Raw genomic sequence first — 144,179 nt, 5'->3', positions numbered from 1 at the left:
TGGACCGTTGTGGGGATACAGAGCCCCCAGCCTGCTGACAGCAGCATGCTCACACTAACACAAAGCCCTACTCTGGCCTGGAGCTGTCTGCATTGCACACACACACAGACACGCGCATGCACACACACGCATGCACACACACGCACGCACACACACGCACGCACACACACACACACACACACACACACACACACACACACACACACACACACACACACACACACACACACACACACACACACACACACACACACCAGTGTCCCTCAATTATTAAATTACTTGCATAACATATATATTCCATTAATTAAGAAAAGAAAAAAAAGCTTAACATTTTCCTTTTTTTGGTACAGATTAGTACAGATAATGTTATTGTTGGTTAGGTAAAAAAAAAAAGAACAGAGGTATTTTCATTTTACTCCATAATCTGGATTAAGGACATGCATATTCTGCATTCAACAATGGAAATAAACAATTCATCGACTGCTGTGCAGTGATGCTCTAAGTGCAGCGTGATGGTATGCAAATTATATAATCAATGCTCGCTACAGGATGTGTGCATTTCCCTAACACCTACAGCTCAAGCTAACACACCATATATGAACATGACTAATAACCGTAAACATTAATAGTCAGACAGCAGAAAATGGGACAACATTTCATAAACCGTCCCATTCGACCCCCCCCCCCCTCTCTGTCATCTTTCCAAAAGTGGCCCCCCTGCACTAAGATGTGACTGCATGCGATATGAGAATGTTGAGATGAGGCTTAGCCGAGGCTGATCATCCCTGTGTGTAAAACGGTGCCAGTGCAGGTAAGGAGATTACCGCGTGGAGACCAGGGGGCTAATGTAGTGATCAGTATCGCTCAGACAGATGCCCTGACCTTGATCTCCATCTGAGTTTGTGTCATGAATTACATCGATTTGATTGATGTCGACATCCTCGACAGATGGGGGGGGGGGGGGGGGGGGGGGGCAGACAGTAGAACAACGTTACTTTCCCAAGCATTTTCCTTGACGTGCTTCTTGAGGGGTCGGCCCATTGCATCTATAGATCAAACTCTTCAAAAGAATGTATGTGAATATAATATATATATATATATATATATATATATATATATATATATATATATATATAAATTGTGGCTTTATTAAAAAGTTAACGTTTACTTTAACCTCGCTTGATTGACAAAATGCCCCCTGTTCTCTTGGCTACAAGAGCGAGAACACAGGCGTAATTAATTAATAGGCACATCCTCTTCTTTGCAGGGTACAACAGATGCTGTCTGGTTGGCCATGACTGGGGGGGGACCGTCGCGTGGCTGTTTGCCATTCACTATCCAGAGATGGTGACGAAGCTCATTGTCCTAAACTGTCCGCATCCCTCTGTGTTCACAGGTATGTTATCAAGGGCGGTTCTTGACTTTTAAAGGGGAACTCCGCTCAAATTAAGAATTATATTAATAGTTCTGTGGCCTGAGACAGTTCAGTCAATAGTTGTGAACATGAGCTACTCCCTCCCAAGGCCAGAAACCAGAGGAGTAAGAATCAAACGTGTGCTGTTCCACTGATATTGAATGGGAGACTGATTTTGTGGACCCACAGAACGTTTTTTTTATTTTTTTTATACAGTAGTGGTCTCTGTTCTGAAACAGAAAATGTACCTATGAACATTCCCCTGGGTGCTCTGTGTCATCTATATAATATTTCTCAATTAATTGTCTATGGAGCAGCTTGCATCCAGTTTTTGGATTTGGGAGAGTTACTAATTTTCACTATTATATCTGTACTGTCTTAGACCAGAGGAATAACATGTACGGATTCTGAAATTGGGCGTTACTATATTCTGAAATGTACTGATACTATGACGTGCTGTTGCTACGGCAACTGTTGGGTCAGAATATTTTGAAAGAGAACCTATTTTCCACATACCCATAGAAGCCTTGCACGGAATGTTTGTGTAGTTCTTTTTCAGTATGACTGCCTGTAACCATTGGTAACCACTTTCGAAAGAAAATGCTTGAATTCTGTGCAGTGTTAGAGTAGGTACACTGGAAAAGCATGATATTACTGTTCTATTGTGACTTGTTTACAAGATCCATTAATACGACACCAAATTATTATGTTTTTGTTGATATTTATATATCAACACATAGCAACCGTTGTTTTGCACATAGCAACCTCTTCCATTGCCATGTACAAACCAATGGTTGCTATGTTAGAGGCAGCCATGCTGGAAGAAAAATAACTACACAAATGTTCCGTGCAAGACCTCCATCAGAGAGCGGCTCTGTTTTAGCTCTTGGGTTATTACCATAATTACCACCATTAATTAGGAAGTATTATTGATTCTATTCCATATTTCCATCCATCTGGTAAACCCTCTCCTTCCTTAAGGGTGGGAAGATAAGGAGGTAATTACAGCGGGCTAATGCTTTAACGTGAAGCTGGAACAGCTGATGGGAAAGGCAGACACAGGGGGGTGAAGTGGGCCAGACTTATGATGTCCACGACGCCCTCTGCCTTTACCCCTCACCCTTCTCTCCTCTCTTCCCCTCTCTCCCCTCTCTTCTCTCCTCTCTTCTCTTCGCATCTCTTCCCCTCTCCTCTTCTCTCCTCTCTTCCCCTCTCCTCTTCTCTCCTCTCTTCCCCTCTCTTCTCTTTTCTCATTTCTTCTTTCCTCTCCTCTCTTCCCCTCTCTCCTTTTCTCTTGTCTCCTCTCCTGGTCTTTCCTCTTCTCTCCTTTCCTCTCATCCCCTCTTATCTCCTCTCTTCTCTTCCCCTCTCTTCTCCTCTCCTCTCTCCCCCTCTCTCCTGTTCTCCCCTCTCTTCCCATCTCTCCTGTTCTCTCCTCTCTTCCCACATCTCCTGTTCTCTCCTTTCTTCTCCTCTTCTCTCCTCTCTTCCCCTCTCTTCTCCTCTCTCCTGTTCTCTCCTCTTCCCATCTCTCCTGTTCTCTCCTCTCTTCCCATCTCATGTTCTCTCCTCTCTTCCCCTCTCTCCTCTTCTCTCCTCTCTTCTCCTCTCTTCCCCTCTCACCTCCTCTCTTCTCATCTCTCCCCCTCTCTCCTGTTCTCTCCTCTCTTCCCATCTCTCCTCTCTTCCCCTCATCTCTTCCATTGCCCTCTCTCCTCTCATCTCTTCCCTCCCACTCTGCTCTCTCCCCTCCTCTCATATCTTCCCTTTCTCCTCTCCTCTCTCCCCTCCTCCCTCCTCTTCTCTCCTCCTCTCCAGATTATGCCCTGCGTCATCCCAGCCAGCTGCTGAAGTCCAGTAATTTCTTCTTTTTCCAGCTCCCCCGTTTCCCGGAGCTCATGCTCTCCATCAATGATTTCAAGGTGATCTGCTGTGTGCGAGCCTGAGCGATTTCAAGGTCAAAGTGTGTGTGTGTATGTGTGTGTGTGTGTGTGTGTGTGTGTGTGTGTGTGTGTGTGTGTGTGTGTGTGTGTGTGTGTGTGTGTGTGTGTGTGTGTGTGTGTGTGTGTGTGTGTGTGTGTGTGTGTGTGTGTGTGTGTGTGTGTGTGTGTGTGTGTGTACGTCACTGTGTTAATTTGTAAATGTGTGAGTGCATGCATGCATGGTCTAATGCGTGTGCATTGGTGTATGTAGGCTGTTGTATAGCGACATGCAATAATAGAATCATTCTATTTTTAGTGTTTGAATCATTGTGTGATAGTAAAATGAAATAGGTTAGCCATGATGGGTGATCATGTGTTCATCAAATACAGAAGGAAATGTAGTAAATATACAATGCTCCTTGTTATTGCCATTATAGTTTTAACATTTGAATATTTCGATCAATGTGAAAAGAAACTGAAATAGAATCAATATAATTTAAACCCAAACAAATTGGGAAAGTGACCCAAGGTCAGATGCGCGCGGTGTTGTTGTATGTACCAATGCAGTTTGCTGGTGAAAATAAAGAATGTATTTATTTTTCCTCTAAAGCTCTGATTTTTTGTTTACCAGAATTTGCAAGAAATGAAACGGTCTTGTATCAAACACAGTGGACACCATGTTGATCTCAGGGTTCTAGAAGAATTAAGATCCATACGAATAGGCCTTATACACACTGCTATGCAGAGCTGTCTCTACGCCTGTACGTCACAGCCTGCTAAACACCTCTGCCCAAGAGAGACAGAATCTGTACCAAATCCAAATACCCGCAACCAAATTAGTTTGAAATAAAAACGTGTAATTTTGAATTAGAGTATCACAAATAACCGAAAGTGGCGCTTGTTTGAACATGTATGAGTTATGCAGTGATGTAGTTATCAGAAAAGTGAAACCATACCTTGGCAAGGTTCATCGTCATTTCCACGGAGACAGTAAATAAACAAGGCTGCACAGACACTGTGAGATTAAATTAACTCATTTTCGGTTCTTATTTATAAAAGAGACTAGAAATATATAGGGGGAACAATAATATAATATTATTTATTCAATATATTAAGGGGAAATAATAGGAGTAAAGGTAGCACAGGTTAGTTTACTTCTCTTTGGGCAAAGATGTTTGACAATGGAATGCAAGTGGAACGCCGTCCAACTCTCTGCGTAGGAGAATGGGCATTATAATGACATGGAATCTGGGATTCCCGACCTCTTGGCACCATCGACCTACATATAAGGCTTGGCACAGGTCATGTACCCGGAGACTGGCCTGGTGAAATCGCCCGTGCAAAATGTAGTCATATTTCATAACCAGTGGGAAACGAGTCTACTAGAGCGACAGAGTGAAAAGTCATTTCAAGCCTCTGGGAAAGTGACAGGTGCTTTGAGCAGCAACATCAGACAGTTAGCTCAGGGGATGAGGGGAATTTCATAGGCTATAATTGTGAATCACTAATCATCAAATGACATAAAATAATCTTAATGAACATAAATCATAGGCTTTGATCATTAACGGGTAACAATAGTGGATGGATGACCTTGGATGGCCTTGGGTTAACTTAAAAATAATAATAATATTATTTTGACCCGAGCTAAAGTCACAGTAAAAAAGACGCAAGCACAATAAATGAAACATTTAGAAAGGAATAAGTGAGAACAGTGAAATTCCCTAGTTTTCAGTGATAAAGAAAACTGATTTATCCTAATTGTCTCATCACACTATCAGGCTGTTGTAGCCATTTGTTTGCTTTTGCAATGAGTGCTTTAATTGAAGTGTAACGATGAACCTGTGCAACATTCACGTATCATCCGACTTCGCCCAGAGCCTCACAATAATGCAGCTTGTATCGATGCAAAAATTTGGTGGAATGTGCAGCTTCCACTGCAGGCTCCATTGCGTGAGATAACACATTTCTCCACACCACATTTGCGTGACCCTGGCGCCCTTGATCTGAGCTATGCTGACTGCATGATACCTAATGTTTTGTTATCGCTGCGTTGCAGCAGTTGAGTATAGTATAGTGAGTCATATCATATTATGATATGGCGGAGGCGACAGTGAGCGGAGGCGCCTCAGGACTCATTTTAGTCGAGGTCAGCTCACTAGTAAGTTAGTAACCCATCATGCGACTTTTAAGTACCTTAATTGACCTCACTGTGACAGTGATGTGAACAACCTTGTCTGTGAGTGGCCATTGGATCAAATCACTTCGGTCTCACACTCACTCACTCACTCACTCACTCACTGATTCACTCACTCACTCACTCACTCACTCACTCACTCACTCACTCACTCACTCACTCACTCACTCACTCACTGATTCACTCACTCACTCACTCACTCACTCACTGATTCACTCACTGATTCACTCACTCACTCACTCACTCACTCACTCACTCACTCACTCACTCACTCACTCACTCACTCACTCACTCACTCACTCACTCACTCACTCACTCACTCACTCACTCACTCACTCACTCACTCACTCACTCACTCACTCACTCACTCACTCACTCACTCACTCACTCACTCACTCACTCACTCACTCACTCACTCACTCACTCACTCACTCACTCACTCACTCACTCACTCACTCACTCACTCACTCACTCACTCACTCACTCACTCACTCACTCACTCACTCACTCACTCACTCACTCACTCACTCACTCACTCACTCACTCACTCACTCACTCACTCACTCACTCACTCACTCACTCACTCACTCACTCACTCACTCACTCACTCACTCACTCACTCACTCACTCACTCACTCACTCACTCACTCACTCACTCACTCACTCACTCACTCACTCACTCACTCACTCACTCACTCACTCACTCACTCACTCACTCACTCACTCACTCACTCACTCACTCACTCACTCAGTGTGCCTTCCTATCCCTGCTATAGGCTCTGAAGGCCTTGTTCACCAGCCGAAACACAGGGATTGGGAGGAAGGGCCGGTGGCTCACGGCTGAGGAACTGGAAGCCTATCTCTATGCCCTATCCCAGCCAGGGGCCCTGACCGGAGCCCTGAACTATCACAGGAATGTCTTCAGGTAAGAGATGATGATTAGTTCATTGATTTATCAGATAGATGTGATCCATTGTTTTCAATGGCTCGTTTACACAAATAAGTGATGTTTTTCATTAAAAAAAATGTATACTTGTAGTTTATCAAAACAGTTTAGGGGGCTTTAACAACCTGTATGTCTGTTGATTAATTCAGAATATAAATATAGTTGATAACTCTTAACATTGGCCTTATTCTGGCATCTATAAACCTGTGGAACTTTTGAAGACAATTTGCTCAGAAACTGTCTGTCAGGAGTGAAGAATCAATAAATCTGTTGTTAGAGAGCTGATGTTTCCCTATTTCCCAACCGTGTAAACAACCCAAATTGTTTTCCGAAGGTCAAAGGAACTGAAATTGATATAAGATGTGTAATCTTTATTTTAGTCATCTTATTTTATTCTATGCTAAATGTATTGTATTTTTATTATTGGAAGCCGCTATGGTCGAGGGACCACAATAAATAGAATTTCACTTTTCTTGCTGTAAAGTACTGAAATAAGTGACAATAAAGGAATCTGAATCTGAAAAAAATAATATTAGATAGGGTTGTATGTCAAGCCAGCCACTACTGCAGTATACTGTGGATATCGGAGCGAATAGGGACCATTGGCCTTTCGGACTTTGGAATACTTTCCCCACTCAGTCGCAATGATTGAGCTGGACTTACTGCTGTGTAGATTAGATTAGATTCAAATGTATTGTCATTATACAGCACAAGTACAGTACAACGAAAAGAGGTTATGTGGTAATGTAATGTGGTAGTTAAACAATTAATGGTGTAATTATGCACTTGAGTGTGCATACCTTTCTATATGTATCTACTAATGTCAAAAATCAGAGACCTTTTTCAGCCCAGAAACCTCAAAGTAATATAACAACATGGACAATAGATTGAACTGTCTGTCCAATGCTGAATGTAAACCAGTAGCGCCCTCTGGTGTTGCAAGAGGTCTGATTCATCAAAGCGGAAGGCACATTTTTACTGTGAAGCGGTGGCTCTCAAGGCCGGGGTCCGAAGACCCCCACAGGTTCTTGATGGGGTTCCAGGGGATCTGGCTGGAAAATGGAGATTAGTTTGATTTCATTATTTCACTCACTAGAAGTTGATGGAACGTATACGAGTGAATATTCTCTGTTAACTCCTCGACTACAGTATAGAGACAATGGACTTACTCATATCTGACAACAAAATCTTCCCAGACTGGTGTCCCTGAGACAAAATCTCATCAGATGGGGGGGTCCGCAGCCTAACAAGGCTCAATTTAGGGGTCCGTGACACACAAAAAGGTTAGAACCCTTGCTGTAAAAAGATACAGCAACGTGAAACGTGTGAATTTACTTTAACCCCCATTGTTACATGCAAGCCTTCCCAACTGACTGCCGAGAGATCAACACAGTCAAATGTAAATCCATAGTGTTTCTCACACGTGAACTTAACATGCATGGGTGAGCGCCATCTGTTCCCCCCTGAAACAATATGTTGTCTCAGAATAGCTCTTTCTGCTTATGTAAGAAAATAAGTGGTTGCTCCATAAGCCTACGGCGTAAAAACATACTGTTATTAAAGATGCACAAGCTATGATACTGTTATTAAAGGTGCACAAGCTATGATACTGTTATTAAAGGTGCACAAGCTATGATACTGTTATTAAAAGTGCACAAGCTATGATACTGTTATTAATCCTTTCTGCGCCAAACCCGAGATTTCTCGGGTTTAAAATTCAACCGCTGAGCGCCAAACCCGAGATTTCTCGGGTTTAGATAATCTTTTATTTTTTTCGATTTTCCCATTCTAAACACTCGAACAGACCTTTGTGACTCATCTGAGACCTTGAAATTGCAATGACAATTGAATCCCGCCAGGTGGCAGTATCACCTACCTTATGAACATGCATATGGGCCAGCTTAGTGTGGGTGGCCCCAGCCCCCAAACAACTAGGGACTCACTCTACTAGTAGGTTGCGAGCAGCTGTGAGCAGGACAACAATGGCGATCGCCTAGAGCGAACTATTGGATATTGTGAAAAAGACTAAATGGATTATATGGATGATGATTATGGACGATAAGGTGCGTTTCCTAACGTTATATGTATTGATCCTGTTCTGATTCAAGACACTTGGACTTGAAGTGAGAAATGGAGTACCTCTAAAACAAAGGTAACGTCTATTTTACGTCTACTTTACCGAAACTCCATCATAAAACATGCGTTTGTATGATCGCAGCGTCGGAAAACGACCACCCCCTGAGGGTCCTACTAATCACCACAAAGTACCAGAAAATACCCTAAAGTACCCCAAAGTACCCCAAAGTATACCCCAAAATACCCCAAAGTACCCTAAAATACCCCAAAGTACCCTAAAATACCCCAAGTACCCCAAAATACCCCAAAGTACCCTAAAATACCCCAAAATACCCCAAAGTATACCAAAAAATACCCCAAAGTACCCCAAAATACCCCAAAGTACCCCAGAATACCCCCAAAGTACCCCAAAATACCCCAAAGTACCCCCATGGGTGTGATGGTAGAGAGAGAGCAGCTGGAGGAGTGGGTGTGATGGTAGAGTTATAGCAGCTGGAGGAGTGGGTGTGATGGTAGAGAGAGAGCAGCTGGAGGATTGATTGATTGATTGAAAAGTTTATTAACAGATTGCAGAATGGGTACAGTACAGTACAGCTCAATACATACAATTGTTAAGGGGATGCAGACCAGAGAAAGACTTTCGTCTTGTTTACATCAGGGTCCCCCATTTTCAATTAATCATAACATATATGACATACATGACATACAGATAGACAGTACTGCTACATCTATACATTTATGACATACCAGATTTGCAAATACAGTACTGTTTGTGATACGAAAAGAGTCCAGAAAAGAGAGTATATACATTTGATGTAGAAACTGTACATTGGAGGAGGTTGGGTAGGTGGGGTGGGGGGAGGTTGGGTAGGAGGGGTGGGTGGATGGGGGACACTGTACAACTGTACAAGCAAAACTGTACATTGGAATATTGACAAAACCATACTTGGTCATTTACTGTACATTGGAGGGGGTTGTGTTAGGACATTTACAGGGGCCAGTTTCTAATTGCAGTCTCCCGTAGGTGTTCTTTGAGAGTGTTTTTGAAAGTGGGTAGTGATTCACATTCCTTTACAGCTTTGGGTAGGGCGTTCCACATTGATGTGGCATAATTGCGAAACGTGGTTTAGTCCCTTGTTTGAGCCGAATCTGGGTTTAACATGATTTGTGGAGCTCCCTCTGGTGTTGTGATTGTGGTATTCACTGACCTTTGGGAAGTATTTTGACATGTACATGGGTACCTTGGTCGTGTAGTGTATCTTGTAGACCAGGCCCATTGCAAGTTGCTGTACTCTGTCGTCTACTCTAAGCCATCCTAGGTTGTCAAAGTGGGCAGGGGTGAGGTGGGTTCTAGGAGTAAGGTCAAGCAGTAGTCTGACCAGTTTGTTTTGCGATGTTTGTAATTTTGTTTTTAGCGCCTTTGAGGTGCTTTGGTACCATGAGGTGCAAGCATAGTCGTAGTACCCTTGAATGAGTGCTCCTGCCAGAGTCTTCAATGGTATTCTGCCATTTTGTCACAGGAAAGATTTGCCTCTAGTGTGGGTGTGATGGTAGAGTGGTACATTGAGGTATACTTTGGGGAACTTTGAGGTTCTTTGGGGTATTTCGTGATACTCTGTGGTATTTTAGGGTATACTTTGGGGTATTTTGGGGTGTTTTGGGGTGTTTGGGGGTATTTTAGGGTACTTTGGGGTATTGTGGGGTATTTTGGGGTACTTTGGGGTATACTTTGGGGTACTTTAGGGTATTTTGGGGTATACTTTGGGGTACTTTGCGGTATTTTGGGGTATACTTTGGGGTATTTTGGGGTACTTTGGGGGTATTTTAGGGTACTTTGGGGTATTTTGGGGTATTTGAGGGTATTTTGGGATATTTTGAGGTACTTTGGGGGTATTTTGGGGTATTTTAGGGTACTTTGGGGTATTTTGGAGTATACTTTGGGGTACTTTGGGGTACTTTAGGGTATTTTCTGGTACTTTGTGGTGATTAGTAGGACCCCCCAGATGATTTTGTGAAGAAACATAATGGTAGTGTACCTTTTGACAAAGGTAATGTCTATTTTATTTCTATTTTACCGAACCCCCATCCTAAAACATGCGTTTGTATGATCGCAGCATCGGAAAACGACCCCCCCCCCCCCCCCCCCCCGGCTTTGTGAAGAAACAAGGTCATGTGTTTACCTTTTGACCTGGCAATAATATAGGTTTCAGGCGAGCAGCCACGAGATTTGCGCATACGCTGCACAAAACACACTTTATCTCACAATCTAGAAAACCAGCGATGTTTATCGTGGTATAGCGCGCAAACGAAGGTATGTAGAAATTAACTGTTTCGTCCCTATTGTACTATAAATATAAATGCCTGTCAAATGAGCCATACTATTGTCTACATAGCTATAATATAGAATATACGATGGGTCCGCAAACATCGTGAAAATTGTCAATAACGCTGACACCAGGGAGTAAAGATGGGAAAACAGCATGGCAGTCAATGAGTTAAAGGTGCACAAGCTGTTTTGAGGGAAGGGAGATTTGTTTGCATTTAGCAAGAGCCTTCAGTTAGTTTGCTATGCATGAAGTTCTTATATCTTATGATATTCTAAGTCTAAATAATTTTGAGGCACAAAACACAAGCATAGAAGATAACTTCTTGGAATATTAAATATGTTTGTAAACAAAGTTGCAGGCCCTATACATTATAAACAACAGCAAAACCTTTCAGGTAACTTTCCAGCTTCGAACTGTGTTCCAGGGACCCAGTTTTGTTTATTAAATTATGAAATTTCAAAAAGAAATAGCAATTATTTTTTTATATATATACTTCTCTGAGTTAGAAATGTCTCTCCCAAAACTGCATAGTGCACGTTTAAATGTGCATTAAATACTATAAATATAACTCAATCATGACAAGATAGATACCAATTTCCTCTCTGTACGTTCAGTAGGAAGCTATCCGGCTGCCTGCTAGCCTAGCTTATCACAATTTAATGGAAACGGATACGGACCAGCTAGCCTAACTGTTGGCCAAAAACACCTTTCCCTGAGTTTTAAGCTAGGCTAGTGGTTCGTATGCGCTTCCATTGATTTGTGCTAAGCTAGGCTAGATTGCAGCCGGATACATTTCTACTGAACGCACAGAGAGGAAATTGGTATCTATCTAGACTCTAAGCGCATTTCCCATAATGTTGGCATATTATTCCAACAGATCAGGGTTTTTACTGCAGTAAAGTGATGTATCCCCCCTCCCTTTCTCCACAGCTCCCTCCCTCTCGGTCAAAACTACGTCCGCTCTCCCGTGCTACTTCTGTGGGGTGAGAGGGATGCTTTTCTGGAACAGGAAATGGCAGAGGCCTGCCGCCTGTACATCAGGAACCACTTCCGTCTGAACATCATCTCCGGGGCAAGCCACTGGCTGCAGCAGGACCAGCCGGATATTGTGAACACGCTCATATGGACCTTCCTCAAGGAGGGAGAGGGACGCAAAAGCTACAGGAACTGAATATACAGCATAATGACACCTCCTCCAGCATCCCCCCACCCCCTCAACCCCCATTTAACCACACCTGGAAGCCTGGAATATGCCTGTGAAACCAACCAACATAACGATAATGCAATCATTCTTTAAAACCTTAAAACACATTTCAGATATTTTTTTAAAGACGTTAGCAGCAAACGAAAGAACAAAAGCACACTTCATCGGAGAGAGAGAGAGGGAGAGAGGGAGAGAGAGGACACTGTCTGTTCAACACATTCCAGACCCCCTTTTTGCACATGACATCCGCCTTAAAAAGAGTTTGTCGGTTACAACGTTACAAATGTGTGTTGGCAAAAATCTCCTTGTGAGTTCGTATTGTGTGGTGCCTTTTTAATGTGTTCGTGGTGTAACGGTGTGTTTGCGGTGTAATGGTGTGTTCGCGGTGTAACGGTGTGTGCGCCATAATAACCCCCCGAGAGATCGGGGCCCACGGCATCGTCTGCTGTACTTGTTTGTGTCACTGGTTGCTCTGGTTGCTCTGCTTTTTGGGCACGGTCCTTTGGGGAGTCCTATTGTCCTACTCCCTCTTATCAGGTAGTGTTGTCTTTAAAAGATCTTTTCCTTTTTTGTATTTTGATTTCATTCTTTTTTTCGATATTTTGCTCCAACATAAAGAGAATGTTGTTGTCTTGATCTTCCTGTATAGAGAAAACAGTGATGGTTGAATATTGTAATCTTTTTGTATCTCTTCCCACTGCATTTTGAAAGTCACTGAGCCGGGGTCTACACCTTTTGATTTTATAAATAAAATTAATACGTGTCAAAGCTTTAGTGGTAGCCTACATTATTCTTTTAAAATTATCTTTTTTTTTGCCAATAATAATGCCGGTATTTGCGAGTGATTCGAATCAGGCGATGCATATTGCCTATAATATTATTACCTACTATGCTAATATGCACTCAATTCTGTAGCACTCAAGTTCAACACTGTTTGACGAACAATCTTACTTACCCTTAGCTGCCAGAGTTAGTGGCCTCAGTACCAACAAGCAGTCTCTTTTAAGTCAAATGAAAAAACACTAAAGATTGAGTGACAGAGGGCTGGGGTGCAGGATGTTTTAGGCCCCCCCCCCCCCCCCCCCCCTGCTTGTAACCGAAAGATGATAATGTTAACACTAGTCATTTAGTGTACGTGGGAGGGGCCTCTCATTAGGCCCTCCCCCCAACACCAAGGGTCCAGTCTTGGCTAGAAGGTATCCACATTTCTACTTAACGTTGTCTATGCTATATATAGGGTCAGGGTGGGCCGTGATGTCTTTCCATTGTGATTAATGTAAGATTTCGGTTTATAAACAACCTTTTAGGTGAAAATGATGACTGGTTCAATGTAGAGCTGAGAGGTATACTGATAGATCCATGCAGAGGTATGGATTTAACTATACCATCATCCACGATATACATATTGTAAAATAATATATATACCGTATATTCTTAACACTTTGAGTGCCAACGACAAGATTAGTCATCCTAACTCACCATGCGTTGAGTGCCAATGACGAGTTTTCTCGTAATTTAATCGTTATTAGTGTGGGTGACCTGGCGAAGCCAAGTTGCCACCCACACTAAAGTAATTAGTGTGCCACCCACACTATAGTAATCTATACTATTCTTTATTCCGCCGATTTTGCAAACACAACTCCTGCCAGAGCGCTCGCGCCCCATACACGACCGGCTTGCTCCAAGTCACAGCGCTATTGCTTTTCGCAAAGTTTCACCGCACCGTTTGGCTACGAATCGACTTTAAACGGGAACATTTCTGTCCCATTGGAAATGCATTGCAAGTTAGAGTGCAGGAATTGAAATAATTTTTTTCCCACCACCTTGGGTAAATTGTGACAGTGATCTCAATTTTGGACATATAAAAAAAAAAAAACACATCAAAACGATGACACGGCTGTCGGCTCGCTCACAAAAAAAATTTATGGAATTGGACATTTCTATCTCAACTGATGACCATTTCTTTGAAGGTTCTCCACCCCATAGACACCAATGACTAGCCACTCTAAGAAAAGGCTGGTTTTACCGTGGCCACAATTGTCGACGGAATGCCACAATATCGCATACAACCCTTCACATACTCCTTGAAGTGCTCATCTGCGCTTCACAACGCTTCATCTCTTATCGTTTGCTTTTAATCATCGTGACAATGCAGTCATGCGTCTGCCCTCATTGAAATGCATTGTATCGAAAGTGCAAGTCATTCGTGCCTAATTAGGTAACAGGTGTGTGGCTCATGGCTCATGGCCCATGGCTACAGCTGACCTGCCAATGACCTCTCATGGAGTTAACCCTTAATCGCCCCTCTGTGTAGCAGTACTGAATTGCTTGACAGCACCCTCTGTCTTGCGGGTTGTGTCATTGTACTCAGTAGGGATGTGCTCTTTCATTGGTCTATGTTGACCCATTGGACTCGGTAGGGATATCCTCTTTCATTGGTCGATGTTGACCAGTCCCCCGATCCTTAGACCACGCCCCCTTAGGCCACACCCCCTTAGTCAAGACAATTTTAAAAAACTCTGAAAAGTCCCAAACATTTTAAAAACTCGGAAAAGTCCGAAAATTTTAAAAAACTCGGAAAAGTCCGAAAAATCTAAAAAATACGTTTTAAATATTTGTTTTTCCCGAAATTTTTTAAAAACTCAGAGGGCGGCTATGTGGCGTAGTGGGCAAGGCGCTCGCCACGAATGCAGAGGTGCTGGGCTCGCCTGTTCGAGCCCAGCGCTCCACATTGCTTTCAGTTTAGCTGGTCATTCATACTAATACACATTGGCCGTATTAGGGGGTGGGAAACTGATGGGTGGGGATCGGGCGTTGTGGACAGCGACTCCTACAGGTCGGTTGGTGCGCCTGCGCAGTAGAATCAGGAAGTGTCGGGGGCAGCGTGAGCCTCCCACGCGTTACTCCTCGCCACTGAGAGATCGAGCTGCACAGGTGAAAAGATGCGACTGCTGTTACCTCAAGTACCGGAGGGGACTTGTGCTATGTATGACTTAGTCCACATTGCAGCCGGCTTGTGGGAGGCAAGAAACAGCGTTCGTGACAGGGGAGGGTTGAATTGGATGATACGAAATTGGTATGGGAGAAAATATAGAAAATGGGAGAAAAAGTGGATAAAAAAAATAAATCGGAAAAGTCCCAAAAATGTTAAAAACTCTGAAAAGTTTAAACTCTGAAAAGTTTTTTTAATACGTTTTTTTTGTTTGTCATAAAGACTCGCAAGAGACCCTCTCCCGTTGGCCGGCGGTGCACAGGCGTCACCCACACTTTCACAATTTCCCCCACGCGGAATTGTCTAGTTTCTTTTATTAGCGATATCCATTCATTTTTCATCCATCCAGCCTGACGTTATCATTGTGAATGGGTCTGAGCTCAAAAAGGGCAAATACCGCCGCCTATCGTCTCCCGGATGGTAATGCACATCATTGGATTGGGTGGCCATGTGCATCAGAAAAAAAGGCCGGTCCAGGGTTTTCCCATCTCTGGCAAGCAGTATCGTGTTACCAGATTGACTGAGGACCCTCAGAGCAGCGTCGATTATGTGTTTCGGACTATAACGTTAGATCAATAAACGCGATCAATATTTGGAATGGCGATCAGGAATTGGATTCATCTTTTTGCAGAACATCTGATGTGAGGTAAGGACTCTATTTTACCAGTATTGGGTTAATCAGATGTTTTTTTCATAGCGATCACAACGTGTCTGTGTGTGTGTGTGCGTGTATGACGTTAGCGCTGACCAGGTCATGGATAATAGATTTTTCAGCCCACTTCTCTAGCGTGCATAAGTACACATACTATCGATAATCTAGCGTTTATTTGAAAACGATTCATAAATCAGCCGAAAAATTACAACGTGTTTTGTGTATTCCACTAAAGGGCTATTATCGCAGAATTTCTCTGAAATTACTAGAACTCTACGAAACTATACTCGTATTCAAAACGGTATAAAACGGAAATGTACGAATGAAAAAACAATCCGTTTCGTACATGTTGACTGCAAGCAAGTCATTGATAAGCGAGGGGTGTTTTAGACCCGAGACAGAACTGGTCACTCATGTTTGACTCGGAGAAAGCTGAAGTGGACTTCTGCAAGGAGGTGAGTAGGGCTGGCTATTCGTCTCATTCACCTCACGGCCATATTCTTCAAGTATGATGCAATGTTAGGTATGGATGCGGAAGTGCCCATCCACTTCAGTGTTAAAACCTAGCTATACCACCAAAACCTGCACAGACTATAATATGCCAGTTAGGGTACACCTGAACCTAGTGTATAATGTTTACTTTTACTCATAGTATATTCAGATTCAAATGCATTTATTGCCTATATTATGTGTATATATATATATACTGTATAATAGTAAATAATATATATACTTTATAATAGTATATAGTATATAATATATATACTGTATAATGTATATATATATATATACTGTATAATATATTATAACCCTCATCTGTACCTTTGTTTACACTGTTTATTTTTTTCCACCATATTTTTATATTCAGATACATTTTGTATTGCCTATATTTATGTCTTTCTTCTATTACCCTGCCTATACCTGTACCCCCCCCCCCCCCCTATGCTGCTATGACACCTGGATTTCCCCAAGGGGATCAATAAAGGAATATCTTATCTATGAAAGTAGATAAGCTATACCACCAAAACCTGCACGGACTATAATATGCCAGTTAGGGTACACCTGAACCTAGTGTATAATGTTTACTTTTACTCATAGTATATTCAGATTCAAATGCATTTATTGCCTATATTATTATGTGTATATATATATATATACTGTATAATAGTAAATAATATATATACTTTATAATAGTATATAGTATATAATATATATACTGTATAATGTATATATATATGTTGAATGCCGACGGGTTGTCTCTTATCTATCTCAGATCACCTACTCGAGATAGAACCCTGTGGCCGCCCGATATCCCCCAGCGAGGTGCTAAACTCGCTAAGTTCTCGGGTCAATTACTATTCCTAATCACGCTTACTTCATAGTCGCTAGTTAGTTATATCCAGTTGATGTGAAATATAAGCGTAGAAGAGTTGTTAATCTCTTCTTTGTTTGTAATAAACCGAATGTATGTCTGGGAGAACTCTTTGCCTATAATAATAGTAATTATATTATCACCATCACCGTCACCACCATTATCATCCTTTTTTAGGAAAGGCCTGTAATGCTAATCATTTGAAAGCCTGATGATATTACTTTGCCTACAACAATAGTAATTATATTATCACCATCACCGTCACCACCATTATCATAATTTTTTAGGAAAGGCCTGTAATGCTAAACATTTGAAAGCCTGATGATATTACTTTGCCTACAACAATAGTAATTATATTATCACCATCACCGTCACCACCATTATCATCCTTTTTTAGGAAAGGCCTGTAATGCTAATCATTTGAAAGTCTGATGATATTACTTTGCCTACAACAATAGTAATTATATTATCACCATCACCGTCACCACCATTATCATCCTTTTTTAGGAAAGGCCTGTAATGCTAATCATTTGAAAGCCTGATGATATTACTACTCTTTTAATAAGTATTACTACTGCCAATAGTGTAATATTAGCGCAATAACACTTAATAATCATTTGCAAACCCCAGTACCCCTTATCAATTCGACAGGTCCATCAATTCCGTGGCCCGATCGTCATGCCCTGCAGTGGCTAGACTCTCAGTTTCCCACAAATCCAATGGAGCCCGTCGAACACAGATACCGGCGCCCGCAAACAACAAACAGTGCCATATATACATATATATATTATATCCTTTATATAACTTTAGCTAAAAAGCAGTAACCAGCAATTGATTCAATCTGCATGGCTTCCAGAATATAGCTATACCATTTTACCTCAGATGAGAGCAGGGCGAGGCCAGCGTCGTGGCACATTGTGATAGAAAGCAGTCCACGAATTCAAAAAGTATTATAACAAAGTTGTTTTAATTAGAAAAAGTAAGTTACAAAGAGACTGCATTGGAAATGTCCAATTCAGGAATAATAAGTATAAAACAAAACATCTCTTCTCTAGCATAGCAAAAACTCTCTTTGTCGCTATCATTTAAAAGATTTAGAGCATCTAAAAAAACAGAGCTTTGTCATAGGGACTCCACTCTGAAAAATAGACAGATTCTGTTCCATACATCGCTCAACAGTATCTGGCGCTATAAAAGCTCTCAAAGTGGAAAAGTCTAAAAATCTCTGAAAATCTGACTGGGATCAAGCGAGCTGGCCTTTATATACAGGTTCTGCATCATATCAAAACCTCTTTACTATTGGTCTAAATACAGTGATGTCATAGTGATGTCAGTACCATGTAGTACCATGTAGTACCCTGTAGTGCCATGGTACTACATGGCACTACAGGGTACTACATTGTACTACATGGCACTACATGGCACTACAGGGTACTACATGGTACTACATGGTACTACAGGGCACTACAGGGCACTACATGGCACTACAGGGTACTACAGGGTACTACAGGGTACTACATGGCACTACAGGGTACTACATGGTACTACATGGCACTACAGGGTACTACATGTCTGCTCTTTTGCAGCACCACAAACATGGGAACTCTCTAACTCTTCCCCCCCCCCTTCCCCCCCTCCCCCCCCTCCCCCCCTTCCCAGCCCCCATCTCTCTGAGTGCCCATCTCCTAGCGCTGACTAAGGTGATGGATGCCTCGGGGTCTTGGCCAAGATTGCAGTGACTGCTCTACATGCACCTCCGAGGCCTTGGATCAGTTATTTACCGTCGTCTGTCCGTGGTCCTGTCAACTGATTAACAGTATTAACAGACTGTTAACAGATTAACAGTCAATGCGGTTTCATTGCTGGGTTAAGTACTTCTATTCTATTCACATAATATGCTTACTTTATATATCTACTCCATTCACATATATGCTTACCACTTGTATCTATTGCTATGTCCGCCCACTACAGTCACATGAGCTGTCTAACGCCTGTCCCGTCTCCCTGTCTCCCTGTGAGTTGCTGTCCTGGAGTGCTGACCGGAGTGTCGGACGTCCCGTGATGAAGGCCGGGAGGTTGCGACCCCCTCTGCGTGCCCCCCTGTCTCCGGAGGTCTCGTAGTGGTGACCGGAGTGCCGGACGTCCCGCGATGATGTCGGGGAGTTCGCGACCCTCTCTGCGCCGCCCCCTATCTCCCTGTCTCCGGCTGTCCCTGAGCAATGACCGGAGTGTTGAATGTCCCGTGACTAAGACGGGGAGGACGTGACCCTCTTTGCGCCGCCCCTGTGCCTCAAATAGATCTGCTATCAGCTCTATCTTTAATCTTTCAAAATGTTCATTTGCTATCGCTATTAGCTCTATCTTTAATCTTTCAAAATGTTCAGTTGCTATTGCATGCACTCATCTGTGTTTCACTACACACATGAGTGCATGCTTACCAACTGTCCGTCTGCAACACTACTATCACCAACATCTAAGAAGGGAGATCCCCCCTTGAATGGCCCTTCTAAGGTTTCTCTCCTCCACACTGCCTGTGGAGCTTTTTTCCCTATTGTTAGGTTTTAGTGAGTTTTTCCTTACCTTCGCGTGGGGTATGTCTGGGAGTGCTTGCATTCTTTCATTTATTTGCATTTATCTTAAATTTTTTGGACCTTATGGTGTTCTTGTTCTGTTCTTGACTTATTGTTATGTTTTCTTCTTGACTTGTTTAAAGAAGACCTGTACGGCCCATGGGGACATTAACGTGTGTTGTCGGGCCTTATAAATAAATTTGATTTGATTTGATTCTACCAGCCAATCAACACATAACACATAAAATGACCACTCCTCCCTTTTCCAGCCGTTACTGTAACTTGAGAAAGTAATAGATTTCTTTGTGTAGGGAAAAACCCTATGTCTTCATCTGTATCTAGCAGGGGCCCACAAGGTCATAGACACATTCCTAAAGGCGTCCAGCATTATTGAATGAAACAATTGCCCTGCTGTAATATACAGTACATGGTCCTTCTAGCATGAATAGCCTAATACGCTTATATATATATATATATACAGATATATACAGATATATATATATATATATACATGTACAATACAGTACTCATATACTTAAACACTGATTGATATGCCCACACATCATAGTAGTTTAAAGTATAGCTCTCTGCCTCATAACTGCAAGGGTTAACTCTGCAGGCAGCGATTCTCTCCTCTGCTCCTCTGCTCGGAGCCGTTGTCAAGGCCACATTCCTGGCTTTACTAACAGTAAGATAAGAGGCCTCTTCTCTTTTCCATTCTCCAGAACTACACAATATATTGTAGTCTTACACAAGTTACTGTTTTTAGAGTCTATAGTTATAGTTCTTACAGTTTTACACAAGTAGGAGGAAGAATACAAAGACATTCTTCATAATTACAGATATATATAATAAACATATGCTTAATCCTTTATATCTTACAAGTGACAGGGAGAACAGGATGTCATAATAAAAAGTGTCACTAGTTGTTTGTGGCACTTCAACACCGCCTCTGTCATCCTGGTCGGTCACTTTCCACTGTCTTAATAGCGTCTGTACGGGGGGACGAGATGGCAATTGCGGGGTCACGATGGCTGTGACTCTCAACACCCCCTCTGTCATCTTGGTTCCCTGGTACCCTGGTAGCCGGCGGGAAGACTTGCATCTGTTGTTCCCTGGCTGGACGGCCCGACAGGATAGGGGCCACGTCGTTGCTTGGTAGCCGGCGGGAAGACTTGCATCTGTTGTTCCCGGCCAATGCACCCAGTTGTTGTCGTCTGAAGAACACAATGTCATAGTTCTTATGGTCACCCCCTCTGACCTCTTGGATCTCTCCCGTAGTTTGAGGTAGGTCGAATTGTCATTTCTCGGGTGACCCCACGGTCCCCGAGAATCGTAGCAGCAGTCCTCTATTGAAGCATGGTTGGCCTGGTCGTGTGACCCTGTCCGTAGGCCACGCAGGACATCACAGATACAGTCCACAGAGGACACATTTCTTTTCTATCTTTCAGGCCCATTCTGGGCTCTCGTCACCCTGTAACTTGGGTCTAGCTCCTGTTAGCAATGGCTAGTTAGCCTGCTATTAGCTCCTGTTAGCAATGGCTAGTTAGCCTGCTATTCACTTAGACCCTTTGAACCTCCCTTACCAGGGCGCAGTTCCAGGCTAGGTCCCTTTCCACCCCTAGGCTTTACCATCCAGACTCCTCTGGATCGACAAGCCTTAGCTTTCTGCTTCCCGGCATTTTCTTTTCAAAAACACCGATCACAGAAACACTACTCGCTTACTAACTCATTCGGTTTCAGCTTATAATGGCCTGACTGTACATTGAGCCGAACGCGGCGCCCAGTACCATGGTCTTACTGCCATATGCGATCCGACCGGCAGGTGACCCAGTCGATAGCGATCCTAGACCCCGTAGTGGTTGTTGGCCACCCAGGTAAGAACCGACGGTCTGATCCCCACCCCACTTTGCTTTGGGTATGGAAACTTTGACCGTTTTCACCCGCCTTGCCTGTTCACAGAGGTGCCCGTGCACTTCTGCTAGGTGTGGACTGTCATCCACGTACCACGTGTTGCCCCCACACTTACGTGTGACACACACGCCGACTAGACTGTACCACGGTGGTATGTTGATTCATACCTCATCAGACACGAGGGCCATTCAGTATCTCCCCAGCACTATATAACATATTTTAACGTGCCCTCGGAACTTCGTAGTCCCACCGCCGCCTGTTAGAGCCTAAGGTTGGGGGCGCCTACCCCCTCCCTAAGCTCCTGTTAGCAATGGCTCGTTAGCCTGCTGTCATCATCTGTTAGCACTGGCTCGTTAGCCTGCTGTCATCATCTGTTAGCACTGGCTCATTAGCCTGCTGTCATCATCTGTTAGCACTGGCTCATTAGCCTGCTGTCATCATCTGTTAGCACTGGCTCATTAGCCTGCTGTTATCATCTGTTAGCACTGGCTCATTAGCCTGCTGTCATCATCTGTTAGTACTGGCTCATTAGCCTGCTGTTAGCATCCATTAGCATTGGCTCATTAGCCTGCTGTCATCATCTGTTAGCACTGGCTCGTTAGCCTGGTGTTATCATCTGTTAGCGCTGGCTCATTAGCCTGCTATTAGCTCCTGTTAGCACTGGCTAGTTAGCCTGCTATTAGCTCCTGTTAGCAATGGCTAGTTAGCCTGCTATTAGCTCCTGTTAGCAATGGCTAGTTAGCCTGCTATTAGCTCCTGTTAGCAATGGCTAGTTAGCCTGCTATTAGCTCCTGTTAGCAATGGCTAGTTAGCCTGCTATTAGCTCCTGTTTAGCAATGGCTAGTTAGTAGGGCATGTCCTCAGTACCATTGCCAGAAAGGATGTCCTTCCTTTGCAGTAGTTCTTTCATACAAACTAGCAATCTGTCCTGATTCTCTCGTGAGAACAGTGTCTCCTTGTGTACTGGTCTCTCCTTGTTGAGAAGGTCTCTCCTTGTGTTCTGACGTGAGCACTACAACAGTGAGGTCTCTTCTTTTGTACCGACATGCTACAACACGGAGGTCTCCTCTTGTGTTCTGACATAAGCACTACAACAGTGAGGTCTCTTCCCATTACGGTAGTGTGGTGGCCATGCTCCCATTTGAGCTCTGCGCACCGTGTTCTGCTGGTCACGAGTAGAGCTTTCTACTCGAGTGTGATATTCCCGAGTAGAGCTTTCTACTTGAGTATGACTTTAAGCTTTTTATTTTAGGTTTCTAGTCGCGAGTAGAGCTTTCTACTTAGGTTTTTGACTTTAAGTAAACATTACGTTACCTTTTAGTCGCGAGTAAACGTTACTTCAATCACAAAATAGAGCTTTCTACTGAAGTGTGATATTCCCGAGTAAAGCTTTATTTAATTTTTTTAAACTTTGGCCATTCCCCTGGCTCTTTTATACGTTTATCGCATTTATTCTGGTCAAGGATGACCGACAGAAACAGGCTGAAAGGGTTCAGATGGGGGGGAAGACACTCTGGGAAAGGCACGGCTGCAGTCCGGGATTCGAACTCGCTAAACCCCAGATCCGTGACGAGCACGGTTGTCCCCGGCGCCGAAATGGCGCTCGCGGTACGTGGTGAGCTACTGGAGCTCCCCCCCGAGTAAAGCTTTCTACTTGAGTATGACTTTAAGCCTTTTATTTTAGGTTTCTAGTCGCGAGTAGAGATTTCTACTTTACGTTACCTTTTAGTCGCGAGTAAACGTTACTTCAATCACAAAATAGAGCTTTCTACTGAAGTGTGATATTCCCGAGTAGAGCTTTCTACTCGAGTATGACTTTATTTTAGGTTTCTAGTCGCGAGTAGAGCTTTCTACTTAGGTTTTGACTTTAAGTAAACATTATGTTACTTCAGAGGCACCTGACAGCAGTCATTTCAGTTCATATTCTTTCGGCTGTTAATACCTATTCAATTAGTATAAAGCCCAACTCTCGGATGTTCTAAGCCCCAGAACCTCCGATCCGTTTTGACAGACCTATAAACCAGTGACTTGGCCGCCTAAGCACCACAGCGTCCTGTATGCTGAAGCTTCCAAGTCCCCACAAATCTGATAGGCCTGTCGGATATAGAGACCCTGATGCTCGCTCTGTCCCCCCGCGTCAAGGTGCTAAGCTTGATGAGAGTTTGCAGAGTCTCAATTTTTATCCATAGGCGCTGGTGAGTGTACATCTCATGCAGCTGATATGGTTGGTACAGGTGTAACCTACCAAATGGTTACTGTCAGGAAATCCCCATTGTCTTGAATGAAATAGATTACAAATTTTTTCGTCCTCTTTACTCTGGTTTTAGAGAAAAGACAGACATCTGTACATAGTATACTTAAAATGTATACAAAATGAATGTAGTATTCTATGTCATGTTTCTTCCTAAATGACAATAACACTATATATTATTCCTCTCGACAGATGAGCTGAATGTCAAGTGCAGTGTGCACTTGCTTGAGTGTCATGTGTCAGGGCCCCAGGAGGTAAGGATACTATTGATGTTTTTTCCTTCCGGGCTTTGAACTCCTCCCTTTTTGCCCTCATCTATGCTTGCTGCTCTGGGGTTAGTTTCTCCCACATGTTTTCCCCTGGATCTGGACCGGGGGTCCTTAGTTCTATTTCCACAATTTGGGCCATTGAGGCCCTTTCGGGGATCTCCAGTCTTTTGAGATGTCTCAACATGCGAGCTAGCGTCTCCTGTGCTAGCTTCTCCTGAGCTAGCATCTCTTGTGCTAGCTTCTCTTGAGCTATTACTCAAGATGTTGAGTAATAAGAACTGTGTTCAGTTTCAGAGGTACTTAGCTCCCCATCATGTTCAGGCTCAGACTCAGTTTCACCTGAAGGTGTCATCTGTGGCCTCGGGTTCTGATCCCCAGTCTGAATGTCGCCATCCTCCTCCTCTTGGCCAAAGAGAATGGGACATTGCTCATAATTGATGTTCTTGGCTTTTAGGAACCCGTCGTCCCAGGTAGTGTGTCGAAGTGTCCTTGAGCAAGATACATAACCCCCGACTGCTCCCGTCAAGCAGGTTGGCACCTTGCATGGCTGTTTCCGCCATCTGTGTTTTTTAAGCTCTTCCTTTCTCTTGAAGCTCATGTAACACTGGTCACAGTAGTAAGGTTTCTCTCCTGTGTGTATCATGTGGTGTCGTTTAAATTCTGACAGTCTCTTGAAGCTCTTCCCACATGGGTCACAGCAGTACAGTCTCTCTTCTGTGTGTACCATGTGGTGTTGTTTAAGGTATGCCTTTCTCCTGAAGCTATTCCCACACTGGTCACAGCGGTAAGGTTTTTCTCCTGTGTGTACCACGTGGTGTCTTTTAAGCTCTGTCCTCGTCTTGAAGCTCTTCCCACACTGGTCACAGCAGTAAGGTTTCTCTCCTGTGTGTACCATGTGGTGACTTTCAAGAGATTCCTTTACCTTGAAGGTCTTCCCACACTGGGCACAGCAGTACGGTTTCTCTTCTGTGTGCACCCTGTGGTGTCGTCCAAGTTTTGCTTTATTCTTGAAGCTCATGCCACACTGGTCACAGCAGTAAGTTCTCTCTCCTATGTGTACCATGTGGTGTTGTTTAAGATCTGACTTCGCCGTGAAGGTCTTTCCACACTGGTCACAGCAGTAAGGTCTCTCTCCTGTGTGTATCATGTGGTGTCGTTTAAGATCTGACTTTCTCTTGTAGCTCTTTTCACACTGGCCACAGCAGTAAGGTTTCTCTCCTGTGTGTACCATGTGGTGACTTTTAAGTTCTCTCCTTTTCTTGAAGCTCTTCTCACACTGGCCACAGCAGTAAGGTTTCTCTCCTGTGTGTACCATGTGGTGTCGTTTAAGCTTCTCTTGTGCTAGCTTCTCCTGAGCTAGCGTCTGTTGCACTAGCATCTGCTGTGCTAGCATCCTCTGTGCTAGCATCTCTTGTGCTAGCTTCTGCTGCGCCAGCTCCTCCTGAGCTAGCATCTCCTGTGCTAGCTTCTCTCGAGCTAGCATCTGCTGCGCCAGCTCCTCCTGAGCTAGCGTCGGTTGCACTAGCATCTGCCGTGCTAGAGTCTTCCGTGCTAGCATCTCTTGTGCTAGCTTTTCTTGTGCTAGCTCCTCCTGAGCTAGCATCCGCTGCGCCAGCTCCTCCTGAGCTAGCGTCTGTTGTGCTAGCTTCTCTTGAGCTAGCGTCTCATGTGCCAGCTCCTCTTGAGCTAGCATCTTCTGTGCTAGCTTCTCTTGAGCTAGCATTTGTTGAGCTAGCGTCTCATGGGCTAGCTTCTCATGAGCTAGCATCTGCTGTTAGCTCCGGCTATTTAGCCTGCTGTTAGCTCGGGCTAGTTAGCCTTCAATTAGCTCTGGCTTGGTAGCCGGCTGTTAGCTTCTGTTTGCTCTGGCTTGGTAGCCGGCTGTTAGCTTCTGTTAGCTCTGGCTTGGTAGCCGGTTGTTAGCTCCTGTCTGGCTAGGGCCAGTTCACTTCCAGTTAGCTCTGGCTTGGTAGCCGGCTGTTAGCTTCTGTTAGCTCTGGCTTGGTAGCCGGCTGTTAGCTTCTGTTAGCTCTGGCTTGGTAGCCGGCTGTTAGCTCCTGTCTGGCTAGGGCCAGTTGACTTCCAGTTAGCTCTGGCTTGGTAGCCGGCTGTTAGCTTCTGTTAGCTCTGGCTCGGTAGCCGGCCGTTAGCTTCTGTTAGCTCTGGCTTGGTAGCCGGCTGTTAGCTCCTGTCTGGCTAGGGCCAGTTCACTTCCAGTTAGCTCTGGCTTGGTAGCCGGCTGTTAGCTTCTGTTAGCTCTGGCTTGGTAGCCGGCTGTTAGCTTCTGTTAGCTCTGGCTTGGTAGCCGGCTGTTAGCTCCTGTCTGGCTAGGGCCAGTTCACTTCCAGTTAGCTCTGGCTTGGTAGCCGGCTGTTAGCTTCTGTTAGCTCTGGCTTGGTAGCCGGCTGTTAGCTTCTGTTAGCTCTGGCTTGGTAGCCGGCTGTTAACTCCTGTCTGGCTAGGGCCAGTTCACTTCCAGTTAGCTCTGGCTTGGTAGCCGGCTGTTAGCTGCTGTCTGGCTAGGGCCAGTTCACTTCCAGTTAGCTCTGGCTTGGTAGCCGGCTGTTAGCTCCTGTTAGCTCTGGCTGGGTAGCTGGCTGTTAGCTTCTGTTAGCTCTGGCTTGGTAGCCGGCTGTTAGCTCCTGTCTGGCTAGGGCCAGTTCACTTCCAGTTAGCTCTGGCTTGGTAGCCGGCTGTTAGCTTCTGTTAGCTCTGGCTTGGTAGCCGGCTGTTAGCTTCTGTTAGCTCTGGCTTGGTAGCCGGCTGTTAGCTCCTGTCTGGCTAGGGCCAGTTCACTTCCAGTTAGCTCTGGCTTGGTAGCCGGCTGTTAGCTTCTGTTAGCTCTGGCTTGGTAGCCGGCTGTTAGATTCTGTTAGCTCTGGCTTGGTAGCCGGCTGTCAGCTCCTGTCTGGCTAGGGCCAGTTCACTTCCAGTTAGCTCTGGCTTGGTAGCCGGCTGTTAGCTTCTGTTAGCTCTGGGTTGGTAGCCGGCTGTTAGCTTCTCTTAGCTCTGGCTTGGTAGCCGGCTGTTAGCTCCTGTCTGGCTAGGGCCAGTTCACTTCCAGTTAGCTCTGGCTTGGTAGCCGGCTGTTAGCTTCTGTTAGCTCTGGCTTGGTAGCCGGCTGTTAGCTCCTGTCTGGCTAGGGCCAGTTCACTTCCAGTTAGCTCTGGCTTGGTAGCCGGCTGTTAGCTTCTGTTAGCTCTGGCTTGGTAGCCGGCTGTTAGCTCCTGTCTGGCTAGGGCCAGTTCACTTCCAGTTAGCTCTGGTTTGGTAGCCGGCTGTTAGCTTCTGTTAGCTCTGGCTTGGTAGCCGGCTGTTAGCTTCTGTTAGCTCTGGCTTGGTAGCCGGCTGTTAGCTTCTGTTAGCTCTGGCTTGGTAGCCGGCTGTTAGCTTCTGTTAGCTCTGGCTTGGTAGCCGGCTGTTAGCTTCTGTTAGCTCTGGCTCGTTAGCCGACAATGCCAGCCTGTATGGCTGCGCTGATGTCTCTCTAAACTGCCAGACATTTAGAGAGGGCGTTTTCTTTAATCCAATTTTGCGGCCCCAACCGCTCCACCAGCAATGCCCACAAAAACGCAGATGCCTTTTAATTTGCCACTGCTTTCCACTGAGGGCCATACAGATCAATATCCTTTGTCTGGCGCATTCTAAAGCGGAAGGTTATGGCTTCCTAGTGCTGATAAGAGCACATTCAAGTAAGGTTTAAACTCACTTTTGTAATCTGTTCATTTCAGGGTTCTCCGTTATCAATATTCTAGTTTATTTTATTTGGCTGTATCTCATACCGATCTCAGCCCGAACTCAGGGACGCCATGTTGAATGCCGACGGGTTGTCTCTTATCTATCTCAGATCACCTACTCGAGATAGAACCCTGTGGCCGCCCGATATCCCCCAGCGAGGTGCTAAACTCGCTAAATTCTCGGGTCAATTACTATTCCTAATCACGCTTACTTCATAGTCGCTAGTTAGTTATATCCAGTTGATATGAAATATAAGCGTAGAAGAGTTGTTAATCTCTTCTTTGTTTGTAATAAACCGAATGTATGTCTGGGAGAACTCTTTGCCTATAATAATAGTAATTATATTATCACCATCACCGTCACCACCATTATCATCCTTTTTTAGGAAAGGCCTGTAATGCTAATCATTTGAAAGCCTGATGATATTACTTTGCCTACAACAATAGTAATTATATTATCACCATCACCGTCACCACCATTATCATCATTTTTTAGGAAAGGCCTGTAATGCTAATCATTTGAAAGCCTGATGATATTACTTTGCCTACAACAATAGTAATTATATTATCACCATCACCGTCACCACCATTATCATCCTTTTTTAGGAAAGGCCTGTAATGCTAATCATTTGAAAGCCTGATGATATTACTTTGCCTACAACAATAGTAATTATATTATCACCATCACCGTCACCACCATTATCATCCTTTTTTAGGAAAGGCCTGTAATGCTAATCATTTGAAAGCCTGATGATATTACTTTGCCTACAACAATAGTAATTATATTATCACCATCACCGTCACCACCATTATCATCCTTTTTTAGGAAAGGCCTGTAATGCTAATCATTTGAAAGCCTGGTGATATTACTACTCTTTTAATAAGTATTACTACTGCCAATAGTGTAATATTAGCGCAATAACACTTAATAATCATTTGCAAGCCCCAGTACCCCTTATCAATTCGACAGGTCCATCAATTCTGTGGCCCGATCGTCATGCCCTGCAGTGGCTAGACTCTCAGTTTCCCACAAATCCAATGGAGCCCATCGAACACAGAGATACCGGCGCCCGCAAACAACAAACAGTGCCATATATACATATATATATTATATCCTTTATATAACTTTAGCTAAAAAGCAGTAACCAGCAATTGATTCAATCTGCATGGCTTCCAGAATATAGCTATACCGTTTTACCTCAGATGAGAGCAGGGCGAGGCCAGCGTCGTGGCACATTGTGATAGTTATTCACCGCCGTCTGTCCGTGGTCCTGTCAACTGATTAACAGTATTAACAGACTGTTAACAGATTAACAGTCAACGCGGTTTCATTGCTGGGTTAAGTACTTCTATTCTATTCACATAATACGCTTACTTCATATATCTACTCCATTCACATATATGCCTACCACTTGTATCTATTGCTATGTCCGCCTACTACAATCTCATGAGCTGTCTAACGTCCCGTCTCCCTGTCTCCCTATGACTTGCTGTCCTGGAGTGTTGACCGGAGTGTTGGACGTCCCGTGACGAAGGCCGGGAGATTGCGACCCCCTCTGCGTGCCCCCCTATCTCCGGAGGTCTCGTAGTGGTGACCGGAGTGCCGGATGTCCCGCGATGATGTCGGGGAGTTCGCGACCCTCTCTGCGCCACCCCCTATCTCCCTGTCTCCGGCTGTCCCTGAGCAACGACCGGAGTGTTGAATGTCCCGTGACTAAGACGGGGAGGACGTGACCCTCTTTGCGCCGCCCCTGTACCTCAAATAGATCCGCTATCAACTCTATCTTTAATCCTTTAAAATGTTCAGTTGCTATCGCTATTAGCTCTATCTTTAATTTTTCAAAATGTACAGTTGCTATTGCATGCACTCATCTGTGTTTCACCACACACATGAGTGCATGCTTACCAACTGTCCGTCTGCAACACTACTATCACCAACATCTAAGAAGGGAGATCCCCCCTTGAATGGCCCTTCTAAGGTTTCTCTCCTCCACACTGCCTGTGGAGCTTTTTTCCCTATTGTTAGGTTTTAGTGAGTTTTTCCTTACCTTCGCGTGGGGTATGTCTGGGAGTGCTTGCATTCTTTCATTTATTTGCATTCATCTAAAAATGTTTGGACCTTATGGTGTTCTTGTTCTGTTCTTGACTTATTGTTATGTTGTCTTCTTGACTTGTTTAAAGAAGACCTGTACGGCACATGGGGACATTAACGTGTGTTGTCGGGCCCTATAAATAAATTTGATTTGATTTGATTTGATAGAAAGCAGTCCACGAATTCAAAAAGTATTATAACAAAGTTGTTTTAATTCGAAAAAGTAAGTTACAAAGAGACTGCATTGGAAATGTCCAATTCAGGAATAATAAGTATAAAACAAAACATCTCTTCTCTAGCATAGCAAAAACTCTCTTTGTCGCTATCATTTAAACGATTTAGAGCATCTAAAAAAACAGAGCTTTGTCATAGGGACTCCACTCTGAAAAATAGACAGATTCTGTTCCATACATCGCTCAACAGTATCTGGCGCTATAAAAGCTCTCAAAGTGGAAAAGTCTAAAAATCTCTGAAAATCTGACTGGGATCAAGCGAGCTGGCTTTTATATATAGGTTCTGCATCATATCAAAACCTCTTTACTATTGGTCTAAATACAGTGATGTCATAGTGATGTCATTCTACCAGCCAATCAACACATAACACATAAAAATGACCACTCCTCCCTTTTCCAGCCGTTACTGTAACTTGAGAAAGTAATAGATTTCTTTGTGTTGGGAAAAACCCTATGTCTTCATCTGTATCTAGCAGGGGCCCACAAGGTCATAGACACATTCCTAAAGGCGTCCAGCATTATTGAATGAAACAATTGCCCTGCTGTAATATACAGTACATGGTCCTTCTAGCATGAATAGCCTAATACGCTTATATATATATATACAGATATATACAGATATATATATATACATGTACAATACAGTACTCATACTTAAACACTGATTGATATGCCCACACATCATAGTAGTTTAAAGTATAGCTCTCTGCCTCATAACTGCAAGGGTTAACTCTGCAGGCAGCGATTCTCTCCTCTGCTCCTCTGCTCGGAGCCGTTGTCAAGGCCACATTCCTGGCTTTACTAACAGTAATATAAGAGGCCTCTTCTCTTTTCCATTCTCCAGGACTACACAATATATTGTAGTCTTACACAAGTTACTGTTTTTAGAGTCTATAGTTATAGTTCTTACAGTTTTACACAAGTAGGAGGAAGAATACAAAGACATTCTTCATAATTACAGATATATATAATAAACATATGCTTAATCCTTTATATCTTACAAGTGACAGGGAGAACAGGATGTCATAATAAAAGGTGTCACTAGTTGTTTGTGGCACTTCAACAATATATATATATTATATTGTGTGTATATATATATATACTGTATAATAGTAAATAATATATATACTTTATAATAGTATATAGTATATAATATATATACTGTATAATGTATATATATATATATATATACTGTATAATATATTATAACCCTCATCTGTACCTTTGTTTACACTGTTTATTTTTTTCCACCATATTTTTATATTCAGATATATTTGTATTGCCTATATTTATGTCTTTCTTCTATTACCCTGCCTATACCTGTACCCCCCCCCCCCCCACTATGCTGCTATGACACCTGGATTTCCCCAAGGGGATCAATAAAGGAATATCTTATCTATGAAAGTGCCACTTCAAGAACCGAAATAGTCAAAACAACAGAATTACAAACTCATGATCACCTGACTGAGATTGTTTTTAACCGCCGCAGGTTCGTGTTTTTAACCGCCGCAGGTTCGTGTTTTTAAATACATGGAAGTGAATTAGTCAGCTCACTGAAATGCGTTCATAGCAGATCTAAGATAGATAGTTTGTGGAGGCGTTTGGCGTAAAAAGCCAGATGGCTCTAGGAACAAAAGTAAGTACGTAAGTAAGTAAGTAAGTAAGGCTTTATTTTTATAGCACCCTTCCCAGCACAAATGCACAGAGTGCTTCACACGTTTAAAACAAAAAAATAAAAGAATAAGGCAATTCATAAAAAATTTAAACACATCCAAGGTAAAAAAAAAAAAGTGTAAAGACAGTGCTTCACCAGTTTAAAAAACAACGAACAGGTAAATTCATAAAAAACATACAATATAAAAACAGGCATGGACAAAACAGAAGAAACGAAATCAAATCAGTGGCCAAACGCCAACCTGAACAACAGGTGGGTTTTTAGTTGACCATTGAATGAGTCCACAGAGGGGGAGGCTCTCAAGATCTGGGGGAGCTCATTCCAGAGCTTTGGGGCCAGTACTTCAAAAGCTCGGTTAAAGAGTTCTTAAGGCCTTCAGGGAGATGAGTATTACTAAAACTAAAACCAGCTCTGATACCCCCTTTTCCACCTAGGCATTTTGAGGACTGGTTCTGGACTGGTTCTGGGCCAGTGCCTGAATGGGCTCCCAGCCAGGAAGCCTGGTTCCAGAGTGGCACAGACTGGTCTAGAACCAGGAAGCGCTGGGGTCAGGGGCTGGGGCGAGACAAGACCAACTAGACGGCAAGCTAAAGACACAGAGCTTCAGTATGGTTATGTTTGTAGGTTAAGTTTATATGTTTATTTTTATAACCTTACTGTACATTGAACCGGCATTAGGAATATTGATTGGATTTAGATAAAGTCATTGAACCGTCTTAGGCCCAGTCCACACGATCACGGGTATTTTTGACACCGTTTTTTTTTAAATTATTCAAAAAAATTAAACTCTGTCCACACGACTGGTTTAAACCTCGCACCGAGTGACGTCATATACATGTAGTACAATGCCAAAGCAGTAGGTGGCGATGTAGTTCAAACATGAAGGCCATTTCAACCAACCAGAAGGGTTTAGGGTTAATACCGGAAACTGACCTGAAGCCTGGAACACAAACATCCCTCCTTGCTTATGTAGTACTTTTCTAGCTTATTGTTTCTGATTTTATCAGAAACTAAACCTCTATCTGCTCTGCGTTGTGTTAAACCTTAAAAAGCCCTGAAGTACTATATTTACAAACAAGCAATACCAGGTAATGGTTTGCTGCTGCGGCACGGCCACCGGTGGTTACGACGGCTTGAGAAAGTGAGGTCCGAGCAGTTTGATACTTTGAAGAATCCGTGTTTAATGAAAAAGGATTTCAATCAATACAAATCAACGATTTGAAAGAACAATTGCAATAAAACCTGATGGATGCCCTCACTATGCCGAGGTTCATCAGACTTTAGGCTAAATATTCAATATCTATGGGCTCAACGTCTTATTCTCGTTCTTCCGTTGTTAGCTCTCGTCTGCTCCGGGGTCGTCTCGCCGCTGTCTCCTTTGTCCAGTGGAGGAAGAGTGTAGATTCGCTGTTGTTTCCTGTCTGTCGTTCGTGGGGGTTCTGACGCTCTCTCTCAGAGTACGTCATCTTAAAGTCTAGGTCTCCGCCCCCAACATTACGTCATGAGGGCGGGTCGTTCTGAGCGTTACCGAGCTCCCTTATTGGAAGACCAGTAGCCCTGTCTGTTGATAGGCTACCCACCCTTGAATAGCGACAGAACGGAATTCCTTATTAGGAGTTTTCAAGCAGTTTCTAAAAGAAGGGGTGTGCAGAATTGGTTTCTAAAGGGGTACTTTCTAATCTGAGCTAGTTCCGACTTGCTTTTGTTCTCAGGGGTCGGGTGCAAAACACCTACGTGTTTCCCCCCTTCCCTCAACAAAAGGCTTCCTCTGATCTTATTATACTTTGAGACCAACTGTCTGGCCCTTCTTTACAATCACCATTATCTCTAAATCTTGCTTCCAAGAAGTGTATTTGATCCTGAGACTTGTAAACAGCCGCCTATGGTAGGAATGTCAGTAGGTGCTAATTTACTCAGCTGCTTATTCGCCTCCTCTCCAGGAGATCAAATCCTCTCCAGGAGATCAAATCAGTTTAGAGCAGTTTATCAAAAAGACAGTTTAGAGCAATGGAGGGGGGGGGTAGCTTTGAGTTAGTTATGTATATAATGTTGCAATTTACCTCCGTCCAATTCGCCATTCTGAGTCCGTGGTGTCCAGTACAATTTTACACAGTTTTGTTGAGAAAACTACCACACTTACAGCCAAACAATTCTACAGTTTGCAGCTAGAACGTGCAATAAACAAAAAAGGATACATTCACTGTGTGTTCTGCCTCATTTGTTGATGAAACAACCAACATCGACACAATTTACCACCAAGAGCAGAGTTTAGTCTCACAAAAAGATCTGCGATTTTGTTAGCTTACATGCTAACGTAATATTGTGGTAACGTTAACGCTAGTAGAATGAATGGATGCAAACGTTATTTAACACATTGCAGAATGGGTACAATACAATACGGCTCAATACAAACAATTGTTAAGGGGATGCAGTCTGGACTGGGTTCCTTATAACAATAACTTGACAACACGTGAGCTTTCAGTTTAGCCGCAGCTACAGGTTTACTCTGGTCAGGTCAGGAATTCGACAAGACATCATCAGTCGATCACAACACTCTTCAACACAGACGATACGTTTCGAACAAAAGTTTGTTACAATCATTTTCATATAATGCTACTTGGGACAGCTCTGCTGTAAACACTGGACATAACCTCGGTTTCTATGCCCACACGCAACCACTGCAACCGGGGATGCGCGCAAAACTTCACCCTGGACTCCGGTTTTCAAAGACCGCAGTTGCAGTGTAGCAAAACCCCAGTTGTGTGTGGGCGAACAGTGCAACTGCGCACATACAATCACGGTTACATTAAACCCAGCTTTCGTGTAGACAGCCCCTTATTTGTCATAATAGAACATTCTAGAACATTTGTGATGTCACAGTATGATGTCATGACCGTTTTACACTGGAGTGGCTGTGGACAGTATTTTTCTTTATCAACGAACGTACTACTCATGAGTAAGCAACTTTAACTTGTAGAGTGGAACGTCGGCCCTCATAACTGTCGCCCCATTTTGGTGGGAGATGGCTCTTTGGGACCATGGTTCAGAAGAAAGAACGATTATTTTGAGGGCCAGTTATAGGAATCCCAGCCAAATCTGGGTGGGTTGGTGACCCTGACCTTCACGAGTCACTGGTGAATTATTAGGTATGAATACAAATATTTATTTCTATGCTATCCTTTTCCCAGCCCCGCGCCTCGCGTTTATGAGCTCTCTGCGGCAGCGTTTTTGGGCGGAGCGCTCTCAGCGCATAAAGTTGAAACTAGTTCAACTTTTGGAAAGGAGCACGCTCATCAAGGTAATCAACATCGAGGAAGGGGCGGAGCCGCGGCAGTCGCGAGCTCTGGCGAGACCCAGGAAAATACTTGGAGCTTTTTTTTTTTTTTTTCAAAGCGGTCCGCCTTGAAAAAAACGTCCGCTATGGACACAAGCCCTTATAAAACAAACGTGTTTTTAACCGACCGTGAATGAAAGTGTCAATGCTGTTTGTCATTTTAACAGCAGATACTTTCTTAAATGCCATCCTCCCGACAGAGCGGTGTTGATGGGGAGCTCTGATGCGTTCGCTTGGTGGTGTTATTAGCATTGAACAGCTAACCGAAAGCTAGCATTAACTAACGTTAAAGGTTTAGCTTTAACGTTATCTTGGCTAAAGTTGGGGCTATTCATAATCCAGCAATAATGGCTGCAGACCTGCAAGCAAAGTACAGCAAGTTGGCAAAGGAGTATTCCAACGTAAATCACATTTTCACCAGTAAAGTTACAGTCTTTCCATCTACCGGTAGCTCATGCTAGCTAACCTAGCTCACGTTAACACTTTCTCCGCCAATAACGTCATACAACGGGTTTCAAGTTCATGCGAATTCTGCCAGATCGCGGCGTACGACGTTATTCTGATCATATTTCATATTTTTCGACATGATATTCATATTTCACTCACGGAGCCTTGTGGGATGCTGTGGGACTCGGCACAACTCTGCAACGCTTCAATACTGCCACCTGCTGGGTGATCGGCGAGTTGCCAAACCGGAAGTGGACGGTTGGGTCTCGGTGTGTCTCCGAAATCCGTCCGGCCACTCGCTTATCGTTGCGGGACTCAAGACACACGTCCATGTGTAGCGATCGCTGCCATAACTCAATAATCGACATGATTTGGGCGTGTATTAGTATTATACAAACCGGAAATGGATCGCCTCGATCCCCACCACATAACTGGGATCTGTTTGCTCCAGTATCATCGCCCAACGGTAAGAGGAGGCTGCCGTGAGTTTCAGCGTTTTTGTTTATTATTATCGATGCAAACTGCTCTGATCTATATATCACCCATACTACATAAATCATTTAACGACGATCACGGAATTATAAACGACCCCCCCCCCCCCCCTCCGTTCACCCGCGCATGATCAGTCATAACGTTTAGGACCATGTACAGTTGACATTTTTTATATAGCGTGTATCGGCAACAAATGGCATTTGATCATGTATATATGCATTTATGCCTATATCTCACGTTCTAGGATTTACTGCAGAAAACGATAAAAACATATTTATATTCTAGACGGTATTTTTGTATGAATGTGTGAATGAAAAAGTAAAACGTTCCTACATCCTGAACGATAGATAATCGATGTTGAATGGGCCATAGTAATGTAAATTTAGCAATACAATTTAAAAAGTGATAGCCCTGCAAAGAAGGTAAACATCTCCATAGGCTTAGACTGGTGGCAGTGATCAAACATTGATGGATATAAGTGTGGCAGAGAAAGTGTTAACGTCATCAGTGATCGACCACCTCGCGTACACAATTAATGACATGTTGCGGACAGCCATATCGGTGACAATGTTTAGCATTTAGTGCCAAATGATAAGAGTCTGAGGCGGAGTCTCAAAAGAGAATGTTGAATATTTATTGTGCAAAAATCACAACAGATCCTCTGCTACTTAAAGGCCAACTTGCAGGTTAAACCCTACTCTGCAATTATGGGTAGTTTACATCATTGGTATCTAATTTAATAATTTATTTTTTCCATTTGACGCCAGAAATGCCACTCAGAAAGGGTTAAAAAGGTCCACGCACGAATAACATGCACAGAGCTAATCAAAAAGCTTATCAGCAAGCACGGCCGTGACGTCACTTCAGGCAACTTATGCCCGTCCGGGTCATAGTACTACTGCATAGGTGTCAAACTCATGGCCCGCGGGCCAAATGTGGCCCGCCACGTCATTTGATGTGGCCCCCAAGAGCTCTGGGAAAAAAAACATTAATCTTGGGTTAAAAAATAGCGGCGTTAAAAGAATTGTGGGTTAATGCGTTAATAAAGCTTTAACTTTGACAGCCTTAGTTATTACACATTCTTACACATACATGTATGTTGAACATCTGAGGTATTGATGAAGTAACAAAGGAAAAAAGCCAAAAGCACTTACTCCTCAGACATTCTTTGACAATTTTACAGCTCAAAATACAAAAAAGATCCAGGCGGAATAGGTAACAAAGGGTTGAAGAAATATTGTCTGAACTGTCAGATGCAAACTGGCTGTGTGACATAACCGAGCATCTCGCTCAATTGAATAAGAAGCTGTAGGGACGCAAACAATTCCCACCCAAAACTTGACCAATATAGTTGTGAACTGAGACAACCCTTATTTTGTTATTTTCGAGTACAGTTACAGTTGTGTGTTCATGCAGACACATAATAGCAATTTCATTACAAATTGAAAATGGGGGACCCTGATGTAAACAAGTCGAAAGTCTTTCTCTGGTCTGCATCCCCTTAACAATTGTGTGTATTGAGCTGTACTGTACTGTACCCATTCTGCAATCTGTTAATTAAAGTTAATTAAACTATCTTCCATTAGTGGCCTCTGCAAGGTTGTGTGCAGCCATTTGTTTTTGTAACATCTGCTACATCTGTCCCACGTGTTCTTTGCAGCTCACAGTTGTTAGTTCTGCCCCTCTTGACTGTGACAAAAAGGTTTTGAACAAACTTAATGTCATAGCTTGTATTTGATGATATTCTTCTTTGTTATTTACTTGAATGGTTTGATCATTGATTGATGGAGTAATATGGGGTTCTGATAAACTAAAATGATTTGTTAAAATAACATAAGCTAACATATATTTTTACATCTATGCAAATGCATATGCAATATGTATAACTTGAATAAGTAATAAATACAGAAACAACATGTTTAACAATATGTAAATGAGTAGCTACATTTATTTTACACACATTAACATTAATACGGTCTTTGGCCCTTTGAGGGCAACCATAATGCTGATGTGGCCCTCTGTGAAAATGAGTTTGACACCCCTGTACTGGTACTGGCTATATGGCTATATGGCTATATGGCTATATGGCTCCTGCTAACATTAGCATTATGTCTACTGTCGTGAACCATTTTAAATCGGGCCATGCAAAAGAGTTTGGGGAACGAGTAAAATGTGCAGGTCCTCTTCTCAGACCTGTGCACTGCACAGACATCATACCGGCTAGCAAGCTACACATCCCGGCATGTTGATAAGATAGTAGCCCCTTTAGCCCCACTCGGTGCATCAGTCACGATAGCTATGAGCTAACTAACGTTACAAGCTCAAACAACGTATAACGACTACTATTGTCGTGTCCATAAGTTCCTTGGCAGAATACTTTTGAGGACAAATGTATACAAAGAGGAGAGAACCATTTTAAATCGGGCATTGTTATGAGTTTCGAGAATTCTGGCTACCAAGCTAAGCTAAGCTATGTTAGCTAACTTAGCTAGCTACTAACGTTATATACACAATATGTACAACGACACAATGATTTACATTATTACAAATATGGTAACGTGGTTGTGGCTTTTACAAATAGTGGTTCGCTTTAGAGATGAATGGCTATGATCACGGAGCAATAGTGTTAGTGAAACAGATACATTTTCATTCATCACTCCTCGGCTAGTAGTAGCAAGGCTCTCTGCTTCTGCCACTAGCTATGTGTGAGTCTCAGAGCCCCTCGCTGCCCTGCACCTGACGTGACGTCAGCATTAAGATGACACACGCACGTTATTGATCCAAGCATTAAAATATGCATGTGTGTGGAGCTTGTGGTTTGGTCGACAAAATGTTTGATAAAAACGCTAAAACTGGGTCAATTTCGATAATTTTTTCCCCCTCTTCATGAAAGTCAGCGTTGGCTTAGTCACATTGTTTATTGAACAAAAATACAACCTGCAAGTTGGCCTTTACACAGAGCCTTGTGGAAGCAAGTGCAGCAACGAATAATGTCCGTGTGGAACTAATGTGCCAACAACCTTTCCGTGGGTGAACTCATTGAGATAGTTTTCAATTACTGATACTAATACTAATCTATACAATCACCTGTTGTTGAATAAATACCATTACTTTATAGTTATTACTAAAAAACAGTATATATAAAACAGTAGCTGTATAAAAAAAATTAAAAATAACGTTTTATAATTTATATAATATTTTTTTAATTAAATTTTTTTTTTATGTATGCACTGGTATCGGATCAGTATCGGTATCGGCCGATACCCAAAGCTTAGGTATCGGAATCAGATCGGGAAGGAAAAAATGGTATCGGAACATCTCTAATTGTTAGTAAGTTAGCCCTGTAATAAGCGGGATAATGTATAGCTATACTGCGCCTCGGTGTTCCAGAACGCTGTGTCGGTCAATTGTATTGCGACAATGACATTATGAATGAATGAATGAAAAGTTTATTTTTGAACATGTAATTCTTCATATTCCTCCAAACAAATCACGGTATCTTGTTCCGTCAAACCAAACAATCATAACAACAAATTAAAAAACATTAAAAAAAACATTAAAAAAGGAATTATAAACAAAAGGTCAAGAGCAATGTGTTTGGTTAGCAGACATGTCCAAAAAAGGAGTAGAGGGAAGCTAAGCTTATTGATCCCTACCCCCTTACATTTATATTTGTTCTTCCATTAATTTTACTAGATATAACATAATTTAGTATATTACAATATAGAATATACTTTTACTTATATAAAAAAAATAAAAAATGTAAATAAAAAGTGTAAAAGTAATTCATCAACGCCCAGACCATCAAATCTGGCTAGTCTATATATAGCATAGCCCCTTTCGTGACATGTGCAAGCCAGGGGCTTTTGAATACGCAGTCACTCGCAGCTCCCTAGTAGCCAGGCTAATTTGGACCACCAAGCACTGCTTAAAAGCTCGGGGTGCGTCCGAAATATATCAGATATAAATTTCAAAGGTACCCAGCGTTCAATTAGGGTTTCACACACACATACGGCGGGGTTTGAAAGCTCGGCGTTGCTAATAAACATTTTTAATCATTTTTATAAACTGGTCAACACTGCTCAAAACGGCTGTATTTCCGTATTTGGCTGCCTGGTGCGCGTCTATTTTTTTACCAACAGATTTCCAGTTCCGCATTTGCGTTCTGCAATCTGATTGGCCACTGACGTTTCTGGTGCGATCTGATTGGCCACTGACGTTTCTGGTCATGTGACATGTGCGCCCAATCGTGTGACGCCTGTGTCTTTGCCCATTTCCGCCTTGAACGGCATGCAAACTACCTAACGCCTAGTTTATCACTGGTTAAGCTTTTTTTTTTTTTATCAAATTTTTTTATTATTATTCACATGAAACAAGACAACACAATAACCACAATCACAATACTCAGAACTTCACAGAAAATAACAGAACCAATAATAATACAGAAATAACAAATTATAAAGACAAAAAGAAGGGAAAACAGAATTCAACCTATTAAATTTCAAGGGGTACTATCTAATAAATAATTGGCCTTTCCCAGTATTCAGCACCGTTTACCGGCCGTGTGGCCCTATATTAATAAAACGATATCTCTAATTTTCAAAAGGCCACTCTCCCAACCCACCTCACAACAATCACCCTATGTGACAGATGCCACCGGGTCACACAGTGGTTGGAGCCCAGCCTCAAAACGGCCTAAGGTCCTGAGGAAGAAAACGCCGCTTTTGATCACACGATCAGAAAACAAAACAATGAGCCTTCTTGAAAAACAAAACCTACAGAGATGTTCCATAGACTCACAGGAACCGTTTAAAAGTGTCCAAATAGTGAAGAAATAGCTAAATAGCTGCCCCCCCATAAAATCCCTAGTTTAATTCAAGACATCACAAAAGACAAGACAGACAAGACATCTCCTCCTCCCCCTCCCACGAGACCGCCGGACTCCCCCGAACAAGCACCCCAACCCCGCTCAGCCGCACACGGCGGTCCTGACCTTCTCGGCTGTTGCGAACCATAGGTCAATCCCAGCCTGCCCAACCCCAATCACCCCCGCCGTGGATATCTAAAGATAAATCACATCCAACAGTGTTAGGGACCAGTTAATCACTGTGAGCTTCTCAGGCTCCTTCCATCTCATTGCTATTAGCTTCTTCGCTGCTGTGACGCCCGCTAGGACAACCCTTTTCAGTTGTACGGATGCGGGTAGTGTCGTTATATCGTTCAGGAGTAGCGTAACAGCTGTGAATGGGATAAGCCACACAAATCTGAAAGTTTTGCCGTTATTGACCTCCAGAAGCGGGCCACTGGTGGGCAATCCCAATACATATGCATATAAGTGCCAGTGGCCTTTTGAGAGCACAAAGTGCACCGAGAGTCGGTTATCAGTCCCATAGCAAATAGCTTCCTAGGTGTAAGATAGGTCCTATGAATATAATTAAAATTAATTTGCTGGTGATTGGGGTTGCGGGAAGACAATGCCACATTTGCCCAAACATCATCCCAGTCAAACTCGGGGTCCAACTCCGGGATATCCACACGCCAGATTGTATCCAATGATACATTTTTATACGTGGATTGAATTAAGCGCGTATAAAAGTCTGAGACAAACCCTCTGGAGGTCGTCCTGTCCACTATGAGCCTGAGGAAGGGGTGTGGTTGCAAAGCTTGAGCCCACGGCACGCCATGCGCCCTCAGCGCTGACCTTAGTTGAAGGTAAAGAAAGAAAGACTCGCCGGGAAGATCATAAAATTCTCTTAAGTCCTGAAACGCACGGAGGCCGTTCTTATCATAAATATCCTCCAGAGTATGAACTCCCCTCCTCTGCCATTGAGGAATATTAACCGGCTTGTGCCCAACAAGTAATTGCTGGTTATTAAAAATTGGAGAGTCCAGGTGCCATGGGCATTTAACCCCACACGACTTCTGTACATTACGCCACGTTTGGATCACGTGAGTTATGATCGGTCCATACCTCAGTCGGCATTTCGAAATAGGGACAGTGGAGTACACTACATCCTGCAATCTTAGCGGTGAAACCGCCGCCGATTCTAAGGTGCGCCAAGATACAGCCTCAACAGGGTCTAGCCAGCACATCAGAGGTCTCAGTGAAAAGGACCAGAAATAAAGCTTAAAATCAGGGATTGCGAGGCCCCCATCTTGTTTTCTACGTTGAGTAGTAGCACTTTTGATTCTCGGGCGTTTGTTATTCCAGATAAACTTAGATACCATCGATTGTACCTTGCGCCAGTGGTCTATTGGAGGGGGCAGGGGGAGCATTGAGCTAACAAAATGTATCCTAGGCAGGACGTTCATTTTGATTATGGAAGCCCGGGCTTGTAAGGAGTTAGGAAGGGACGACCACCCGTCTAGATCCTGGCGTATTTTATCATAAGTACCCGTGAAGTTGTACTTAGTAGTTTGATTCAGCGTGGGGAATATCTCTATGCCCAAGTATTTAAAATGTTCTACTATGGGGATATCAGCTGGTAGTCGTACCGCCTTGGCCAGCTCATTAAGAGGTAGGCAGGCTGATTTGTTCCAGTTAATCTTAAAGCCTGACATTTTACCAAAGTCGTCGATTATTCCCAATAATTTCGTGGCCGACCGGGAGGGATCGTCCATAAAAATCAGCAGGTCATCCGCATAGAGAGCAATTTTGTGTGGAGTATTATTGACCATTATGGGGATGATGTCCTCCGATTGCCTAATAAATTGGGCCAATGGTTCGAGGGAAAGCGCGAACAGTCCTGGGCTCAGAGGACAACCCTGTCTAGAAGATCTGGAGACTGGAAAGAGTGTGGAACAGTTTTTGCCTGTCAGTCTCATCGCAGACGGCGAGGCGTACAGGACTTTAATCATATGAATAAAACTCTTTCCAAGACCCATAACCTCAAGTACCTTCCACAGGTATGACCACTCAAGTCTGTCAAATGCCTTCATGGCATCCAAAGACAACTGTGGACGGAGCTGTATTGTCTTTACTGTTATCGATTACATGCAACAGCCTCCTAAGATTATCTGCAGCCAGGCGCCCCGGGATAAAACCAGTTTGATCGCAGTGTACCAATACCGTCATAAATCTCTGCAGGCGGCGGGCCAGCACCTTGGCAAACACTTTTAAATCGGCCCTGAGAAGACTCAAGGGCCTATAGCTACCACAATCATTGGGATCTTTGTCCTTCTTGAGAAGTAAGGAAATCAACGCCATGTTGACATCTCTTGAGAACTCCCCTTGTTCGATAGCATAATTGATCATATCGAGCATCAATGGACCCAGTTGGTCCCAGAAAGCTAAATACACCTCGGGTGGAATACCATCCCAGCCTGGTGCCTTACCCCTCTGCATTTCAGCAATCGTCTCCCTCAATTCCATAAGAGTGATCGGTTTCCCCAGTTCCTTGGCCTCTTCCTCAGAAATGTGGGGTATCTCAAGCCCGCCAATGAACGATTCAAATTTAGAGTCGTCGAGATTAACCTCTGAGCTATATAACTGTGAGTAAAACTCTTTAAAAGTGTCGTTGATCTTTTTCGAATCAGTAGTGACTGTACCCTGTCTTGATCGAGGGGATATCCGAGAAATGATCATTCGAGCGTATTTTCATTGCCAATAGATGGCTAGGCCTGGAGCCGTGAAAGTAGTAATTTTGTCTTGTCCTATGTATCAAAAACTCAGACTGTTGTTTAAGTATGGAGTTTATTTCTTTCTTGACTATCTTACGTTGTGTGTTTAGTCGTTCACTATAGTTAGTTTGCAAGGATGCGTATAGGTCCGCATATAATGTTTCCAGTCCTTCTAGTTTTTTTGACCGGGATTTTCGCAAATTGGAGGCGAAAAGTGTGACATGACCCCTGATAAATCCTTTCAATGCGTTCCACAGGACCCTAGGGTCTTCGACCGTGCCAACGTTGATTTGCAAGAATTCAGCTAGTTTACTCCTGAACTCAGAACAGAAATCATCGTTCTTTAACAAGGTTGAGTTAAAACGCCATCTGGGAGCTCTCGTGGAGAGCCTGCCAAAGGTTGCGGTAAGGAAAATCCCCTTGTGGTCCGAGAGAGCCAGGGGAACCAATGAGACGTCGAAACTATCAAACATATTAGGGGACGCGAATGCATAGTCTATTCGAGAGAAGGTTTTGTGTCTGGCTGACAGGTGAGAGTAATCCTTGAGGGTGGGATTGGATATTCGCCATAGGTCTGTGAGCCCAGTGTCCTGGGCCCACATCCTGAGGGCTTTAGAGGACCGTTGTTGGTCGCTTGTTTCAGAGGACCCGGACCTTAGGGCTGGGCGATATGACGATATTATATAAATATCCTGTACAGTTCATTAACGATACACTTTTTAAACGTATCGTGGATATCGTGATGTTTTGCCCAAGAGGCTTGTGTCGCGTCAATCTGGTCCACACGTTGACACTTTTGAACAGCGCCGCCCCACACACACACTACTGCATCAAAAGTTGGTCTCCATAGAGCTCGGATGGGCAGCGGATAGTTAGCCTGTCTGGGCCTGATAACAAGCAATTGTGAGTAGTCCGCCCTAACAATGTATTTAGGTCCACAACGCCAAGCCACTCACCCGACAAAGCTATCAAGCCACCGTCTCGACCAACCCCCCGAGATATTCCTCCGCTTTGGCCAACGACCAAAATGAGCGACGGTCATCGCCCTTACATAGCACAGACAATCTTGCGGGGGCGAATAGCGTAGGCCTCAAGCCCAGTTTCCATAGCCTGGCCATGACCAGTTTGTATTCGCCCCTCTGTGCCTGAACCTCCGGTGTGAAGTCCTCGAAAATGGCCACTTTGTGATTGTCGAGACCCAGATCCCCCCTTCTGGCCCAGGCCGACCGCATGATGAGTTCTCTCTGCTGTAGCCTGTTTAGCTTGACAATGACATGGGCCTCGGCTCCTTGCTCAGGACTGGTCTTGCCCGCTCTGTAAGCCGACTCACATAATGGCGGGTCGGGAAGGACATCTTTCCCCAGTATTTTCTGCAGCAGCTCCGGCATGTTCTCCGAGAGACGTCCTCCCTCACTACCCTCCGGTACACCGACAATATCACTGGTTAAGCTTAGGCGACTCTTTCGAAGTTGGTTAAGGTTAGAGTTTGGAATCAGGGCTGGTGTTCTGTTTCGTTAAGGGGCTCTGCTTGGCATCACCTACTGCACTCCCTCGCGTACGTGCACGCGTACTGAATAACATTCCACAAATATACCTTTAATACCAGTATTAGTCTGACCACACCCCTCATCAGCTTACCTTCATAAGCAGGTGTGTGGTCACCTGCTCTCCTCCTTCTCGCTTTCACCACAAGGAAGTGCCTTCGGTAGTACCCCACTTGACGTGTTTGTTAGTTGAAAAGAGTTGTGACTGGTTTACATTGTGCTTAATCTTTTCTTCTCTCACTTTGTTGTATAAGAAAAGGTTTGGGTCATAATGTATTCCGCGGAGAGTAGACCCGCTAGACCTACTCTTCACCACCGGTTCTCCATTCCCGCCTCCGTCGTGCGCTTCGGTGCTGGGCTGTTGCCACTCTCGTGGTTGCCGACCCAGCCCGGGAGACTGCCGGTGGATAGTTTTCCTCACCGACGAGCCGAGGGTTCGGTGCCGTCGCTCCGGCGATGGCCTGATCTCGACTCTGGTTCCTCTGGTTCTGGGGAATCGCCCGTTGATGAACGGGGGATTGTTTTGGAGCCGGAGGATTTGCGACGAAAACTTTTTGCGTCTGCTCGCTCGCGTCGCAAGATGGTGGCGTGCAGACGCGAACGGCCTGGGTTTGGGGAATTGCTGGAGACCAGCGAGGATGCGTCCGACTCTGGATTTCTGATGGAAACTGAGGACTTCATGGAGGAGGTGGACGGATTCTTGTATGATGGTCCCGTGGAGGAGAGTATCCCTCCTCCGGAGACCCCGGAGGGGGGAGAAATGGCTCCATGGGGCGCCTTGTTCGAGGATGTCGAGGAACCACCTTGGCCTCATCAGCAGGATGCCCTACTGTCGGCCGCATCGGATTGTGGCTCCTTGACCAGTCGCAGCCTGCTGTATGCGAGGGATGCGGGGTCGGTGGAGGAAGGTTCGCAGGGGGAACTGCGGGCCTTGTTTCCCGAGCTCATGGCGGTAGCCGCCACCGCAAACGGTGTGCCGCTGCCGCTGCCATTGCCTGCACCTGTCCCTGATGACCTCATAGGCCATCCCTGGCAGCGTCCCCCAGTGAGAGGGGTGGACGTTGTCTACCCATTTTTCCCATCGATGGGGGCCTATGTTCGTCGGGGTCAGGCGGTGTCCAACATCATGGGACTAACTCCCGCCTACGTACCAGTTACGCGGGTGTCGGGGTTAGTCAAAGGTATGGGGGAGGGCGTGCCTCGGCTTGACAATCCGATGGCCGCGCTCCTCTGTCCGGATATGGTGTGGGAACCCCTATGCAAGCCGGTCCTCCAGGGGAAGTCGGCTAGGCGATTGGCTTATTGGGGTGACCAGTCATTCATCGCTGGTACACAATCGCTGGCTGCGGCATCTAACATCGCCCACCTGGCTAGATTTGTATCGGGGATAATGACGGGCGGCACGGATCTGAACGAGGTAAAATGCGATCAGATCACCCAGGCTGCGGGAGCTGTCCTGCACCTTTCCCAGGTGCTGGCCATAGCCATGGGGAAAGTGCGCGCCCTGGCCACCCTGGGCCAGCGTCACCTTTGGCTGGAGCAGGCCCGTGTGCCAGAGAAGAAGAGAGCCCCTCTTCTGACGGCCGCCCTCTCCGACGCTGGCCTGTTCGGGAAGGCCCTGCAATTGATGACCTCAACATGCAGAGAAATGGCAGAGGAGAGATCCGTCCTTCAACCCCATTTTCCGCCTCCCGTCCTTGCCGGTGGGGGCAGAAGGCTTCCGCGACGTCGAGCTGTCTCCGTCGCCGCTACCACTGCCTCCGCCGCCGCTGCTGGCCCTGCCAAGAGGGCCAGGGGACGAAACGGCGTTTCGGCCACCGCCGGCCCATCCCAGACCGGAGGAGACGGTAGGGAACGTCGTGTCCAGCAGACTGTAACCTACCGTCCCTCCGGGGCTCCCCGGGGTGGCAAGACTCGAGCGGCGCGAGGTGGCAGACGCCGTTAGGAGTGACTTTTTCCCCTCTGTGTCCCCTCCCCTACACCCTTCCCGGCCCCTCTGTGATATTGTGCCTTACACTTTATTAGAGTAAAAAAAGTTCCCCGACATAAGGGGGACTGTGTTTGGCCGAACAAACTGTGTGTTTCTTCATACAAATCATATGGTGGGGTTGTGTATATATGAATCTACCCTGTTTACGTTGGGGGGTGAGTTGTGTTGTGTTACGAGGTTAAGCAAGGTCTGCAACTTACACTCGGTAATAGGTTCTATTTAGCTTGATGCTCCACATGCAATTAGAACTGGTGTTATTCCATTGCTTTAACTAAGTATATGTGTTTTCACAATGCTGTGTTGTTAGTTGCAGTAATGCTTGTACGCACACTTTTCACGGCCTAGCCGTTACTCTCGTTCGGCGTTCTTTCCTATGTATGACATAGGCAACGGGTATGGGATTCACGCACAGGCGACTTGTGTTTTGTTGTAAACCCTTTTACACTTTTTGTGGGTAGCAGGCATTGTATTAGCTTATGCTATGCATTGCTTTCTACCGGAGGTTTTTCAAGATGGCTATGGTTGTGTTTCTGTGTGTAGGGATAAAGGGTGTGTTTTCGGGAGGGGGTGTCGAATAAACCCCTCCTTTTTCCCACTTGATTGGTTTAGAGGATTTTTGATCTTTTCTGCTGAGCCAGTCAGGGCCAAGCCAGTGCTTGACAGGGGGGGGGGGGGGGGGGGGGGGGAAGGGGTATTCTACCAACTCCTGTTATGACAGGATCCGGTGGGTTTTTTCCCCGCCCGTTGTAGCGTTGTTGCTATGGCGACGCCTTCCATGAGCTGGTGTCTTAAAGATGTCGAGGTTGGGCGCAGGGCTTACAGGCCTGCTGCGCCCAGTTTATGTGTCAAACTTGAGTCTATTGGTCACGTGTCTCACAGTTTACATATCTTTTTTCTTGACCGTAGTCTCATGTGGGAAGGTGTTTCTGGGAGAGTCTGGTCTTACACTCTGATTAAAAGGAGTGACTGGATTAAAATCATGTGAAAAACAGGGTTTTTACTCCCAGCTGTGCAGTTGGGTCATACGGGTGATGCCTTTTATTTATTTTTATAAAGAGTTGAATGTGTCTTGATGGATTGGAAATGAGTGTCCCTGATGGAAACAAGACTAACGTCTTTCTCAGGTCTGCCTCCCCTTATCTTTTTGTGTGTATTCCTGTACTGCAGTCTGTTGGGTAAATTTTTTCATTCATGGAGTTGATTGCATCTCGCCCCTCTTGTCGTTTCCCTGGGCGTCTTGGGGATTCAATATGGTGGTCTAAACGGCCTATTGTTGATGTGGGTATGTCCAAACGCACACATAGTGCTGGCTCAGGATGTGCTTTTGGGCCATTTGCTGACTGGCGCGCCTTGTTTGCTTGGGTGAAACAGCGTTTTTATGGAGCAATTGGGATGGGGGTTTTTCCTCTTCCGACATCCTGTGTGTTGTCGATGGGTTCCCGTTCATGTCAGGGGATGATGACGGAATGGGTCTGGACATATGGGGAAGGGTCTCACGCCCTAGGGGTGGGCCACCGGACGCGGTTCATACCGACACGTCTGGGTGGCGCCTTCTTTTTTGTGTTGGGATCAAACGCGCATATCTGCCCCTTCTCCTGGGGTTGGCAGGTCGGCGTGATTAGGGCACGGGACTGGTTCTGGTCGTGCTGGTCCAGATCAGTTGCACCCGTTGTCCGCTGGGGATGCAGATCTGCTGTTCTGGTACCCTGAAGGACTTGGGGTTTTTTCAGGGGGAAAAATGCTAGGTCGATCCGGGTGTCACAGGGTTGAGCGTTATGGGACCCTTGTTGGGTGCGTTGTATTCTGCACTGTCGTAATGGCTTACGGCCGTGCCGACCTGTACGCGTCCGATCTCGTCGGATCTCGGCCGCTGTACGGGTTGGTCTTGGTTGGTACTTGGTTGGGTGACCTCCTGGGAATACCGAGTGCGGGGTGCTGGGGCTGGTCTTCCATTTTTACGCTCTTCTCTTGCGTTTTGGCGCTGAGGAGCCTGTTGGGTGGTTTTAACCTCCTCGGGGACCCTGTGCTCCCCGTATCACCGGGCCCGGTCCGGGGTGATGCTCGTTGACCCGTAGGCCCGGGATAGCCCTGTTGGGAACCGGAACGCGGGCTGCGGCAGTGCCGCAGGTGTGTTTCGGGGTTTCTTTCCTGAGGGGTTATGGGACCAACCATTGCATGGGGTGATGCCTGGGTGGTTGGTTCTCTGGTGTGTTGCTGCAGTGTCAACTCCCGGTTCTCCGGTTGAGGGTGCCCCTGCACGTTCATGACGTCTGCCGATCGTATGGGCTTTTTCTGTGGGCAGCTGTCAGGGGCCGAGTGGTCTACGGATCCCACTTCTGACGTGCTGTTTGAAAGCTTGGTTATGCGACAACGCCAGCTTACGCCCCTTCCGCCGGGGCGGCTGTTTCAGCTGTCCTTTCTGGCGCCTGCCTCGTCCGCAGTTTCCAGGCTTGGGTTGACAGCCTGTTGCCTGGTCTTTTTCCCCGGTGCACTGCCTGCTTCCGTTGGTTAACTCTTGTGTGTTATGACCATGCTGTCTGTCTGTTGCAGGGCTTGTGTTCCAGGCGGTGTGCTGTTGGGGAGGACAGGGCCCGCTCGGCTGAGGGGCCTTTTGTCCGAATACGCTGGCGATGTGGGGGGCGGGGTCACTAGGTGCCCCCCTGGTGGGGTCTTGATGCTGGCATCATGGACTTCTCCGGGCCCCCATTCCAGGGAGTCCAGTCCTTTTGGTGGGTCTGGGTCTTCCTTCGCGCTCCGCTGCTACGGCCTTGCCACGGGGTTGGGTTTGCCCTTGACCCCGTGATTCTGGGGGCAGTGACGAGGTTGTTCCTACGTTCGTTCCCGGGTGGCATGCGGGTTGTGCGTGGGTGTAGTCGTGGGGTCAAGCCACGGTCTGCTCACCCTGTGCGTTGGGTTGCTTGAGTGCCTCTTCGCACGGTCGGGTCCGTCGCCCTCCCGTGAGGCCCCTAATAGGGGGGATGCCCTCCATTAGGGGGGGTCGGGGGGGCTCGGCCCTCCCTGTTCTGATGGTTGTGGGGGGCTGTCAGCGGGGTGTATTTGTCAGCCAGCGGCTCCGCTTGGCCTCCCTTGTGCAGTAGGTGATGCCAAGCAGAGCCCCTTAACGAAACAGAACGTTAGGTTATGGCTATAACCAAGTTCTGTTAGTTAGGGGCGACGCTTGGCATCAGACGGCCGCTGCAGCCCTTGACCTCACCTTGTGGTGAAAGCTTGGGAAGGAGGAGAGCAGGTGACCACACACCTGCTTATGAAGGTAAGCTGATGAGGGGTGTGGTCAGACTAATACTGGTATTAAAGGTATATTTGTGGAATGTTATTCAGTACGCGTGCACGTACGCGAGGGAGTGCAGTAGGTGATGCCAAGCGTCGCCCCTAACTAACAGAACTTGGTTATAGCCATAACCTAACGTTCTATTGCCCTGCTCTAAGACAAACTCTAACCATAACCAACTTCGAAAGAGTGCCTAAGCTTAACAGGTTGTAGCAGGGTGGATTATCCCTGCTTCGTGGGAACTGTGGGGTGCGGTCAATAGGTAGCGAGACACAGTAGCACCCTGGCCAGCTGCACCTCCGTCTTTGGGGTCCGGAGCGTCAACTGGAGGCTGGTAGTGGGGGTGAATGAGGCCCAGGGTTTACAAACCTGGTCCGGTACTCTGGTCTTCCCCCCTCTCTCTGGAGTAGTCCGCAGTACTCCCCAACACACCCTCACCCTCCACAGTTGCCCCTTTTTCCCTCCCACACCTACTGACCGGATGGTAGAGAAATAACTGGGTTCCCCCCGCAAGCAGTACCCTCCCTTAGTGAGACGACCAGAACCCTTACAATGGAAAAGGTAGAATAGCAAGGGGTTACGATTACATATATTACCCGTAGCAAAGGGTTAGGGTTAGGGTTAGAAATAATGAAAGACACACACAGTGCTCCCGCTCTGGATGACTGTATTGTAACTCAGCCTGGTTACAACAAAGCTACGGCTGGTGATTACTGCACCATGGGTATCCATACAATAATTACTGGCATGAATTATTAGCATAAGTCAATTACAGTATCACACACAGGCACCAAGTGCTCTCAGGTACCCAGACTAAACGCTGCCCACGTCTGGGCGGACCACAGTATTCACCTTCTTTAAGGAATTACACTCTTACTGTCCCCGGTTGAGAATATGGGGAAGGAAGGGGGAAGCATAGGGAAGAGAATAAAGGGATTCACAGAACGGGAATTATTTAGGAAATACACGCCTTATCACGCTCAAAGAAAAGGAATAAAATAAAAGAGTGAGCCCACAAAATACCTTGCAAAAGTCCTATGCTAATACCGGTATATATTGTCTGGGGTACCCCTATTGAACTGTGGTTAACAACGTTAACTTCGCCCGCGGGCAGCACCACACTGTATACTGTATATGGAGTCGGGAGCATCAATGCTCGTTTGTACTCATCCGAAATGGCCGCCTCGTCACTCCACTGTTGTCCGGGAGGCAAGATGGCGTCGAACACTCGCGCCGCAGGGGCTAGCAGGCGGAGCTATAGCAGAGAGGCAGTGCTGGCTGAGCTGGTGCTGGGCGAACTCTGCTGGTGGTAAAGAACTCCCCGTGTCCTGCAGGCAGCTCGGAGCAGGGGTGCTGCTACTCTCCAGTGCAGACAGCTGTTGACGCCCGGGCAGACTGCTTGGATGTCCCGTACGTCTCTGGCACGCAGACTATACCGTCACTGTAACTAGGTATAACACGAGCAATGCTACTGTGATCCTTAGCCGCACGCTACTTATACCGCTCACTGTAACTAGGTATAACTCGACTCTTAGTGCCCGACTGTGCACTTAATGTTCATAATATCATAACACTGGTACTGCTAGGATATCGTCTCCACTAGCCAGTACTTCCTATCACCCGTCTCTGTTCCACGGGGCACTCCGGCATAAACGTCAGCAACGGGGCTGTCTAGAGCTCCCCCGTTAGACGTGACTTCTCGTGGTCAAGTTCACTGCCGAGAAGAGAACGACTTCCGCTGCACTCCTCTCTTTATCATCTCTCAGCTCTCTCCGCCACTCTCTGCCTGCTACTGCCCCCTGCTGGTCCCGCCTGCCAGTCACACGGGGAGACGCACTGTAAAATATGAATCAATACTGTCATTTATGATCCGTATTCACATGCTCCTGGGACGGGGACGTTTGTGTCATTGTTCGTGTGAATCAATGACACTAGTTAGAATGTCTTTGTGTACAAAAAGGGATATAAACACAGTCAGCAGTTCTGAATAATATACCATATTTTCCAGACTGCTACAAGGTGAAAGAAACAGGCGTCACACGATTGGCCGCACATGTCACACGACCAGAAACGTCAGTGGCCAATCAGATCGCAGAACGCGCATGTGAACTGGAAATCCATTGGTAAAAGTATTGACGCGCCTGGCGTGCCTGCGCATCATGCACCCAACGCCGGAAATAATGCAGTGTTGACCAGTTTATAAAAATGATTTAAAATGTTTATTAGCAACGCCGAGCTTTCAAACCCCACCGTATGACGTATGTGTGTGTGTGAAACCTAGCCCCTTCCGTGACTGCGATGTGCAAGCCAGGGGCTTTTGAATCCGCTAATTGAACGCTGGGTACCTTTGAAATGTATATATATCGGACCCACCCCAGCTTTTAAGCAGTGCTTGGTGGTCCAAATTAGCCTGGCTACTAGGGAGCTGCGAGTGACTGCATATTCAAAAGCCCCTGGCTTGCACATCGCAGTCACTCACGAAAGGGGCTATAGCACAATGTGAACTCTTAAAAACGGGTGGCATTCCCCTTTAAGTTGTCGATTCTATACGACGGTGACCTAGACGGAGGCTGGATATAGGTTCCTTGCCGTCTCTGACCTACCTACGACGAAACGCAAGGGCCGGGGACAGTATTCTACTAAACCTGCCTAGGGTGGGGGACGGTCTCTACAGGAAGATGAAGGAGGAGACAGTGTCCAACAAAGCAGGCACTACTACTACAGCTGTTGGGCGCAATTAGCCTTAAAGCTAAACCAGAAAACGGGGACTGCGCATGTGTTGTACCTCAGGCCATGACGCAATTGTCTTCTCCTTGTCTTGTATTTTCAACTCCTAGGGGTGGGCGGCGAACAGCGTGCGACCGTGATGTCAACTCATTGGATGTCAACAACAAGGTAGCGGCGGCACAACGGCAGCAGCGGTCAGTCCATTTGGTCCTTCTGTTTGCTAACGTTACTAGCTGTTGTCGAGCCCTGTCTGTCTGCGACACAACACCGTTCATTACTGGTTGTTTTTCATTTATGTGGGTTTATATTGTATCACCCGGCAATGCACGATTGAAATAGCTAGCTAATTGCAGCTAATGTTAGAGGGAAATGAGAGTCCAGGGGCAAATGTTAGCTGCCGCTTTGTGCTGCTGAGCAACGAAAAGATGCGTGTAGCGATGTCTGTGTGTGTGTGTGTGTGTGTGTGTGTGTGTGTGTGTGTGTGTGTGAAAAAAGGCAAGCTTGCTAAAATCTTGTTCTCTCCTCTCTCAGACCGGGGGTCCAACTGCCAGCCGTGATGCTGAAGTAGCCAGAAGCTCCTGTTAGATTCAAAAGGCTTAGCAACCTTTTTCAAGGCGAAAATAATGATTAACATAGAGGCTACAAGAGACTTCCAGGCCAAGGAACGAAAATACAAAGGTCAACTCAAGAGATGTTTATCATCTGCGTTATCTACTGACCTGAACAGGTAAAGGCATTCTACACTGTGAGCTCTTTTTACACAATACTGCAAGTGTAGGCTCGATGAATGAATGGCTGCATCTTAATAGCGATTTTCTAGTACTAATTATACTCCAAGCACTTTACTTTGAATGGAAAGACTGCATACAGTAAACGTTTTCAGTATTGACGGGCCGGCCCTAGTAGGAATCAAACCCCCATCCCTGGCAGGCTGGCAGTGTTAGTGCCATGCTCTACCCATTGAGCTATACATGCTCAATATTGATGTTTTCCACCCATGTCTGGCTTATTTACAATGATATGTGAACACAATGTTTTCATCCACACACATAACGGCCCAACATGATTCTCATGTGTCTAGTCTACTAAATGGAAATGGAAATATGTTTATCTAATTACGTGTGGGGGGGGCGGGGGGGGGGCGGTATTTGCTGTCATCATATCATACTATTATGCCAGTAAGATTAAAGGGGAGTTGCACCTAATTTAATAATTCATACCATGTTATTACCATGGTCTAAAACATTCCAGAAATATTGGTAACAACAAAATATGCTCTCCCTAATTCAAACACTAGAGTGCTTGTGTGATGTCATCAGGTATAAAGCCTGGAGCTGCTCCATAGCCGACAGATTGTGTAAGATGGTAAAGGTGACACTGAGACCCAGGGGGATGTTCTGTGTATACGGGTGCATTTTCTGTTTCAGGAGTGAAGACACTACCATAGAATGAAGCGCTCTTCTCTCCCCAGAGGCTCACCTGGGCAGCCATGCCCTGCTGTCTGTGTGGCCATTCTAGTATATTCTCTCTCTTTCTCCTTATCTCCCTCCCTCTCTCCCCAGAAGACACCCACCTTTTTCCTGAGTTTAACTGTTGTTCTCACCCTTCAACAGCCCACAGCATCCTCCACATGCTCACTCACACATGCATAATAAGTCACATTCACCACTGATTCTATTCCTGCAACACACTTCATGACTTTGTTTGTACTTCTATTTCATTTTAAATATACTTTGTTAAACCTTGTTTCATGCGACCATAAATTTGATTGGTAGTGATGTACAGTACCTTTGTGGTTTATTTGACTTGGACCTAGATCTTGCTGGGTTTAGTTTTGTTTGATTGGCCTTTTGAGTATTTAGTCCCCTGTTTTGCATGGTTTGGTTGACTCACCGTGTGGGAGTCATTAACTGGTGCCATATTGGATTCAGGCGCTTGATTGTATCTTTGGTTAGAGTACTGAGTGGTACTATTGTTTGGTAAAGGTTACTAAAGGTAAATTCTGGGTGTATCATGCATTTGATTGGTTCCACTTTTGTCTCTGTCTAGCAGTTTGGGGTTGTGCATGGGGGATGGGAAGCAGTTTTTGTCCCTAGGTTAGATTTGTTTTTGCAACTATTGGTTTGTCTGGGTCCCTTCTCTGGATATTGGGGTTTAGGTAAGTGCTGGTCCACGTGTTGCTCTTGAGGATGGTCATGTCCCCCCCCCCCTTGTTAGGAACCATGTCCCCCCCCCCCCCTTGTTAGGAACCATGTCCCCCCCCCCTGGTTAGGAACCATATCCCCTGGTAGGTCTAAGTGATTGGTTCTCCCTATGAGAGCAGTCATTTAGTTGTTTCCTCTGCAGTGTGGCGGGGAGGGTGGTTAAAGCGTTTGTCTTGGGAACACTTCAGGACTGTCAGCTTGCTGGGCGCTTGGCCGGGGTCACTGAGTTCAGTGTTTAATCTGCCCAGTACCTGGCACGGAGACCAGAATTGAGCTTAGATCGTTAGTGGGCTATCAACCAATTCCTAATTTGGACTGATGTTCTCCTTTTAACTCGTTCGGCGCCAGCTATTAGACGGAACCCGTCATAGCAAGGCCACGCTTTAAAATACCTTGTTTGTAGAGCTATATAACTATATTCTATATTATAGCTATGGATACAATACTATGGCCCATTTGACATCACCTATCGTTCAATATGTGAAAAATAATAAATTTTTCCATCCATACGTTCCCGTGTTATACTGTGAATATAAGTATGGTTTTAGAGCGGTCTGGGGTAATTCCCGAAATGCTGAGTTATAGCCTTATACGTCAATTCTACTATAGTATAGACGCTGCCGTTTCTTGCCTGTACATGCTATTTTTCTGAAATCAAATCTATATCATAGGTATTATGTTCCATCATGGATGCATGAAAGGGGGGGGGGGGGGGGGGTCGTTTCTGATTATTTGATTGTCAGTAACGGCATTCGTATTGAACACTAAAAAAACGCTTATCAGCCCGATCAGTATAAAAGCATTGCAGGATCAAGCTAAAATTGACGTCAGATAGTCCTTACCTGTGATCGGGAGTATTCCAAAAATAATATTCCAATTGTTTGATCGCCATCTGGTACATCCAATGTCCATTTGGTCCACGGCATAACCCACCACAACATATGGATCGGGATATTTGACGTGCTTCAATGGAACTGGGAGAACCGCTCCACTCGGCCGACAAGGAAAAGTGAAACCGGAGACATTTGGCCATTCCACAAAGGGTTACAAAGGGTGCTCGATACCGCCATCTAGCTGGATGTGGTCGGTATTGCACTTTGGCGACCTCAGACTCATTCCCTATGGTAACACCAAGGTCCCTGGATGAATAATTAATAAAAATATCGAATAAAAGAATAAACGATCAAAACCCGAGAAATCTCGGGTCTGGCGCCCAACGCATGGGCGCCTGTTGCACTTTTCAATCTAATATTAACTTGTGTTTCATTCCACTGTATTCCAGTTAACCTCTATTCTATTCAGTACAACATGCAGGGTATAAACTGACCCTAACATGTAACATTGCTACCTCGTTTAGTCACTTAGCTGCTTTCCTAATTCCTGCGCTTTGGATATCATCTGAGTACTGATCCAATCCATTACTTTTAATGAACAGTATAGACTTGGACCGTCATTTTGGGGTCATTCACATTGCACATAAATCATTGACGTATAATTATATTCTTTCCATTAGAGTTCATGTGTCAAAAATGCAGCAAATCAAGTCACTTTGCTTAGTTTTCTGGCATGTACCATAATGTTTCTTGGTATTGGATTTTAGCATTGGGAAAATTCGCTCATACCGATATTGGACCTCATTCTCGAACGGACTTACAAGAAAGTTACCAAGACATTTCTTTGTAACTCGATTTACAAACTTTTTTTGGCATTCTCGAACGGCTTCATTTTGTAAATTCATTCGTAGGATTTACAAACTCGAAAAGGCAGTCATAAGTCGGACAAACCGGTGTGTGCCTGTGTTTTTAAGGGCTTCATTTGGGAGAAATCCTTGGGGATTGTGTTCACTTCGATTCTACAGACATCCTCGGAATTAAATAATTATAAAATAAAGGCAGTCATAAGACATGGGAACCCAGCTGCGATGATTTTGGCCACCTACGAATACCGCTTCACGTGTTCAGAAATTAGTACAAACCTTTTACAAAGAAAAATGAGGTCCATTGTATTTTAGCCTGGTATCGGTGCATCCCTTGGCACCATTCCTGTTCAGCTCCACTGGTAGGCCTTTCACACCGGCCGCGCACAGAGCCGGTTCCCGAACGTAATCTCGACCTGGTTGGTTCACACCAGGATTAATTGGTTCGGAGTGTGAAAAATCTGTGCTCAGCTGGAACCGGACATTTTTAGTTTTTTCCTTGCAAACCGTGACATCATCAGTGGGCGTATCGTATTCTAGGCTGTCAAGACAAGCGAAAAACGAACAGCAGAGGTTCGGCATTGCACTTAATCGATCCATTCAACAGGAAGCGATTTGCGACTGATCTCAAAATTAGATTAGATTCCAATGTATTGTTATTATACAGCACAAGTACAATACACCATCCAACCAGAGTGGATAGATAAATGCTCCAGAAATGAATATGCATGAGAAAAGGCTTAGTGAGCCTAAGCGCACAAACACACACACTGTATACGTTCGAAATGTAGGCTTCTATTATTCTAATGACTTGTTTTATTGCGTATCATAGTAGTAAGTCCTACTGTAGAACATGATATATTAGCATGACATCTGATTTATTAATGCCAATATTGAATGACTGCGCAATTGGCTCTTGACAAGTGTAAACTATCGATTACGCAGGAATCCCACCAGGCGCGGGCGTGAGGCGGGCGGGCGATCAGAGTTTCACTTTCGCTCCCATGTTAACAAGCGTCGCTGTTCCCACCAGCCGTGCGCGCGGGCGGGCGAGCGACTCGCGGGCGGGAAGCGAATAAAATTGCTTTGGTTGGATTCAGAGGCGTGCACCACTCGCATTTTCACAGAAATACACTCAATATAGGGCTGGGCGATATGGAAAAAAATCATATCGCGATAACGATATGATAATTTTATTTTATTTCTCGATATCGATAATTATCGAATTGTTATAAGTATAAAAAAAAAAAAAAAAAACATTTTTTTTTTTTTTTTTTTTTTTTTTAACAACAGATGTATGTTTATTTTGCAGCAATTCTTTGTCATTGCCGCCATCTTTAGTGTTACATCCCCTCACACTCCAGTTCTCAGGCTGCAGCTGGTTTAAAAGCTAAAGTAAACCGGCTTCTCTGCTGGCTGTGGCTCCAGAGGAGTTGAACAGTTCTGGCTCTGCTCGTTAATTTTCGATCTTTTGGCGCTTTTTTGGTGGACAAATCACCGCACATGTGCACTGTGACTCGTGACTGGAGTCTAGTTCTGCTAGCACACATAGCCTACTGTGTACAGACGGTTTCAAAATGTATTTTAAATTAGAAAGCAAACAAAATAAATGGACAAGAGAAAAAGAAATCTGAATTTGGTCAGTATTGTCATTTGGACAAGCAAAGCCATTACTTTAAGTTGCAGGCAAGAAAGACAAGTCTGTCCACTGTCTCTGGTTTTAAAACTGCCCTGTTGCAGGTAAATTTTTTTTTTTTTTTTTATTTCGATATTCGATATCGATTATTACAATATATCGCGATATTTATCGTTATCGTTATATCGCCCAGCCCTAACTCAATATCTGCATTATTACCACACATATAGATGTTGTTCAACCAGCTAATGTGTCTGTATCTTTCCCAATACAAATAAACCATACTATACTTTTTCAGGAGTACAGTCACACTGATTTCATCATTCTAAAATGAATTCTAACATTCTAATTAATTATATAATAACTGGTTTTACATGCAAAATGGACAATAGAACACTGGAACTGTAAATCTTTAAAAAATCTTCAAACGGGGACTGACTTTGCATAATAGACTAGGCATTTACAGCTGTTCCAATGTAAATGTGCCTTCCTCTGTGCGCTTTCGCCCGCTCTGAAGTCGGACTCGGTGTGGATGGCCACGCACGCTGTTCTCGCATGAAACCTGCGAGTGCTTGCGCCCGCGCCTGGTGGGATTCGTGCGTGAGTCAGTTGCAGTTAGCGTTGGACGCTTTAGCTCAACTGGTTAGTGCAGCTGCCTGTGGTTCCTATGGTCCCAGGTTCAAATATCTCAGTTACACAAGATACAATTTTTTTTTTTTTTTTTTTTTAAGTTATGCATTTATTTATTTATGGAGCATTTCTTTATCCACTCTGGTTGGATGGTGTAATGTACTTGTGCTGTATAATGACAATACATTTGAATCGGATCTCATCTTGAGATCACTACCTGTTGAGTGGATCAGCATGGTGCAATGAGATTAACCAGTGTGTCTTTGCTTAGTGTGAAAGAGGTATCGTTTCCAAATGTCCGCTATAGTTAGAAGTGTCCCACATCTTCCATTACCGGTGACAGCCTGTCCTAGCTCTATGAAATCACATATACGTTCTTCACATCATTCTGAATACTTTAACTGATTACACATTTATTTGTCTCTCTCTCTCTCTCTCTCTCTCTCTCTCTCTCTCTCTCTCTCTCTCTCTCTCTCTCAGGAAAGTCTTTTGAAAATGATGTCTGCCTCTAGCTTCCATGGGTCCAATATGTCTGGCTAGTCTGCCTCTTAACTATCTATCTGAAGATTCCCACTGCTTTATTAAAACAGCCTCTCAGTGTTTTGAGGCAGAGCCCTTTTATATGAAATGAACGATAAAGGGTTAAAACAAAAGGCAATGCCTCCAGTCGCGTCGCATAATTAGACAAAGTGTGTCATTCTATTTATAGACGTCGTTCTATTTCTGGAGCTTGGATAATCGTCCCTGTTGCAAATGTTGGGAGAAATTGGCTCTTTCAGCCAAGATCATGGGGTCTGCCTTTTCTGGAATAGCTTCCTTGACACTCATAACAACATTGTCCACTAATGATTTCCCCCCTAGGACAACCTTTTGGTGTGACTCAACAGCGCCCTCTGTTGGTCAGTCAGACACATTCAGTGTTTCCCATGGGTTCTTGGGGTTATTTCTGGCGGTGGCAAGCGGGGACAGGCAGCAGACACAGTGGAGCAGTGGAAAGGACTTGAGAACATGCAAAACAAGATTCATCGTTTGTGTCGGTGTTGCAGGCTGGTGTAAGGCCTATTTGCGGTGGTTTTGGCGCTGTATTTGTCACAAACATACACGGTTTGTATAGGGAGGTGTAGTCTGACGTCAATTTAGTTTCCCGCGCGGTCCACCCGTATAGGGATTTATCATTGGGAAAATTTATTATCGGCTATTGTAATAATTCTGCCTCATGAACATTGGCAAGCTTTCCATTTTTGCACAAAATGAGTTCCCTTCTATCACTAACATTATTGTTTAAGCATTTTTTGTGGAAATAAAATTAGTTATAAGGTTGTTTAATTTGTCATTAAAAAAATAACTACACTTACCAGTAGAACGCCTGTCGTTCAGTGCTGTCGCCTAATACAGCCAGGAGTCTACAGCCAGGAGTCTAGCGCCAGAGAAGTGTAGTTCCTCAGTGAACGGAAATATAAACGTTGTTATTTTGCTACCTTTACGATTACATTTTCATGTTGAGCTATAGATTGTGGATGAATACACACAGAAAGGTACACCATGCCAAATGTTCATGCTTTATTTGTTTTAAACGAGACGATTTAGAAATGTGTCCATTGAAAATACATTGCGATTTCAAGAGGGGTGGACTGCGCGCGTCAACACGTTAGGCAACCAACTTGCATTCAGCGTTTCTCTGATTGGCCACGATGCCCATGTGACCGCGGCAGCGCGAGAGAGCGGCAGTGCGGAAATAGGCTGCATTCTATTGCCATGCTCTGCGACAAACTCTAACCTTAACCAACTCCGAAAGAATGCCTAAACTTAACCCTAACCTTAACCAACTCCGAAAGGATGCCTAACCTTAACCAACTCCGAAAGAATGCCTAAACTTAACCGGCGAAAGAACTATTGCCATGCTCTAAGACAAACTCTAACCTTAACCAACTCCGAAAGAATGCCTAAACTTAACCCTAACCTTAACCAACTCCGAAAGAATGCCTAAACTTAACCCTAACCTTAACCAACTCCGAAAGAATGCCTAAACTTAACCGGAGAAAGAATGCACGTTTATATAGAGAGGCGATAAATGAATTAAACGTTAAAAAAAAAATGAAGTGATTTGAACTTGTCACCAACTGGACCGCAGGCTCCACAGCAAGGCGGCGAACGAGTTGAGCTAACCGTCGATGTGAAAACAGGGGGGATTACGGCTGCATAATGCCACGGCAGAGCTCCGCGCCGCGGGGGCGTGGCTAGGCGCAAGATGGTTGCCTTAAGTAATGAAGCGGACCGCGCGGGAAACAGAAATGACGTAACCACTACACCTCCCTATAGTCGAGGAAAACCAGGAAAAGTGGCATTTGAAAATCTTGTTTTTACAAGCCTGTAAAGGTTATGGAAAATTATACATTTCCAGAAAGTTTGGTAAATGTCATGGGAATATGTTCAAAATCTTTGTAATAACGGTTTGGTTGTAGTTACCTGGTAGTTGCCTTGTTAACTTTAGATTAGATTAAAAAAAAATTATTGTCATTATATAGCAGAAGTACAGCACAACGAAAAGAGGTTTCACATCTAACCAGAGTGCTAATGTAACAGTAAAATGCAATAGTGATATACAATGTACAGGTGATTAAATAAAATGTTGTACTAAGTATAGTGCTAATCAGAATAATGTACAGAGTTGCAATATTAATATGCACAGGTATGAAGACACTATGGTAGTAACTTGTCATACTGGCCAGCAGTGTAACTAGCAAGGGATATGTACAGATATAGATATCTACAGATATGTGAACTATAGTATCTACAGAAATTATTATATACGTATACAGGTATGTACAGACAGATGTGTGTATGTATATATAGTAAGAATAAATATATATATGGTATATACAGCATTATTGTACATGTTATCATAGAGTTATATGGGTAGGCTATAGTTTGAGTTAGGTAGTTATGATGATTATTATAATTACAGTGTAGGGCATTTGTAGATAGTGAAAGTGTGAGATGGGGATTTGGCGGAGCCCAATAGCAAACACAGGAGGAGAGAGAATGGAGCGTTTTAGGGTATTTTAATGTAGTTTTCCCCAAGCAGACAGTTTGACAGATGGAATGTGCGACAGACAGGTATAGAAATGTTCTTGGGGGTTAGTACAGGTGCACTCCTTGTGCAGTACGGGAGAATGTTCTTGGGGTTAGGACAAGTGCACTCCTTGTGCAGTACGGGAGAATGTAGACACAGGGCTGTGTCGGGTGAGAGCAGGAGCACTCCTTGTGCAGTATCAGCACGGGATGTCCGGGTAGGAGGGACACTGGAGCGGAGGTCTTGGAAGGCAGTTTAACACTCCCACGACGAGGGAACAGGACCCGCCAGCTGAAGTATCTTCTGACTGATGAGGGGATGAGTGACAGCTGTGTTGATGAGGGGATGAGTGACAGCTGTGTTGAGTGGAGAGCTGGCAGCGTGCGAGAGTGTGGGAGAGGATGAGGAGTAGTGAAGAAGGTGTGTGGAGAATGTGGAGGGAGGAAGGCTCTTGCTGTGATTACAACAGAAAGCCGTAGATAGGTATAAATTGAGTATAGGCAACAGAGTTCAAAGTTCGTACAGTATGTGTAACAGAGTCTAGGGTATAGGCAATGGAGTCGGAGTCCAGAGTTTATATGGTATGGGGGTATGAACAGAGTTCAGGGAGATGACAGCTGAGGGAAAGAAGCTGTTCCTGAGTCTGCTTGGTTCCTGTAAATACTAAACATTCTGATTACACAAGCCTATATGATGGTTGTAGCTTGTCAAAACTAGATCTAGTAAATTCAGAGCAATTATTAAAAAAAAATAGTTTTAATCTGTAATGCTGTCAAACACTTTTTTGTTTTGGTCTAATGTGTTGGTTGGAGTTGAGTGGGGATAGTCGATGGGTTACTATTAGGGATGTCTGATATTATCGGCCTACCGATATTGGCATTAAAATGTGATATCGAAAAATATCGGTATCGGTTTAAAAAGAAAAGAAAAAAAAGCTTTTTACATTTATTTACCCAGGCAAGCAAGTAAGAACAGATTCTGATTTTATTTATTGTCAAAAGTATGCATAATGTTGTGTTAATTCCACGACAAGAGATATGTAATGTTAATTACCTGAAATTATTCCGTTTTTTGGGGGGAGAAACCTTGCATATATCGGTATCGGTTGATATCGGTATCGGAAATTAAGAGTTGGACTATATCGGTATCGGTAAAAAAAGCCAATATCGAGCATCCCTAGTTACTATTGTTGGCCACAACCCAGGTTCTGGTCTGGAGAAATTCACAGTATATTACGTTATATTTATAAGTTATTATACTGTGAATTTCTCCAGACCTCTCAGAACCAGAGGTGTGGCCAGTAATAGCAAGCCCTCCCTTATGCCCTCTTCAACCCACACATCAGACTAAAACAAAAAATACAATATTGCAATACCAAGCAAGGCTCTTTTGCCCAGAGATCACTGTTTAACGGCACTATATTTTAAAGAATAAACTAAGAAACAGCTCAGAGTTCTCCATTATCTACTCTTTTTACTACACCATAGTGACATTTCGACACTGATGAAGAGCAGGTGTGCTCGGAATGTCATTCTGGTGTGTATCATTAAAATATAAAAGTATTGCATAATGGAGCCCTGCAGTGTAAGCTGTTTCTTTGTCTATTCTTTGATGGACTGTCTACATTCGATTCAGCACCTGTCCATGTTGGTTTTTGGATGTACAATATGTGCACATTCTTATCAGCATTGAACATTTAACCCAGACGGGTGTTGGACATGGAAGTTGAGTTATTTATCATGGAACAGACATGGAAAAGTCATGGAATTTGATTAGGAAGAAAATGTATGAATGTCTGTGTATGGCAAACACTCTATAGGTCACTCTTCAGTTGGTTCACTTGGTTGGTCGGTCGGTTGTTCTGCAAAGACTTCTCCACTCTAGTGGCCACAGGTTTGGCCCTAGGAGGCAGAAATTTGGCACGGAGGTCAAATGTGTGTGTTCATTCATGCTAATGTGGGAGGTGTGGCAATGGGTGTGGCCTATCGAGAAAAGGTCACAGCTATTGTGAATCCGCACTTGTTCTATAACACCGCCATGGGTAGCGCTCATAGCCATTAGAAGATTACTTTATTGTCAATGTACACAAGGCAATTTAAATGTACATATGCACACATTATGCATTTAATCAGAGGTCAGATTGAACGTAGGCTCGCCCGCAGTGCAGCGCTCCTTGAGCAGTTTTTTGGGGTCCAGTGCCTTGCTCAAGGGCATTTAGGCAGAAATGGTGGCCACCATAGATGTAATACCATCCACCCTTCAGTCACCACAGCTGGAAAACACCCTCCTCCGGTCTGTGGTGGGAATAGAACCGGTGACCTTTCGGCCTCTTTACCTCCAGGCTGTCCTGCCTCCCATTAGCCTGTGTGATGATGTCCTCACTGGGTGGAAGAAGGAAGAGGTTGGGACGTCGTGTGATTCTGCTGGTCTTCCTGACAACCCACTACTTCCCCCCCATGCGCCTCCTGAGCGCTGCGAGCAGCCAGCGGTTAGACTCGCTCAGCCCAGTGGGCTCGGGAGGCTGTGGCTGATTTCTGGGTCACCCAGTTCAGTCACTGCAATGCAATTTAATGACTGTGAGGAAGAGGAGACAGAACCGCCCGAGGACTTTATATACTTGTGTTTCTTCTTCCGAAGTCAGGAAAATTAGGCCATCGGATTAATCTTTTGAGTCTCGTGAATCTCGGGAGCCGGGTTAAGAAGATATTATGGTAATAAGGCCTCTTGACTTCACTACATCGCCATCATCTCCTGCTTTATTAGGTGCTAGGAAGCGGCACATCCATTACTACGGTGCTCCGTGTGCACGTTTGTTTGTGCGTGCACACTTGTGTTCGGTCAAAGCACCCCATAAATCACTCTCCCCATTTATTCAAATTTGACAACGGTGATGGATGGCAACAAGTGAATTGATTGATTCTTTGTAAAAAAAAAGAAATTTATAAAAATCTACAAGGCAGCGGGCCCAAATCTCAAATCCTGGCCTCTTGATCCTTCAATCACAACTGTTCCTGAACTGGAAGCAACAGTTCTGATTGGAGGATTAAGAAAAGAGAGTGGGGTTTGAGGTCAATTTGGGCCCCCACTCCCTTGACACCCCCCATCCCCCCGCAAATCACCTCCTCCTGATTGACCTGTGATGTATTTTTCCCAGGTTGCTACAGGAGGACCTAGAGACGGATGTCTCTCTGTGTGCCGGGTCCAGCTCCTTGCGGGTCCACAGGGCGTTACTCCTGGCCAGAGCCCCACACGTCCTCAGAGGGACTCGCAACGACCCCGACATCATCCATGTGCCCAGCTATGACGGCACAGAGCTTAAGGATTTCATCAGGTAAGATAAGATAAGATATTCCTTTATTGATCCCCTTGGGGAAATTCAGGCCATCAAAGCAGCATGGGGGAGGGGGGAGGGGAGGTACAGGTAGTAGAAGACATACAGGTACAGGTCACAGAATTATAGTACAGTAGTGGATATGTAAATACAAATTTAATAAAAAGGCACTGTAAACAATATACAATATAATTAACTCTGGACATGTGCATATGGGCAACAATGTGCGAGATGAGGGTATGTATGCCCTCCCAGTTGTATTTGAGGGTATGTATTTGCCCGAATCTAATGTATAATCTAAAAAAACGAAATGCTAAAATACTAAATGCTAAATATATGCAATATATAATCTAATAATCCAATAAACTATGACAGCACAGAGCTGAAGGATTTCCTCAGGTAGGTCCTATAGTAGTACATATGGCCTGGCTATGACAGCACAGATCTGAAGTATTTCCTCACGTAGGTCCTATAGTAGTACATATGGCCTGGCTATGACAGCACAAAACTGAAGGATTTCATCAGGTAGCTCCTATAGTAGTACATATGGCCTGGCTATGACGACACAGAGCTGAAGGATTTCATCAGGTAGCTCCTATAGTAGTACATATGGTCTGGTAGCTAGAATTACACCTGGTGAGCCATGTGATCGAGGCCCTGACTGGAATAGGCTCTGAACGTCTGCCAAACATAATGATTCTCTCACCCGAATTAACACTCAGTTCTCGCATGAGATGGTGAGAAAGCAGCCTTTAGGCCCTTGAACTAAACTGTAACTTCTGTATTTTAGACATAATATTGTCTTCTTCAAAGGAATCTTCACTGCTCTCCATGTAACTATTGCTTGTCAATAGCAATTGCTTGCAGCACACCCTCTTTGGCTATCAGTGTTGTTGCAGTTCCAACGGGTGTCTGACAGATGGCGCCAAAGTGCACCACTTTTTATCTGTGGGATTGGATACTTGTTCTCCCTATGGGTTTCGAATAGAATTGTGCATCTTATTAACAGCTAATAAATTGCATTTTAGAGACATGAACAGAGTTGAGGGTGGATTATCCCAGTGTGGTAACAGTCTACTTCGTTCCCATCAAGGACGATGCCTTCTGGCACAGCCAGAGTGGGAATGCACAACAAGCCTTTGATCAAATTAAATTATGCACGTTAATATAAAATATTTATCATCATCAATTCCAAAAATGTTTTTTCTTGTGTAACTGCAATGGTAAGAGCCTGTGTATGAGTTTGTTTTGCTGTATTATACACTGTTATGTCATGGGTAATATAGGGCGGTGGTGTAGGTCTACTGTACATTAGGTCTTTTTGGACAAAACTATATATCATCTGTGGCTTATTTGACTTCTGTCTTGCTCTGTGATGATGGCCTCGTCAGGCAAACTCATGCTTAACCCTTTCACTACCACACTGTTACCTGTTACCTATCCACTTCATGCCTACCACACTACAGAAGGTTAACCCTTTCACTACTACCCTACAGATGTTAAACGGTAACCCTTTGTTGTGTGGCAGACTGGCAGTGAAAGGGTCAACCTTCTGTATTGTCGCAGTGAAAGGGTTAATGCTTAACGTCAAACCGTGACTGCATTTGTCATTCCTGCACAGCACGGATAAATAGCAAAAACTGGTCAAAATTAAGATTAGCTATGATAATGTTACAGTAACATAGAGAGACCCTCGGGTCTCTGAGAGATCATATATATATTTAATTTCAAATTTAACATAGCGATCGTCAATTGTTAGGGCTTCCGGCTTGTCTAAAAATCTGTTTTTTTTAATCACCATTTCCTACTTTCAGCAAGTAACCAGGGACCCCTGCAACATCCAGACCCCCACCCCAGCATCCTCAGGGTGCTGTTGCTCTATCAGCGTCACCCTCCAGGAGTTTGTTGCACATTGTTATTTGAACGGGCCGTTAAGCGTGCTGCCTTTAATTAACCTTAAGAACGGACCCCCTGCAGGCGCGTCTACACGGCAGACCAGCGCATGCGCTCGGCGGGGAGGCTCTCAGACGCAGAGGAGGACTCGGTGCCAACCAATAAGCAGCCTGTACCGGACCCGGCAGACGTGCACACTTCCCCCGACTCAGGTAAACAGATCAACGCTCTTTTGGTCAGACGGACTGCTTCGATTTAGCTTCAGCCGCGGCTGCCAACCTCCCCTCCACCCCCACACACACCACATCCCAACTTGGCTCAGGCTATCTCAACCCATAATCCACTCAAGAGCTCATCTAATTTAGTTTGTTGTTATTGCTAATTACAGCAGGCAAATAATACAGGCAAAGAATCAATCTGTCAAAAAGCACACATTTTCGCGCACTTTTTTTCATCCAACCAGAGTGCAAATGTAACAGTAAAGTGCAATAGTAATGTACAAGTGATTAAACTGGGTATAAATGAGTACTACTGAGTAATAGTGCTAATCAGCTGTATGTACAGAGTTGTAGTAATAATATGTGCAGTGATACAGGTATAAAGACGTGATCGCCCTCTGTCCTCTTGTGTAGATGTATAAAGACGTGATCGCCCTCTGTCCTCTTGTGTACAGTAGATGTATAAAGACGTGATGGCCCTCTGTCCTCTTGTGTAGATGTATAAAGACTAACGGCTCGGGCACATTGAACACGCACGAATTTCACGCACGGGTTCCTAGCGGGATCGCGCGCCTGGCCAGACACACAGAGTCCGACTTCTCAGCGCGCTGCAGCGCGGAGCCCTGATAGAACCAGCAGCAGCACGAGCTCTCTCTCTCTCTCTAGAGAAAACGAGAAAGAAAGAGAGGGGGAGAAAGAGACTGGAGAGAGAGAAAGGCAGGGAGAATAAAGAGAGAGAAAAAGAGAGAGCTGTACTGTATTGTACCCATTCTGCAATCTGTTAATAAAATTTCCAATCAATCAATCGCATGGCGCACGCCTCCCGCGCCGCCTCGAATCCGATTGAAGCGGAAAAGATAGCGAGGCGCGCTCCCGCTTGCGGCCAGTGTGCACAGTAGCGTCCGTTAACATGGGAGCGGAAGTGAAGCGGCAGCCGCCCGTCCGTGTTCATTCGTGTGCTGTGTGCTAGGGCCGTAAGGCTGTCAAAGTTAACGCGGTATTAACGCGTTATCGCCCGATTCTATTAATGGCACTATTTTTTTAAACTCACGATTAACTTTTAAGATTTTTTTTTTTTTTTTTTTTTTTTTTAAACTATACTTCACTCGGGTGTATTATTGATGCTCTCATTGATACTGTGTGTGTGTGTGTGTGTGAGATATAGACAGAGAGAGAGGGGGGTGAGAGAGATGAGGAAGGGACAAGAGAGAAAGAGAGCTGGGAGAGTGTGTGTGAGAGAGAGGGGGGTGTGTGATTACTCAGCCTTTGTGTGGGTGAATGTAACAAGTTCCTAACGTTTTCTTTCCCCTATTATTTCATGCACACTTTATTCATTGTTTTAAATTATTATTTTCTTTTAAGTTATTTTGTGCATCACTCTGTTTTGAATTTGATGCAAATTTGCAATGCATGAGGGTCATCCTTTTGTGTTAAATGGCTGCATAATGACTCATGTTGATAAGAGTATTAAAACTTGGAACTTGAAAAAGATCCGTTTAAGGTATAAAAAATCCGATTTAATTTGTGATTAATAGCGAGTTAACTATGGACAATCATGCGATTAATCGAGTTAAATATTTTAATCGATTGACGGCACTAATAAAGACGTGATGGTCCTCTGTCCTCTTGTGTAGATGGGGTTGTCCTGGAGCCAGCCTCGGGGCTCGGAGCAGACCTGCTGGATCTGTACCAGCGGGGGGAGCAATGTGACATCAGTATCCAAGTAGGGGAGCAGGTCTTCCCCTGCCACAGGTAGATCTTAATACTAGGGGTGTAACGGTACGTGTATTCGTCCCGCGAATTTACGGTACGGCCGTCACGGTGCGGTACGTGCAGCCATACGAAGGATACGCCTCGGAGCCTTCCCTCGCGCGTCACAGAGGACCCTTCCCTCGCGCGTCACAGAGGACCCTTCCCTCGCGCGGCACAGAGGACCCTTCCCTCGCGCGGCACAGAGGAGCGCTTCACTTCCGCTCCCATGTTAACGGACGTAGCTGTGCCCACTGGCCGCAAGCGGGCGCGCGACTCGCGGGGCGGAAGCGATCGTTTTTGCTTTGGTTGGATTCGAGGCGCGCACAGAGGCCTGCGCCACGCGCATTTTCACTGAAATACACTCAATATCTGCATTATTACCACACATATAGATGTTGTTCAACCAGCTAATGTGTCTGTATCTTTCCCAATACAAATAAACCATATTACTATACTTTTTCAGGAGTACAGTCACACTGATCATCATTCTAAAATGAATTCTAACATTCGAATTAATTATATAATAACTGGTTATTCCGGTTTGAGAACAAGATGTAAGCGGTCACGTTTGGTCAACGCTCCGCTCCCGTTAACGTTAATTTAGCTTCAAAACCCTCTTTGTACAACACTAATGTGTTTAAACCTCGACGTATATATTAACTAAGACCTTCTACTAACTATATCAACAGAAAGAATCAACATGGGATCAAAGAAAGAACCTGGAAAGAGACGCGGAGTAGACAATCTAACGGACCCGGCGGTGACGCGCTCCGTGAAGGAGATAGCAGTGGAAATTGAGAAGAAAACATCCGACAATACCACCGTTCCCAACGCTCCTGCAACCTCATCCGAAACAGACATGGAGAATACACCACCCGATTTCGAGTCTCTGACTAATCTGATAAAGGACTTGATAAAGGACTTGACCGACAAGGTGGATAAAGCTGACGTCAAGGCTGACGCTTTTAAGTTATATATCGAGGCTAAATTCGAAGAGTTTAAAACAGCGGCTGCAAAACAAACTGAGCGTATTACTGCAGTTGAAAACACTGTGGACGAATATACACTGAAAGTCGATGAGAGCAAGAAGGCTCTTCATGAAGAAATCATGGAGCTAGCGGGGGAGATGCAACAGGGTGACAGGGTGACAGGGTGAGAGAAGAGGGTGAGAGAAGATGCATGACAACAACGAGAAATCAATGGAGAGGTTGCTCGAATTCGAACGTCACTCTCGTAGATGTAATATCCGTATAGTGGGATTGGATGAATCAGTCAAATGCACAGACGACTCATTTCCATCAGTGTTAGTTGAAATTCTAGGTAAAGATATCCTCCCCCAGGTGCTCCAGTAGCACACCATGTACCGCGCTGCGTCGCGGAATACCGTGCTGCGTCACGGATCTGGTTGACTCCGAGTTCGATTCCCGGACTTGCCGTCATTTGCCGAATGTCTTCCCCTGCTCTCTCCCGTTTCACCCTACAACTGTCGGTCATGCTTGACCAGAAAAGCGATAAACGCTAAAAAATAAAGTTAAAAAAAAAAAAAAAAAAAATCCTCCCTACAGTACCGATAGTGGATCATTGTAACAGAATCGGCACCCGAGACCCCAGCGGCAACAAAGTGAGAGTGATCATTGCTACTCTGCGTAAAACTGAAATAAGAGACGCGATCATCAGTTACAAGGATGTGATGCAGCAGCTCTATAAGAAAAATCTCCATCCCAGCCTACGTTATCCAGCGTTTCTTTCCATTGTGGGGGAAAATGGAAAAATTATCGGGCTACGTTCGCCAGTCATACATTATTTTATTATGTATGCATCAGAGAATGGCTTCTTGTGTTTAGCCAAAACCCATGCCACTGAGTCAGGACTTTGTTGCTTTTTCTCGTTGTGACATAGATTTAACAATAATTCTGCTTGCAGCTTGATATGATGATTTCATTCTATTTATTTTTGTGGTTCTTAGCACTGAATTTTGAGGAAAGGTCGCATCAAAATAACTGTTTTGTTTCGTAGTGGCTTTTCAAATTGCCACTCTTCACAAGAGCTACCGTTTCTTGGCATATTAGGCACATTGGTTTGGTGCTGGGAGGATGCACGCATATTTTTCAGTCCATTCACCTTTGAATTGCAGCGATTTTCACTGTCGACTTTTCTTTTACTGGCCATCTTTGAACATGCCCATTTTTCTACTAGCTGCCTGCTGGCGAAACTAGGCTACTAGCTACATTTATCTCACAGAGATAAAACTGGGAACGAGGTTACTAGCTACAGTACCTGCAGATTAGACTACCTGTAGATGCGCTGTCAACTCTCGCTCTGACTCGAACCGTTGAAAGAGACGACACACATTCCGTGAAGATCCGCCATACTCTGCCTCTGATTTGCAGACTGTGGGTGGGGGGGGGGGGGGACGCTGACGGGACACTGAATGTGATTGGACCAGAGTAGACAGACGCAGACAGTGGCGCAGTGCTTGCAGAGGAGATAGCCGAGAATTTTGAGGATGCTTGCCATATGCACTGGATGACAGGATATATTTTCCTTCCACTTTACTTGGTATCACTCCGGAATCACGTTTCAACCAAGTCACTAACGTAACGTTGCTGTCATGAGCCTGCGCTATGGTAGCCTACAAGTGATAAAATAAATAAAACTTCCAACTCGCGTAACGACTCGGCAAAAAGTTGCGCGCAGCGGCTACGTGGCGTAGTGGGCAAGGCGCTCGCCACGAAATCTGGAGACGCTGGGCTTGCCTGTTCGAGCCCAGCGCTCCACATCTGCTTTCAGTTTAGCTGGTCGTCCGTACTAATACACATTGGCCGTATTAGGGGGTGGGAAACTGATGGGTGGGGATCGGGCGTTGTGGACAGCGACTCCTACAGGTCGGTTGGTGCGCCTGCGCAGTAGAATCAGGAAGTGTCGGGGGCAGCGTGAGCCTCCCACGCGTTTCTCCTCGCCACTGAGAGATCGAGCTGCGCAGGTGAAAAGATGCGACTGCTGTTACCTCAAGTACCGGAGGGGACTTGTGCTATGTATGACTTAGTCCACATTGCAGCCGGCTTGTGGGAGGCAAGAAACAGCGTTCGTGACAGGGGAGGGTTGAATTGGATGATACGAAATTGGGATGGGAGAAAATATAGAAAATGGGAGAAAAAGTGGACCAAAAAAAAAAGTTGCGCGCGGGCCGCACTAGGGCTGTCTTAAATACTTCGAAGCTTTGTTCGATGGGCATGGGATTCGAATATGAAAAGAAAATTCGATTATTAAAAAAATATATATATATATATGATTTTTTTTGTTGCAAAATCAACTCTGCCTCTCTTTGTTAACTACAACAAGCAATGCTGTTTGTTATTTAAGATGAGGTCGGACTCGGCACTGACAGATTTGTGTTCATTGTGCTGCTTTTATAAAGCCTCAAATGACGGCTTACAATATTTCATGAAAACAAAGTGTTTTGTTTGTCTAAAATTTTTAAAGGTTTAAACTTTACAGCACTGACAAAGTTGAACAAAGTGCTGTACAAGTCCCACAACATAAAAAATAATATATATTAAAAAAGATATATATATTTAAATTTTTTTTACTTTGATGTCAAGTAGGGGGTCGCAAAATATCATCCAGCGGGCCGCAATTGCCCCGCGGGCTGTGAGTTTGAGACCCCTGCTCGCGAGGTCCGTGCGAGAACAGCGCGCGTGGCCGGGCACACCGAGGCACATTTACATTGGAACAGCTGCAGGGTCATTACAATTTTACAGTTTTCTTTCGTTTTCTTGTTCGCCCAATAATGTTAACCAAATGAAACCAATGGAAAGAAACGCACCAACAAACACACCAACATTCTCCCCTGCCGGACTCGAGTAGGGTAAATCTGCAGTGCCGCAGCCTCATACATTGCTGTACTCGCAGGCACAGCTGATCAAATAAAAAAAATAAACATACTTTTCCTATAGAAAATTTGCATCCGGCCAGTGCAAAGAGGGTCAGCCTGTTTATCTATCTTTCTTTCTTTCTTTCTTTCTTTCTTTCTTTCTTTCTTTCTTTCTTTCTTTCTTTCTTTCTTTCTTTCTGGAATATTCAGAAGGTGTTTTATTTTTTCCAATAATGATATCTATCACAATATCTGAGTAGGTAGGCTAACGAAGATCACATGTTCAATAATCCAGTTCATCATATTTCACTGCATGGTAATAGGAAAACAAAAACTACATTTTAGTTAACATCTTCAAATATTTCTGAAATAAGAAATAATTTGGATTTAAAGAGGCACTTCACCAAAAGATAATGCTGATCAAAGTTTTGCACATAATCTCACACACATCCCAAAACTCTAAACTGCTTTGCACACCTTCATTTAGTTTGACAGTTATTGAGAATAAATTAGTTTGAATATGGCCACCAGTGATGTCATCGGGGACTTGAATGTGTTGTGTTAATTACAGCTCCATGAAATGATGTAGATGAAAAAATAGCAACACCTTGTCTTATAGGGACTGTTACCTTATCATTTAATTTAGCTGTAATTAACACAACACGAGGATTCAATGTCCCCGATGACATCACTGGTGGCCATTTTCAAACTCATTCACTCTCAATAACCTAAATTAATAGTCAATAGTGTGCAAAACTGTTTTTCTACGTGTGCGATTATGTGCAAAATAAATGTAGCATTATTTTTTTGGTGAAGTGCCCGTTTAATATTTACTTTTCATCATTCAGACAACAAAATTGTGTATCAAGATTCACAATATATTAAAAATAAACCCCAGGATACAATGGGACGGATAGACGATAAACGATACAACCGTTCGGGGCGACTGGTTTGAGAGGTAGAGCAGTCGTCTGGCAATCCGGAGGTTCCAGGTTAGATTCCCGCTCCTTTTAAAAAAAAAATTTATTTCTTTTTATTTTTTTAATTCTTTTAAAATTTTTCCATTTTTCTCCCATCCCAATGTTAGTCGTTATGCCAATTCCCAATCCCCTTCCTGGTCGTTGCGCACTCTACCCCCTACCGTCGGTCTGGGAGGGCGGAGAAGTATCACATGCTTCCTCTGACACATGTGTAGCCAGCCCACCGCTTCTTTTCACCTGGCAGCGCGGACTCTCACTGGGAGAGTGTAACGTGTGGAAGGTCACACTACCTCTCCCAGATCCTTCCCTTGCTGTGCAGGCGCCCAGACCGAACTGTAGGAGTCGCTGTTTTACAACGACCAGGACCCACCCACGCCGGCTTTCCCACCCGCTAACACTGCCAATTGTGTTAGTATGGACGGTCGGCCAAGCCGGAGGCACCACAGCCGGATTCGATCCCACAGCCGGATTCGATCCCACTGGCTCTGTGGTGGTAGACAGACGCTTAGTCCGCTGCGCTACCCAGCCGCCCTCGATTCCCGCTCCTCCCGGGCAGCGTGCCGATGTGTCCTTGAGCAAGACACTTAAAGGAAAACTCCAACATTTTGGGAAATTAGCTTATTTGCCATCTACCCTGGAGTTAGACAAGAAGATGCATACCTTTTTCTTCTCTGTGCATGCAGTAGGAGTAGGAAGACGTTGGGAACTAGGCTAATGGAGGGTAGATGGCAAATAATCTAATTTCCCAAAATGTTGGAGTTTTCCTTTAACCCCTAATTGCTCCTGATGAGCAGGTTGGCACCTTGCATGGTTGCCTTCGCCGTCTGTGTGTGAATGTGTGAGTGAATGGGTAAAATGTGAGTAACAAATTGTAAAGCGCTTTGGATAAAAGCGCTATATAAAAAAGCAGCCATTTACCATCGCCCAGCCTCTGTGTCGAGAGTTCTGCAGCACTGATCAGTATGGTAACCCAGTGGTGACTGCTGCAGCACTAGGGGTGGGGAAAAAAATCGATACGTAGTAGTATCGCGATACTTTGCGTGGCGTTACTGTAACGATACAGGGACGCCAAGTATCGATATTTAATTCATAAAAAATACAAATAAAAAAAATGTATAAGGAAGTTGCATTGTTCATTTCAATACCTGTAATAGTACAGTAGTCCACACACACATGGAATATGACTGTAATACAAACAGTTCAGTTTGTCAGGTACATGCAACACAGATTACAGTGTTGACATCTGTCAGCTTGAGAAAATACCATGTTCTGCAATAAAAATGATTGAAGTGAGATGAACAGACTGAACTTAATTTTATTAGATAAAACATGTTGACAAAGTTTTACTTTGCAGTTGAAAAAAGGTAATACATTTAATGAGCCAAAAATATATATATATATATATATATCGCAATATTGTCAGCGCATCGCGATATATTTAGTATCGACGCTAGTATCGTATCGTGAGGTCTCTGGCGATTCCCACCCCTATGCAGCACTGATCAGTATGGTAACCCAGTGGTGACTGCTGCAGCACTGATCAGTATGGTAACCCAGTGGTGACTGCTGCAGCACTGATCAGTATGGTAACCCAGTGGTGACTGCTGCAGCACTGATCAGTATGGTAACCCAGTGGTGACTGCTGCAGCACTGATCAGTATGGTAACCCAGTGGTGACTGCTGCAGCTTTAGCCTCTGGGGCTTTGGCCCATGGGATCTGAATGAATGAATGAATGAATGAATGAATGAATGAAAACTTTATTAACAGATTGCAGAATGGGTACAGTGCAGTACAGCTCAATACATACAATTGTTAAGGGGATGCAGACCAGAGAAAGACTTTCGTCTTGTTTACACCAGGGTCCCCCATTTCCAATTCATCGTAACATATATGACATATATGACATACAGATAGACAGTACTGCTACATCTATACATTTATGACATACCAGATTTGCAATTACAGTACTGTATTTGTGATACAAAAAGAGTCCAGAAAGAAATCAGTCCCTGTGGGAGTTCAGCCCATTTAAGCTTCCGCAGATGGAAGAGGCATTGCTGTGCTTTCCCCACAGCAGAGGTAATGTTGATGCCCCAGGACAGGTCATCTCACATCACTTTCACTGTCCGCTAGGGATGGGTACCGAATCCGGTACTTTTAAGGGTATCGACCGAATCACGTCGGTACTACCAGAGTACCGGTTCACGTGAGATCCACCGATTTAGAAGAAAAAAACACGAAACAAAACCTATGAAGTGTGCCGCACGTTCACGACAACGTTCACAAGCACAATACACACTTATCTAGGATTTGACTTGATTCAACAACAAAGCAGTCGGGGCAATGGCAAGCCGAAAACGTCGCAAGTGTTGTTACACTTTACAAATCTAGATGCAGACAACGCTCGCTGCAATATTATATATTATATATATATATTAACAAGTTCTAAATAAATAATAATGATAATAAATAATTTGAAGTTTGGATTTTTTTTACAACTGAGGTAGGTAGATTACATTTTTAGAGACTAAAGTACAGATTAACGTATCGATTAACAGGTACCGGTACCGTTATCAGTTCAAATGTGAACGGTACCCAACCCTACCATCCGTTGTCCGCCTTCCGTCTCCGTGCCAGGAGGAGAGACGTCCCCCGCTCACGCAGGCTGGCATGATGCACATTATTTCACCAAACGCATCTGACTCGCGGCTTCTGTTACAACTGTGGAATGTTACCGCGAGATGAGAATAGAATAGAATCTTTATTGTCATTGTTGGTACAACGAAATTTTGTTTGGAGCATCACCACTGGTGCAAAATAATAATGTCAATAATAATAATATAATAATATAGTATCAATGTCCCAATGTCCTCAATAATAATAATATACCATCAATGTCCCAAATGCAATAGTGCTAGTGCAAATAAATAAATATTACAGTGACAGTCCAGTTGAGTTAATGGGTGGAGGGCCTCCTTCTCTGCCCTGGTGCAGCTGGAAAACCACACCAGTAGTCCGTGTACTACTGGTACTGCGCAGTGGTAGAAGTTGGCCATCAGTCCCTGTGGGAGTTCAGCCCATTTAAGCTTCCGCAGATGGAAGAGGCGTTGCTGTGCTTTCCCCACAGCAGAGGTAATGTTGATGCCCCAGGACAGGTCATCAGACATCGTCACGCCCAGAAACGTAATAATTTTTTTGGATCAAATGTTTTTTTATTTTCTCTTTTTTTACATGAAACAAGACAAACAATACAGTAACTGTAATAATCAACAATAACTCACAGGACAATAACAGAAATAATAATAACAATAATGACAGTCCGGTAATTAAATCAGAATGATTTAATTGATTTTAATCTACTTCCTATTTTAATCTACTTCCTGCTTCAGCAAAGCAAGCTGCTTTTGCTGTCGCTCCGCTCCGCTGCTTTTGCCTATCGCTATTATAATGATTTATTACAGCCCTTTCAACTTTAATTACTCTGTACGTTAACTCCCAATTCCTATGGTACTTCTCCAGAACTGTGAATCTTCTTATCTATTCAGATTTTTTACCACAGTCGAAAAGACGAGTAGCAAGATTCTCCGTGGGAGGAATAGCGAGCCGTCTTATCAGCTACACACAAAGGACTATGTCGGAAGGCAAGGATATTTATGAAAGACGAGGAAGGTTTTCCTTGTTATTTTGAGTTTTAACGAGACGGAAGACGACAGTGTGAGTAATAGCACAGCTCCAGGGCAACGGAACTGCCCCGTGCCACCATCACCACCACCATCACCACCACCACCACCATCATCATCATCATCACCACCACCACCACCAGCTAAGTACCTAGCTTAGCTTCAGCTTAGCCTAACCTGAAAAGAAATAAAGGAAGATGCCGGGACTCGGCTCTCCCACAGAATGTACTAATTGCTTGGAGATGAGAAAGAGGATTGTAGAGCTGGAGGCTCGGGTTTCTACCCTGTACCAAATACAGCAGGATGAGCAACTCATTGACTCTATTTATGAAGCTACTACAAATATAGCCAACAATACCATGATTGAGAACTGGCCTATGCTAGTAACTACAGAACAGCACCACCCAAAAGACGGTCCTTGGCACAACCAAGGAGCTAGACCAAAGCAGTGGATCACCGACAAGGATAAAAGGAGAAATAAACGATCCAGGACCTCACCCCCGGTACCGCCAGGAAATAGTTTCAACCTACTCTCGGAAACACGCATATCAACACCCAAGGCAAAGAGACATAGAAGCGTAGCTAACAACGCTAACGAAGAAAACAGCGAGCGTAACGGAGCTCACGCTAACGACGCTAATAGCAAGAATACCGGAGCTCACGCTAACACTAGCGAAGCAAACAGCTGGCATGCCGGAGCTCACGCTAATGCTAGCGAAGCACACGCTAACGACGAGACGACGAGGAAAACAGAGCCACTAGCGACACGGCTGGCAAACACGACCCAGACCGAGCGAACGGCTAACAGCGAAGAGACTATCATGCGCCGAGAACGTCGCGGTAGCCAACGCCGAAGGTACGGGACCAGCGTTAACATGCCGGCTACTGAGAAGGCTAACGAGGCTTCACCAAGGCCACAGGACTGTGGAAAGAACCGGCAGACTAGGCCTAGCCCAAAAACAAACGGCCCCAAAACTGTTGGAAAGAAAAATGCTAACCTCACAGAAAATAGACTGCATACTGATTGGAGATTCCATAACAAGGTATGTGGAGATGGCAAACACAGAAAATATCTGTCTAGACAATACAACTGTGAAAGAGCTAGCCGAAAAACTTCCAACACTAATCAGACCAGGAATAACAAAAATTGTCATTCACTCTGGATCGTTTGACATCCTGCGAAAGAAGACTGGCACAGAGACTTTGAAAGACGATTTCACACGTTTAATGAACACACTAGACAAACATCAGTCTGTGTACACAAACACTGATGTGTCCATCAGTGGACCAATTGCATGCTTTCGCAGAGGACAGGAAGCATTCAGTCGACTCCTAAATTTTAATTCATGGTTAGGGGCTGCATGTCTCGTACACGGCCTGAAATTCATTGACAACTTCAATGTTTTCTGGAATAACCCAGAACGTTTTCAAAGAAATGGCTTCTTCCCAAATCGCTTAGGTTCAAAGCTCCTATCAGCAAACATGCGTCATGCCTTGATGGCCTCCAAGAATATTAAGCTCACACCAGCACGAGAGATAGTCATGAAGGACACAATCTCACCACGAAGTACAGCACAAGACGTCCCGTCCCCGTCCCCCCCCCCCATATCACACAAGGCCATCTCGTCTGATCAAATGTCCCCGAAAGCACAGTGCAGTCAGTACGGTACAGTATAGCACAATTACCATGCCATCTCTAAAAACATACAAGTAATCATAACTAGCCAATGGCATGGTGAAAAATATACGCCACCAATGCGTTTACCTGCTATTAACCTCAGGGCCATCACGGTCAAACCAAAGCAGACCTCTAAAGAAGTCCAACAAATAAAATTAGCTTTCCTAAATGTCAGATCACTGAATAATAAAACATTCTTAGTAAATGATCTGATTAAAGAAAATAACTTAGATTGCATCTGCCTAGTAGAGACATGGCTAAATAATGACACAGCTACATCAATAATGATAGAAGCTTGTCCACCAGACTATAACTTTTTTCAAATACCCAGAAAAAATAAAAGGGGCGGAGGAGTTGCAGCAATCTTCTCCTCAAAACTCTTGTTTAGAATCACAGAACTAGGCGAGTTCATGTCAATGGAATATCTTGCCATTGAACTAAAAACAGAATCAACTATTATTGTCACAATATACCGCCCGCCTAGACACTCACCAATATTTATACAGGAGCTCTCTGAACTGATCTCACTATGTGTTACCGGATATGATAAGGTGATCCTAAATGGAGACCTGAACATCCATTTTAATAAGAAAACAGACTCCAAAACTATGGAACTAAAAAATCTACTGGATAGCTTTGACCTAATACAGCATATAACAAATGCAACTCACCGGCTTGGGAATACACTAGACTTAGTTATAACAACAACTGGGCTAAGCATAACAAATATCTCAATAACTGAATTACCTCTCTCCGACCATCACTGTATATTTTTTGATACTCAAATAACCCTTACTAAAACAAAAAAAGAAATCATAGTTAAAAAGAGGCTCCTAAACGACAAAGCTGAATCAAAGTTCATTGATCTTATCAGACTACATGAACCACACAATCATGACAGCTCTCTAAATGAAATGGTAGAAAATCTCAATGATGCAATGTCATCTATATTAAATTCTGTCGCCCCATTAAAAACGAAAAAGAAGAAAACTAGAGCCTCGCCCTGGTTAAACTATAATACGGTCAACAAAGAAAAAAGGAAATGTCGTGCAGCGGAGCGAAAATGGAGAAAAACAAAAACCACCATATGCTGTGATATATACAAAGATGCTTTAACTGCTTATAATAAAACCATCCGCTTAGCAAGGAAAGATTACTTCTCTAAAATCATTACAGAAAATGCTGGAAACTCCAGAATCCTCTTTTCCACTATTAATGTACTACTCAACACTGCCCCTACACCTCCTCAGTCATCAACGGTTAAGTGTGAAGAACTTGCACTATTCTTTAACAACAAAATAACCTTGATCAGGGCCAGCATTACTCATGATGGAAATAAAGTTGATTGCGGCAAACCGTGCAATGTAACCATGAGAAGTTTCACATGCATCACATTAGATGTACTCTGCAAAACTGTCTCAGAATGTAACTCCTCCACCTCAGACATTGACCCTATACCTACAGCTTTCTTCAAACGGGTATTTAATAGTGTTTCAAGCCCTGTGCTAGATATCATAAACACTTCCCTTAGGACTGGTATTTTCCCGGATGCCTTTAAAACAGCAGTTGTAAAGCCATTACTAAAAAAACCTAACTTGGATAGTAATGAAATGGCAAATTATCGTCCAATATCCAACCTACCATTCATTAGTAAAGTACTTGAAAAGATAGTTTCAGTTCAAATAAATTCCTTTCTTGAAGAAAACAACATCTTAGAAGAATTTCAGTCAGGATTCAGAAAATATCATAGCACTGAAACTGCCCTCACCAAAATAATCAGTGACCTCAGACTAAACTCTGACGAGAATAAGATCTCCATCCTTATCCTGTTAGATCTCAGTGCAGCATTTGATACAATTGATCACGATATTCTAATCGATCGTCTTGAAAACCATGTCGGTTTCTCAGACCATGTGCTGGGCTGGTTTAAAACATACATCAGAGGGAGGAAATTCTATGTTAAACTAGGAGATCACATGTCTGATATATACGACAACAACTATGGAGTTGCACAAGGGAGTTGCTTAGGTCCTTTACTCTTCTCCCTTTACATGTTACCGCTGGGTGATATCATCAGAGAACATAATGTAGATTTCCATAGCTATGCGGATGATACACAACTGTACATATCTGCTGAACCAAATGATACAGCGATTAGCTCCATTACAGACTGCTTACTGGCAATAAATAAATGGATGAGTAAGAACTTCCTGAAACTAAATGAGAACAAAACTGAAATTCTAATTATCGGCTCCAAAACTAAAAAAGAAACATTAATAAAGAACCTGGGGGGACTAACCCCTTGGATCAAATCTGAGGTCACTAGTCTTGGGGTTATCATAGATTCAGAACTGAACTTCAATTCTCATATTAGCAAAGTGACGAAAACATCGTTCTTCCATCTCAGAAATATAGCAAAAGTACGACCATTTATTAATCAGAACGATGCTGAGAAGCTAATTCATGCATTCATATCTAGCCGGTTAGACTACTGTAATGCACTTTTCACAGGTCTCCCTAAGAAAACCACAGAGAGGCTTCAGCTAATCCAAAACTCTGCAGCCCGACTGCTAACTAGAACCAAAAGGAGAGAGCACATTAGTCCAGTCCTAGCCGCTTTACACTGGCTTCCTGTAACATTTAGAATTGACTTTAAGGTCCTTCTCCTTACATACAAAGCTCTAAATGGACAGGGACCTAGCTACATCGCCAACACTCTAATAAATTACACACCAGCAAGAACACTACGATCATCAGCTGCTGGACTACTAGAGGCTCCCAGAAGCAGTCAAAAGAGGATCGGTAATGCAGCCTTTATCAACTATGCCCCAAAACTATGGAACAAACTACCCCAAAACATCAGGGAAGCCAACTCGCTAGACATCTTTAAAAGACAGCTTAAAACCTATCTCTTTGCTCAGGCATTTCACTGATAGATATCTGCTACCACCTAGTGGCAAGAGGAAACATCAGGGATATCCTGACACAACTTGTATTTATTCTTACCCTGCCTACTCTTTTACACTGCCTATCAAATTCATGTGTCGGTTATTGCACTTTTTACTTCTTACTGATGACTATTTTTAAACTGAATCATTTTAAACTATTCTTATTATTTGCTAGATCCAAATGTGAAACACTGATTATTTATGACTATTTTTAAACTGAATCATTTTATTCTTATTATTTGCTAGATCCAAATGTGAAACACTGTGATTATTTGTTCATGAATTACAGGAGTATTACTGAATAGAGAGCCTATTAGGATGCTAGATCCTAATATGAAACACTGTGATTTGCCATATCTTGCTATGCTCGCTCATGCCTGTATTTTTTATGTCCGTTCTATTTTATAATTTTTTGACTATTTTTAAACTGAATCATTTTAAACTATTTTTACTATTTGTGTTACTGAAAACTGTAAGCGGAGAGCCTATTGGGATGCTAGATCCTAATGTGAAACACTGTGATTCTACCTGTCTATCTTTTTATGCTCGCTTATGCCTGTATTTTTTGCTGTTGTGAAGCACTTTGAACTGCAACCTCTGTATGAAAAGTGCTATACAAATAAAGTTATTATTATTATATTAAAGTTATTATTAAAAGACATAAAAAAAAAAATACAATACCATGGACACCAGAAACGTACATTTTGAAATCCTCTCCACCTCCTCAATGATAAGAAGTGGGCTGAGTACACACCCCTGAGGGGCCCGGGGCTAATGGGCAGGGTGGGGGATGTGTGCTTGCCAATCCTAACATGTTGTGTGCGATTTGTAAGAAAGTCCAAGATCCAATTGCATAGTGTGGTGTTCAGTCCGAGTTTGTGTAGTTTACTGTGAAGCTTGTTGGGTAGAATAGTGTTGAAGGCTGAATTAAAGTCAACAAAAAGGAGTCTACCATATGTGTGCCTGTGCTCTAGATGTTCTAGCAGAGTGTGCAGCACAATGGCAATAGCATCCTCTGTTGACCTGTTCTTCCGGTAGGCAAACTGGTTGTGGTCTAATGATGGCGTATGGAGGCTTTTATGTGTTTCATGACCAGTCTCTCAAAGCATTTTGCGACGATGGGGGTGAGTGCCACAGGTCTGTAGTCGTTCAGGCCTGTGACTTTAGGTTTCTTTGGAACCGGGACTATTGTTGCTGCCTTGAGACATGTGGGAACCCAGGATGAGCCCAGAGACAGGTTGAAGATGGTGGTGAGAACTGGGGATAGTTCAGCCGCACAGTCCTTGAGCACCCGTCCCAGGACTCCATCAGGCCCCGCCGCCTTCCTTGTTGTTTCGTAGACTGAGTCTGACCTCATGAGTGCTCAGGACTATGGTGGAGCCGTCAGAGGGGAGAGGGGGCAACACCGGGTCCTTGTTGTCCCTGTCAAAACGTGCATAAAAGGTGTTTAACTCCTCCACTAGGGGGGGGGCGCTGCCGTTGACAGGGGGGGATGTTCTTCCCTTGTAGTCCGATATAGCCCTGACACCCTCCCATACCTGCCGGGGGTTTGAGGCGCTGTTGAAGTGGGCTTCAATGCGGTTCTTGTATGACAGCTTGGCAGATCTGACTAAATTTTTCAGGTCTGATCTCGCTGCACTGTATACGTTGGTGTCACCTGATCTATGCGCTGCATTCCTGGCTCGTAATAGTGATTTTATATTCTGTGTCATCCAGGGTTTGACATTTGGAAAGACATGGATCTGCTTCCAAGATGTAACAATGTCTACACAGAAAGTGATATAGTCGAGCACTGAGAGAGAGAAAATATCCAGAGACCTACGTGTCAACACTCCCAGGCCACCGAAAATGTCCCAGTCTGTGGTGCTGAAGCAGTCCTGGAGCTTAGGGATGGCGTCCTCAGGCCAAATCCTGACAGACCTGGCTTCGGGTCTGCTGGATCCGATTTTTGGTGTGTACCAAGGGTGCAGGAGGAGCGACACATGATCTGAGAGAACTAGGTGGGGGTACACCGTGGTTCTATAAGCATGGGCTATGTTGGTATAAACCTGATCAAGTGTGTTTCTCCCTCTGGTGGCACATTTCACATTTCGGTGGAAAGAGTGAAGTACAGTCTTTAGGTCGGCATGATTGAAATCCCCCGCCGCAATAAAGATACTGTCGGGATGTGCCGCCACGCATTTGTTTACAGTGTCCTGTAGCCTAGCTAATGCTAGCTTAGCATTGGCGTCCGGGGGTATGTAAACAGCACAGATGTAAACGGAAGAGAATTCTCTCGGTAAGTCAAACGGTCTGCATTTTAGCAGCAAAAATTCCACATCGGGGCAACAATGTTTATCAACCACTGTGACATTGGTACACCACGAGTCATTAATATAGATGCACAGACCTCCTCCTATCTTCTTACCTGAGTCCGCCATTCTATCGGCTCGGTAGGCAGTGCGACCGGCTAGCTCAGTAGCCGAATCCGGGATCGTGCTATCCAGCCAGGTTTCGGTGAAAATTAAGCAGCAGCAGTTGTCCATGTGTTTTTGTGTTGCTAATTCCATTTGTATATCGTTTATCTTGTAGCGGATCGAACGGGCATTCGAGAGGAAGATGGTAGGGAGCGGGGGTTTGAATGGGTTTGTTTTTAGCCTAGCCCATGCACCTCCGCGTTTTCCCCTCTTTTGCAGCCGCTCACAGCGTCTCCTCTTCCGCCTCTCGGCTCCGGGAGTATTGGGTGGTGATTATCTAGCAATCTCCGCTGGAATGGTGAAATCCGCTGGGAGAAGTGCTCCGTTGTTGAGCTCTAGGAGTACATCCCGACTGCCTCACCGTCGGGTGTTGAAAGACGTCACTTGTATGATGAGGGTTCCGCCTCTCTCCCAATGAAACTGTGTGTTTTCGTTCAACCTTCATTTGAACTTGAGAAATCACAGAGGGGTTGGCCCTGGTTTTTAATGATGTCTGGGTGCAACTTAAAAATACACAACCAAAGGACACAAAACGAATAGGGAGACGAACACAACGTCAATAAATTAAATCAAGTACATAGTGAGGCTGAAAGGTTTGAAGTCATGGATTTGAATTGTCCTAGGGCAGGGGTCACCAACCCTTTTTGAAACTGAGCGCTACTTCATGGGTACTGAGTCATACGAAGGGCTACCATTTTGATACACTCTTCTGAAATAACAAATTTGCTCAGTTTGAATTTAGTTATATATTATTATCAATGATAAATGATACTCCTCTTTGTGAAGACACTGATCACATTAATGATTTCTCACTATAATTATCAACAATGACTGAACAAGGTGGGAAACCGATAATATCAATATTCAACACTTTATACACCCAGGCTTGCTGCAGGCAACTCATGTGGTCCTTGGGGGCTACCTGGTGCCCGCGGGCACCGTGTTGGTGATCCCTGTCCTAGGGTTATGAAGCGCTAAAACTTAAATCTGACTTCAGACCATACAAGAAGAGGAGAGAGGCATATTCTTGTTCAGCTGTGTACTGGGTAAAGCTTTTAATTTTTTTAACCACATCTGTAAAAGTCGTTGTTGATGGGGCGCCCCAGTGGCGCACCGCATACTGCGACGCAGACCTACGCGGTCGACCCGGGTTCACCTCCCGCTCCCGGACGGATTTGCAGCATGTCCTCCCCCACATCTTCTCCCGTTCTCCCTCTCCTCTGTCGGTCATGTCTGACCAATAAAGCTGCAAAAACGCTAAAAATAAATCTTAAAAAAAAAAAAAAGTCATTGTTGACTCTGTTCCTGCATAATTGTGACACATTACGACAGACTTGTATCCCCTGTTCCAAGAACCACATGTCAAAACATCCCACGAGCTCCTCTGTCGCCAAACAATAATAATAAGTACTCTATTTTTACTCATCTCCAGACTGCTAATGTCATGTCAGCTATTCTCTTATGACTGCTGTTAGAACATCTGCCAGGTCGTGTCGACCGTTGAAAACCACCACATAATAATCCCTGCTCTGGAGCCTTTCTCTTGTGGTTCCACACAAGTGGAAGTAGTTATCTTTGACCTTTTTCTTCTTTCTTTTTTACAACAGAATCCTCAACTCGACTCGACTTTTGACCGTAATATGGATCTAATAAGCTGGGCTTTTACAGTGATTGATCGCATATTCTCTACAAGGAAGCAGAATGCGGATGACCCATTATGCCCTCTTGGGAGCTATCAGGCGGGATACACCATAAATTCATACGGGACCTGGCTCGCGATATGCTTTTTCCCGCTGGAGATAAACGACGTTGAGGACATATATGTTCTAATTGTCATGCTGCTCGGCCTGGGCTCCGTCAGCTGTTGGATCTGGTACTGCCTGAATCTAATTCGGAAGAAGTTGATTTCCCTGGCCAGGGATTTGGCCGGGATCAAGGAAAACCAAATGGAACTGTTTAAAAAGATCGCTGACCTAAGTACCCTGCGCGGTGATGAACAATTGAGCTCCAAGACCATGTTGGAAAGGGGCGAACTCTACCATGTAGACGAACAGTCGTGCTTGAAGACAATTCTTGAGAGACTTGCTTCTAACCATACAGAGGAACTGTCGCGGTCACAGGCCATTCTGGACATCACGTCGGAAATTAGGGACGTGAAAATTAAGATGCCACCGTACCGTGCTAATAGGGGATACGATGATGGTGACGATGATTAGACAAAATTGACCTGATTCTGACCATATGCGGCATTATCTGCCTCGCTGCATGTAGTATCACCCCCCCCCTCCCCCCTCCCACACCCCCCTTATCCCTTTCTGCTGTGGAACAGACCAAGGCCAGGGTCAACGCGGAGGAGTGACTCTCCAGCGAGGTGATTCTGGGAAGGAGGAGACGAACTGTACTGTCTGGAAGCGATAAGATTGATGAGGCCCCCATCATGTGTCAACAAATGTACATGTCTGTTGAATTTATGCTGTGCCATTGTTACTGTAAAAATGTAATGATTGTGTTGTTGTTAATATTATTAATGAGACGTTGAGCTGTATGTGTGTGTCACGAATTTCCCCAAGGGGATTAATAAAGGAATATCTTACCTTATCTTATCTTATCTTATATGGGAATATGACTTTTCCTTGTGATTAATAAAAACACAAAAAAAACAAATAATGAGTGATTAAAACTTTAAACATCATCCTGCAAATGAGAACCAGATAATGGGAGTGATTAAACTTCAAACCTTCCCTGCTCTGTACCTCCCCCATTCCCCTTAACGATATTACATATTAATTCCAAACACAATTTATTTTATATCTACCCCTTTAAGCCCCCCCCCCCCCCCTCCCCCCCCTTTCCGGTGCATGTTAAAGGCACCACCAACCTTAATACTTGCAAATATCAAAGTTTCATGGTTATACATGCAAAACATGGTGTATATAATAACAATTTTCCCCACTTGACTTGTTATCCCTCCCCTCCCCCTAACCCTCTGCTGCGCAGATGAACCAGCAAGCTTGGTCTACACTTTATGCATCGAGGGGGTGAATTTGCACACCAGTACACAAACATGTTTTTATATGGCCTATCCTATAAACCTTCAACATTTATTTTTGTCAGCAAACCTCTTGATTACATCAATATTGTGCTGCCTGAACAGTATTGTGTTTGTAGGTGAAGTATTTACCTGTCTTGTTTAACAACCAGGAAATGCCCTCGAGAAAATTGTGTTTATTGTAGTTGAAACCTACAATTCAAATCTCTTCGTTACAAGTTTGGAGTTTGTTTATAGTGGTGACTATTACTACTAATGTAATGTGGCCAGACAATCCGTATTGCAGCTTTATATCTGAGGGCAGTATGATAAACCAAATCTCTGGGTTTGAGAGTGGAGGCAGCAGCATCACCATAATTGTAAAACTGACATGAAAACAGCTTCAACAATCCTTTTTCTACCAAACACAGGAAAGCTGGTTCTTTTTCTATACAAAAAGCCAATTAAAGATTGTCAATGGATCCACTGGATATACTTATGTAGTTCATTGCAATAATTTCTTCTGTCTAAATTAAAACAGCATATGCCTTGTTTATTTGCATTCAATACCAATTGAAGACAATACGATTAAGATAAGTGCATCTTGCAGAACATTAAAGCAACGTTGAGGTTTTCAACAGCTGAGTTTACAGAGTCGGTGTAAAAATATAGAATTGTGTCATCTGCATATACATGTACATGACGGCTCAATAAAGAATTAAATCAATAAAATAAAATAAAAGATTGTATTGTATATTCCAGATGTGCACTTCTAGCACAAGCTATCGGACACAGTGATCACTAAATACAATATCAAAAACAGTAATATCCTCACTCCTATTTAGACGAGATCAAATCTATCAAGGTTGACGTTGAAGGATCTTTTAAAATTAGACGTAGTCGGGTCAACAATCAGCTGCGATAGTTTTAGAATACCACATGCTTCTTTCAGATGATCAGATACAGAGAATCAGATACACCAGCCGACCAATTGACCTATCTCAAGCTCCTCCCTCTTTTCTTGATCATCCAATCACAACTGTTGCTTCCAAAGCACGCTTACAAGGTTGCTACTGCTAAAGGCCCTCCCATAGTCGAGCGAGTAGGGGGTATCTGCAGAGCCGCAGAGCCAGGCTGGACGGGTATAAGTGGGTTATTGTTTGTGTAAAACTTTTATTGTGGGGATTGTATTGCATGTATTCTTGTGTTTTTTATTGTATGTTTTTATAATGTCTGTACTGTATGTGGCACCAAGACAAATCCCAATCAACCATGGTTGAAATGGCAATAAAGTTTTCTATTCTATTCTATTCTAAGACGACCATGGTGATCACATGGTTGCTACTGCAAGCTATGGACCAAGCTATGCTTATCAGCAAAAACAAACATGTACTGTAATACAGTCGTCTCCAGGGGCTCTAGTTCGAAAGGCAGCTTTGGTACACACGTACACGCACACTCACACGCACACGGACCAATCGGATGAGATTTTAAATATTAAAATGGAGAGGTGGAACCGACCTGTAGAATGTCTGCTTTGTGTTTTTCTTTTCTTCAGGGCAATCTTATGTGCAAGATCTCAGTACTTCCGAGCCATGCTGAGTGGGAGCTGGATGGAGAGCTCCAGGCAGTGCATCACAATACAGGGGTGAGGATCCTCTGCGTGTGGCCTGAACCGTTTTTCTTTTGGGTCTGTAAAATAAAAAAAATAAAAACACCTCCACTCCAGTCCAACAAGAACACGGTTCACTGTTGCACACAATGCAGTGGAAGTGGGGGCCTATGATGCTGCATTAATAATGCATGCCGTGACACAGACGTGGCTCTGTATGGGGTTTCACTCAACAATAGCATGTGTCTCTAGTACCCAACTCCACACACACACACACACACACACACTCTGACACAGACGCGCACTGATACACACAGCTACCCACAGGCAACGGAATCTCGAATGACTCGCTCAGATTATTTTTTTTTTCTTTTTTTTTTAACACAGAGGTTGCAGTATCTCGTCCTCTGATCGCATGTATGTCTTCTGATCCATCGCCTGCTGAAGTAAATCCCCACCATCACCACCCCCCACCCCCCATACACCCCCCCCCCCCACCATCACCACCCCCCCCCCCCTATCCCCACCATCACCCCCACCACCATCACCACCACCCTGCGTTACCCTTTGAGCGAGACACAGTTAGTGTGGCAGTGAAAGGGTTAACCTGCTGTTGTGTGGCAGTGAAAGGGGTAACCTTCCGTGTATTGTCACAGTGAAAGGGTTAACCGTTTGGTAGTGTGGCAGTGAAAGGGTTAACCTTCTGTAGTGTGGCAGTGAAAGGGTTAAGAGAGGCCTACACTGTCCTCCGGGGGGAAAGACGTGTCACTCGCCTAAGCGCTGCTGCTGATCCGCTACTAACAGGGGGAGGCACGACTGTGTCTGCATGAAGGATGGCTGTGTTGATGCCTAGGAGACTCTTTGACAAGTTGCGCCCCACAGGCTGCAGTCACACGTACTGTAGCGCTTACCCGGTGCTGTTTTTTTTTTTATCCACTTTTTCTCCTCCTATTTTTCTTGTATTTTCCTCTCATCCCAATTTAGTCGTTATGCCAATTCCCCCCTCCCCTTCCTGGTCATTGCGCGCATTTGCCCCCTACTTGCCGGTAGGGTTGGGCACCGAGAACCGGTTCTAATAGGAACCGGTTCCTAACTTCCGGTTCTGGAACATGAAGTAACATATTTGAATTTCGATTCTTAACACATCCACCGCCGGAAACGCTTTAAAACGTTATTGCCCGCCATGCTTTGACCGCCAGACCACGCTGTACAGCGATATTGAGATCAATATTTAATTTTTTCGCCATGGCATTCATAATTCATATATACACCTCCGGCGCTGCAGCTGGACCCTATGGCTCAATACAACGACGGCTCAATACCGCCGTCTGGTGGATGGTCGGGCGAGTTACACTGGTAAACAGGATATGGCTGCTGTGCGTCGATTAAATTCATCCGGCCGTCGGATATTGTCGCAAGGCTCCCGACAGACACTATGTACATAATGGATCGCTTTATAAACTTAATAATCTATATGATTTTGGCGTTTATTGCGACATACAAACCAGAAATGGACCTAGGAGATCGACGTCCTATACCTGGGATCTTTCACCGCCAGTCTCATTGACGCACGGTAAGAGGACGCTGACGCTATTTTCAGCCCAATTGTTTATTCATTTCACTGCAAACCGATCTGATCAATATATCACTCATACTACATAAAGCATTTACTGACGATCACGGAATTATAAACGACCCCCCCCCCCTTTCATCCGCGCATGATGACTCATAACGTATAGGATCATATACAGTTGAATTTTTTAATATAGCATGTATCGGGAATAAACGGCAATTGATAATCTATATATGCGTTTATGCCTATAACTCACGTTCTATGAATTACTGCAGAAAATGATAAAAACATACTTATATTCTAGAAGGTATTTTTGTATGAATCTATGAATGAATAAGTATAACATTCCTACATCCTGAACGATAGATAATCGATGTTGAATGGGCCATAGTAATGTCAATTTAGCAATACAATTTAAAAAGTTATAGCCCTGCAAAGAAGGTGAACATATAGGCTTAGAGTGGTGGCAGACTGGCTATATTGATGGATATAACCAGTGGCAGGGAATGTGTTAATTTCGATTCTTAAAAAAAAAAAAAAAAAATTAACTTTGTTAATCAATACCCTAGTTACAGTACAGCAACCAAATGAAACTGTATCAAGTCAACTGACAATGTGAATAGTATGAAGAAAATAAAAGATTTTTCAAAAAAAAAAAAAGTCTCCTGCGAAATAAGCTGTGACCTGTTTTGACCTGCACCTCAAAGAATCGGAATCGAGAATCGTTTAGAACAGGAATCGAAATGGAGAATCGGAATCGTTCAAATCCAAACGATGCCCAACCCTACTTGCCGGTCTAGGGAGCCCTGAAGTCTATCACATGCTTCCTCCGATACATAGGAGACAGCCAGCAGCCTCTTTTCACCTGGCAGCGAGGACTCTCATTGGGTGAGTGTAACGCGTGGGAGGGCACACTACCTCACCCAGATCCCTTCCTCGCTGTGCAGGTGCCCTGACCGACATGTAGGAGTCGCTGTTTACAACAACCAGATTACCACCCACCGGCTTCCCTCCCGCTGACACTGCCAATTGTGTCAGTATGACGACCGGCCAAGCCGGAGGCACCGCTGACAGCAGGATTCGATACCAGTGTCTCTGCAGTGGTAGACAGACACTTAGTCCGCTGCGCTACCCGGCTGCCTACCCGGTGCTGTTCTTTAGTGTGCGACTTGTTAACAGCGCTGGCGGTTATGAGGTAGAAATGGCTGCATTTGTTTTGATGAGCTGAACGGGGTGCAAATTGCGCTAGTCATGGTTTTCAGCGCTAATTTCACACATTAGATAGGAGAAGAAAAAAAGGTGAATCAGGTAGATTACATTTTTAGAGACTAAAGTACAGAAAAAAGGTACCGTTGGGTACCGGTATCGATTCACAGATACCGGTATCGGTTAAAATGTGAAAGGTAGGGGGGGCAGGTGGCGCACGGAGATTACGTTCGTCACCAACACCGGGAGACACTAGGATTCGCCTGTTCGAATCCAGCTCCCGGCGTTGCTATCAGCTTGTCTGGCCTCTCACACTGATACAATTGGCTGTATCAGGGGGTGGGAAAGCTGAAGGGTGGGTCCTGGGCGTTGTGGACAGCGACCCCTACAGTTCGGTCGGGGCGCCTGCTCAGCGAGGGTTGGAACTGAGGAGAGATAGTGTGGCCTCCCACACGCTACACTCTCCCCGGTGAGAACCCGCGCAGCCAGGTTGGCCTGCCCCAGGCTGCACATGCGTCGGAGGAAAGCATGTGACAGTCTCCGGTCTCCCGGACCAACAGTAGGGGAAAGTACGCAACAACCAGGAAGGGTGGGATTGGAGAAAAATCGGGAAAAAGGAGGGGAAGAAAGATAAAAAAAAAATGTGAAAGGTACCCAACCCTAATGGTCAGTGACCAAAGTTAGCCTGAGATGCAGAGGTGTTTTGCCCCTAAGGAAGATTTCTGTTCTTCCTATCGTTTCTCAATCGGTTTCAGTGATACCGCAAGGGTTGACATTTGAAATTGCAGCCATTAGATACAACCTGAGCGGACTCGCTACACATCACCCATCACCGGCCCCCCATGGGGATTCCTGGGTGTTGCTCAAAGTCCTGTAATTACAAGCTTTGATTTTGATTGAAACATAGTGGTGGGTATTATTTTAAAGGTCCCGTGTTTTGCTATTCCTTTCACTATTTGGGCAATTTTACACAATTCCTGTGAGTCTATGGAACACATCTATAAAAAAAAATATATATATATATTTAAATGCATTGTTTTGTATTTCTAATCAAGTACTCTAAAGCAGCATTTTTCCACTTCAAGATTTCAAGCTGTTTTGGGCTGGGCTCCGCCCATAAGCGCTTTGAGTGACAGTCATCCACACAGCATTATACATACAAGAGAGAGCGAGAGAGAACGAGAGAGAGAGAGGATAGATCGCTCCGTGCGCGCGTGTGCATGTGAGCGGCTCGAGCGATTGTGTGTAAAATGCAGGTGGCGAGAGAGAGAGGGAGAGTCAGGGACAGGGAGACCGCTTCCGCATTATTCCCACTGCTCCGTTGTTGAGCGAATTGTTGATTCTCTCTGTCGGCACCCACGCACGTTAACCCGTTTGAGGAAGTGTCAGTATTTCCACTCGCTCTGTTGTTGAGCGAATGGTTGAGTCAGGCATCCTAGTTAGTTATGCAGATGAGAATTCTTGGACGTCACAGGTACGCGAAATTCAGAATGGCTTAGTTCAGTGGGGGAGGATCTCGTGACATATGAAGTGGACTGATAAACCAAAATTAGAATTAGAGACACAGACCCCATTGATACAACCCCACATTGCTAGAAAACAATGCTAAACACTGGAAAAGGCTATTTATAAGACATGGGACCTTTAACTCTTGTATCACAGATATGTGAAAGATTTGTCCATAAAATGCAAATTATCCTCATAGAGGGCGACTGAAAAATCCCTGTGGGGAAATTGAGCAGTGATTCAGTGTCTTTTTCACAGAAATGGGTGGAGTTGACTTCCCAACTCTATAGGCTGCCTCATCATCATCATTTTTATTTATTCGTACATGGAATTGTTACAGTCCAACAGTGTCTTCAGTACATATAGTTCACTTAATATGATCCACAAAATTCCATGGCCGAAAGGAACAGGAAGAAGAAAACTCTTATTGTACCTGCCCTTACACAGTACACACATACAGTACACTGATATACTGTTCATAGTGCAATGTTTACCAAACCAAACAAAATGTACATACTTATTTTGCAGAAATGAAAACATCAACACAATTAAATTAACATAAATAAATACATTTTGTGTATCTATCAGTTAAATTGCATATTTACTGAGGTTCATTCATTTATACACACACACACACACACACGCACATTTATCTATATATTTATAGTACACTGTTCTATTATATAATGTATTATTCTATATTATACTTCTATATACTATATAATTGTATTATTTTAATTTTATTATACTATAACTAAATCATACTATTTATACTACACTATATTATATTGGTAATTGGCTACGTGAACAGGCAAGACAGATCAGTACATAATTTACATATCAAGATAAACCAATAACCACAATAAAGAAGTCAACTTTGAAAACATCCCATTTACATGACTGTGTTGAATGAATATAAACACAGCCACCAATGTGCAGGTGCTCATCAATGGTCCACCATGATCAGCATCACAAGGACAGACTGAATGGGGATAATTGTGGTTGGTCACGGTTTTAACGTCGGCCTGTAGTCGTCGATTCTGTGACCATATGATTTATTGATTTGTTTATTGTGTCATCATCATGCCGTTTTCAGTTTGGGTCCAGAGGAGATGGAGATTCTGCTTCAGTTCATGTACGGTGCCATAGTGGACCTGCCCCCCAGAGCCAATGCCAGGTATGTGGACAAGCTGTTCAGATCAACGCTGGCTTGGTGTGGGTGATATCCTGGTAGAAATTATACACTGGTAGAAATGTGTAGGTGTGGATTTACCTGGTTAAACCATTAGCTTTGACTACAGACTTAACATCAAGCATTTGTCAAACCAAAACATGACAAAATTGACCGATCTCAAACCACGCCCTCTTTTCTTGATCCTCCAATCACAACTGTTTTGTCAGAGGAAAGCAACATGAGAGAGATTGGAGGATCAAGAAAAGAGGGCAGGGTTTGAGATAGGTCAATCGCACCCTTGAGGCCAATGGCAAGAAATGGGACATTCCCATAGAGCTCTTGTACTCCTAAAATCTTTTTAGATGGTATTATAAGAAAATCAAATCATGATATGACAACTGGCAACCTGTGTCTGTCACCCTTCCCGCCCAGTCAGGTGGTGTTGGCAGCAGACATGCTGGGTCTGCATGGCTTGAAGGATGTGGTAGAGATGGTTCTGACCCGAGACTACTGCCGCTTCTTCCCCAAGGTCAGTCGTGAATAACCTTTAATACCTCAGTGCGTGATCTGCGTGCACAAAACTGTAATTTAATAAGTTCCATTCTAAAACATCTGTAAGGTACACCGCTAATAACTAATCACTGATCTTCCCTAATGACTTTTACTTTCATGCCAGGAATACATTTGTCGAGAGTAGGTGTCGCAATGAGAATAACTTAATTTAGGAATAAAACACATTACATTTTAGTCTCCATTCTTTTTGACGTAAACTTTTCAAAGTGTGATGTTTTTGCTCTCTTCAGATCAGTCCTACTGTATAGTAGGGGTGTAAAGGTACACGTATCCGTACCGAACCGTTTCAGTGTGTACCGTACCGTACCGAACAACTGTGTAGTGTACCGAACGAATACAACGGTATGTTAACCACTAACGACCACCCACCGGGCGCTGTTCTTTTTCACAATCTAATATAATTATTATTATTATTTTTCAAGTCAATTATTAATTTCAATATAGAATATTCGTTGACAGCCCTACAAGTACAATTAGTTACTGCACACTACATCACCCCTGAGTGGAACATGGAAAGCCAAACTTTCCCCCTCACACTGTACCGAAAACCCGTACCGAACCGTGACTTCAAAACTGAGGTACGTACTGAACCGTGGTTTTTGTGTACCGTTACACCCCTACTGTATAGTCTAAGATCTTTGCATTCCCAACACCAAAAAGTGTCAAAACGGAACTTCTGCAGCGTCTGCAGAACAGAGGACGGCAGCTCAAGATAGCAGAATTGTGTTATTTTTCTCGTTTTTCTATCTTTGTACTTGGCTTTTGTATTTGTACCTCGCAGACACGTTCTCAGTCAACAATCCCCTGCTGGTGTGTCAGTTCCACCAGTGCCCTGCTGTGTGTCAGTTCCATTTCTCTTCTCCTCCCACCTCATCATGTGCCTCTTGATAGAACATGACATGCTTCACCCCCTCCAGCAGCAGAGCACCAACAATGATCTCCTCTCCCACGTGTCCCTCTTCAGAGGACCGGCGCTTGACGTAAGCGCTGGTGCAAACGCGCGCCCCTGTTGTTCATTAAAATACGTTTTCCCGCCCCCTCTTCATTTGTTTTGCAGCCTGTCGACGGGGTACAGAAGACAATACTAGAGTGCCTTTCCCTCACCCACGCCCTGGGCCTTCAAAGCCTTCAAAGCCTCCACGCTTTGTGTAAGAGGTGAGTGTGGGTTTGCAGCACTAAGTGAGATGATTCATCACCTACTGTGTGTCAAGAACCAGGTTTTTAAAGTGATGAGGCAGAGGATGACGGCAACGGCCGCTTTCGAAAAGGGAAAAGTACAATTGAATACGTCAGACAAAGAACCATATAACCATTTTACGGTTTCAGAGGAACAACGTATACAAGCTTTATTATATCTGAAGTTGGTGAGTTAGAATGTTGTATGAGGTAGAGGTTGAGCACGTTCTGTCGATGGATCACATTCACAGTATACAAGTGATTTGGATTGATTTTACAACCGCAAATACAAACAAGAGATCCTCGAATTTTGACCAGTCCTGCCCACTTAAAACGCGTAAAAACCCTTAACATCCTTAAAGATATATCAATAGTCTAATCGAAGCTCTTGGCAACAAGCAGATCGTCACAACATTGTCCTTTTGACTCGCAGTATTTACCGAGCTGCATGCTTTTATTGCACAATTTACATTGCAGCAAAATCAAGCATATATGCTGCAGGCAGATATACTGTATAACTACGAGATCGGGGGGATTCCTGCTTTCTAGTGGTAATCCTTTTGATTTTGAGGTACAACTTTCATCATTCGCCTTTCATTCTTTGCCAGCTATGCCTTAAAATGTTGTCACATTGCCATTGATAATAAATTATACCTCATCATCAACAAAAAGCTGGCTGTTGCAAACGGCTCTGCAGCCTATTGTGTTTATATGCCACGTATTCAGAATGTTGTTGGTTCAAAATCCATTTCACATCCTCCGCCACATGTCTCGTCTCCACTGTATAATGTCTAATAAAAACAAATGCCTTAGAAATCATCTAAATATACACACTCACTCACTCACTCACTCACTCACTCACTCACTCACTCACTCACTCACTCACTCACTCTTCAAATTTTAAATATCTTCAACTTCTCCATAAATAACACTTAACTGTCTGGTCATGTTGTCTCACACTGCGGTAAACAGGTTCAGAGAAATGTGTGAATGTAGGTCAGCTGTGAGCTGGTTCTGATGTTGTGGTGTTTGGTGTGTACGTGTGTGTGTGTGTGTGTGTGTGGCAGTGGGGGGGGGGGGCTATTTCACACTGCCTACACCAAGTTTGAGCCTCGTTGCTCGGTGCATCAGTGCATCTCTGATTCATCTCTGACTCAACAGCCAGAGCCTCAGACAGAGAGGCGTGTTTGGAAGAGGGATGTGACAGTAGCCGCATCACTGAAGTAAAGGCAGGGATGCCGCAGAGTTGGGCACAACGACCGTCATAATCGCTTTGTCTCATTTGTTTTCAGATTTCAGAAACTGGCAGATTAATGGGATTGGCCTGTATCACATTACATTCACAGTCTTGCTGGACAGTTCTTCTCACTGCAATAATAATTATCATAATAATAAAATACGCTTGTAGAACGTAGTTTATCTACTAAGGAATGTTGTTTTGACTCCCCTTCCCTCACAGGCTCATACTGTAGCTTCTACAGAGAATTGAGTGTAATGTCTCTGTCTAATAAGGATTTGTTATAAAGGACTAGACACCACCTTGCCTTAATTAAAAGGTGTTTTAGCACAATATTTATATACCTCATCTGTCCTAATCGCGTGAATTTTAAAGGCAACCAGCTCCGCTCTACCGCGGCAGCATTATGCAGCGGTAATTCCCCCTCTTTTAACATCGACGACTAGCTCAACTGGTTCGCCGCCTTGCTGTGGATCCTGCGGTGCATTGGTGACAAGTTCGATTCCCTTCAATTTCCCTTTTTTTTTTTTTTAACATGCATTCTTTCGCATGTTAAGTTTAGGCATTGTTTCAGAGTTGGTTAGGATTAAGGTTAGGCATTGTTTCGGAGTTGGTTAAGGTTAGAAGGGTTAAGTTTAGGCGCTGTTTCGGAGTTGGTTAAGGTTAGAGTTTGTCTTAGAGCATGGCAATATTCTTTCGGAGTTGGTTATGGTTAAGTTTAGGCATTGTTTCGGAGTTGGTTATGGTTAGGGTTAAGGTTAGGCATTGTTTCGGAGTTGGTTAAGGTTAGAAGGGTTAAGTTTAGGCGCTGTTTCGGAGTTGGTTAAGGTTAGAGTTTGTCGCAGAGAATGGCAATAGAATGCAGCCTATTTCCGCACTGCAGCTCTCTCGCGCTGCCGCGGTCACATGGGCGTAGTGGCCAATCAGAGAAATGCTGAACACAAGTTGGTTGCCTAAAATATTCACGTGTCCTAATCAACGAAAAACACCCAAATCCTTCAACAGTGACGGAGGCAAATGGGCGGTACAGGGATAAGGTGGAGCTTCAGTTTGAACAGGCTGATTCCAGGGGTATGTGGCGGGGCCTCCGAACCATGACAGACTACAAAGGCACCCCCCCATGCTGAACACTGATGTCTCCTTGGTAAATGAGCTAAATATTTTCTATGCACGTTTTGAGGCTGTAAATTCCAACAACAGCCTACAGAGAGTACAGCCACTGCCGATGGAGACTCAGTGTTCAGGTTAACAGTGCATGAGGTGAGGAGGACCTTTAAGAAAGTGAATACCAGGAAGGCAGCAGGACTGGACGGCAGCCCCGGATGTCCTAAATGTCTGTGCCGACCAACTGGCCCCGGTATTCACTGACATATTCAACCTGTCCCTAGAACAGTCCATCATCCCTACCTGTTTGAAAAAGTCCACTATTGTCCCTGTACCCAAAAAAGTCCACGCCCACTTGCCTCAATGACTATCGCCCTGTAGCTCTCACCTCCATAGCCATGAAGTGCTTTGAGAAGCTAGTGAAGGGCTACATCTGTTCCTCCCTCCCCAACACCCTAGACCCCCTGCAATTTGCATATCGCCCCAACGCCATAGCCCATGTGCTGCACATGGCACCATCACACCTGGACAAGAGGTTATGTGATAATGCTATTTATTGACTATAGCTCAGCATTCAATACCATAGTCCCCACCAAGCTCGTCGTCAAGCTCAGAGACCTGGGCTTGAACTACGACCTCTGCCAGTGGGTCTTGGACTCCCGGACAGGAAGACCCCAAGTGATTAGAGCAGGAAACTGCACCTCCTCATCCATCACTCTCAACACAGGTGCCCCCCAGGGCTGTGTTCTAAGCCCCCGCCTATACTCGCTTTACATGCATGACTGTGTGGCAAAGCACAACAGCAACACAATCATTATGTTTGCTGACAACACAGCTGTGGTGGGCCTGATCTCTGCAAACGACGAGGGGGCCTACCTGGGAGAGGTAGAGAACCTGGCGCTGTGGTGCCGGGAGAACAGCCTCTCCCTGAACGTCAGCAAAACGAAAGAGATTATTGTGGACTTTAGGAGGCCAGGGACTATAGCCCCCTCAGCATCTACGGGGCACCGGTCGAGAGAGTGAACAGTTTCAAGTACCTCGGAGTCCACATATCCGAGGACTTGACATGAACCAGACACAGTGTAGACAGTGTAGTGAAGAAGGCACGGCAGCGCCTCTACTTCTTTAGGAAGTAGGGAAGGAAGGAAGGTCAAAGTGAGTCAGAAGATCCTTAAGAACTTCTACTCATGCACAATAGAGAGCATCCTGACTGGTAACATCACCTCCTGGTTTCGGAACAGCACCGCACACGACCGCAGCAGACTGCAGAGAGTGGCTCGATCAGCCGAACGCACAATTGGAGGTGGGCTTCCCACTCTCCAGGGCCCTCATTTATCAACAATTCTTAGAAAGTGTTCTATTTTTGTACTTAACACATTCCCTGCCATTGGTTATACCCGTCAATATACCTAGTCTGCCACCACTGTAAGCCTATGGAGATGTTTACCTTCTTTGCAGGGCTATAACTTTTTAAATTGTATTGCTAAATTGACATTACTATGGCCCATTCAACATCGATTATCTATCGTTCAGGATGTAGGAACGTTATACTTTTTCATTCATACATTCATACAAAAATACCTTCTAGAATATAAGTATGTTTTTATCGTTTTCTGCAGTAATTCCTAGAACGTGAGTTATAGGCCTAAACGCATATATAGATTATCGATTGCCGTTTATTTCCTATACACGCTATATTAAAAAATTCAACTGTATATGATCGTATACGTTATGCTTCATCATGCGTGGAGGAAAGGGGGGGAGGGTCATTTATAATTCCCCGATCATCAGTAAATGCTTTATGTAGTATGGGTGGATATATTGATCAGATGGTTTGCAGTGAAATGAATAAACAATTGGGCTGAAAATAACGTTAGTGTCCTCTTACCGTGCGGCAAAGAGACTGGCGGTGAAATATCCCAAGTATAGGACATCGATCGCCTAGGTCCATTTCCGGTTTGTATGTCGCAATAATCACCGAAATCATATAGATTATTAAGTTTATAAAGCGATCCATTATGTACATTGTGTCTGTCGGGAGCCTTGCAACAATGTCTGACGGCCGGATGAATTTAATCGACGCACATCGGCCACTTCCTGTTGTTCCGAGTGTAACTCGCCTGACCATCCACCAGGCGGCGGTATTGAGCCGTCGTTGTATTGAGCCGTAGGGTCCAGCTGCAGTGTCAGAGGTGTATATATGAATTATGAATGCCATGGCGAAAAAATTTAATATTGATCTCAATAACGCTGTACAGCGAGATCTGGCGGTCAAAGCATGGCGGGCAATAACGCTTTAAAGCGTTTGCGGCGGTGGATGTGTTAAGCACAGAATTTAGAATGTGTGTACGCACAGAAATATCGGGATTTATCAACCGTACGTACACGGGTCCTATGCTCCTCCGTATTGATAAATACCATTTGTTCTTACCGTCAATGCTCGTGCATGATTATCCATATATGGTAATGAAACACCCCCCATGGGATCTGAAATAATGGACTGACCCGAGCGAACTCTGAGAAACTCCACGAGCGAGATTGTTTACGGAGGCGCTGTCGAACCAAGAAGACACAACCCGTGTTATGGGATAAATAAAAGGCTGGCTGACTTGTACACGGTGATGTCAGATATCAACGACTCCCTAAGACCATTGCTGCAATTCTGCCTGGACAGCTCAAAATACTAATAAAGTCCGTTCGTTAACCACTGTTTGCCGTTGGTGTGTCATTCTAACCATGCTGGAATATGAATGCCTTTATTAGTTTTGTTCGATTGGCTATAATATGATTTGTAGAGGCATACAATCTATTTTGTTGTCGGTATTAGGTAGCCTATATGAATTACATATAATAGCAGCCATAGCCTACATTATGCAACAGTAACTTGCGCATATATAATAGCACATGGCACAGCCCTGCGAACCCTGCACAGTAAACTAACTTGATCATTAATCTAGCTGTTGTATCTTTACGCTTATGAAAACATTTAATAATATGTATAGGCTATAGGCTGTCGCTTTGCATTAATAGCCTATATTCTCAAATGGCATTTAATGGCTATCCGACTCCTCGCTATCCTCGCGGAAGGACCAGTATACCTTATATCATATCATATTCATATTCATATCATAGTTTACTCTATCGGCCTACCCAGCATGTAATACGTTCTTTGTTAGAACTCAACTCGTTATTATTTTGCGCATAGATTGCAGAAATACGGGAACGTTTTGATTTATATTTAAAAGGCTTTGACACAAAACGAAATAAGTGGAATTTCGAAGCTGCAAGCAGAATAGTAGTAGTAGTAGTAGTAGTTTATTTTTTCAGTCATCACACACAGTACAATATACATCATCATTTATCAATATTTGATTATTTACAGTGACTGAAAAGGTACAGACTGAAGCATAGTGCCTGTCCTATATTCTTACCATATTCTATATTATATATATATATATATTCTTAGCTTTACAAAAGATTACAAATGTAGATTCCAAAACGGTATTCTAAAAGAAAAAAAACAAACAAAACAGTGTTATTCACCCTTGTAGTTTTCAAAAATAGCTTTGACACAAAACGAAATAAGTGGAATTTCGAAGCTGCAAGCAGAATACAAGTCATATCACCCACACCATATATATGCTACCTGTATCCAGAGCATGTATGCTTTTCATTCATTTAAGACACATTTATTGCAAGGGTTTTGTATACACAAACTCAACAAATAACCTCTGTTCTCGTTGCAATGCGTTTTTAATTATTTCTTATACAGTAGGAAGGGGGAAGAACACTATCATGGGTGTTCATATGGCTTGTATTCTGCTTACAGCTTCGAAATTCCACTTGTTTCGTTTAACAATGGCAAAGCCTTTTAAATATAATCAAAAAGTTCCCGTATTTCTGCAATCTATGCGCAAAATAATAACGAGTTGAGTTACGCGGAGCGCAGTCATGCACCCCGTATATTCCGATAACGCTATATATAAACCATGCTGCATTCATTCAGAAGGAAAGACCTATTATTCCAAATGCTATTTATAGGGTTTTGACCATAATTACACTACTGTTGCTATTTTACAATTAACTATAATGAATTACGGGGGTCATACAGAACACGTCAGTCAAACTAATGAACAAAAGCTTATTTCCGCGTTGAAACTAATGCATGAAACTGATGAGAGTATATGCTGTCCGTCTGCAGTATCCATATTCTACCGCCGGGCGCCAGTTACGCATGCCCTGAGCTGAGCGTAAATATACACACAAAGTCAAGTTCACGTTCAAATTGATAAGTCACACACTTTGCTTAGAAATGATCGTACGCACGGGTTACGCACATATCTGTGCGTACGCAACGTTGATAAATGAGGGCCCTGGTGCTCTGCATGGCGCCTGGCAGCCTTGTGGTGTTCTTAAGTCGGGCCCGACCTGAGTCACAGAGGGAAATCAATCTGAATCTGAAATTCAGATGAATCCCCTCTCTCACTTCATGCTTACCGCCCACTGTTCTCTGTGAGCCTTGTGTCAGTGTAGCTGCTGCAGATTAGATGCTACACCTGTAGGCAAACGTGTATGTTATTTATATGTAGTTAAGGATGAAAACTGTTGTGTTAGTGGTAGAGAGATTCCTTAAAGGAACACCAACATTATGGGAATTGCGCTTACCCTCTTCTCCAGAGTCAGACAATTTCCTCTCTGCGTTCAGTAGAAAGCTATCCGGCTGCAAGCTAGCCTAGTTTAGTACAAATGAATGCAAGTGGATACAGATCAGCTAACGTCACGGTGACCAAATTCGTCCACATTTTTCTAGGATTCTATCACATTTTCATAACAATAGCGTATATGACTTACCCTGCGCCGTTTTCATTGAGGTTTCTTACAAATTAACGATGTTGTATTTGTCCTTTATACGCGGATTATCATTAAAATCTTAAATTGTACCATATGTCCCCCTTTAGACAACAAACATAACGCTAACACCGCACTTGTTATGATAATTAGGTGACAATTCTCGGTCACTGTATTCAGGTCGCATAGTTTAACGCTCCTGTATTCAGGTCACGTTTTCCTCACCTTTAAGATATAAGCGTTTCCCCTATATGTGATATGGCTGTTTGACTGTGCGATCGATCAGGAACTAAGAGAATCGATTTTCAGCTTGCGGCACCAGCGTGCATACGTACACATATACTATCGATAATCTAGCGTTTATTTGAAAACGATTCATAAATAGGCCGAAAAATGACAACGTTCTAGAATATTACAGTACAGGGCGTTTATCACAGATTATTTTTTCCCCCCTTGAAAACGAGGGCTTTTCAAAATGCTATAAAACGGAAATGAACAGATAAAAAAACAATCCGCTTCCACAATGTTGACTGGAAAATGAGTCATTGATAAGCGACGGGCAGATTAGACACATAGCCATAATTTAAAACATAGATTAGGCGATATTAATGCTAACATTGAAGTGGATGGTAAGGGATTTGCAACACCCGTCCCATAAAGGGCTGACATAAAACATTATAAAATAGGACATACAGTAGGTAAATAAAAAGGTAATAAAAGCAGTTAGTGTGTAAAGTAGACATGCCCTTACTAACTTTTAACTTTGATGACTTTTATCAGTTTGTTATTTATTGTAGGTGTTATTCATTGTATTCTCATGGTGTGTTTTGCCAAACAATATGGCACAATGCCACAGCTCATTAGCCACAGTTGTCATTTAATTATCACCTGTAATTTGATGACAAATGTAATGACAAACAATCTACGATTGAATGCAATGAAGAATTGGCATTGTTGCTTAGATAGAATAAGTTCACTTGGTTTGATTGAGGGTCATCGGATTGCATTTTATAACATAATAGCTTTTATTTGTTTATTTATTAAATTCTTTATTTTTTTCAGTAAAATGTGATGGTCTGAAAAAGCCATTCAAGTGCACGTATTCCAAGTCTGAAAGTCGACCATTAAAAGCTTTGGATCTAATACTGGATTATAAGGACAACAGTGGTGCTAATCAACATGTGTTTTTCAGGTGGGTCACTGAACATTTTGTGAAGAGCTGGTCTGAGAGATACTTCTCCCTCCTGCCATGTGAGCTGCAGAGAGCCTGTTTGACTGCTGTTACGGCAGCCATGGTGGGTTCCTTACACCATGACATCCATACCACACACACGCACACGCACACACACACACACACACACACACATATATATGTACATACATACATAATCTACTTGCACATATATCTACAACCCATTTTCCTGTGTAGCTGTTTTTTCTGCAGGAAGGGAATTTGCACATGATCCAATGAAAAAGTCATCTGTATTCAATTCTCAGCCCTTAATGACTAGCTAATTTGGGAGGGCAATGTGGATGTACAGATGGGGACTGATCAAGAATTGATAATTGAGTCTATTTGCCTGCTGTCTTTCAGCGAGAAGAAAAGATGGTCTTTGTGTGCGTGTGTGTGAGGGAGAGAGTGAGAGAGAGAGACACGCACACACACACACACACACACACACACACTCATACTCACACAGGAGAGCTGCCTTGTTCTTGAGTCCTTGCCAAGATTTGTTACATAATTAGTCGTTTTCCTGCATGGATGGGCAGGTACTGGGCGGATACAGCATTAGCCTCTATTGTGACTCATGCTTCACATTGTGGGCACAAGGTAACTTAATTCACCTGAATTAAAATACCATATTTTCTGACAATGCAATATTACAAGGTATTCCCGTGTCCGTTATCATATATAGAATGATGCTGGCCAGTAAGTCAAATAAATAAATAAATAATGTTTTCAAGTATTTACACACTGCACCAGATAGCACCAGATAGCACCTTCTTTCAATATCATAAAAGAACATGTTTAAGGTTAATTTACCTCGGATAACAATGACACCCAACAATGAAATATCTAGACATGATAACAGACGTAGGCATACCTTGAAATATTGGCTTCGTCATCAGAAAATAAGTTTTTGATTAAGGTGGGCGATCACAATATAGGTAGCATCAGTTGCATTAGTGATCATGATAGGTGCTCAGTGTTTCCCCTAAGATTTTTTTCAAAACTACTAGTGTTGTCGCGGGGCGCGTGTGTCACGGATACGCGGTCAACAGTGTCATCATAGACACGCGCAGTAGTGCGGTTGGTGGTATCGGTGCATTTCTCTACACTGAGCTGAAATGAAATGATTGCACAACACATAAATGAACTTATTTACAATTTTACATACAGTAGTGACAACACACATATGAACTATTTATAATACAGGGACAGTGTTTCCCACAGGATTTTATGAGACTGTGGTGGGTGAACCTTGGGGGGTCTGGGGGCATGCTCCCCCGAAAATTATTCGTTTTTTGTATATTTTAAAGTTAAATGCATCAATCTGGTGCACTTTGAGAGCAAAATAAAGAGGCCAACAGATCTATGATGAACTTTGTGCTCAAAACACAAAATCGACTAGATTGCAGTGCTTCCCAATCCTTTCCTCGGAGCACCCCAGCCGTTCCATGTATTTGTTAAATTCCACCACCAGCACACCTGATTCAACTTAACTAGCCCTTTATTAGTTGAATCAGGTGTGCTGGTGGTGGAATTTAACAAATACATGGAACGGCTGGGGTGCGTGATTACCAAAGGTAGCCGCATTTCTGGCAGACGTTTCTGGACATGTGCGCCCAATAGCGTGACGAGCTGTGTCTTTGCCCATTTCCACGTCAAACAGCCTGCAAACTACCTGGCGTTCTATCGCCATGCTCTAAGACAAACTCTAACCTTAACCAACTTCGAAAGAGTGCCTAAGCTTAACCGTCGAAAGAACTTGCCGTCACGCTCTAAGACGAACTCTAACCGTAACCAACTTCGAAGAGTGCCTAAGCTTAACCAGTGTAGAAACTAGCGTCGGCCAATCAGAGAGTGTCTGCCAGAAATGCGGCTACCTTTGGTAATCACGCGGCTGGGGTGCCTCGAGGGGTTTGAGAACCATTGGACTAGAGCAGTGGTTCCCAAAGTCGGGGTCGCGACCCAAAGGTGGGCCGCGAGCAGCCACGGGAGGGCCGCGAGATGATAAAAAAAAAAAAAAAAAAAAAAAAGGCCAATTTTTTTTTTTTGTCAGGCCACTGAACTTAGAAGCAGGCCAGTACAGTGTTTCTAGTTGTATTCTAAAATTATATTCTATTGTATTCTAAAATGTGACTATATGGTTTTATATTAACTTAATAAATAAACAAAAACGAAAAATCTACTTATTTCAACGAACATTTCAAACTAAATAACAGATTATGCACATAAAACGCTGAAAACAACCGAAGCAACAATAGTATTTTAATGAGGCTATTATTATTATCATTATTATTTTGCAACAAGTTAGCCCTCTCATAAATAGCACATATAAATGAATAACTAACTTGAACTAACTTAATAGGATTGAAGTGATATTTGGCTTAAAAAATCGGTCGCCTGGCAAAAAAAAAAAAAAAAAGCCTGACTATGTGCATTGGGCCGCGGCTCTCTGACGCCTTATTTTCTGGGTCCCGGCCTGAAAAGTTTGGGAACCCCTGGACTAGAGCATACATTTGAGCCATCAAAGAAATGAAGCAAAAGTGGTTACCGGTGTTGAACTGGTTTATTTTTTAGAAAATATAAAAATATACTGGATTACTATTACGACTACTACCACTGCCAATACTACTGATACATCCCTATTGGCAATGTATCAGTCTAGGTAATTAATGGGAAACACTGAGGGAGGCACATACAACACTCATAAGTTAACTTTTGAGTGCACTCAAGTTGTTCGGAAATTCTGAGTGCACACTGGACGCTCTGACCAACCAGTCAGTTTATCAGAGCGGAGCAGATTTTCAGAGTGAATTTATTAACTCACCTTAACTAGGGCCCTATGAAATCCGTTTTTATCTTTTCCTGTTTTCGGTTATTAATTTTCCCGTTTTCGGATTTCTCTGATTTAATATTTTTTCCTTTTGGATTTAACAAAAAAAACTACAAAATTATGTTTTTAACTAACTTTAATAATAGTACATCTGCAAACAGTGCCAGTGTAGTTCAGTTGTGTATATGTATGTTGTGTAATTCAGCTGTATAGCCCATTGTAGTTGACGGTGATGTTCTCCCACACAGACGGTCCAGAACGCGGTGACCATTCTCTGCGACAGCGAGCAGCTGATGGCCAGCCTCCCGGAGGTGAAGTGGGCCAAGCAGGTGACGTCCCTGGCCACGGAGCTGCAGGAGGAGAGCCTGCGGGTCATCGTCGACCACCTCCCCAGGGTCATCATGGGGACGGCCTTCCAGAATCTACGCACGGTAAAGGAGAGGGTCGCACACATGATGGCCAACACCCATCATCATCATCATCACTCATAACTCATAAGGAACAGGGGGTTGGGATCAATTCACTTTCAATTCAATTGATTCAGGAAGTGGGTTTTCTGTCAAATGGAAAATATTGAATTTTATTTGATACATTTTATTAACACTATGGCCGCCAAGGACGCCTTACCTCGTCATTCCCCGCCATGCTAATTCTGCCAATGACGGCGTAACACGTCATTTAGATCAATATTTCAAAAATCTGTGATCGCAATCATATTTCTCCCGCGGAGACTTGAGATCTACTGTTGATCCCCTCTCAACTCTCCAACGGTTCAAGAGCGCCATCTGGTGGCCGATCGGCGGATCGCCCAAACAGGAAATGAGCAGCAGGAACTGGTGCTCATCCATATTCGGTCCGACCACTCGCTATAGCTCCCGGGACTCGAGCTCGACACAATGGATAGCGATCCGTTGTCAATAACTCGATAAACAACATGATTTGGACGTATATACTATTATACAACCTGGAAATGGATAGCATATTTCAACATCCCATAATAGCAATATTTTTGCTCCACGCTCATCGCCCAATGGCCCGAGGAGACTGGGGTAAGTTTCAGCGTTTATTATTACAGTGTTCGATACAAACTGCTCTGATGATCATATCACCCACACTACATGAATCGTCTAACGTTGGCCACGGAATTATAAACGACCCCCCCCCCCCATCCGGTCAACATCAGATGATGAGTAGTAACTTCTAGAAGCACGTACATTTGAATTTTTTTATCTGGCGCCGATCGCTATCAAACTGTATTTGATCATCAATATAATGCATTTAGGGCTATAAATCACGTTCTGCAGAATGCTGCAGAAAACGATAAAAACATATTTATACTTTAGAGTAGACCGTATTTTAGTATGAATATGTGAATGAAAAAGTAGAACGTAGGGGAGCTCCCGTAGCTCACCGCATATCTCGGCGCTATTTCTGCGTCGGGGAAAACCGTGCTTGTCACGGATCTGGGGGACACGAGTTCGATTCCCGGACCCGCCGTCATTTCTCAGAATGTCTTCCCCTGCTCTACATCCCATTTCAACCTGTTTCTGTCGGTCATGCTTGACCAGAAAAAGCGATAAACGCTAAAAAAAAAAGTAAAAAAAAAAAAGAAAAAAGTAGAACGTTGCTACATCCTAAACGATAGATAATTGACGTTGAATGGGCCATAGTAATGTCAATTTAGCAATACAATTAAAAAAGTTATAGCCCTGCAAAGAAGGGGAACTTCTCCATAGACAAATAGAGCTGGCAGAGGATGGTATAAGGATGTACATACTGTAAGCGTGGCAGAGAAAGGGTTAATATAGGTTTAGCACTGCAAACACCGGAATTTATCCCCATTGAACAGAGCGCTGGCACACAACGGCCCAGCGACCTCTGGCGCTGAACCTGTTAATGAATATAACTCATCAATTTTTTTGTATTACTACAATATTAGTGTACCCTAATCTTTATCTGCAACTGTGAAGAAAAACCCCATTGGTTTAAACAGAATGAATAGCATTAGACACATTAAAAAAATAAATAAAAATAAAAAATCTTTTATTAAAAATAAAAAAATCAAATGTTGATTTAGAATTCGAATGCCAATGTAACGAACGAAGGTCCGAACGTTCAAAGAACTTCAAACGTTTGGGCTCAGCCCTAGGGGGAGATAGCGTGAACATCTGCGCTCGTGGTGCTCTCCCAGTGAGACTCCTAGCTGTCTGCAGCAAGAGTATTTCATGCACGGAAGCACCTCCAATATGACGAAGCATTTGCGTCAACCCTCTGTGCACTGTTTTTGAGGTGTTGCGTTCTCCCGTTAGCGGTAGCAACTTTCACTCAGGTTATTATATCTCCTGTTGGACGTGGAGATAGGTCTGGCAATGCGAGACAATCGAATGTAACAATATACCGACAGCTGACATTTGTCTTTTATATTAGAGGTACCCAAACGAACAATATTCCTAAATTCACAGAGCACCCTACCACCTCCAGTTCATCCCCAGACACCCCTATTAAAGAAAACTCTGTTCACTTTAGCTAGGAAGGGGAAGATGAGAACAGCAAGAGTGAATGTCACTGAGCAGTTATTTAACAGCGCACATTCCTTTCCAACAGTTGTCTCCTTCCTTAGCTAATAGAATGCAGGCATTTCCCCAAGTTCCTGAATTTCCCCAAGGGGATCAATACAGGAATATCTTATCTTATCATCCACAGCAATATTGATTAATTTAATAAGCCTCCTTTTGATATATTAGTCATAATGTATCCGAAACAGATGGAAAAAACTAAAGGCTAAGTTACAGCAGGTTAAGAGAAAAACATACCTTCATGTCATGGTTCACAATTTACTGACTAGAGCCGCCATGGTTACACTGGGGGATACAGCAACGTTTTTGTTGCTGAATGATTACGTTTGCTGTCCAAGTTAAAAAGAAAGCCGTTTTGGCAGGAAAACGCGTTGTCCTACTGGCAACGCTGAAAAGGCGTTTCCGTTTTGGACACTCGCCAAAACTCGCAGACAATGGTGCCATGTAATCTGCGTGAGCCGGATACGGAGCTGGTGTTGCCCAACGCCCATGCGCAGTAGAGACCTGCATGGTTATTTCCAGTGTTTACAACAGAGCTGTCTCAAGTAGCTGCGGCTACCATGTGTTGACAAGTTATTGTTATAAGGAGCCCAGTCCAAGCTACAACAAAATTGTTTGTATTGAGCCGTATTGTATTGTACCCATTCTGCAATCTGTTAAATAAAGTTTACATCCATTCATTCTGCTAGCATTAACGTTACCAAGCTGCTAGCCACAATGCTATACTGTTATACTGGCATATCCCAATCACGTTAGCACGTAAGTTAACAAAATTGGCGACGATCTTTTTGTGAGACTAAACTCCGCTCTTGGTGGTCAATTGTGTTGATGTTAGTTTTGTTTCATCAACAAATGAGAGGCAGAACACACAGTGAATGTATCCGTTTTGTTTATTGCACTTTTATTGCACTTTCTTTGCTGAAAAATAAATGCTACGTTGGCTAAATGGCTCAAGCGAGGCATTTAAAGATGGTGGATTGTTGATTTTTAGCAGGAAGTGTATTGGCACATTCAACTTTTCTGATTGGTTGAAAATTGCCTTCATGTTTGAACTACATCGCCAGCTACTGCCACCTACTGCTTTGGCATTGTACTACATGTATATACATCACTGTGCTCAGGAGGCAAAAACAATGTCTAACTTGCCTGCCATTAGGTTGCGTTCTGAAAAGCGAAACTGACCCTGAAAACGAAAATGAAACTGGCGATAGTGTAACCGTAGCCTTAAAATCTGCCAAGAATGAAAGGTAGAATAGCTTTGGTTCTTGATATTTCATTTTCTCCCCCACAAGAAATATTAGAATTGGAACAGAGATTAGATAACAACCCCATTTGATAAGCAGAACCAGATTTGATCAAATTCGAACAATACCCAATCCTACTGAAATAAAGTATCGGTATGAAATTTTTTCGCTGTGCTCCTAAATTTCTTTGTGTGCTCCTAAATGTTTTCATTTACTCCTTGGGAAAAGCGTCAAGCCCTAGGATGGAGAAAAGCACATTTTCTTCTCAGTATAGCAGCGGTGGCAATTTTAACCCTTAACAGCTATTTCCGTTTCAGTTTTGAACGGACTGAATTCATCCCAACCCTGATTTTAAACAGAACACCAACAGAAACATGTAAAATGTTGACGTGACTTACTGTGGTTCTCTCATGTTCTCTCTTATGATGTGTTTATGTTTTCAGAGAGAAGAGTTCACCAGAGAGCCTGCCCTACTGAAGAAGCTGTGTTCGGCCATCAGAGCGGGCGTGACCGTGGAGAATGGCTGTGCCCTCTTCTTCGCCGTCGACTATCTGTGTGGCGAGGAGGTGGAGGTCACCCCCCCAGAGGAAGGACCGCCCATAGAACAAGAGGTGAATGGAAGCAGACCCGCCTCACAGACCCCCCTTTTATTTTTTACCTTTCTCTCGTCTCTTGTTTGGTTTGTACAGGTCAACCTCACTCAGTAGACTTCTGTAGACGTTAGTTTCTGCTTGCCACCAGATTGTAGTGTTACTTGTAGACGGTATACTACGCACATTACTTACAGTGGCAGGACGAACTCTAACCGCAATATTGAAGGTGTATCGGGGCAGATGAGTGTGTTGAGTTCAGACGTCCCGTTTTTCCCTCATTTTCATACATTTTAAAATGAAACGTTGAAATAAGATTAGATATTCCTTCATTGATCCCCTTGGTGTAATTTGGGCTTCATAGCAGCATACCAGGTACAGGTATGGGCAGGGAGTGGACAGGGGGAATAGTAGAAATACATAAATATAGGCAATGGAATTTGATCTGAATATAAACATATGAGAAAGATAAACAGTGTAAACAATATAATTAACTCTGAATATAAAAATACGAGAAAAATAAACTATGTAAACAAAGGTGCAGATGAGGGTCTGTATTATTTTAGCCTGAGTGCATTTGAAAAAGAGTCTTGTTCATTTCGCTTCACTCAAACATAACGTGCGTGTCTTGTCACGGTGTTGTTAACTCGTTAAAGATGTGTGCAAGTGCAGAGCCTCCGTGACTGGTTTTGATTGAAAAGGAAAACAGCAGGCGGGCTGTTTGGATATTCCTTTCATTTAATTCCAAACCTTTATTTAAAAAGGCAACTGAGGTTTCCCTCTTTTACTGTCACATTGAGTGTACGTACATAAATAAGCATAAATAAGGCATATCAAATCACACAGCATACAAAATCACAACAATAAGACAACAAGACGAGGGTAGACAAAAGCAAGGATAACAAATAAATCAAAACACGTACAACCTGATAGACAAGGTTGGAGATCAAGGTCTTAAACTCTGCAACAGAGGGGATAATCTCAAGCTTTAAGGACTGTTGGAGTTAATTCACTAGAACAGGTTCCATAGGTTCCAAAATTCCATTCCAATAATGATGTAATATAAGTAGGTAGCCTTAATTGTGGCTCTCCACCAGAGAGGGCCAACCAACCTTCTCATGAAGGACACAGTGATGAGTGTTGCATCTGTCACCAGTGATGAATCTGAGGGCAGAGTGATAGACAGAGTCCAAGGATGTAAGGGTTGAGGCCGCAGGATGCCTATAAATTACATCACCATAGTCCAGGACTGATAAGAAAACTGCTTTAGACTATTCACATTTGAGGCGAATGAACAAGGAAAGGCAAAGGATACATTATTAGCAAGCCCATATACATTACAAACAGTGCTACATAGCAGTGCCAACCAAGGGTGCTAACGCAACAAAACAAAGCACCTAACGTTATAGGTCTGATAATGTCTAGAGGAGAATTTCAAGAGGTTAGTGACTGCTCTTGTTTCAACATCACTGAAGCATTAAAACGATTAGTAAATTAATTTAGTAAGATGCTGTTGTGCTTGGGAACACACAGTACACGTCTTTAATATAGCATAAGGTTGTGATAGCCTAAATATTTATTTAATTTCTATTCATTAATTATATCTGGTTCTTTTTTAAAGACTTAATCTAACATGAGACATTTCTTAAAAAAAAAGAAAAATTGATATTTATCTTACTACTAGAGAAAAGTTGAGGAAAAATCTGCCCGTAATTAAAACAACACACTCATAGCCTACCCTACTAGCTGTATTAAAACAACACACTCACAGCCTACCCTACTAGCTGTATTAAAACAACACACTCATAGCCTACCCTACCGGCTGTATTTGAACAACACATAGCCTACCCTACCGGCTGTATTTGAACAACACATAGCCTACCCTACTAGCTGTATTAAAACAACACACTCATAGCCTACCCTACTAGCTGTATTAAAACAACACACTCATAGCCTACCCTACTAGCTGTATTAAAACAACACACTCACAGCCTACCCTACCGACTGTAGATTATTATTTGAACAACAAAGTATGATGTAATCTCACGAAGCTAAGAGACTGAACAGGGCCCTGCGGTGTCGAAAATGGCTTAGAATATCGATTTTGTGACAACAGCATGACTTAAAGGGGCACTTCAACAAAAATCAATGCAGATTTATTTTGAAGATGTAGATGAAAGAAATAGCAATACCTTGTCTTATAGGGACTGCTACCTTATCATTTCATTGAGCTGTACCGGTAATTAACACAACACACGGATTCAACGTCCCAGATGACATTGACTGGTGGCCATATTCAAACTAATTTACTCTCAATAACTGTCAAACTAAATGAATGTGTGCAAACTGTTTTGGGATGTGTGTGTGTGAGAGAGATTATGTGCGAAATAAATCGGCATATAATTATTTTGGTGACATACCCCTTTAAAGCACACGTCCCTTGGGAACACAGTATGACAGGATGGATTAGGCTGAGGGAGACGATGAGGTATGGGAGTGGCATCCTCTAATCTGGATCTATATCTGCCCGGATGACTGGGAGAATAGGACAGGGATGGTAGGATAATGGAGAAGGAGAGGGAAAGAGAGCTAGAGGGAAAGGGAGCGTGTAAACAGCTCATTTATTTTATGTTATTTTATTCTTTTATGTTTCGACTACTAGGAGGTGCATGACAGTCTCTTTAGCCCCAGCTGGTGACATCACTGATTCAGCTCTAGGGAGCTCAAGTGGATTCTGCAAGAGGGAGGGAGGGAGGGAGGGAGGGAGGGAGGGAGGGAGGGAGGGAGGGGGTATATCGGTTGCCATGGTGAAAGGTTCTTGAAGCAGCTGCTGATTCGCTCGTGCTGCAGCGCACCCTCTCATTCTCCTCCTCCACCTCCCCCTCTCCTCCCCTCCTCTCCTCCCCTGCTCTCCTCTCTCTCCCTCTGCCAGCCGTTCAGGCAAGAGATTTGTACGCTACGTGCGCGGCTCTGGACCTTCCTGCTTCAGACCTTTTATGCCGTCCGCCACACGCGGGGATGGGAGACCCTGCCGTCCAAACACAGAGAGAGGATACTGGCAGGTAAGGAGAGGTCATCTTTATTTGTAAGGGGGGGGGGGGGGGGGGGGGGGGGCGTTTGCTAGGAGGCCTTATACCTGCACCACACACACACACGCACGCACACACACACACACACACACACAGGATAGCCAGCTGCAGTGTGTGTGTTTTTCTCCTGCCTAGTGATGAAGCATTGGCTCTGCATCGCTAGAGAGATGCTGCTTCTTCTGCACAGCTGCATGGCCACCGGTGGTCCATTCATTGTTTGGCGAGTCCAGCTCTCCTGCTGCTTTCATGCCTGTGCGTGTGCTTTTTTTTTTTTTTTTTTTTTAACACCTTAGCCGGGGCCGGGACCGATCAGAGTAGGCTAAACATGGTAAAATGCGCCAGACTCTCTCTCTCTCTCTGCTGCATGCTCTTGTGTTTTTGGTGGGCGGGGGGCTTGGGGGTGAAAGGCTGAATACCTCTCTCTGTGGGTTTGCACAACACAATTAGGAAGCGTCTGCGAATAAAGAATGTGTCGCTTTCTTCCTGTTTTTGTTTGCGATGTGTTGAAATGCATCGCATGAATAATTTATTGGACATGGGTCTCAGCCTCGTTGCATCCCTATTACTGTTGTGTTGGTTGCCGGTGGGATCATCAGACACGGGGTCTTGATCTCGGATGAAAGCGAGGCGGATAAATAGTGCTCTATATGTAGGGAAATGGAACACGTACACTCAAGCGACACGCAGCAGATTAAGCTGCTATTTTCTTTTGTCTTCTGATGTTTTGTTTTTGATTTGGAGTATCTTGAGAAGTGGATGTGTTGCTTTGATTGAACGCAGGGCTGTTTGCCAAACACGTCTGACTGATGCCTCAAACTGACTGAATGCTTCTCCCATAATGTCTTATTGATGCGGAAATGGAAAGCTGACGAGGAAGAGGGTGCCGTGTCTAGGTTGGATAGTGATGAAAGACTTTGACCTGGTCATAGTGTCTTGAAGGAATTGTTGCAGCCCCCCTTTTTTTTATAATATTTCTTTTTTTGTATCTCTTTACACGCATGTATTTGAATAAGATAATTTTTTTGCTGCAGAGTAGCACTGTTATCACCTAAATGTGATGTTTGCTGTGTTCTTCTGTTCTCCTGCTCCTAAAGCTGCCCTTGATCAAGGAGACAACAGAAGACTTGCTAAAAAGCCTGTATTCACCAGCTCACAGGTAATATTATTATTCAACACCTCCAAATCCATCCACAATAAAACAAATGGGGCTGGGCGATATCATTTCACATATCACATATCACACTATCGTTTTCCAGTACAAATTACAATGTGATATGACATATTTTTGTATATCTTTGTCTTGTAATACAAATGCCTGTTTCATTCAAAATGGTCAATTTTGTTAGACTTTTTAATACTGCTGCAAGGAATCTTCTTTTGGTTAACTTAAAGTATGAATTAAGTAAAGAAAAACAATTATGATATGTATTATATATATGGACGACGATATAGTAAAAATCCATACCTTTGCATGGATCCATGACGGTATACCTTCATATTCTGTATACCTCCCAGCCCTGCCTCTTAACATTCATTAATTCAGTTATAACCTAATTTTTATATTTGTATTATTGTTATTGTTTTTATTCAAGCAAATCACTTAAAAGCTTTTATTTTTTCTCTCTCTCTCTGTCTGATCAAAGTTCTATCTCCGTTGCACGATGAGCCTATGAGCCCATCTTAGCTCAGAGAAATCCATGTAAGCATGTATAATCCATGTCAGTGATTATAGTCTGAGGTTGGCCATCACATGCACTATGTAACAACCATTACCCCGAAGCCAGAGAGACATGTGGACAATTCAGCTTCTTTGAGTGGATTTTTATTTTTATTTATTTTTATCCACTTTTTCTCCCATTTTCTATTTTTCTCCCATCCCAATTTCGTATCATCCAATTCAACCCTCCCCTGTCTCGAACGCTGTTTCTTGCCTCCCACAAGCCGGCTGCAATGTGGACTAAGTCATACATAGCACGAGTCCCCTCCGGTACTTGAGGTAACAGCAGTCGCATCTTTTCACCTGCACGGCGCGATCTTTCAGCGTCAGGGGTCTGCGCTTTGGAGGGGCGCCGCCCCCATCGCGTAATTATTTAAGGTAACCAACTTGCGTCTAGCCACGCCCCCGCGGCAGCATTATGTAGCCGTAATTCCCCCTCTTTTAACATCGACGGTTAGCTCAACTGATTCGCCGCCTTGCTGTGGATCCTGCGGTGCGTTGGTGACGAGTTCGAATCCCTTCAATTTCTTTTTATTTAATTTTTTTTAACGTGCATTCTTTCGCCGGTTAAGTTTAGGCATTGTTTCGGAGTTGGTTAAGGTTAGGGTTAAGTTTAGGCATTGTTTCGGAGTTGGTTAAGGTTAGGGTTAAGTTTAGGCATTGTTTCGGAGTTGGTTAAGGTTAGGGTTAGGCATTGTTTCGCAGTTGGTTAAGGTTAGAAGGGTTAAGTTTAGGCGCTGTTTCGGAGTTGGTTAAGGTTAGAGTTTGTCTTAGAGTATGGCAATATTCTTTCGGAGTTGGTTAAGGTTATGGTTAAGTTTAGGCATTGTTTCGGAGTTGGTTAAGGTTAGGGTTAAGGTTAGGCATTGTTTCGCAGTTGGTTAAGGTTAGAAGGGTTAAGTTTAGGCGCTGTTTCGGAGTTGGTTAAGGTTAGAGTTTGTCGCAGAGAATGGCAATAGAATGCAGCCTATTTCCGCACTGCCGCTCTCTCGCGCTGCCGCGGTCACATGGGCGTAGTGGCCAATCAGAGAAACACTGAACACAAGTTGGTTGCCTAAAATATTCACGCGCCCCCATCGCTTCCTGATTCTACTGCGCAGGCGCACCAACCGACCTGTAGGAGTCGCTGTCCACAACGCCCGATCCCCACCCATCAGTTTCCCACCCCCTAATACTGCCAATGTGTATTAGTACGGACGACCAGCTAAACTGAAAGCAATGTGGAGCGCTGGGCTCGAACAGGCGAACCCAGCGTCTCCAGTATTTGTGGTGAGCGCCAAGCCCACTGCACCACGTAGCCGCCCCTTTGAGTGGATTATTTTATGCTCTTCTGGATGCGCTTATTCATCTTGAACTGGTACTTAATGTGGTTTACTAGAGCCAGAAATTTGTATTATGATAGAATGCATTTATCTGCTAAGTAAGTATTTTGGTATCTGATCTGTAATTAAGATTACATTTAAATACCATATACAGTAGGTGATATTTGTCAGCAAATTGTGTCCAAAATGTGGCTTCTTCTATAGAAATAGAGCCAGATTGCCTATGTTTAGTTGAAAACATACACAGGGCGACAGTGGCTCAGGAGGTAGAGCAGTTGTCCTGATGAATTGAAAATGGGGGACCCTGATGTAAACAAGACGAAAGTCTTTCTCTGGTCTGCATCCCCTTAACAATTGTGTGTACTGAGCTGTACTGTATTGTATGCAATCTGTTAATAAAGTTTTCAATCAATCAATGTCTGGTGATCTGAAGGTTCCGGTTTGATTCCGGCTCCTCCTGGCAGCGTGTTGAAGTGTCCTTGAGCAAGACACTTAACCCCTAACTGCTCCCGATGAGCAGGTCGGCACCTCACATGGTCACCTCCGCCATCGGTGTGTGAGTGAATGGGTGAATGTGAGGCATAAGTTGTAAAGTGCTTTGGATAAAAGCGCTATATAAATGCAGTCTATTTATCATTTGAACAAAAAGGATTGTTGAAGCAGTCAGTGTTGGATTATGGGATGTAATCTATAGAAATGCTGCTCCTTCCACTCTTAAACCTCTGCACACGGTCTATCATTCTGCCCTCAGATTTATTTACTGGTGATAGCTATGACACTCACCCTTCGGTAGGGAGGTGTAGTCTGACGTCACTTTAGTTTCCCGTGCGGTCCACCCGTATAGGGATTTCATCATTGGGAAAATGTATTATCGGCTATTGTAAAAATTCTGCCTCATGAACATTGGCAAGCTTTCCATTTTTGCACAAAATTTGTTCCCTTCTATCACTAACATTGTTTAAGCATTTTAGGTTGAAATAAAGTTAGTTATAAGGTTTTTAATTTGACTACACTTACCAGTATACAGTAATGGCTTTCGTTCAGTGCTGTCGCCTAATACAGCCAGGAGTCTATGCTGTGGTGATCAGTCAGCAGCGCCAAAATTAAGTGTAGTTCCTCAGTGAACGAAAACGTAAACATTGTTATTTTGCATGCCGGCTGAGTGGCGCAGTGGGCAAGGCGCTCTCCACTAACGCAGGAGATGCTGGTATCGAGCCCAGCTCTCGGCGTTGCTACCGGCTTGGCCAGTCGTCATACTAACACAATTGGCAGTGTTAGAGGGTGGGAAAGCCGGTGGGTGGGGATTGGACGTTGTGGACAGCGACTCCTACAGGTCGGTTGGTGCGCCTGTACAGCAGAAACAGGAAGTATCGGGGGCAGCGTGAGCCTCCCACGCGTTACTCCTCGCCACTGAGAGATCGCGCTGTTCAGGTGAAAAGATGCGACAGCTGCCTCCTCGTGTACCGGAGGGGACACGTGATGCAAGGCTTGGTCCTCACTGCAGCCAGTGGGAGGCATAGTCTAGCGACGTTCGAGACAGGGTAGGGGAGAATTGAAGGGAGAATTGGTGAGGCGAAATTGGGATGGGAGAAAAATAGAAAAATAAGGAGAAAAAGTGGATAAAAAAAACATTGTTATTTTGCTACTTTTATGATTAATTGCGAATTTTTTCATGTTGAGAGCTATAGATTGTGGATGAATACACAGAGAAAGGTACACCAGGCCAATGTTCGTTTTAAACGAGGCGATTTAGAAATGGGTCCATTGGAAATACATGGCAATTTAAAGGAGGGTGGACCGCGCGGGAAACACCAATTTTGACGTAACCACTACACCTCCTTATCTATATGGCCTTTATCGGAAAGCTACCACCTTAATCTAGCAATGTTGCTAGATTGGAATTATGGACCCCATCTAACCCGCCTAAGGTCCCTCATGTACAGTCTGAACATGGAAACTTTGGAAAGTCAGTCTTTTGTTTTAGTGCACCAACTTTCTGCAATGATCTTCAGCTGAAAATCAATTCTCTGCTATTGTCAGTTTGGGGCCATGATCTTAAAGCTGTTTTTATCTATATGCCAAATGGTATTGATGTGTAATTGTTTTACTTTTACAATCTTTATTTTCCTACCTTTATTTTCATCTGTTTTAATCATTTGTCTTGATGAATTGTAATCTCGACACAGTTGAAAATAAGGGCAACCTAAATTTGTCTCTGAGAGCGAAATAAAGGTTTGAATGAATGAATGAATCTTTTAGTCTGACTCTGGTCATCCTGAGGGGGCTTGTCTAGACTCTTGGATTGAGTGGCTGATATGAGCCACACTTCTTCCTTGTGGGCGTTAGTAGAGCTAATAGATCGCTATCTTCTCCTTCACCGACCCTGCGACAGGCCTGCTGACCGCTATAATTTCTTCACTGACACAAAAAGCAATTGCCTGTTAACCTACAGCATGATACATACAGAGACCTTTTGCAAGGGGTGACTGATTAATGCAGGCTATAGATAGTCTTCAAGATCATGTTGGGATGAGGCATTTGTGAGGTCAAGTATGGTCCAGTGGCCGACAGTAATCTTAATCAGTGCTACCCAGTTTAATTTCTTTACCCTGTGCTATGCTGATGAATCCAATTTTAGGATTATGTGACTACCCTATGTTTATATGCTGATGAATCCAGTTTTAGGATTATGTGACTACCCTGTGTTTATATGCTGATGAATCCAGTTTTAGGATTATGTGACTAATATGGTGTACCCTTTAAACCTCCTTCCTTCCATAGCCCAGGGCTGTAAAATGCCCCTCAGGTCCTCCATCTGGGTCTGACAGCCCTCCTGTTCCCAGGGCCCTGAGGGTTTCCGGGTACTCTGGTCCTCCGTCTGGGTCCGACAGCCCTCCTGTTGCCGGGACCCAGAGGGTCTCCGGGTACTCGAGTCCTTCCTCCCACTGTGCGGCATCTGCCATGAAGTCCGACGGACTGGGGACGGCTAACAAGCCGGGAGACAGTCTCGCTCCTAAGTCAAAGAACGGGAAGACCAAGCTGGGGGACCGGACTACTACAGCGACCAAAGCCAAGACGGCCTCCGCCGCCGCCGCGCCGGTCGTAAACGGTACCGGAGGCCCAGGGTCCAGGCGGGACGTGGTGGTGGCCACCGCCAATGGCCCCAGGTGCTCCTCCGGGGGGGCGAAGGAGCAGGACAAGAGGTCCAACCCGGGCGCCAGGCCCAAGACCTCTCCCCCAGGCCCTGCGTCCGCGAGCCAGACCAAACCTGCAGCGAAACCTCAGAAAAGCACGGTGGGAAAGACGGACGGCGGCGCTGTCGTCACCACGCAGCCTCACCGCAGCACCTCCACGTCAGGCAGCGCCTCGCCGGAGAACAGCTCCGGCAGCCCGCGCAGCCACTCCATCCCAGGTTCATGATCCATTTTACCCTCTTTCCTTTAAACATGTGCCCTTTGTGGTTTATAAAGGGCTGAGAAGGGGCACCTTTATATAACTGCTGTGCTCTGTGGGTGGTAGGGTTGGGTACCGTTCACATTTGAACCAATACCGGTACCTGTGAATCGATAGCGGTACCCAACAGTACGTTTTTTCGGTACTTTAGTCTCTAAAGAATTAATCTAATCTGCCTACCTCAGTTGTAAAAAAAATGTCCAAACTTCAAATGATTTATTATAATTATTATTTATTTAGAACAATTTGTGAATATATATATAATATTGCAGCGAGCGTTGTCTGCATCTAGCTTTGTAAAGTGTAACCACACTTGCGACAGTTTTCGGCTTGCCATTGCCCCGACTGCTTTGTTGTTGAATCAAGTAAAATCCTAGATAAGCGTGTATTGTGCGCGTGAACGCGCGGCACACTTATTTTTTATCGAAATGTGGCACCGGTGGATCTGACGTGAATCGGTACTCTGTAGTACCGACGTGATTCGTCGGTACCATTAAAAGTACTGGATTCGGTACCCATCTCTAGTGGTTGGTTGGTTGGTTAGTTGGCTGGCTCGTTTATGGGTGTTCACTCGTTTGTGGGTGTTCACTCCTCGGTCACTCAGTTACAGCCAAGCTGTAATGCCAGTCTCGTTGTCCTGCACGCCCCTCTGACGGGCCGTTCTCACCCAACGCAGCGTGGCTGCATTCGATTCATTTCCATGAATGTAGAGGAGCGTACGCAGCCTAATAATAATGATGGCTTGGATTTATATAGCGCTCTTCATGACACCCAGAGCGCTTCACAGAGTCCATTATTCGTTCATACACAGTCATACCGGTGGTGGTAAGCTACAATTGCAGCCAGAAGCGTGGCGAATAACCATCGCCTACGGCCCCTCCGACCACCACCAACATTCATTCACATGCATACACATTCATACGAGGCAAGTAGGTTAAGTGTCTTGCCCAAGGACACAACGGCGATGGGATGAACATGGGCTTGAGCGGGATTCGAACCACCAACCCTTCGATCATTGGACGACCCGCTCTACCCCTGAGCCAAAGCCGCCCCACAAAGCCTACGAGGTACACCGGAAGGTCCTGCACACGCTCCTCCAAATTGGAAATGAGTCGAATGCAGCCGCGTTTTGGGTGAGAGCGGCTCATTGAGCATCTATACAGCGCTAGCACCACCACACCTCTCAAATAGCACGGTTGAGTGTGACTGGGAAAAATGGAGGAGAGAGAGAGAGGGGATGAGATAAGACGGAGAGGCCTCGAGCCGGATCCACGTGGCAGGGCATCCTAGCCTGCTGAGTCACTGGGGGGGCCACCCTTTATTTAATCTAATCATTATGACTAAGTGGTTGCATTGTTGGGAGGCATCGGTGTAGCCAGGTCTGTACGGCAAGACGGCTTCAGGCGAATGTAGCCGATATCAGGAGGATGACGGCAAACTGATTAGCATGGTGCACGCTGTGCAGTGGCCTTGAGGGTTTGTCACGAGCCAAGTGAAGGAAAATTGAGTCAGTGTCATATGAACGTTGATGTATAGGGATGCACCCACATGAAAATGATGGCAGATACCGATAACCGATAATACATTTCCTGTTATGGCCAACATCTGATACTTAGAGATATGACAATGTGGTCTGTATATAGACAATATTTACCTATGGTAATCCAATTTTGTGCATACTGAAAACACTGTCAAATGAAAGATAATCTGTCTTTATTTGTTTCTGCAGTCTATTTAAAAGCTGCTGTGCTACAGTAGTACCTAAAGAAAACCTGCAAAAAGCACTGAGAAAAAAAACATGAAATCCTTCACAGCATACTGACATATGTTCGCCAATATATATCCGCCCATTGAACCAATGTCGCGTACGATACAAAAATCACAGATATCGGCCCAATACAGAGTCCCCGATATACCGTTCATCCCTAGTATCAAGAAGCGAAGCGTGCCAGACTGCCCATGGCATCTCACTGCTACTCTGACCTGGCTGTCAGAGCCGTGGAACGTGCGGCAGCTAGCTGCTCCTCTGTGTTAGTGTGGAGAGAGACTAGTGCGGAGGTGGGACTGAAAAGGTCAAAGCCCAACACAGTTGTCACTTGTCAGACATGGGTGTGTGACTGATCGGTCATTTCTGTCTCTCACTTCCCTTCCTGGTCTGACTGGAGCTTTTGTGGCAACGGTGAATGTGGTAGTTTGTCCCAGTTGGACCAGTGGGAGGGACATGGGGGGGGGCAGTTAGGGTTTCCTATGAAATAATGAATAGTTCACCGTTCACAAAGTTCACCGTTGACCATATTCACATGGTGGCCCCATTTTGCTTCAAAGGTGGGAACAGGGTGGAAAGGAACCCAACCTGAGCATGACATAAGAGCAAAATGGCCACAGTGCGAACAAATATGGTCAATTGTGTCTACTAGGGATGGGCATCGATTTAAAAAATATATATTTTCCCTTGTTTTTACCAGCACCTAAACTGTGTATCGAGAGGCGACCCCTACTAAACTGTTACACCGCTGAAGGGTAGCATAACAGAGGCTCCGTCACTACAGTACATTCAAGAACAGAAAAGAAAGATGAAGAAAGAGAGATGTTGCACTTTGTTTCACTAAGCTCACACGTTTCAAGCATTCTTTTGTTCCCCGGAAAATAATGTTGGGTTGGACCAACTCCCAAATATCTAACGCTAGTCGTTAGTGACAACAGCTGTTTTTAAGTAAAAACTAAATCATATGTTAACGCGGGGGGGGGGGGGGGTCACTCCCCAGGACACTGCTATCCATCCCCATAGAATTAAAAAAGAGTGGATATCTATCCTCTGGTGAACTGGGCCTCAGCTGTTGCTCCTCCCTACACAAAACACAAAGAGACAGAGAGCCATATGTTCTCCCTCCCCCCTTTTTAAACTCTGCACTCCTAAAGCGCTGCATTTATGAGCGTCATACAACGACAGCAGCACAGAGCCCTTCAGCTCGCAGATCATATTACCGGTAATTGCCATGTCTGATATGGCCAGTAAGTGTTTTTAAATGAGCAGTGACTTGTTTTCAATGTCAATATGCATGTCTGCGTAATTAAGCCCACTATCAATCCCAGCGAAAGATGCCAAGGAGATGACATCTCTTTTTTTGTATCCACTTTTTTCTCCTTATTTTATATTTTTCTCCCATCCCAATTTCGCATTGCCAATTCTCCCCTCCCCTGTCTTGAACGTTGCTAGACTATGCCTCCCACTGGTCGGCTGTAGTGAGGATAGAAGCCTTGCATCACGTGTCCCCTCCAGTACACGAGGAGGCAGCCTGTCGCATGTTTTCACCAGACAGCGCGGACTCTCAGTGGTGAGGAGTAACGCGTGGGAGGCTCACGCTGCCCCCGATACTTCCTGTCTCTGCTGTGCAGGCGTCACCCAAGGAGTCGCTGTCCACAACGTCCAATCCCCACCCATCGACTTTCCACCCGCTACCTCTGCCAATTGAGATAGTATGACGACTGGCCCAAGCCGCAGGCAATGCTGACTCGGGGAGTCGAGACCGGAGTCTCTTGCATTGGTGACGAGCGCAATCTCCGCTACGCCACCCAGCCGCCTATGACATCTCTTTTTAACCCTTTCCTCTCATAATTTATCTTCAATTAGTAATGCTTTAGAATGGCTGTTAGCCTGGATCCAGCCGCCATCGCCCACCTCAGTTTGCCCCTTAATCTTCTCTAGCAAAGGTGTGTGTGATTCAGAGGGCTGGGTCAAGGGCTTAGCCAGCATCAAAATGTTCATCCTTTTTCTCATATTGGATGCATTCTGTAGCCTTTGTTTATAAATGTTCAAAACCGCTAAAGGGGCACTTTGCCGCATTTTCAACCTTAATCCTATCGTTCTGTCGTGAGGAGGTCATGTGACGACCGGACATGTAACAAGTTCACAGCCACATCGGCACCGGTGACGTCACAGAGAGGAGAGCAGACCTGTAGCGAACTGTCAGACGCTATTTCCTCAACTATTTTCAACTGTAGTAGTAGAGGCCCAACTCGAGGAAAGTTGAAGAGATGGTTAAGAAAATGGTGTCTGCGGTTCGCGAGAGGTCTGCTCTCTCTGTGACGTCACCTGTGCCGGTGTGGCTGAGCTCTTCAGACACAGACCACGTTGGTGAGTTACATGTCCTCCTCACGACAGAACGATAGGATTAAGGTTGAAAACTGGCAAAGTGCCCCTTTAAAACCCTTTCACTACCACACTACAGACTGTTAACCGTCTGTACTCTGTAGTGTGGTAGTGAAAGGGTTAACCCTTTGTCGTGGTAGTGAACGGATTAACCGTCTGTAGTGTGGTAGTGAAAGGGTTAACCTGTAGTGTGGTTGTGAAAGGGTTAACCCTTTGTTGTGTGTTGCAGTGAAAGGGTTAACCCTCTGTAATGTCGCAGTGAAAGGGTTAACCATTATGGTATTGAAAGGGTTAAGACTACCTTGAAAACAACATAGTTAACACGATGAGACATGTGATGGTGTGTCCTGTGTGTTTTCAGGGCCCAGACCAAAACCTCTGGCTAAGGTGATCAACAAATCCCCGCTGACAAAACCTACTCCGAAAACAGACACAACAAAGACCAACAGGTGAGCAAATTGTCCGGGAGCCACGTTTCAGACGCTTGCCCTTGACAAAATGGTTGAAAACAACTTTGCTGCCCCCTACTGGTGTCTCTGGGCATGAATGGTTTGGCGTGCACGTCTCACAAACAGCAATCATGCAGGGTTCCCACAGACATTGCAAAATGAAATTCAAGGACTTTTAAGTACTTTTCCAAGCACTATTTTTCATTTTCAAGGATGTCACTCGAAGGATACAATTCACTTTTAAATGCTGTTTTTTTAAGCATCTTCTTGGCCTGCTTGCCAGCTAGAGCATCACACACGAAGAAATGAAGAAAAGCAGTTGGAGCGCGCGAGACAGCGACTCGTACGATTTTATTAAAACAGAACAAAAAAAACGTTCTTGATTCAGAACAATTTGATCATGGATGAACAAAACATTCAATGCGAATGGTTGATTTGAATTTCAAGGACTTTAAGCACCTTGTTAAAAAATTTACTGTTTTCAAGGAGCTGGTTTTTTTTAATCAAGCACTTTAAGCACTTCAAGGACCTTTTATGAACCCTGGCATCATGATCGTAGTAGACCTGTGTTTCTGATATCTCTTAATGAGATTCTGTAGGAGGATGAGGTTGTGTAACCTACCATTGGTAACCACTTTTAAACAATGCCTAATATGTGCAGTGGTAGAGGAGGTAAAACATTGGAAGAGCATGATATTATTGTTCCAGTAATAATACAAGATCCAGTAATAATAAGACCAAATTATTACATTATGTTGTTTCTCATATATATCCGCACATAGCAACCGTTGTTTCTTCCAACATGAAGGACAAATTTAACATTCCTCTGACATTCCATCCTCCTACCCACAGTGTCTACTATTTCAAGGTTGCACCTCTCTCAAGCTGTTTCCGACGGAAAGTCTCTTTGTCCAGATAGTATATTTAGTGACAATGTTAAAGGAACACGCCAACTATTTGCCATCTACCCTGGAGTTAGACAAGCAGATTGCGTACCCTTTTCTTCTCTGTGCATGCATTAGGCTTAGGGAACAGCCGCACCGTTAGCCTAGCTTAGCGTCATTCACTGGAAGTAGCCGGTGTGCCAGTGTAGCCTAGTTCCCTATACAGTCACGAAATACACTCCAAATACAACTCCAAAATCTTCCTGTAAACATGTTGTGACCTGTGTATTTACCACGTGGAGAAGAAGAAAAAAATAATTAGACATTTTCGTTTTTTCTAAGCAGATATATAGTCGGAAATTCTTTTTGCCGAACCACTGCTGCCTGGGCGCAGTGATTTCATCACCTCAAAACCCCTGTTCCTTTTTGAGGTGATAAAATCACTGCGCCCAGGCAGCAGTGGTTCGGCAAAAAATATATATCTGCTTAGAAAACGAAAATGTCTAATTATTATAATTCTCCCCCCCCCCCTAAGCCTAATGCATGCACAGAGAAGAAAAGGGTATGTGGCGCACCGCATACAGCACTACGGTGCAACACGGCCGACCCGGGTTCGACTCCCGGACCCGGTGATCTTTGCCGAATGTCTTCCCCGCTCTATCTCCCATTCCTCCTCTCTCTCTCTCTCTCTCTACCGGACTGCCCGGTAGCAAAAATCAATAAAAACCTACAAAAACATAACTTGTCCGAAAGGACAAGTAACATTTAAAGGGGAACTATCTTATAAATGGCCTTTTTGAGTGTTTAGCATTGTTTCCTAGCTATGTGAACTTATATTAATATGATCTATGTCTCTAATTCTCATATTGGCGCATTCTTCCAATTCTCCTCTCACAATATTCACCCTCACTGAACTGAGTCATCTGAAAATGTGCTGATTTGTGATGTCAGAGAGACACCGCTGCATGATAATGTGGCTGTGTGGCATCAGGTACATGATGAGCTGCACACAGTGGTTGGAGCCCAGGCTCAAAACGACTCGAGATCTTGAGGTAGAAAAATGCTGTTTTTGAGGACTTGATTAGAAATACAAAACGATGAATAAAAAAAAATAAAAATTACAGAGGTGTTCCATAGACACACAGGAATTGTGTAAAAGTGCCCAAATAGTGAAAGAAATAGTCAAATAGTTCCCCTTTAAGAAAAGGGTATGTAATCTGCTTGTCTAACTCCAGGGTAGATGGCAAATAAGTCTTAAGTCTCTCTGTCCTGATACATGTCGTTGTCACCACTCGCCCCGCCGCCTACAGCTGGTGCAGAATCCAGCCGCGCGCCTTCTCACCAAAACAAAAAACATGAGCACATCAGCCCAGTTCTGGCCTCGCTCCACTGGCTGCCTGTTCGCTTTAGGATAGATTTTAAACTAGCCCTAAATGTGTTTAAATCACTCAATGGCACGGCTCCTCCATATCTATCTGAGCTCCTGCACCGCCACACCCCCCACAGATCCCTTAGATCAGCCGACCAGCTGCTATTGGTCGTGCCTAGAACTAGGCTCAAGACTAGGGGAGACAGAGCCTTCTCCGCCGCAGCGCCTAGACTGTGGAACAGCCTCCCCCTCAATATACGGGCCGCCCAGACCTTGCAGGTTTTTAAATCACTTTTAAAAACCTACTTGTTCTCCCTGGCCTTCCCCCCCACTTAATCACCACTAGACCCCTGGCCCATTTGTATCTTCTTTGCTTTACTGTGTCCTACCTGTTTTTATTACATTCATTGTTTTACTGTGTTTTAAATTTTGTATCTTGCATCGTTATATTTTTGTCTTTTATCAACCTGCCTGTGAAGCTGCCGCTGCTTAGAAATGTGCTATATAAATCAAATTGACTTGACTTGACTTGACTTGACTTGACTTGACTTGACTTGACTTGACTTGACTTGACTTGATAGTATTTTGTGGCCACAAATTATTATTATTATTTGTATGGTTTTGATCGTCTTCTTCTGTTGTTCTCCATCACAGCCCCATCAATAAGCCAAGTGTGAGAGAGAGCAGTAAAACGAAGCCGGGCGTAGCAGCAAAAACACCGGGTGGAGCGACGGCTCCCAGAGCAGAAACAAAGGGAAGAAGCACAACAGCGACTTCAGCCGAAAACAATGGTGAGATTTAACCTCTTAACGCGCACTGGGTCGTATAGGACCCGGCATACCCGCCGGCGGAACAGACGAAAGTCATGGCACTTTGCGAGCGTCTCGCGGCTGCATTTTTCGCAGAACATATAAATTACCAAATTAAAGCTCTATTTATTGCCGTTCGAACGCCACCTCACTCGACCAAAACCGGGCCTCGGTTCTCGAGTTTGATGACGATATGTCAGGCGTGCTACTTTTTATGCATGCGCGTCAGATTACCACCCCGGACTCCAGAGGCTCCAGAACTGCCAATCATCTTGGTCAGCGTTGTAGCCAATGAGTGTAGCTTTCCAATGATACTCCAGGTGTGGGGGTGCAAATAAGGGATCTAGGTGAAAGGTGATGAGCGAAAACCAGAAGTGAAATAGATTCCGAATGAATGGACGAGGAAATGGAATACTGGAGAGCTTTTTTTTGACACGCGGTTTTCCCGGATCTCTCTAAAAGACACATTTCTGAACAGATTCTTTTTTTATTTGGACCTGTACTACATAAGACTTCAGGCTATGGATCCGTGGTGTTTTTCAGCTTATATTTTTGGGGGGGGGATATTACAACCACTACAGAAAAATGTGAGTACACAAGTTCAAGTTCAACTCAAGTTCAGACCTATGTTACTCTATTTCATTAGCACTAAAAGTTTTTTTTTGCATTAGTAACTTCATAATGCTATCTTTCAAAAGAGACCAGGCTTAAGGCCTCTACATGCTACAGCAAATTCAAAGCAACTTCAACACAACATCGACAAAGCAACGGTGTTGCAGACACATTACCTTTATGCTTCTGCAAAATCAACGCGCAGCCTATGATGCAACAAAATGTACCCCGGATGTGCGGCTCGAGCGCGCCCAGCCCGCCTGAATACTTTGGGCAGCCGAAGGTGCGCACTCTAGCCATTACAAACGGATTTCCCTTCTCAACCATACATCGTTAGTATAATAATAGCCCTGTTTATGTTTGTTTTCGCTTGTGTTCTTGTATATAGTGTAATATCAACCCAGTCCATCCCCATTGTTTCCCCAATCTCCTTCCACGAATTCATCGTCATAATGCTATCCTTGTAGTCTTTAGACCCGCTATTATATAAATGTTGGTACTTTCGGACCTCCTCTGCAATACGTTCCTGCATTTGATTCATTTTAAACAAACAATTAAACAAGTGTAATGAAACAATACACTAGCTATCGAGCTCCTGTCAGAAAGTTTTCTTTTGGTCTCGAGCTCCTGTCAGAAAGTTTTCTTTTGGTCTCGAGCCAGGAACACTAGAAGTGACAGACAGCCCCGCCCCCATTCACTACCAACCAATCACTGCTACGCAATACCAACGCAACGGGTCTTTAGATTAGATTTTGGACACAGGTACGCAACGCCCAAGCAACACAGTCTACAAGACTGTCTGCAACAAGCGCGCTGAAATCGCGCCGATGTTGTGTTGAAGTTGCTTTGAATTTGCTGTAGCATGTAGAGGCCTTTATGCATGTGCTATAATTATAAAGTATTAAACTAAGCTTTTCAAAGTATGCAGTCCTCAGTCCTCAAGTTTAAGAAAATTGCCACTTTTCTGCCCTCCTGTTAACTCAATCAGCGCCAGACCCGAGGATAGTCGGGTTAACTCGCCAACCGTTCAGCACCAGACCCGAGTTGGGTTTTCATCGTTATTTCTTTTATTCAATATTTGTATTCATTTCTCTCACACGGACCTCGGGGTTACCATAGGGAACCACTCTGAGATCGCTAGAGTGCAATACTGGCCGCATCCTGATAGGAGGCAGTATCGCCCACCCTTCGAAACTTTTTTTTCACACCCGGTGTTACGTTTTTTTTTTATTCTTTTTTATTTCTTTTTCCCCCTCCTTTTTCCGATTTTTCTCCCATCCCACTGTTAGTCGTTATGCCAATTCCCAACCCCCTTCCTGGTTGTTGCGCACTTTCCCCTACTGTTGGTCCGAGAGGCCGGAGACTGTCACATGCTTTCCTCCGACGCATGTGCAGCCAGTCGGCAGCCAGCCTGGCCGCGCAGATTCTCACTGGGAGAGTGTAACGTGTGGGAGGCCGCACTACCTCTCTCCAGATCCTACCCTCGCTGAGCAGGCGCCCCGACCGAACTGTAGGGGTCGCTGTCCACAACGCCCAGGACCCACCCGCCAGCTTTCCCCACCCCCTAATACTGCCAATTGTATTAGTGTGAACGGCCAGCCAAGCTGGTGACAACGCCGGGAGCTGGATTCGAACACGCGAACCCAGCGTCTCCAGCGTTGGTGACGAACGCAATCTCCGCTACGCCACCTGACCGCCCGGTGTTGCGTTTAATTCACTCCGGGTGCAGTTTTTTTGGTCAGGCGAGTCTAGCGGTTCACTCGATGGCATTGAAACTAGGGATGTCCCGATCGATTGGCCAGCGATCGGTATCGGCCGATAATCAGTATAAATATGAGATTGTGAATTCCGATAATGCTTTATTTTCGCAGATCGTGAAAACCGATCGAAGACGCACGGAAAACATGATCCAATTCTCAGCGGAGTTCTCACTCGCTGACTTCTCTCTCAGGCACACAGCTGCTGCTGCTGCAGCGCACTGCCCCTCCTCCCCCTCCCAGACTCCTCATGTCAACAAGCTCCGGCAATAGTCTGCATGAGCAGCTCCGTTAGCTGTCACTGTTTAAACGAAATGACCCAGTAAACTAAATAGTTCACTTTAGTTTAATACATGATGCATTGTCTAACGGTATCTAGCCGGCTAGCAGTAGCTACAGATAGCTCCTGATATCAATGTCTTATAACATAATTGACATTATTCGTTTTTGCAGCTGTTGGCTAATTAGCTATCATGCTTCATAACAACACTGTGAACATCTTATATGTTTCAGACCCTGTTAGTCAAGTTGAACTATCGCTCTGACTGGGGACGCTGAGGGCATGCTGAATGTCAAGTCAAGAGTCAAGAGTTTTATTTGTCACGGCATACAAGTATACAATGAAATGCGGGTGGTCTTGCCCGCAACGATGTGCAATACAGTAGTACAACATATAATAGAATCCAATAAAACAACATTGTGCAATAAACAGGTAACATAGTGGGGCATCTCGGTATTTGTACATAGTTATTTACAGAGCATGAAGGACATGCTAGGTCCTTTGGTAGTGCAATACACTGTTACTGTTGCTATACTATTTTTAAAGTGACCTTTCCTTTGTGGCCATAAGTGTGGGCGTGTGCAGCATGAGTGTGTGCTTGCTCATGTTAAAGTGGCTGCTAGTGTGCGAGCGTGTACAGCGTGCGTGTCGTGTGTGTGCTTGTGTGTGGAGAGTTCAGTGTTCTGTGGCACTCAGTGTTCAGTGTTCAAGGCTCTGATGGCCTGGGGGAAGAAGCTGAGCCGAAGCCTCTCTGTCCTAGTAGCTGGGGTTCGCAGGCGTCTGCCTGACCTCAGCAGCTGGAACAGGCTGTTATTGGGGTGGTGAGGGTCTTTCATTATTCTGCAGGCTCTGGATTTGCACCTCTTGTTGTATAGAACCTGCAGGGGCGGTAGTGCAATACCCGTGGTACGCTCGGCTGAGTGCACCACTCTCTGTAGGGCCTTCTTGTCCTGTACCGTGCTGTTTCCATACCAGGCAGTGATGTTTCCAGTCAAGATGCTCTCTACAGCTCCGGAGTAGAAGGACTGGAGTATCTTCCCAGATACTCTGAACTTCCTTAACTGTCTCAGGTGGTAGAGGCGCTGCTTCTCCTTTTTTACGACTGTGTCTGTGTGTTGACCATGTCAGATCCTCTGAGATGTGGACCCCCAGGTACTTAAAGCTGCTCACCCTGTGTGATTTGACCAAAGCAGAGTATACACACAGACAGTGGAGCTGTTTGCAGATAGCGAGCATTTTGACTTGTTGCGTGGTGGCGATGTCTCGCAGATAATACAACTACAAGAATAATTATATAATATATATATTTTATAAAAAAAATAATTATAATAATATTTTTTTTTTTTTTTTTTTTATAAAACCAAAAACGATCAGTATTGGCCGATATGGCTCAACGATCGGTGATCGGTATCGGTGGCAAAAAAACGTGATCGGGGCATCCCTAATTGAAACGTGTCCAATGCCCCCGATTCATGTGTTGTGGTGGATTATGTTGGCGACACGATGGACACCAATACTGTAAATCGCGATCAGACAATTGGGATATTCTTTTTGGGGTACCTCCTAGTGAAGGTAAGGACTATATGACATCAATCCTGCTTTGATCCAACCATGATTTCACAACAATCGCAACAACCATGTGTAACGTACTCCAGAACGATCAAAGCATAAAAAAACTACCCCCCCCCCCCCTTTCATGCATTCATGATGAAACATAATACCTATTATATACATTTGATTTGGAAATAGTAGCGTGTCCAGGCGAGCAACGCCAACGCTTTTAGTAAAATTCACGTATTCCTCCATAGCGCCGTTTTATGGAATTAGCCAGGATCACTCTGAAACTATACCTGTACTTATATTCACCATGGTATAACATGTGAACGTATACATAAACATTTTTTTTCTTTTTCACATATTGAACGATGGATAGTTGATGTAAAATGAGCCATAGTATTGTATCCATAGCTATAATATAGATTAGAATATAGATATAGCCCTGCAAACACTGCCACGCATTCCTATCTTAGAGCGGTGGCACAGTAGGAACAAAGATGCTACGTGGCCCGCGGTGCTGAATGAGTTAAGAGGTTAACACCGTCGGCTAGGGCTGTCTTAAATACTTCAAAGCTTTGTTCGATGGGCATGGGATTTGAATATGAAAATAAAATTTGATTATTCTTTTTTTATTATTAATTTTTTTGGTGTGCAAAATCAACTCTGCCTCTATTTGTTAACTACAACAAGCAATGCTGTTTGTTATTTAAGATGAGGTCCATCTTGGCACTGACAGATTTGTGTTCATTGTGCTGCTTTTATAAAGCCTCATGACGGCTTGCAATATTTCATGAAAGCAAATTGTTTTGTTTGTCTAAGATTTTAAAAGGTTTAAACTTTACAGCACTGACAAAGTTGAACAAAGAGCTATACAAGTCCCACAACATTAAATCTTTTTTATATCTCGAAAGCTTCGAATTAAAATCGAATCTCGGCCCCGAAGCTTCTAATTCCAAAAAATTCGAAGGTCAGCCCTACAGTCGGCATAGTCACATTTCTATCTCGGGATGCACCGTTACCACCTGATACCAATGGACCTATCCCAAACCCCGCCCTCTCATCTTGAACCTCCAATCACCAGTTGTTGAGAGCAACAGTTGTGATTGGAGGATCAAGAATAGAGGGCAGGGTTTGGAATAGGTCAATTCGGAGTGATAAATGTGAAGGCAGGCATTACACAAGCAACTTTTACATGCAACGTGGGTTATCTGCAACTGAGTTGAATCTGAAGTGCATGGTATATAACGCCCGGTGGAATAAGAGACATGTCTGAAGAGTAGAAGCGGCATCATCTGTAACCCGCAACTGCAAGTAAACAGCATGTAGTTGTCTGCGTATCGTCGGCTTAAAACAGAGTACCGATCTGATCCAGTGATCACTTTTACTGAACAATTTAGATTTCTATCATTAATTTGGGGACAGAAATTATTGAGATACAATCCATTTCCCCCATTTTTGAGAAATCCATTATCCTTCCATGTGTCAAAAACTAGTCAAATCAAGTGGGCTTGCTTTGATTTGTTGCTCATTTCTCATGGTTCTCTGCATTGGATTTCAGTATTGGGGAAATTCTCCCATGCCCATATATTATCGCTGTATCCCTATTTACATTTAGTCATTTAGCTGATGCTTTTATCCAAAGCGACTTACAAATTGTGAACAATAAGGCAGCTAAGGGTAAGTGGTATTGTTCGTTAAACCATGTCGAACTATAGGCATGGTAGGTAGTAGGGCGACAGTGGCTCGGTAGGTAGAGCAGTCGTCTGGTAATCCGGAGGTTCCCGGTTCGATTCCCGCTCCTCCCGGGCAGCGTGTCGAAGAGTCCTTGAGCAAGACACTTAACCCCTAATTGCTCCTGATGAGCAGGTTGGCACCTTGCATGGTTGCCTCCGCCATCGGTGTGTGAGTGAATGGGTCAAATGTGAGGAACAAATTGTAAAGCGCTTTGGAAAAGATTATAAATGCATATAAATGCAGCCATTTACCATTTAGTATACAGAATATATACTACCATTTTCATCAGTACACTGTGGTGTATTGACATATTACGCTTGCTTTGTTGTTTTCCTTCCAGGTGTAGTATCTCGTCCTGGATCATCCTTGAAGAAATCCGCCTCCCTCAGGAAAGAAGACGGCAAGGACGGGTCCAAATTGGCAGCTGACAAAACGGCAAGTGAAGCGGCTAAGAAGAAGATCACAAAACCCACTCCTGTGACTGCAGCTCCGGCAAAGTCTAGCGCTAAACCAGTGAAAACGAGCTCTGTGCCCTCCAAGCAGTCTCCGCAAGCGAAACTGGGACCTAAGCAGAAAAGTACCACCGAATCATCTACGGAGAAAGGCTCGCCAAAGTCGGGAGGAGCCATTAAGAACTCTGCAACCGTTGCCTCAAAAAAAGCGGGCACTAAAGGAAAAGAGACGGTAAATGATAAACACAGAGACCCTAAAGGTGAGGTTTCTCCTCCTAGCAGTGCTGCCGTCGCAGAACACCAGGAAGGTTCAACAGAACCGGTGTCCTCTGACCACAAATCCAGTCCTCAGCCTCCAGGTCACGCTGGAGGGGATTCACTCTGCCTTCCCCTGAACTCAATCCCCAATCGGAGTCCTCGAAAGACCAAAACCGAACCAGGTAAAACCGCCAGGGCATTAGCCAAATCCGGTCCGCCACCAGCAACCAACAACATCCCCCACGTCGACTCTGTTGAGGGGAGCAAAGGGAAACACACCCCAGGCTCCGCCGTTCCCGCTTACCTCAGTACAGGGCAGGTACATGAGCTGAGCTTCCCCAAAGACACTGAACTCCCCCTAGACACTCCTTGCAGCCTGGGAAGCACTGGGAACACCCCTTTGGAAGACTCTTGGAGTGGCACCCACCATCAGGTCAGTCCGGAGTCAGAGACCGGTAGCAACACCACTTCCTCCGACGACATCAAGCCGCGCTCAGAGGACTATGACGCGGGAGGCTCGCAAGACGACGACTGCTCCAACGACAGGGGCGTGTCGAAGTGCGGCACCATGCGCTGCCACGACTTCCTGGGCCGCAGCAGCAGCGACACCAGCACCCCGGAGGAGCTGAAGATGTACGAGGGTGGGGCCGGGCTGCGAGTGGAAGTGCGGCTCCGCGGACGAGAGGCGGAGACGACTAGTGAGGAGGAAGGGGTGAGACGACGTCCTCGTTCCTGGCTGCACAGAGACGAGATGCCCGTGGAGGAGGAGCCATCGGAGGTGGAGGCCTCAGTCACCACGAAGAGCGTCCCCGACCACCAGCTCTTCTCCTCTGAGGAAGAGGGGGAGGAGGAGGAAGAAGAGGAGGAGACTGAGGACGAGAGGTCAGAAGTTGAGGTCCTCCCGGGACAGGTCCCACTGGTGCCCGCTGAGCCCTCTCCACACTTTCAGGGCATTATCAACCTGGCTTTTGATGACGATGGGGGTGAGCAGGCCAACGAGCAGACCGACTACCAGTCGGCCTCTAACTTCCGTCGATCTGTGTTGCTCTCTGTTGACGAGTGTGAGGAGCTGGGCTCAGAGGACGGCGGTGTCCAAACTCCACCCCAACAGCACGAGGATGATGATGGCGCCACACCCTGTGACGTCTTCGAGAGTGACTCTGCGGCTTGTCAGGTCAACTCCGATCCCCCCACAGGACAACAGAATCACCTGTCTGGACATCCTGAGGACCCTGCACTGAAGCAGCAACAGCACACCAACGAACCAGGCGGGGAATCCATCGTATTCCTCACAGAGATCCAGGACCCTGTACAAGAAGGGGAGCTTAAGTCCCGTCGGGTGGATGAAGAAGAGTCCGGTGGCCCAACCTCGGACCCCGACACTGTAGACCTGCCTCCCCAGGAGCGACCGTGCCATCTGGACCTCAGCCACACTGAGCAGTACAGCAATGGAGGACTGTGCAAAAACACAGCCAAGCCTTCGGACAGCAAGAGAGCTGATTTACACCTAGACTTAAATGAGCCTCAGCTGGCAGGGGACTCTCCTGTACAAACTGCACAATCCCCAGCAGGTAATGTATGATCTATGGACCTTCTAGACCCCCCCCCTCAAGTCAAACTCATCCTCCCTCCCCAAACTCCATCAATGAAGGTATTGCTCACCCCCTGCAAGATGCAATCTCCCTTGTCTGATGCCCAGACTTTACCTCCAATGCATAACTATCCCCTCCTTCAGAGAAAAAAAGGATATTATTAAGATTACTAGTTAAATAACTAGTTCTTACTACCAGTTCAAATTCAAATTGAATCAAAGTGGTCATCTATGATGCTGGCCATAGCTAAAAGCTTGTTTTCATCTTCAAAACATTGTCTTTGCACCTGTTCAGGATTTGAATTTGCAACACCAATATCCTTTTAAAGATGGAGATTGGTATCATCAAAATGCTAAAGTGTGCATATTTAACAACTGTACTACCTTTAATCAGAGGCATTTAGACTTTGATGGCTCAGTTTACATAGAAAAGGGAAAAAATAAATGTTAATTTCAACAAGACTGATCATAGAATTGTATTTGTCAAAAGCGACACCATGTGCTGGTTAAAAGTATCTGCCTTGTGACAAGGCTTGTGACATAGTCGTACCAATGCACTTTGATGTACATAAAAAAATGCAACCTTTCAATTATTTTAATTTGTTTACATTATGCCATGAAATTTTAACGCTTTTCGGCCTTCTAGGCCGTAGCAGAATGATAACCTTTGAAATTTGTGTTTACGCAACTGACAAGCAACCAATGATTTCTATTATGAAATCCAGTTATAAACTTATGTACAGTGAGTGGCAAGTTGATATTGAGCTTAAATATTAAATATTATAAAAAGATGGACCACACTAAACTGCCACTTTGACTAGACTGCTTGTGAGAAAGGAGTTTTATACCAAGAACCCTTTCCCCTATTATCTCTGCTTGATGTTCTTTTCTTTCTTCTTTTGTTTGGTCCTCGACTGTACCCGTTTGTTGCACTGTAGAAACACGCATGCTACTAATTAAGAAATCATTTGTTGTTTGTCATTCTCTTATTCCATCCAAATATATATTTTTTTGTATTTATTTATTTTTCTTTCATTTTCTGTATTCCATTACCTGTTTGTCATCCTCATTAGACCGGTGTATCTAGATAGTCTATGTTCAGTAGTATTTTGTAGTGTTATCATTCGGTAGATTTAGTGTAGTCTCGGTAGCCTCTGTAACGTACTGTACGTAGCGTGTTCCTAGAACAGGCTTCATTGGTTCTGCCATGTCTCTCTTTTTTCACATCATACGCAGAAAGACCCCCCACCGTTTACTAAGGGATCGATCCCAGTGTAAACAAACCCATTGAAATCACTTTTCTGCAGTCAACAGTAACACCGAAAATAGTGATCAGTCACGTCATCATTTGCCACCCTGGGCTTCTCTCATTTACACTGAAACTGTTTGAAAATAGAAAGTAACTGTGTTTACCTAAACACAAGAAAATGTCAGAAGAAAAATCGGTGATGTACCCTACTGTGTGTTGCCAAGTAAATCATTGTTGCTTGCATTTAGTTTTTCTTTTGTGACAGTATTTTAAAAAATCTGTACCTTGGGTTTGTTGGTTTAAAAAATAAAAATAAAAAAGAACCTGCACGTAAATCTTAAGATATCACACTGGTACTTTAGCTTAACTTAATGAGTTACGCAAAGTCGACCGGTGCTGGCAATGCATGGCTTACTACTTTCTTTTTGACAGTGGTGGATAAAAGAGACACATTCAGAAAAGCATCCTTCTGTGCATCACCTTTAAGGCAGCTGTTCACCCTTCTAACTCATCCTCCCCGCTTCGATACCAGCGACATTTGGAATTAAGCAAAATGCAGTATCGACGTCATAAGCCTGACTGACCATTCATTGTGACCGGTTTTCGCATACTGTACTCATGTACTGTATTAACCAGACGGTGGTTTTGCTGTGGGGTAATACTGTAAAGGACATGGTTGCATTAAGGGTGAAATCTCAGTACTCGTATGTTTTGTTGTGACGGACGGTGACTAGCCTCAGAATACCTGTGTGAAATGAAAAAGGAGAACTATGGAGAAATGAATCACTTTGTCATTTTGCAGTATTGTCAATTGTTTTTAGGGGACATTGGTTGTGACAGATTGGATCAAACCTGCACACATGACCGTCGCCCATCCAAAGCCCTCTCTCCCATTTATGAGATGGACGTGGGAGAATCGTTTGAGCACTGCTTGGACAAAGACAGGAGCACTGAGCAGCGGCGGGACGAAGACAAGCAGAGAGGGCTTGCCGACGACGACGATGTGAGCAGTGTGTTCGCCGAGCGGGACTGGAGCCTGCTCAAGCAGCTCCTCTCGGACCAGGAGTCCACTCTGGGCATCATAAACCCCGTCCCGGAGGAGCTCAACCTGGCCCAGTATCTCATCAAACAGACGCTGTCGCTGTCGCGTGACTGCCTGGACTCACAGGCGTTCTTGCCCCACGAGAAGGAGACCTTCAAGCGCTGGGCGGAGCTCATCTCGCCCATCGAGGACTCCACCACCACCAGCATCACCGTGACCAGCTTCTCCCCGGAAGACGCCGCATCTCCGCAGGGCGAGTGGACCATCGTGGAGCTGGAGACCCACCACTGACTGCGCAGAGGAGACTGCCAGGCGGTCGTCAACTCTCCCTCTGAACATTTACAGTGGCTACATCATTGTCTTAACTTATCCTAAAATAGTATCTTTCTTATCTCTTTCTCTCTCTCTCTCTCTACCTCTCTCTTTAGTCTCTTTGTTTGACATCTCGCTTTTTCTGAACAGCGTTTTTGGACTTTTCCAGCAGCAGCTTATTTGCATTTCCCATAGCCAAGTCCTTATTGGACTGTGTCAAGACACAAATGGGCTGTTGTGCATGTGGATATTTTTTATATGTTGAACTGTTTACTTGGTGTTGCTTCAAAGCTTTAGAAAAGAAGAAAATAAAAAACATTTCTTTCTCATGGCACTCCTCAAATAATAATGGTAGTGTGTGGAGTTCCTAAAGAAAAAACAAGATATGTTGGCCTGTTGGCTTGCATTTAGTGTCATGATGTTGACGATAATAAAGGTTTGTGTTTCTGAGTAAATTAAGTTTTTTTTTATTTATTGGATTAACTTATTTCGTAGTTGCCTTACAGTTCTTACTCCCATGTGTAAGGCTGTAAAAAAAATTATTAAACATACCCCGGTTCCAAGGAGCAGGTGACTCATGGTACAATCGCCACATACTGATGAAACTAGGGTACAGCTTTTTATAGGACAAAATCGTCAAACATATTTATAGGGCTATTTATAGTAACAAGACCTTGTCCAGGGAGGTAATTTTGACATGAGGGTGGCACACAGGCCACACGTGAACTTCCAGAAGATTCTGGAGTCTCGAGAAGGGAGTGGGATTCAGGTCTGACCTTGAACTTGTGTAACCTTCTTGACCTGTGATCAAAGTTTAGCAGAGGAGAGATAGCCATGTGTTTATCACAGCTGCAGTCGGAGGAGCTGTCTTGACGTTTACAGATGCACAAAGTTTACAGTTTACACAAAGTGTACAGTTTATGATTACTGTATAGTAATATGCAGAGTAGAATGGGTATTGAATAGCAGGCTTTGCTAAAACCTTCACATGGTCCTTCAGAGGAGTGGCCTACTCGATTTAAAATGTTTTATTTACTAATGCAAGTCATTCCTACAGTCAAGGACAGTCGAACATTTGTGTCAGGGGTGGAAGAAGTACACTGTTATAATAAATTAGCTGTACATTTTGGAGCCATGCTACTGTTTTTGAAAAGATGCATGGAGCAAAATTAGAAATCCCCTGATAGAACAGTAAAAGTAGCAGTCCTGCATTCAGAATTCTAAAGTATTTTATACACAATATATAGGCGATGGCATTATTATTTCAATGCTTTGGGAGCATTCTGTAGCCTACTCAAACTCAATGCATTCATCACTAAAAAGTTGTTTGTCCAGTTAGTATAATGTATTCTCGGATTCCAGATGTAAGATATAGTTGACTTGTCGGGTTGAATTCTTTTTTAGATTTAAAATGTCAAATAAATAGTTTGGGCTGTATTCAGGTTTGAATCGGAAACTGGATTGTGTCTCGTACTGTATCTGTATGTCATATATGTCCTGATTAATTGAAATTGGGGACCCTGATGTAAACAAGACGAAAGTCTTTCTCTGGTCTGCATCCCCTTCTGCAGTCCCCAAAATTCTTATTGGGGACTGGAACACGGATATGCTGCGTAAAGCAGCACCAGTCTTCAAGGCATTCAGTAGATTTTCTGATCTGCGCGGTTTCAGCCAGCTAATCACCCAACCCACAAGGGTATGTGATTCGACACAAACCACCATTGACCTCATTTTGACCTCTGACAAGTCAATGATCTCCAATAAAGGGGTGATAGCATGCGGGTTAAGTGATCATTATATGATTTTCTGTACCCGCAAAAAGCTAAAACAGAAGGCCGGCTGTCACAAAACAGTCACATCTAGAGACCTCAAAACTTACTCTAGAGAGGCCTTTAACCTAGAACTGGGGAGCTTGGACTGGTCAGATGAACTCAGTGGTACACAGGTTGAAGAAACATGGCTTGGATTCAAAACCAAATTCACAGCAATACTCAACAACATGGCACCCATAAGAACCACCAGGGTTAAAAATCGTGCTGAGCCATGGATGAACACTGAAATACTGGCCGCTATGAAAACCAGAGACAAAAAATGCTCTGAACTTCATAAAAGTCAGACAAAGCTTTCCAAAAGCTCAAACAGTGAACTCCAAGCCCACGTGGTTGAACTAAAAATTCAAAGAAACAGACTAAGAAATGACGTAAACACCATGATCAGAACCGCAAAAAGAAATTTCATCAACGACAAAACTGAGGAAAACAAAAACAAACCCCGCAAACTTTGGAAATTACTCAATAATCAACTAGGCTGCAGTAAAAAACTTAAAACCAGATTCTCAAACATAAACATAAAGACGGACAACACGCTCATCACAGACAAGCTGGATGTAGCCAATTACTTAAACATCTTCTTCACAAACATAGCCACAACACTGGTAAACAAACTACCCTCCCACTCAGGGCATTATGGGGTAGAACACATAGTAGCATACTACAAAAACCTAGGGGTCCACAAAGACGACTTCAAACTTGAAATGGTAACAACCGATGAGGTACTCAAAAAATTGAGCGCCCTCCAACCTAACAAGGCCACTGGCCATGACAACATCCCCTCCAAATTCCTCAGAGACGCAGCAGCCGCCATCACCCCAGTCATCACACACATAATAATTAAGCATTACATCATGCGCAGGAGTGGTTTGTGAACAATAAACCATGCCTAGGGGTGGTCGTTAGGCCCGAGGCGCAGCCGAGGGTCGTTAGACCCCCCTAGGCATGGTTTATTGTTCACAAATCACGACTGCAAGTGGTGTAATGCTTTTAGCTGCCATATTCATCCAACCTTATTGCTATACAATAAACACACATTAATCGAAGATTTATTGAAAAAACCATCCGCCAGAAAAAGTAGTTCCCACAACTACAAAAAAGACAAGTTGCCTCCATGTGGAAGCAGCTTGAAGTGCATCCAACCAACTAACACATCCAACTGTGTATTATTGGAATGATTGAGAGAAGTTGCCTCATGTGGAAGCAGCTTGAAGTGCATCCAACTAACTAACACATCCAACTGTGTATTATTGGAATGATTGATTGAACATATTATTACCAGATGCAGAATGGGTACAATAATCAATTGGGAATGGGGAATGGGTACAAAAAATCAATCAACTCAATAGGCCATGCTCACTTAGAACAGCGCAGCACCCAGCTCTCTCTCAGTCTGACTATCCCCCGCGTAACGTTGCAG

At 44.1% G+C, this 144,179-nt stretch overlaps 2 protein-coding genes across 2 annotated transcripts in view; both read left to right on the top strand.

The window, feature by feature from the left end:
- ephx4 (epoxide hydrolase 4) overlaps positions 1-12,050 on the top strand; it is a gene marked incomplete at both ends in the record, with an annotated part of 15,178 nt that extends 3,128 nt beyond the window's left edge. Inside the window, 4 exons of the mRNA XM_084307941.1 lie at positions 1,268-1,396; positions 3,233-3,336; positions 6,307-6,455; positions 11,810-12,050. Coding sequence (XP_084164067.1) covers positions 1,268-1,396; positions 3,233-3,336; positions 6,307-6,455; positions 11,810-12,050 — 623 coding nt within the window. The remainder of the gene's footprint in view (positions 1-1,267; positions 1,397-3,232; positions 3,337-6,306; positions 6,456-11,809) is intronic.
- Positions 12,051-53,411: 41,361 nt separating this feature from the next.
- On the top strand, positions 53,412-141,251 carry btbd8 (BTB domain containing 8). The gene is made up of 19 exons (XM_084309314.1): positions 53,412-53,477; positions 53,815-54,010; positions 65,677-65,853; positions 67,831-67,958; positions 69,599-69,716; positions 89,920-90,009; positions 95,355-95,435; positions 95,865-95,961; positions 97,063-97,160; positions 105,563-105,665; positions 108,683-108,865; positions 112,698-112,865; positions 115,777-115,906; positions 117,028-117,089; positions 121,754-122,384; positions 126,937-127,024; positions 129,932-130,068; positions 136,367-138,307; positions 140,398-141,251. Exons 2-19 carry the CDS (start codon positions 53,907-53,909, stop codon positions 140,907-140,909), a joined length of 4,848 nt encoding a protein of 1,615 aa, XP_084165440.1. The 5' UTR covers positions 53,412-53,477; positions 53,815-53,906; the 3' UTR covers positions 140,910-141,251.
- The last annotated feature ends 2,928 nt before the right edge of the window (positions 141,252-144,179 follow it).

This window comes from Notolepis coatsorum, assembly GCF_963971535.1.
Source record: "Notolepis coatsorum genome assembly, chromosome: 2".
Taxonomy (NCBI): Eukaryota; Metazoa; Chordata; class Actinopteri; order Aulopiformes; family Paralepididae; genus Notolepis; species Notolepis coatsorum.
Note: the sequence above shows the minus strand (reverse complement) of the source record. Positions and strands in the feature narration are given on the sequence as shown.

What these genes read in the sequence shown, in the direction of transcription:
- btbd8 (XM_084309314.1), top strand. Translation starts at nt 53,907, where the DNA reads ATGATTAACATAGAGGCTACAAGAGACTTCCAGGCCAAGGAACGAAAA. An exon ending in CAGTGCATCACAATACAGGG is followed by an intron (nt 90,010 to 95,354) that starts GTGAGGATCCTC and finishes TGCCGTTTTCAG; the next exon opens with TTTGGGTCCAGAGGAGATGG. An exon ending in CTGCTGTTACGGCAGCCATG is followed by an intron (nt 105,666 to 108,682) that starts GTGGGTTCCTTA and finishes TCTCCCACACAG; the next exon opens with ACGGTCCAGAACGCGGTGAC.